This window comes from Alexandromys fortis, unplaced genomic scaffold, assembly GCF_014885135.2.
Source record: "Alexandromys fortis isolate MF-2015 unplaced genomic scaffold, M_Fortis_MF-2015_v1.1 scaffold_0, whole genome shotgun sequence".
Classification (NCBI taxonomy): domain Eukaryota; kingdom Metazoa; phylum Chordata; class Mammalia; order Rodentia; family Cricetidae; genus Alexandromys; species Alexandromys fortis.
In genome coordinates this window covers 12,859,201-13,002,858 of record NW_026067949.1, presented here as the reverse complement: position 1 = coordinate 13,002,858, position 143,658 = coordinate 12,859,201, and the positions used below count along the sequence as shown (strand labels likewise).

The following is a 143,658-nucleotide window of genomic DNA, read 5'->3' as shown; positions in this document are numbered from 1 at the left end:
CTATGAGGCTTGAGGGTGGAGAGGGGCAGGGGGCATGTTCAGTGGATCACAGAACACACACACACACACACACACACACACACACGAGAGAGAGAGAGAGAGAGAGAGAGAGAGAGAGAGAGATTCAGGTGTGTGTTGCTTGACTTTCAGTGCTGGAAATCAACTCAGGTACATCTACGCCCGACTAATGAGCTAATCTCCTAGCCTAGATTATTAGATGAATTGTGTATGCAGTTTTACATTTCTCTTGGTTCTCTCTCTCTCTCTCTCACTGTAAAAAATCATAAAGGTTATATTTTTTAAAGATCTCAGTGTGTACAGTAATATACACACAATTTTCTGATTAGCTTCTTGGGCTTGTTGACCTAAAAGGTTTCAACATTTCCAAGTAAAATCAGAGGAATTCTCAGTGTAATCTAGAAAGTCTAAAGAAACAAAAACAAAAGAAGACTCAGCCTCTGATTATATAATTCCTACCTGAGTGAGTAAAGAAAGAAATCTTTGATTATCTATTTATGCCCTGCTGAGCCCGGGGCCTGGGGGCAATGAGAGAAGCTGAGAAAAGACTGAATTTCAGGCACCTTGTGCTTCCGCTCTGCCCACGGCTTGTCTGGCCTTGAGGAGCTCACAAACAGGAGCAGAACAGGTGGAGATCTGCCTCTGAAAGTTCCCGAGGAGCAAGGGGAGCTGGCCGGAGGGACCAAGACGAGGGGGGAGATGACAGCTTCACCATTGAACTGAGCAAGGACTGAGTCAAGCCTGCAGCTGACAGGATTTTTTTAGAATTTCCCAGAATCCCTGGAATAAACTGGGAGAAAGAAGTCATCTGAGTTTCCTGAGGATTGGAGGGCAAGTGGGGGTTGGGGTGTGCCCTGCCCTGAGGATGCTCACCTAGGGTCTCCTCGGGCAGTGCCTGCCATAGGTACTGTGAGCAAGGGATAGGTAAGCCACTGGCCCCGGCCCCACTCCACATGGCCAAAGTCAGATAAGGGCAGTTGAAAGCTTGAAGTAGCCCCACTTATGTTGTGGGGCTAGGCTGTGTGCTGTTCAAAGCTGCACACATGCTCCCCACCCCGGCCTGCTTGTCCCATGCACTCTTTTCTACACTGACAGAATTCTAGAAACAAATACTGCAGAAACCCCAGCGACGTGGCAGTGGTCAGCAGACAGCTTCCCACACCGATTTTCCCTTTACCCCAGATAAATAATGAGGAAGTGGGGCTGGGGACATCTGCCATGTGCTGGCCTCTATTCTTGCCTGGATTTAACTAAAGGGAGCATCCATCTGGCATCTTGGGAAACTGTAGCCACACCCGTGGAAGTTGTTGGGACTTTTCCAGATCAACGATCCTGTTGGTGTTCTGAATGGAACTGGAGATAACTCCACAAAGCTGCAGAAAGCTATATAAAGAGAAAGTATGGTGGTTCCATATCCAATACGAGAATGAGATTTTCCTGAGATGCCTATGAAAGAGAAACATATTTGCCAAGTAGCTCACAATGGCAGAATCAACTGAAACAATAATTGTGTGTGTGTGTGTGTGTGTTTTAAGGATGCGCAGGACATAGGTGGAAGAAAGATTTGTGTATTTACCCCTGAACTTGATTTGATTTTAATATTCTATTATTTATAAACAGTTCCCAAACGTCCTGTCAGGAAGACTCGCTTATTAACTGGTTGGAAGTGTCTCGTGAAAACAACAGACAATCTAGGCTGTGTGTGACTCACACCTCAGAGCCCCAGTGGCCCCGGCTCAACCAGACTCTGCCGTGAGTTAAACAAGTGTTCAAACATGTGCTCAGCTGCCTCTCTATGCCAGATCCACAGCTAACCCGCGAGTAAACAAAGATTAATAAGGCATAGCCAGTGTTTGAAAGGAGTTCACAACCCATCGAGGAAGCAGCAGATTAAAAAGAACTACTACACGCGATAAGGTTAAGCCCATCAGAGATAAATTGAAAAAACGTTGTTGAAGCTGTATTGATGGAGTGTGCTTCTGTTCAAAGTGCTGTGGGCTATCCACCCAGCCTAGGGGTGCCTGGGAAAATTCGAGGCAGAGACAGCTGAAGGATCTCTTGAAAGATGAAAGCAAGCAGGAAAGAGGGATTCCTGGGGGAGGGGCAAGAGCACAGGGGAAGGGTCTGAGTCCATGGCTCTGCACAGAGGGGAACCGGGCTGGACAACACAGTGTACGTGACAGAGACAAGGGGAGAGGTTGGGAAAGATGCAGCGGCTCAGTGTGAGTGCACACCCAGAAGGGTCTCAGGCTAGGGGTGCTTCTGATGACCTCTGAACTGCAGAGAGCAGCCACGCAGTGTGCTGCACACCAAGTGTGCTATCTGGTATTGTCACTGTCCTCTGTTTCAAGGTCTCAGAAAATTAATTCATTTCCCGGAGGGATTTGCACCTCAGAAGAAGGGTCTGCAAACTAGGGCTTATGGGTCAAATTGGAACCACTGCCTGTTGTTGTTTTGTTTTTTTTTTGTAAATAAAGTTTTATTGGGACACGTCTCTACCTAGTAGCTACTATAGCTGACCCGCTGCCAATGGAGACTAATAAACAAGATCCACGATATCTGTTATTTAATGAGACACTTTGCTGACTATTGCATTTTCATTTCCTAAGGTCATTTTTGCCTTTTTAATTGAACCAGAAAATTTGAAATTTGGAGCAGCAGCAGCCTTATCACTTCTGTCTGCTTCCTCCTTTAGTTGGTGGGTTGTTGTTGTTGGGTTGTTTTTTGTTTGTTTGTTTGTTCGTTTGTTTTTTTGTGGGTTTTTTTTTGGTGGTTTTTTTTTTTTGGACAAGGGCTCACTGCCCTGGAGCTGCTTTGTAGACCAGGCTGACAGAAACCCACCTGCCTCTGCTTCCTGAGCACAAAGATTAAAGGTGTGCACTGAGCCCCTCATAGTGCTGCTTTTACGACGTAGTCAATTCCAACTGGCCTTATTAAGTCGGTGTTGGGAGGACAGATAGGGGGCCATGCCCAGAAAAGACAGAGTGAGCATCAGAACCAGGCCTCTCTGTGGGGTCCCTGAAGAGGATGCAGAAGCCTGCTGTGGATACTAAGGGTTGTGACTGTAGCAGAGTTCAAAGCTTCTTACCATTTTCACTAAAGAGGAGGAACTCTGGCTAGGTGGTTATGTTGTTAGTCATGAAACCACCGCTAAAACATGTGGGCTAGCGAATGCAGGTTATGGGCTGCCTCTAACACAGCTCTGCCCTCTGGCTTCTCCCCACCCCAGGTCCCCATCTTCAGGCAAACACAGGTCTAGTGCTTACATCTGGCACAATCCCTAGGAATAGTGTCCCTGATAAACCCCACATCCCCTACCTCCAGGTTGGGAAAGAGGCTTTATGTATTTGTACTTGCCTTTCAGCAGTCAGATCTTATATTACATACACCCACACACATGCATGAACACACCACAGCACACACACACACACACACACACACACACACACACACACACACACACCCGACCACTATGCCAGTGGCATCTGAGGTCACATAGGATGAACACATCTGTTAGTCTAAGGCAATTGATGAGTGAGGTAGTTCCAGCCTCAAGTAATATATTTCCTTGAATACTAGTGTTTTTGTTTTTAAAGGTTCCATGCTTTAAACAAAAGGTTTTTTGATTATTGAAATATGATTTATGGATATACAGTCTAAAAGATACATGCACACAAAAGTAAGCACACAGCTAAGCAGATTACCACAAAGCATATATATGAGGCAAACAAATGTCCCAGAAGCACCCCCATCTGCCCTACGCCTCCCTGTCATTTTGTAGATGAAGTTCTGCCTAGGAATACTCTTTTTTGACTGGCTTAATTAAAAAAATCTAAATGGCTGGGTATGGTGACATTTATTTGCCTTTAATACTAGCACTCGGGAGGCAGGGGCAGGTACATGTTTAGGTTTCAGCCCACCTTGGTTTACAGTGCAAATTCCAGGACAGCCAGGGCTGTCTCAAAAATAAACAAATAAATAGACTAATACACCATGAATTTCTTTGCATATACTTCTTTCATTCAATGTTTGAGATTCATCTATGATGTTCTCTGTATCCAGGACACCGATTTTCAATGCTGTACCATATTCCATTGTATGAGTACATCTGTGCTTATTTATTCAAGTCACTGTGGGTGGATGTCTAGGCTGCATACAGTAGGTGGTATGCTTCTGCTGTGAACGGTCTTGTGATTCTCCCTCGATGGACGTGAACGTGAATTCGGACCGTAGGCGTCTATAAGCGAATAGCAGAATGGAGTATATTTTGGACATTTTAGCTGAGTTAATGTATTCATCACTTCGTGTAACTGTGGCCAAAATGCTTGACAGAATGTTCTAAAGAGGGAAAAGATGGACTCTTGCTCAGCGTTTCAGCGACCAGTCTCTTGCCCCTGGACCCTGTGCACTTTGGAAGAATATCATGGCGGTGGTAATGTGTAGCCAAGGAGGACTTAGCCTCTTGGCAGTCAGGAAGTAGAGAAGGGGGAGGAAGGGCCAAGGATAACATACCCCAACACCCACCCCCAGTGACCTACATCCTCCAGATAGACTCCACCCCCTAAAGTTCCTAGAACCTCCAAAAAATAGCATCCAAAAAAAATTCAACGTGGGAGGTTGTGGAGAACATTTCCTATTGCGCCAGTCACGGTCGAGGATAGCAGTATTCCAGGGTGGCTGAATTGCGTGTCCTGACCTGGAGGGTTCCCGCACCAGTTCAGGAGTTTATTCTATCCTTTTCCATGAGACACTCACATTTATGCCCTTGTTGAAAATTTATAGTTTTGCCCAGAAAGGAGAATAATCTTTGTAGAAGTTCCAAGTTTATCTTGCGGCTTCAACTGTCCTCAGTTAAAGAAACATAACCACTTGCTAAGTGAACCTCTTAAGGTGCTCACTCAGCTTCCTTCTTTCTTCCCTGACTTTTGCTCCTCCCCTCTCCCTCCCTTCTTCCCCTCCCTCCATTCCTCCCTTCCTCTCTCCCTCCTTCCCATCTTCCCTCCCTCTCCCTCTCTTCTCTCTCTCCCTCCCTTCTTCCCCTCACTCCCTTCTCTCCATCCTCCCTCTGTTCTTCTCCCTCCCCTCCCTCCCTCCTTCCCTTCCAGGAATTCTATACCATGTAGCCCAAGGTGACTCTGGAAGGCGCAGCAATCCTCCTGCCTCACTCCCCGAGTGCTGGGACTCACAGGCACGTGCTCTCACGTCCGGTACTCTTGTCATCATCGTCTAACCTTCCAAACTGTTTCACACTGGTGACCTGACTCTCCCTCTGCCTGATACCGCACCTGCCACCATCTTGCTTGCCTCTGAAACCTGGTTGCGCTGACCTTCGCTCCACTTTCCAAAGACGGTGTTCCTTCTGAGCAGTTTTATTCTTGTGAAGGTTTCTCTGTTTGTTGCTTGGATTGGTCCCTGAGGCAACAGATCATGTGCTTCTTCCTATGAGTCTCTGTCACCTGGAAGAACTCTCCAGACCCCGCCGGGAGCAGTCAGTATTTGCTAACCAACTGCCTGGCTCAGTGCAGCTTAAAATCCTTCTTTATTTTTATATGATAGTTCAGATGATTTAATGAGTGGCTGTCATTGACAAGGCACTTGGGGACTGTGCATAAAACGACACAATAATATAAAAATAAAGCTTTGCCCAGAGACTAATAGGCAGGACTGCCTTCTGCAGGCACGTAGCTCTTCAAGCCAGGGGAAGCTATTCTTCTGCTGGTCAAGTCGAGTTGTTTTCATTGATAAAAATAAGTAAATCTGCATTCTCGCCTTCTGCTTTATCCGAATGCTCACAAAACCAGGCATCGTACATAATATTCATTTCAGCCATGAATATGCAGAGAACGCAGCATCTCTTTATTTAGGGATTTTCAACATTGCAGTCATGTTTGTCGTGGTAACGGTAGGCTTTTATATCAAAGACAGACTCATTTCTCAAAGTCATATTTAAATACCTCAGAAGGTAGTGCTAGCCTTGTGGGTATTGCACAACATACAGCCCAGCAAGGACGGTTACCCTCACTGGGGGGAAGTGCAAAGCACGGCTGTGGATTTTCCTGATCAGGAAGCAGCAGGGATGGAGGCAGGCATAGGGAACTCAGCTGAGCCGTGCTGCCTGAGGGTCTAGAGGCTGGCCTGATCCTAGAGCTGCTCATGGGAGTTGTTTTCTGACTTCATGATGCTCTCATGAAGGCAGATGTGGCAACTTCTACGTTCCAGGGTTGGCAGGCAAGATTTCCCTTCTGTGCCTTAAAATATACTAACAAATCCTGGTGACCAATAGGGTCATCTGGACCTATGTGCCCTTGGCCTCCCGACTAGTACTCTGCTCCTGAGTGTAGACCTCAGGATGGGTGTATTTATTTGTTTGTTTCGTTTTCATTCATTTAAAAATGAAACAGTTCAGGATCCACGAAAATGGCCCAGTGAGTAAGGCACTCTGCCACCGAGCTTTGGGCCCCATGAGTGGAAGGAAAGAATCAACACTCCCAAGTTGTCTTCTGACCGTCACATGGGAACTGTGTGTGTGTGTGTGAACACACACACGCACACACACACCGAACCACAAAACAAATCTATAAATGAAACACGATTTTCAAAGTCAAATGGCTGGAGAACGGCTCCCTGGCGCCCACTTTATGCAGATGCTGTTGGATGTCTCCTAGGGTACTGTGATGTGTCCTAGCCAGATTCCGTCTCAACAAAACACACATGGCTATAAAGCTGCCCCAGTATCGGGGAGCTGCCGGGAGAACTTGCTTGGCAGTGCCAAGGCGGTCTGGGAAGCGTCTGTGAGAGAGGGACAGTGGGGCTGACCTTGGAGAAGAGAGCAGGTACATCAGCCATGTAGAGGAGCGGGAGGAGAAGCTTGAAGAAATGAGAGAAGCTTGTGCAAAGGCCCTGTGGTGATGGAGTGTGACTTGTGGGAAGGCACAATGGTCAGTGTGGCCAGAGCGGGTGGGACCAGAGGGTGCAGGCTAGGCCTTTGGAAGGGATCCGGTTTCCCAGTGTGCCCCGTGGTACTCAGAAACACACAGGCTGTAGAACTGCTTCCTGTCTGACTCCATTACAGGTGTCCCCTGGCAGCTGTTAGCTGGTCTCCCAGGTCTGAGCGGCTAATGGGGAGGATGCTCAGGGTTGGTGAGATTCATGCTCCAGTGGTCTGGATCCTCCTTCTCCTCAACACAGAAAGAGCCTTTTGGGCTGGAAGCCGGTGCTCGCTGCTTGCAGATCTGAGTGTCTTTACCCGGAACGACCTGACAGGGAAGCCTGGTTTCAATGTTAATAGAACACAGGGCACCCAACCAGCTGGCATAATTTCCCTCCTGAAAGGTAATGCATGCCCTGTGTGTGCCAAGGCTTCAAAATATAAACACTCTTGACTCGATGTATAAAACTAATGATAAAATATATCACAATAGCTTTTCATAGGCTAGGTATTCAACATTTGTCGGTTTAAAAGATCTGAAAAAGAATTCTTTTTGGTTCAAGCTTTTGCAACACCTAGCACGATGGTGTGGAGGTCATCCTTGACAGGGCAGAACACATCATTGTATGCGAAGCAACATGCTTAGCATCCACAAAAGAGTGGGTGCCGGGGCAATGAGGACAGACACAGGTCAGGAGGTGTCGTGAGGATGACTCCATGGGTGATGTGCTTGCTGTGAAAATATATGAACCTGAGTTCAGATAGCAGCATCCATGTAAAAACTGGGTACGGTGGTGCAAATATCCCCCGTGCTGGCAGGGCAGAGGCAGGTTGATCCCGGGCCCTCACCAGCCAGTCAGCCTGACTGAAATGATGAGTCCCAGGTTGAGCGAGAGACTATCTTTTACAAACATCATAGAGGAAGATAATTGATATTGACCTCTGGCCTCCACAAGTGCAGCCTCAGGTGAGAGCACACATGCGTGCAGTGCATTAGCACATGCACACACACGTGTGCACACATGTGCATACGCACACATACACACATACATATACACACAAATAGGGAAGGACTCCAAATGCTGACGACCATGTAAATGGTAAATGCCGCCAAGGAAGGCCCTCAGCTTCGGTGTCACTCATGGCGTGGGTCAGGTCACGTTGTGCTTCAGGAGACGTTTGAAACACCCCCGCCCGACCTCTACCCTCAGGTGCCATCGCTATCGCAAGCTGCGACAACCCCAAATCTTTCCATAGCTTGTCCACGTGTTTACTGGGGGGGAGGGGCAGAATTCCCCCACTGTTAGGAATTTTTCCTAACATGAGCTCTCTGCCAACGCAAAATCCCAATCAAGCCAAATCAAAACAAGCCAAATTAAAAAATATCCAGGTTTAATGGGAGTCCTGCACTCTTGGGTGACCCCAAGGGGAAACTGGGAGGCCTCAAATGACCACCAGGAGGAAGGAAAAGGGACCACGTGTTTCTCTTTTGTAGTAAAGGGACCACGTGTTCCTCCTTTGGGAGTTCATTTAAATACCCTGTGGGAGTGGCATCCTGGGATTTGGAGTCCAGACCAATACAACTCTCAGACCTGGGTGCTGGAATAAATGAGAGGGGCTTGGGTCTACGCTCCCAACTTAACACCCACTGCTGAGTCACTGTTAACAGAGACTCCGTAATTAATACAAACCTGTCGTGGAAAATTTTACAAAATGAAAAATAGTTATTATCGGTAACCTGTGTACATGTGTTCACACGTGTGTGCAGATGCATGTGTGCATACAAAGTGCACAGCGTGGACAGGTGTATGAGCCTGCATTTGCTTGTGGAGGCTGGAGGTTGCTCTTCTGCCTAGTTTTGAAGACATGGTCCCTTATGTTTTCAGGGAGCTTGCAGATTTGGTGAGGATGGCTGGCTCTGAGCCCCAGGGACCTGCCTGTCCCCGCTCTCCCTCAGACTAGCAGCATGCACCACCACACCCTACTTTCTTTTTCTTTATTTAACATAGATTCTGGGCCCCAAACTTAGGTCCTCATGCTTATGAGGCAAATGTTTACCCACCAAGCATCTTGTCAGGGCTGTTTTAAATTAGATCCCCCACCCTGCCCCATGGAACATGGTCAGAAATGTCCACCTTCCTTCTCAAACTCTTCAGACACAGAGCGTGTGGATGTAGGTGGCTCCCTCCCCCTTAGCCTGCTTCTCACAGATCCCTCTCTGTTTATTGAGGAAATTGGAGCTCAGGACTCCACGGGTCAGCATTTTAATTTAAACTTTGAGGAAAAAAAAAGAACGAAAGAAAAAAAAAAAGTCCAGAAATTGCTTCATTCACAGAGAAATAAGAAAGGAAATGGTTGGCTGTTTTCTCCAGGGACTTTACATATTTCTCCCACCATGATTTGGTGGGAGACGGAAGGGTATTAAAAGCTGTAATGGAATCATTTGGATGCTTTAACTGTGGTGTGGAGGAATTGGAAAGGCCCTGTAAAATTTCCCAAGAGAGCGAGGCTCTCTGACAGGGGTCAGCTGCCCAGCATCTTCCACTCGGACAGGAATCACTGCCCAGGCGGTGCTGTGCGTGCCGATTGGAGGTGGTTGGCTTTCTACCTCTTTACCATGCTGTCTGTGTGTGACCTTGAAAAATGGCAAATCTCTCCGGATCTCCACTGTCCTTTTTCTGAAAATAAAGCTAAAAGCAGTGGCTGAGTGCCTCCCCAGCATGTGTGGAGTTTAACAATACTGTGATTGTGAGATGCAGGCTGAGGGGCCTTGCTTTTCCCCCCCTTGAGCCCATGGGGCCTTTCCTGGGATACTGACAACTTCTTTTGTGACTGAAATAGGCAGGTGATTCCTTTGCATATGGTAAGGTGCAGGACTGAGAAGTGTCCCACAATCAAGGCTAGCCACCATACATTTACAGTTGGGACGAGGTACAGGTGAACACATTAGATAGATGGTGGACAGATAGTTGGATACATGATAGATGATAGATAGATAGATAGATAGATAGATAGATAGATAGATAGATGTGGCAGGTAGAGATAGGCAATAGATACATACATAGATACAGATAGATGACAATTGCGGTGGTTTAAATGAAAATGACCCCCCCCCAGGCATACAGGGAATGGTACTATTTGGAGATGTGGCCTTGTTGGAATAGGTGTGGTCTTGTTGGAGGAAATGTGTCACTGGGGGTGGACTTTGAGGTCTCAAATGCTCAAGTTAAGCTTTTTATGATTTCCTCTTCTTTCCGTGTAGGTGGAGTTTCTTATCCTGGTCATACTCCCAAATAACCACTTGGAAACTTAATCGTAAATGCTCCACCAATAGCTTAGGCTTATTACTAGCTAGTTCTTACATTTAAATTAACCCATATTTCTTATCTATGCCTTGCCATGTAGCTCATGGCTTATGACCTCATTTTCTACACGTCCTGCTTTCTCTGCATTGTAATTTAAAAAAAAAAAAAGCTGTGTGTGAGAGAAGAAAACACCATGAGACAGAGCGCACATGGAGGGGTTTTTATTAGGGGAAAGGGGGTGTAAAAAGAGGGAAGGGAGTGGGGAGTGGGACAGGAGCAGCAGAAGATAAGAGAGAGGCAGAGAGAGAGAGAGAGAGAGATGGGAGGTGGGCAGGGCCTTTTTAAAAGGGAACATAGTGAATGTGCACGGGAGGGGCTCTGAGTGGCCACAGCTGAGGACGCATACCCAAGGTCAGGCCAGTACAGATGCCTGAATACTCTCACTCTGGCTCTGCCCTTAGTTTGGTTGTCCCGCCGTTACCGACCAATCAGCTTTATATTAACAATGAGAGCAAAACATTTTCCCAGTCAATAGGGTTATTCCACAGCACTGCTGCCTGCGATCCAGGTGTAGAATTCTCAGCTAACCTCTCTAGCACCATGTCTGCCTGCCTGCATGCATCCCGCCATGACGATAGTACTAAACCTCTGCAGCTGTAAGCTACCCCCAATTAAATGTTTTTTTCCTTTATAAAAATTGCTACGGGTATGGTGCCCCTCTACACCGCAATAGAAACTCAAAGACAATAACAATATATAAATATTATATATATATATATATAGCCTGTGTACAATCAACAAATCTTTCAATAGACCCACTACATGAAAAATAAAGTATCACCTAAAATTACCAATCATGCCATGACTTTCGTCCCTTGCAAAAGCTTTTCCATTGGACTAGAAGGTATAAGTAATATCTGCTTTGATCCAGCTCGGCAACCACAACTTTATACCCCAGATAGGGTGGTATAAGCAGAACAGCAGGAGTCCCAGGTTCGAGTGTCTGCACAGTTGGTGTCTACTGAACCCACTTTCTGGTTCCCAGAGGGTGCATTGGCAGTGTATCCTCATAGGGTGGAAGGGTGGGGAGAGGCTGCAGACTCAGCCTCGCGGCAGCACACACAGACAGCAGCATCTATGTAAACACGAGCAGAGTTAGGAAGCCTGGATGGCCCTGAATACACGCTATAGCACCAACAGCCAGTCAGCCAGCATGCATTTCAGTCTATCCTTAGGAGAAGAATTTATCTACATCCCCTGAAGGGGAATCTGAGAGACAATCCTTTTTTGTTGTGCTCCGTGGCTCGCTGCTATTCACATCATAGTAAGCTTAGGCAGGAAAGTGTGGGTTTACATTAGGGCTAAAAGCTGATCCCTGACTAATGCTGAAATTAGCCGTCTAAAAACCGGGTTTAGTACAAGAGGCAAAATTTTTTTTTTTTTTTACAAAAAGGAAATCCTTTAAACTTGAGTGTGGTTCTAGAATGTTCCAGTAGCAGGAGTATGAGATACACGTCTCATGGAAGACGGTAGAAGAGTTGTGTGCCTGAATAATAAGACTTTCATCTCGGTCCAGGAATGACGCTACAAACCCCGTGAATTTGTGTCTTTCACAAAGCACCTCATTGAAGTGATCCGCAAAGCAATCCTGAAAGTGGCTGCTGTCATTTGCAATGGATAAAGCCGGCTTAGAAGGTCAAGACGTCTGAGAGCCTTTGATTAATAATTGGTGGAGTCCGGGCTCAAATCAATCTATTCTATACACCAAGGCATTTATTGGAGGTGGGGACACGGAGAGATAGAGGAGACAAGAGAGTCTTTTAAAAGATACCCCATACAATAAAACTTGACCGAAGTGACAATTCCAAGATGGAGTTGGCTAGGGAGCAATAGTGTTTCCAGCCCGGCATGTTTGTTTCGTGTAATCCCAACACTCGGGAAAGGAGGCTGGGAGACGGAGAGTTCGAAATGGGGTCATGGAGTAAAAGAGAGACCCTGAGTTTGATCGTAGGAACAGACATTTAAGGGCCACCTGTAGGGATGTGTGTCTGTAGTCCCAGCATGCCTGTGAGAAAGAGGGAGCCAGAAAGAAGCTCATGGGCTAGCCTGGACTACACGGTGAAGCAAAAAAAAATGCAAGAGAGACCCTGCCTCAAAAGCAAGCTGGAAAGCCAGGAGCAGTGCACACCCCTTTCATCCTGTTGAGAAGCCTCACTGGTCAGAAGTCTGTCATGGCCTGCAGAAGTGGTGGCACCCCTCTAATCCTTCTGGGAGGCCCTGATGGTCAGAAGTTGCAGTCTGTCATGGCCTGCGGAAGTAGTGACACCCCTCTAATGCTTCTGGGAGGCCCTGATGGTCAGAGGTTGAAGTCTGTCATGGCCTGCAGAAGTGGTGCACACCCCTCTAATCCTGTTGGGAGGCCCCGAGGGTCAGAGGTTGCAGTCTATTGTGGCCTGGCAACTCTCCAAGCTCGACAACAGAAGGGATTCTCTCCCCTGTGAGACCTCCTGCTTTCTACCTGCCCTTATCTGGAGAATGTCTCTAGGTCCAGAGAACTGACCTTATTGGAAAGCTGTCTCTAAGCCTGGACGCCTGATTTATCTCTAGCGTGACCCTTGGAATCGTTCCCTGCTAAGAGCTATCTCCCTGTTGCTCATGGTAACTAAGACTTGTACTAGGAGCTGAGCTATAGGACATACAAAACCTTGAGATAGGGGCTTGCGTGTGATGCAAATGAGGCGGTGCCCCAGCCACTGTCCTCAGCCTTCATATTCCCTTTTCTTTCTGGAATAAAGTTGAGTTGTTTCCCTGATATCATATCCTGGAGGGCTATCTCTGCTGTGTCCACAGCCATCTGAACCCTGTCGTGCGCTTCCGCTCCCTCCACCTGCATGGACCAGCGGCTGCCAATCCTGAGGAAGAAGGAGAACAACATAATCCCAGCTCGCCGGAAGCAGAGACAAGCAAGTCCCTGAGTTTGAGGCCAGCCTGGTCTACACAGTGAGTTCTAGTTCAGCCAGGACTACTCTAAGAAATTCCGTCTCGAAAAACCACACAGACACAGCACAGCATTGTGGAATAGGAGAACCTCTGACTTCCCCGTGTACCCAGGGGCATGTGTGCATCCCTGCTCACACATGCACAAACACACACATGAATAATGTAATGGTCATACATTTTTAAAGAGTTCGGGGTCGCCCTTTGCTATGTGGACTGTTCAAGGTCGGACCTTCCTTGTCTCAACAACAACAACAAAATGTTTTGTTTGTTTAAAGCGTTTCACCCCTTACTGCTCTTCTTTTGTTTTAGATTTTCACTCCCTGGTGGTGGCTGTAGTAATAGAAGGTGATCATCTCCCATTCTGGAAAGAAAGGAAACCCTCTTTCCCCTTTGACTGCTGCTTGCTCCCACCCTGTACTTCTGCAAGTGACTCGGCCAAACCTTAGCCGTGGGTTGTGTGTATTGTGTCTCCCAGTGACATATACCTGGCTAAAAGCAAATCACGGCTTTGCTTACCTGGTCTCCCCACTGCTGGTGTGTGCATTCCAGTTTCCTAGTTTTAAGATGCAGTGAGCAAAAGTCGGCTGCTGTACCTGACCAAAAGGATGGAGTCCACGCTGACCGCAGCCTCCTGCTGAGCAGCTGTCCCCAGACAGACCCCTTGCTCTGATCCAGTAGCTGCCTCTGTCGCTTGTCTTTATAATTTACTAAGTTTTGTTCTCCATTGGTTTAGAAGACACATTTATACTTTCCAGAGAAATGTTAAAGGTATGTTGTTTGAGGTTTTAGTTTTTGGGACAGGGTAGCGCTACATATGCATATATGTAGCCCAGGCTGATCTTAAGCACGTGGAGACCCTCCCACCTCAAGCTCCCACATGCCGGGATTGTAGGCATGTACCACGTCCTGGGTCACACCGTCAATAGTGCATGGATAGTACAGTTTTAGGAACTCAGAATGTGATAAAACACAAGTGAGCGCATGCTGATTGCTCACGGTTTGCCATTCGGCCTCGGCGGTTCTGCTTTATATAATACTGTCATTGATATTCTTGATTTAACATACTTCCTAGCTCTGATCTTGAAGGCAGGGCGTTTTCAGAATGTGTTCCGCTCTGTCTTCTTCTCACAGCGCTCACACCCGTGATTTCTGATAGTAGCTCATTTATGCATCTGCTTCCTTACTTAGCTAATGCGTCTACCGGCGTCCAGCTCTCCAAACACAACCTGCTCAAGCTGGAAGGTGCCCAAATGTATCCCCGAAGTATTCATTAGCCCCCCAGAGAGTTTCCTCTGCCGTACAATCTCAGTTTGGGCACAGGGGATTTCCTACTCCAAGAGAGACTCTGACTGTTCTTCCTCCTGGCCTCCTGGCCACTTACAGAATCTTCCTGCTTCCTCTCCGCTTCACTCAGATTTGAGAGAGTTAATTATTTAATATGTTGGCAAAGCACATTGGGTTCCCTGGAGAAAGTGTGCCACATAAATATATATAAATGAATAATTAATTAAAGTTTAAGCAGATTACTTGGTTCTTCCTTAACTGCCCCATTTTCCTAATGAGGTGTTTGAAGCTATGTTCTTGTTTTGGTTCTCCTTCCTCTCCCTTCCATCATCATCATCATCTTCCTGTCCTTTCCTTCCTGCCTGTTTAACCCTTCATCCCCGTGTCCGTTCCATTGGTACCCACCCTACTTTGGGCACTGTCAATCACAGTGACTCAGCCCCAGATCTATAGGCAAAAGCCTTCATTAACTTCTATGGGCACCATCAGCTCGGAAGAGCTCTAGGATGAGATTAATAAGTAGGTAATGATTCTAACACACTGTGCAAATGAGAAGCCAGGCTCAGGAAATCTGAACACATTGTGGTTATGGGTATCCAAAGAAACTTGATTTTTCCCACCTCATCTCCCTGACACATACAAGAGACCCCATCTTGTCTAAAAGTGATTACCAACCCAGTCAAGTCTCCCCATAGCCTCAATGGTCTCTTCTCAGGCAGAAAGCTATGGGGCTCGGGGTGGAGGGGTGATTGCTACCTCAGTGAGTGTTTGAGGTCTGGTGGATTCTCCAGGAGTGCCCTGCCCTGACTTAGCTGGAGTCTGAAGGGGCAGAGACATAACTGCTCATTGAAGGTTGATGTCCAGACCCCGGTTATTCCTTTAAGATGGAGAGGAATGAAGAGAACAGTTCACGTGTACCTTGCTAAACCTGACCTAGTTTATTTACACTCTAATCTTACTTCAGAGCATGAGAGGTAAAAGGAGATGCTCTTATCAATTAATAGCTGAAGAGAATTTAGATTTCAAGTTCAACTAAAGAGATGTTTATTCCAAAGCAACAGAAAAACCAAAGAGGGGCTCCCGGTAGGCTGGGGTGGGGCAGGGGCGGAAGTGCTGCAGAGGATTGTTTTTTCTTTCCTTCTTAAGATTTGGACTGACTGTGAAATCTTGGATTTTCTGGTGACCTGTTAAAGCCCCAGGGCAAAAGCAGGCCCATAATGGATCTATTTCTGAACTGTTCAGCAATATTGGAGTTTCAAACATCAGTAGCAATACACACGTATAATGAGGCCAGTGACTTCTTCTGCATCCGGGAGGGCATCGGTCTCAGCTTCCATGGCCTCTCAAAGCACATAGGGGAGAGAGATCTTCCTTGGCCCACTTCCAGAATGCTCCAAGGAGCCAGTCCTATATTGAACCATCATGGAAGTTTCTTTAGGTCTCTGAGATAAAGGGCAAGTGAAGGACCCTGTCCTGGATCTCTCTTCCAAAGACCCCAGACTGGGGAGGACATTGCTTTTGCCGGTCACACAAAGCTTAGTATTTATTTGTGTTGTGTTTACTTACTAGTAAACACACGAATAAGCAGAGAGGGATGTTCAGGCCCACTGTCACCCTTCCGCTGGGAGCAGGACCCGTTCAACCTCACTTTACAGGGCTGTAAAACCAGGGCCTGGCTTTGCCGTCCAAGGTAGCTTCAAACCAGAGACTAACAAAAATCAGACGTTGGTGATGGCAAGAGTGTGTGGGTGACGCCGGGAGCCCAAGGCATACAATGGAATAAGTAGTCACAAGCTAACTTGCTTGCTTTGTATTACTTAGCCTTGGGTTTGGGTTCCAGAGTTTAGCACCAAGCCTGGGGCATTATAAATACCCAATAATACTGGATTAAAAACTGGGACATTAACAACAAACTTAGCTGTGTATTACTTTTCTAGATTTTCTGAAGCAAAGGGCCCCGTGCTGGAACAATAGGAATTTGGGGCTTTGGGGGCTGGGTTGTGGCTCAGTTGGTAGATCACCTGTGTAGCATTATGAGTCTTTTTTTTTTTTTTTTTTTGAGACATTAACAGCCCTGGCTCTCCCCAAACTCACTTAGTAGACCAGGCTGACCTTGAACTCACAGAGATCCAACTGCCTTGAGCCTTGGATTCAATCCCCAGCACTGCATAAACTAAAAGGTTTGATGGAATATGCAAGTAATCTCAGCACTGGAGAGTTAAAAGCAGGAAGGTCAAGAGTTCAAGGTCATTCCCAGCTGCAACCTTGGATACAGGAGACCTTGTCTCAAAAATAAAACCACAGAAAAATATATCCTTACAGTTCAGGGAAATGGGACTCCTACCCCAAGTCCCTAGTAAATCTGTGTGCAGGTGCACTCCCTCCCAGACCTCCACAGGGGACCCTTCTTTATCTCTGCAGGGTCTGGCATGCCTCAGAACTCTGACCTTGCTCCCACCTTCCCATGGTTGTCCCCTCCGTATCTTTTTGTCACTCTCCTGTCCACACATGGCTAACTGTCCCTCCTCTTGGGAAGCCACCGGTCACTGAATTAGGGCCCACCCTGTGACCTCATTTACCTTCACAATCCACAGAGCCCCATTTCTAAACTCAGCCACACCCACAGGTGTGATGGGGAACTGGCATACTGTGTGTCTTTTTAAGCCCTATGATTCATCCACAGAACCCACCTCACAGACTTGAAGAATGAAAAAAACAAAACACAGATGCAACTCTCTTGAGATGGGTGAAGTGTTTATGCGAACTCAGGGCCAGGAACTCACTGGGGCTTGAGTCTGGCTCCTCACAGTTTCCCCAGAAGGAAGTCCCTGGAGTCCACCTGAGGGGGCTGAAAACCAGTAAGGTGAACGGGTTGAGAAAACAAGACTGAGGCAAACACAATCCTGTTACCTTCTAAGAGTCACCTGGGTCTGGTTGGGTTCCAAGGGGGAAGAGTGACCGTCTGGGCATCTAGGAACAACACAGAGGCAAGGGTGCTCATCACCAGAGCTGCGGTGGGGAGAATCCAAACCGCACAGGTGTCAGGTGTCGTTTTCTTAAACTCCATGCTGTTAACCTCTCTGACCTCAAAGGTCACTCCATGAAGAACAGCTTTAAGAAGTGCCAGCAACTTCCCCAAGGATCATCACACAGGGAGGACCCAAGGACACCAGACAGAGTTTATGTTTTTCTCCTTTCTCCTTTTTTGGGTTAATACCAGAAAGAGGTACATTCTAATTGATTACAAAGCTCAGGTATAAATTCCAGTGTTGGGCTGAACAGTCATTTCTCCTCGGGCTCTGAATAAATCATCCAATCTGCTTCAGTTTCCTCTATTTTCAGCATTTCCATTTCTGTCATTAATTCTGCCTGCTTAGGACCCTGAAGTCACTGAGCCTGCTTGTGACTTAATTTGGGATGAGTCTGAAGCGGGAGGCATAAGCAATGCTGAAACCCAAGGAAGAGGGAGGAAGGCTTGAGCTGATCTGCCAGAGTCACCCAGACACGGGGACAGTTCCTTCTTTGTGAGAACGGGGATTATTTTATTTTGGTCTGCCCTAGCAGGGCAGGTTACAGAATCTGCAGGAGTGGGCTGTACGTAATTCTGGTAAATATAGCAGAGGCCATGTAATGGAAGTGGTTTTAATTTTTCATTTTGCTTTGACTACAAGGAAATGGATTGACTCTATATTCACATAGATTATAGTACTACAAGGTAATAGATACAAGAAATCCATTCTGCTATTTTTGCTTTGCCTGATAGGAAGCTCTGAACTAAATACGTTTTAGTTAAAAATACTAAATATTAGCCCAGGATCCTGTTTCATTTATATTTTGCTTAGAACAAACTGCCTCCAAAATGAGTGACTCAGAGCAAAAATGTATTTTTTTTTTATGTTTAGTGCTTCAACAAATTGACAAGACCTTGCTAAGTAGTTTGCCTGGGGACTTGGGTATTTGAGATGGTGTGTTCACTAACCCACTGGCACCTGAACTGGGGTAGCTGGGCTGCCTGGACACTGGCTGCGTGTCGCTCTTTCCCTCCATGTGGCTAGCTCGGGCTTTCTCACCGAGGGTGACAATCACAGCAGCTCTCATACCGTAGCTGGCATCTCCCAGAGGACACTGCGTTACAAAGGTGCTGTAGTTCATGCATGACATCACCTTTGGAGATCAGTGGCATTTATACATCTTTGTCTGTTTTCCAGGGTCTTGGGAATCGTGCATCTTCTTCTCTGAGCCTTTAGGAGAAGTTGGTGAGCGCACCCAAGCCATGCTTTCCTCTTGTCTTGCTACGTATCCATGGTGCTACCTCACCTGCCTTCCTAGTACCATGTAAGTGGGCATGCCAGCCACTTTGTTCCTGGTCTTACAGACTGGGGGTGGGGTGGGGCTCAGCAATGATTAGAGCCTAAGCAAGGTAACCCAGCCAGGCAGTGGTCAGCGGGGCCTTGGAAAGGTGTGACTATCATGGCAACCCATGTTCCCCAGCAGCTGATGAAGCAGTGACAGAGATTTGAGTCTGAAATCCAGGTGGGACCTCTTATCCCAAGCAGAGCCCGGCTGCCTCTTCACTCGTCCCTCACAGCACGAGTCTGACACGCCAGTGGGAAAGCCTTGAATAAAACTGCGTTGAGTGAAACTGGGGTGCTGCTTGGTGGTGGTACACTTGCTGCGCACACGCCGCACCCAGAGCTCAACCCCCAGGACCACAGTGATGTCACTAGCTAATAAATAAGTAAGTGTCAGGATTCAAACTAGCTCTGCCACCTTTCATCTTTGGACCTGGGACTTTGATGTACCTTAATTTCCTCATCTGTGAAATAAGATTGATGATTACCATGGTGCCTGCTTCAGGGGCTTCTCATGGGGATGCGGTGACTGAGCACAGCAAAGGGACATTTGATAAGAACACAGAAGACTCGCCGTAGTGGGAAGAAGTAGAGAAAACAGCCACCAAGAAAACCGGGGTCTTCTTGGCACCTTCTTCGATTTTCATGATTGGATGTGGAACTTATTAACCAGTGTCTGTCTAGCGGTTATTGTCGCTGCTTCTGCTGTTGTTGTTGCTGCTGCTGTTTTTTTGTTTTGTTTTGCATTGTGTTGTTTTTCTGGCTTGATACAGAACATTCTCAACAAATCAGAAGCCCCAAATCCATGCTAATGGCTGCTGGAGGACTGTAGGGTCAGTTATGAAACACAGCTGTGACTTATAGGCACATCCTGCGTTCCCAGGGCCTCTTGGGTACACTCAATCTCTTCTTGATGATTTAACTGATACTTTGTCTCCTGGGTACGGACCACTTTCCCCTTTCACTCTGTCTCAACAGCACCTGTGTGTTACTGCTCACTCTTCCTCCACCCTCTTTTATTTCAACGTATTCCCCCAAAGATGCCCCTACGCCTGCAGACACAGACCCTTGACTTCCTGTATCCTGGGTACCTTCCCCAGATGCTGGTGGTGCTGTGCTCTCTCTGAGCCTGCAGTGCCCCCATCTTATCCCAAGTTCCCATGAGGATGGCTGAAGAATTGGAAAACATGCTTGCCGGGAGCGGGAGGCATGATGAGGGTATGGGCCCCTGCATCTACCTGCCTAGGGATCCTGCCTGGGCACGCTCAGTCCACAAAACTCTTTGATGCTCCAAGAAGGCCAGAGAAGGTGTCTCCCCTTAGCCCATCTGTACTCTGCCCAGACGTCTCTTGCGCAGTCCAGAAAACTACTGTTGTGAGCTGTTGATGGTGCAGGTGCTCCTGACCCAGGAAAGGCTTGGCTAAAGGAAGCTGCCTGTTTCTCCCAGCTCCGGGCGAGGGAAGAATTGAGCTGAACGCGCACCTATGCAGAAGGGCAAAGAGCCAAAAATAACTAGGAGCAACGACATTTCATTTGACAGGCCCAGAAATAGAGCTCATTCCGGAGCACACCAGAGATCCAGCCAGAACGATTCCGAGACATTCCGCAACCCCTAGAAACAACCAGGACAGCAGCCCTTCAGTCCTTCCTCGTTGCTCTTCTCACAGAGGTAGGGAGGAAAGGGAAATGGGGGGAAAAGCAAACAAAGGAGAAACGGAGTCAATGAATGGCCAGGCTCTGCGGCCTTGGGAAGCACCGGCTGATCATAGCACCGGGTTCAGAAGATGGTGCTGAGGATGAGGCGATAGCAAGGTGATCTGATGCGGTGATCCAAGGACAGAACATGCGGGGAGTGGTAAGAAGCGTGGCATCTGAAACAAGGAATGTGAGGGCGACACTCTAGGAATCAGCAGAGAGTGGAAACATCAAATAGGAAAAGAGACCTGCAGGGTATAGCTGGACCCCAGAGCAGAGGTTCATGGCAGAGAGGAAAAGCCATGGTTTCCCTCCTGGGATGGGGCCCTGGCTGATGACAAGCTTCTCTGTTGATGGGAAAGACAAATGGTGCCATTCATCCAGCACCCTTTGAATAACCGAAACTGCAGGAAAGAGAAGGGGTCCGCGTGTGGAAACAGACTGGGAGATTACATGATTGCGAGAGGGGAAATGGCAGGGAGGGAAGGAGAATGGGGAGGAAAAGCAAGCAAACGAGAAGGACGCGGTGAACGGCTAGCCCATAAGGCGTGTGGCAGGCAGACAGCAGTGCTCAGGAAACATGCCCTGTTTCCAACACCTTCTGTTTTATTTAGGAGAATAAGCTACCAGCCAAGCGCAGTCTTAGAGAGAGAGAAGTGGCCAGTGGATACAAGAGAACTGACCAACTGTCCTTTGAACTAAGGGGGGAGAATGTGTGCTGGCTGGTTTCATACCAACCCAACACGAGCTGGAGTCCCTGGGAAGGAGGGAGCCCCAGTGGAGAAAATGATTTCACTTTCTGGATGTCCAAGATCTGGACACAGCTGTAGAGCATTTTCATAGTGATTGATGGGAGAGGGCACAGCCCACTTGGGGTGGGGCCACCCCTGGGCTGGTGGCCATGGGTTCTATAAGAAAGTAAGCCAGACAAGCCATGTGGAGCAAGCCAATAAGCGGCATCCCTCCATGGCCTCTACATCAGCTCCTGCCTCCAGGTTCCTGGTCTATTTGAGTTTCTGCCCTGACTTCCTTTGATAATGAAGTGCAAGCCAAATAAGCCTTTCCTCTTCAAGTTACATTGGCCATGGGGTTTCATCACAACAATAGTAACACGAATTAGGACAGAAGGCTTCCTAGAGTCAGTAGCCTTTGCCTGGGCCCTGGAGGTTTATATAGGAGGGAATCAGGGAGAATGGACATGCTACACTCTACAGAGTGCCTTCCCACCTCTTAAAACCCAGGGGTCATGTGCCTCTGTGGGACAGATCTCTTTATGCCAGGTATGCCCTTTGCCTGGGGCATGGTTTCCAAGTGCCCATATGGACCATGCCACGTCAGAGGTGAGTTCCTACAATTCCTACAAAGTCAAGTAGTGAGTTCTTTACAAATTACATTTCGTCTAAAAATCTATCTATCTATCTATCTATCTATCTATCTATCTATCTATCTATCATCTATGTCGTCTATGTGGTATGTGTGTGTGTGTGTATGATGTGTTATGTGTGTGTGCAATATGCATGTGTGCTTACCTATGTGTGCAGGTGTGGAGGCCAGGAGTCAACATGGGACATCTTTGATTACTTCTCCGTCTTACTTCTTTTGAGACATGGGCGGTCATTCAGTGAACCTGGAACTCCCTGTCTTAGCTAGACTGGCTGGCCAGCACAGGCCAAGGACCCCCCTGTCTCTGTTCCCCACTAGTCGGGCTACAGCCTGGCTTTCCTGTGGGTGCTGTGGTTCTAAGCTCAGGTCCTCATGTTCACCCGTGGAGCTGGAGCCGTCTCCCCACTCCAGGACTCTCTGTTGTGAACTGAGATGATCTGTTATTACCGTGTTGGATGCTTCCCAATTAAAACAGATTTTTACTACATTTATCTATTCATTGGGGGAGGGCATGCGTCATCATATGTGTGCAGAGGTCAGAGGACAGTTAGGAATTGGTTCTCTTCTTTCTCCGTGTAGGTCCTGGGGAGTGCGTTCGGGTTGGCAGGCTTGGTCTTATGTTTTCTATCCTGGGCTTTAGTTCTTGATCCTCTTGCCTCAGTTTCCCAAGTGCTAACTTGATAGGCATGCACTGTTTTCCCTCTCCACCTCCCCAGCTCTTTGATTCATATAAAAAGCCTTGTCCTTTTGATAAAATGATGTTGACAGAATATAACGTATTTTAGATATTTTTCTAAATATCTTTCTTCATCACGCTTCTAGCTGGCCAATCACATTCCCTAAGATTTTGCTGATCTGGAAGTGCCTCAGAGTTTGAGAAAACTGGATGAGGGGTAGTCCCTGCAGATCCCAGAGATGAGCAGGTTTTTTTTTTTTTTTTTTTAAAATAGGGCTATCTTCTTACTCCTCAGGGTTCTAGATCTTGGCTTCCTCTCCCACGAGGTCACTTAAACTCCCTTGACTGCCTTAGTCTCTGTCAGGGTTGGGTATGGATTTGCTCTTCTCTCCCTGTGTCCTTAATGGGGAGATGATAAACTATCTCACACTGATGGAGGCACAAGGGAGGCCAGATTCAAACAGTCTCCTCCGGGGGGCCTTTGGATTTTAGTGGAGTATAAAAACTTAATCCAAACCAATGAATTCTGATGATGGAATTTCAAGCCCTTCCACAAGGCAATGGGGAAAATACATTTGTTTCCGAACAAAGGGCTTTCTTCTGAACATCACACCCTTCAAATAATCTACTAGAACAGAGGCAAGGGTAACAAGAGATTGTGTCTTCTGGGCCAAAAGGTCACTGTGAGACTTCCTGACCTTTCTCCGCCCCTTTCCAATATAGTAGTCATCAGGCAAACCGTTCTCATTCCCTGGGCAACAAAGTCACTAAGTGATATTTTAGGTGAGCAAACTGACCAAACTGTGTTTAGGTCAGTTCTCTGAAGCATGTCCATTGCCCCTGATGAAAATGGAAGGCCCTGCCCACCTCTGAATTCCTAAAAAGTAGGCTCGTACTCAGTGCTACAGAAGACAAAGGAAGGCACAGCTGAATACTGAGGGCTACACTAAGAGCCGCCCAGCTCCAGTGGGACACCTCTGCGTGGACTTCACTTGGGGAAATGCAGCTGCTTAAAGTTCACAAAGCTGTAAAAAATGTGCCCCTAACTGCGAGCCACATGGGAGACTATTCAGTTCCCTAAGGATAGGCGTCTGGGCCCACGAGGAAGGACAGAAACTCTGGAGGACACCCACAGACTCTGTCTTGCCTCTGACACCCCCTTCTCTTACACAAGCCAACATTTCCCCACGCACATATATTAACAGTGCCATGTGGTGGTCCCTGCCTGCAGTCCCTGCCTTCAGGAGGCTGAGGCTGGAGGATCTCAAGCTCCAGGCCAGTGTGGGGACATAGAATCATGACCTTGTCTCAAAAAAGAAAAGAGAGAGAGAGAGGCAGGAAAAAAAAATCTGTGGAGTATTTTTTTTTTCTTTTGATGGAAAAAATACAGATGGGATCTGGGACAAAGCCACCCCATCTTTTGTTCCCTTGGACACTAAATGGAATAAATAGTTTCCTGCATCACAGAGAATTTTAAGTGCTTTGTTTCTGTGGAAGTGGGACAGGGATCCTGGCAACATCTGTCAAAGCTCCCAAGTGCTTCATTGTACTTGCAGCTGGCTGGGCAGGCAGAGTCCTGCCTGTAAGCCCATGGCTCGGAAAGTGAGGCCTCCCTAATCGGGCACTGTCACCCACCTGGAAACTCACGCACCAGGAGACTTCTCAACCCTGTCCAGGACCCGCTGAGACAGATCTCAGGGCCACTCCACCATCTAGCTGCTTTGCTCTCCAGGTATCTTTGACCGAACTAACATCTGAGAGCCTTCCAGCTGTGATCGGGGTGTCAGGGGCCTTACACTGGCCCAAAACTCAGGTGACTTAAGAAACAAAAAACGAACAAGGGAGACCTAACTATCTGCTGACATCCCCAGCCAGCGTGGCCAGGGCCAGGATAACCAACTCTGGGCTTCTTATCCTCACTCTTGCCCAACCTCACAAGCCTGGCCAACAGTAGCGACAGCTCCTCAGGGAAGGGGCAGTGTTCTGTGGCTCCCAATCAATCAATACTTCCCATCCACACAAATCCACACCAATGCCAAAGGGGCAAACTTTCCAAGATGGGCTAACTATATCACAGCACTAGCTGTTGTCTCCCTGCGCCCCAATATTTTCTCAGCAGCAAGACAGCCAAGCAGTTCCCTGAACTACAAGGTACACCATGCCCTCAGCTGCTTGCCTTGTCCCCAGGCGCGTCTCACCTATGACTAGCTACAGAATCTGGGTCTATAACAGTCCCACTCTGCCTCCACAAAGTCTAGGATGTGTCCTGATTTTTTTTTTAAAAAAAAAGCTGTTTGTGCACTTCAAGGGCCTCACCCCCTTTCATACATGACTCGAGTACGATTGGACTGGCCTAATTAATTCGTTTTCTTCTCGGTCCAAGTGGAAGCTGGAGCTCGAGGATGCAAATCAAATACAAACCCGCTCTGGGCGCCAATACTCCGGACAATTAAAACAAAGAGCGCTGTGGCAGCAGCGGCGGCACCGCGCAAAACCCTGAGGAGGAAACATCCAGAACGTGTCGCCAATCAGGTGGCAGGGTGGGGCACAGCCTGGGCTCTAAACAGCAAGCAAGAAAGCGGCCCCAAGCCCTGCAGGTGGACAGGTGGAGGTTGGCAGGGGTCAAAATCCATCCCAAAGGTTTAGGAGCCAAGCGGTTGTGTGGTTCAACTCTAAGGAAGCACCCTCAGCCCGCGCCCTGAGGGAATGGCGCCCCTGCTACAACCCCCCCCCCACACACACACCCCGGGCCCCCAAGCTACCAAACAAACCCCATTGCTCAGTGCCCGGGCGCGAAGTGGGAATGAGTGGCATGCAGCAGGGTGGGCACGGGCGGGAGATACTGGAGGGAGTGATGATTAAGGAGGGGAGTTAGGGAGAAAGGGACGCGAAGGGAGAAAGTGGGGAGAAGAGGGGGTGAGGGGGGGGATCGTGGACTGCAAGGGCGCGGAAGGGGCGGAGGAGGAAGCAAGAGAAAGGGATGGGGGCGGCCGAGAGCCCCGCTAACCAGGCGGCGAACAGCGGCGCGGGTGGGGGGGCGGGACCACGCGGTCCCCACCTGCGTGGGCGCCCACGGCCCCTAGGGGTGGACGCCGGGGGCTGGGAGGGAGCGACCGGGGAGGCGGGCTGGGCAGAGAGGCCGAGGGAGGGAGGGGACGGTACTGCGAGCGGGGAGGAGCCGGCGCTCGGCTGGGGCTGCGGGGGTGGCGGCGGGAGCGGCAGTGGTGGCGGCGGCGGGTCCGGTGGCGGCGGCAGGTGGCCCCGCGCGCGGCGGGCCGCCGGCCGGGGGCGGGCGGGAAGGTGGCGCCTCGGGCGGGGGCCGGTCCCTGCACCAGGTGACCTGTTCCGGCCCGGATCCGGGCGGCCTCGCCATGCAGTGGCGCGACGCGGGGCTTTGGTGGCCACGGCGGCGGCAGCAGCAGCAGCAGCCCCCGCCGCCCGCGCTCGGTCCCCGGGCCTCAGCCATGGTCCCCCCGAGCGGCGGTGTCCCCCCGGGCCTCGGTGGCCGCCCTGCAGGCGCGCTGCTCCTTCTCTGCTACCTGGTGAGCACCGGACCCTACTCGGGTCCTTTCTTCTGCCCGGGCCCTGGGGACAGGCGGGTGGGGTGGCCGCGGACCCCAACAGCAGGAGGTGGGCACGACAACTCGAGTTTTCTCTCTTCCTTGTTAATGCGCCCCAGGCGCTCCCAGCAGCTGGGATAAGTACCCGGGTGCGCGGACTGGACTTGCCGGCTACTCTCATTGGAGTCCATTCCTCTTCCTCACGACCTCGCTGAAGACCAGACCCAGGTTCCCCTTCAAGTCCTCAGTGACACTGGACCCTTTCTTTCTTGTATTCGTCTCCAGCCCCTCGGAGCGTAACTCCCCACCCTGTCCCCACCCATGCTTGGCTTTTCATTCACCTTCTTGAAGCTTCCTTCCTTCTTGTCCCCAACTTCTTCTCCCCTGCCACCCACCCCGTCTCTCCTTTGACTTTTTCACTGGGTCCTCCCGACCCGGACGGTTCTGTGCCACCGCACCTTGCGTTTCCAGAGGCTCTTCAACTCCTTGGTCACTCCAGCCAAGTAGCAGCTGCCAGAACAAAATCTACTTCTTTGTACCACGCTTACCGCCAGAGTGGTGACTTTAGCTGCGTCTTGAAACGTTGTCATTTCAGAGCTGCGTTTGGCTTATGCACGTCAGTTTGCAATTTGTACGCTACTTGCCTTCTGTTAGACTTAGGAACTAGATGGCACTAACCTATTTTAAATACCAGAGTAGTTGAGACCCAGATATTTCCCAGCTTTTTGGATGACTCGCTTTCTCCCATTTGCTCCTGAGTTCTGAGCAGTAGTGTATTTACAGAAGGCTACACCCTTGCTGCCTAGCCTACCTTATGTTCCAGGATCCTGCCTAAAGCTCACCGTATCTCACCGTATATTACTGTAAATAAATGAAAAGGAAAATGCTGAATCATGAAACTGATGTAATAGGAAATTCACAGAATGCTTAAAAAACGAGCATTGTCCTTGTCCAGAACCCAGTTCCATGTGGCAGCCGGCAGTGTGTGGAGTCTGGTCTTCTTGAAAGCTCAACTGCTTGGAGATGCTGACAGGAACTGGAATTTGGGTTTGAGGAAATTTTGTCACTTAACCCCAGTTTGCTGTTCTTTTAAACTCTCTTTGCTTCCTGGCGTCTCATCTTTTGAATCAAGGCAGAGTAAAAATGATAATAGTATCTGTGCCCCTCTACCTGTTGAGCAATGCTTGCTTATCCGTGTGTTCTAGAATTTGCCAATACCAATTTTCGTGGTTAGGCTCACTTCCTATTTTTATAAGAAGTTGCCAGGTAATGGGAACTATTTTCTTTTTTGCCCGAGGGATGCTATTATTTAATATTTATGCCATAGGGTTACAGTACACAGACTCATAAATAAAGCTGCCATGACAAATGACAGGGTTTTCATTTAAACAGATGATCCTGCATACAGGGCACTGCTGGTTAGCGTGGAAACGGAATTTATGTAGTTGAGCAGTTCATGAAAGATGTCCATGCAGGTAATCTGGAAAGTTCCACGTGTGAATCTCAAGGCCTTGCCAGGGGCGGGATGGCTTTTTTTTTTTTTTTTGGTCAGCTGATGAAATCAGAGTAACAAGTGTAAAACCCAGACAGAAGGTGGATCAAGTATAGATGTTCTACGCTCACCAAGGGGGGGGGGGTTAGGGGAACAGACCCAAAGGGAGACAGGATAGGGGAGTCAGCAGGAGCCACAAAGGGAAGTGGTGAGGTAGAACTGTCCCTTGGGGAGCAGAGCATGGTTGAATGACTTGGTGGTTGAAGGGTGGTTATGAGGACATGATGGAGAAGGGGGCAACTGCACCGTCCCTGCTTCCTTCTGGGGGACTTATGACATCCTGCCTGCTAACAGACGGGAGTGAGCAAGAGAGCCATGCCGAGCTGACTGAGAGGGGTCTGCCCACCTGAGTGAGCCAAAGCTAGGTTCCAGAGGAGGCCTCAGTGCTTCGTTAGGGGGGCCCAGCCGTATGCTGATGGTTGTACTCTCCTGGGGTGGACTACCTGAGATGTTTGCCAAAGGTGGAGCCTCTAGATCTTGGAGGAGCTTGTGGTATGAACTGGGGGAAATGTAAACATCTCCCCCCCCCTCTCTCTCTCTCTCTCTCACACACACACACACACACACACACAGCGAGGGAGGGAGGGAGGGAGGGAGGGAGGAAGGGAGGGAGGGAGGGAGGGAGGGAGGGAGGAAGGGAGGGAGGGAGGGAGGGAGGAGACCAGGAAGCAATGAAGATGCAATATCTTGTGGGTTCTCCTGGAGTGCTTCCTGGAGGAGCTGATTGGTTGGGAGCTAGAGGCAGGCAGGTGGAACTGAATGTCTAGCCAGGAGCTGGTGGTGAAAGCCATCCCAGAATTGAGAAGCCCTAACAGCTTCCATTGTGCTAACTCACGTGTGGTCACTGCCTAGTATTAATCTCAGAAATACCCTTTGTGAGGCAGGAGCTGTGAGGATCGCCGCTCTGAGAACAGAGCAGCCTCAGAGAGGTTAGCAAGCTGCTGCAGGCCACACAGACAACCTGAGAGGAAGCTCAAGCGCCTCCTCTCCAGAGCCCTCGCTGTGACCTACGCTAGCCCGTTGGCTTCTGGATGGTGCTTCTTATGGCCCATTCCCCTCTTGTATAAATGTACAGTCCATTAGCAGAGCTCCAGCAATTAGCAGCTATGGTCTGCTGTCCAGGATGTGAGGTCATGTCTCAAGTAACCTAAAATACACGGAGCAGGAAGGACAGACCACAGAATAGGAGCAGGATATTAAAGAGGAAGAAAAAAAAAGTAAACTCAGAAACTATTTGCCATTGGTAAGGGTGAGGCAAAAACGGAGGTGCAGCCTCTGAGCATGTATCATTGTGTCCCAAGCAGATGGCGACCAAGCGGTAGGCTGCACTTACAGTGCCAAATCACGGATGCCTTGGGGGTCATTCCTATTTTATAGCAGCCTGCCCACAGGCTGGAATGCAAGCAGCTTGGTGAACACTCCCTTCTGGGGAGCCTGTCCCCTGGAGTCGGGGTTCTGAGGAAAGGCACCTCCCTTCTTCATCAGCTGGGACAAAGTCACAGGAGTGCTGTGGCTGTAGCTAGGATACTGCCAGAGCATAAATAATTGTGATGAGGCCTGAAAGACAAGTCATGAAGCCATGTCAGGCAGATTTCTGAAAAAAAAAACGGTGTCTGGTTCCAGTGACTACCAGAAAACCCTGAGGTCACCGAAGGGCAAGATGCAGACAGCCTCCAGGGAGAGTGAGGGCCTCCAAAGCATAAGGATGTATTGCTTCTGCTGAAGTCACTGCTACAGAGAAGTCCCCTCACAGGGGGCTATGCCCCACAGATTGACCTCTTGCTGTGTCCATACACCGCCAATGCTTCCCCTCCTTACCTTACCTTGCCCTGCCCTTGAACTTGCCCTGTCTCTCTGAACTCTAGTCTCAAATGAATAATTTTTTTTTCCTTAAGTGAGAAAGTAAATCTCACTGTAGGCAATATTGATGTCAGCTGTATAGCTGAAGTATTCAGCGTGGACATTTGGGCTTGTCCGACAACTAGGGACAACAGAATAAAGGGACATTAGCATCACAGATAGATGGAGAGATCATTAGCAGGCGGCGGCTGTGATAGTCTTGTACCGGAACCCCCGTAAGTGCGTCCGTCCCATCCATTACCCATCTAGGAATATTCATTATCCTTTCACGTTGTGCAGCACAGGATATAAAAAGTTTAAGAAAAAAAATGTCAGGGACCGTCAGCTTGGGGAACTGTGGTTATGGATATTTGAAATTCAGAGGTAACCTTCAAATATCAGATCATTGTCTTGACTCTCCCATGCTGTGGCCCCCGTCTTTTGCCCCCTGCTTTCCCTGGCTGCCAACAGTGCAGGAGCCATAGGAAATGTGCAAGAGAAGAAATAAAGAACCCAAGCAATTCTCTGCGATGATGGATAGACTGAGCAAACCATAAATAGCCCAGAGTGAATTCAGTTACTCTGTCTACTGGATTGTCCTGTCCCTCGGAGGGAGGAACTGAAGGAAGAGGTTGAGGAATTGCTGACGAGCTTCTGCCTTGGCAGCTCCTGCCTCCTGTCCTACCTGGAGAATGGCTTACTCATGCTGACGTGTACACCCAGGCCCACGTGTCACTGTGTGACAGACTATCTCGTCCCCCCAAGATTGACCAGAGGAAGATTTGGTCCTTCCCACTTCTAAGATGAGATACAGAGGATTCCAGTTCTCCTGACCTTAAGTCGAAGGGTAGAGACAGGAAGTCAAGTGAGCTGAGGGTATCGTTTGGAGTGTTTCTGGAAGGCAAGAGACACGAGGCTAGGAAGTGAGTGAGAAAAGGAAAGGAAAAGATTGACTGCACCTGCCACAGTAGTCAGCACACAGTAGGCCCCAGGGAAGCAAAACCAACCCTGTTTGTCCTTACAGGGTCTGAGTCAGAATGGAAGAGCAGGCTAACTAGTATTAGGGTTTCTCTTACACACGTAGAAATATTGATCGTTGTTGGGATGGTGCATCTCTGGCTGGCTTTGTCTGGGAATGGATAACGCTTGACGGGAAATGTCTCCCCAGACAGATCTTGATGGTGAAGACCATGTTGACATCATTGCCCGTTCTGTGTAATGGTATGCTTTTTGGAGAGCAAGAGAATTTTTTGCTTATTTAGTCAGCAGAAATTGGACAAAATGGGACTTTAAAGCCAATACTTGCTTTTTTGACCTATGAAAGTTTGATCGAGGCAGTTTGGAAAGAAAGAGTTCTGAGCCAAGGACTTCTTAAGTGATGGATGGATTGAGCGGGCAGGAACGAGAAAAACAGATGTGATTATTGTTTGCATATCTGATCTGCTCCCACACACGGGTAAGTGTAAATGAACTTCCTGTGGTGAGAGTGAATGATTTTAGATTTCCCCATCCCTGTTCGTTCCTTCAATACCTAGTGGACCATGTAGAGAAGAAAGCCAGTTTCCCAGCTCTGTGGAACAGGGCTATTTGAACAGAGCAACTCCTTATTGATTTGCTTAAAGGAATCAAACGCACTCATCCTAAAAGAAATTTAGCCCATGTGGACAGTTTTGTTTCTTTGCCCAGAAGATATATGGACTCATCTGTCCTTGATTCCCAGGCTGAATCAATGAGTTCAGGTTTCAAACCGGTTCCGGCCGGTTCAGACTGGTTCCGACCGGTTTAAACCGGTTTGGGCCAGTTCTGAACGGTTCAGACCAGCTCAGACCAGCTCAGATCACTTCCGGCCAGTTCAGAACTGTTCAAACAGGTTCAGACTGGTTCTGACAGGCTTAAACCTGTTCAGATCAGTTCAAACCGGCTCAGACCGGTCCTGACCAGCTCAGACCGTTTTGAACCGGCTCGGACCAGTTGAAACTGGCTCAGACCTGTTTAAACTGGTTCCGACCAGTTCAAACTGGTTTGGACCTGTTCATACCGGTCCCGACAGGTTCAGTCCGGTTTCCGGCCAGCTGAAACTTGCTCAGACCGGTTTAAACCAGTTCCGACCAGTTCAAGCTGGTCCTGACCTGTTCAGATCGGTTCCAACTGGTTTAAAATGGTTTTGACTGGTTCCGACCGGTTTAGACTGTTTTAAACCTGTTCAAGCTGGCTCAGACCAGTTCCAGCCGGTCCAGACCAGTTCTGGCCGGTCCAGACCAGTTCCGACCAGTTCAGACGGGTGTCGACCCGTTCAGACCAGTTCAGACCGGTTCTAACCCGTTCAAACTGGCACAAGCCGGTTCTGACCTATTCAAACCGGGTTCACCTGGTTCTGACCGGTTCCGGCCAGTTCAGACAGGTTTAAACCGGTTCTGACTGGTTCAGACCAGTTCGAAACAGTTCCAACCATTGTTTCTTGCTAAGAAGAGAGGACCGCTATTCACAGAGAAGCCTGACATCTCACAGAAACCTGAAATCACCATACTTATGTAAAATCTCTTGAAGTATATTGCTCAGAAACCTAAGTCTATGAGCCTATCTATAGATAATATTAAACTTATAATCATTTATGTGTGAAATAGGTTGTACACTTTTAAGTCCACTGAGCATGGGGCTTAGGAAATGTTTTGACAATGCTTTGATACAGAAATTAAATATTTTACTTAAAATTAAGTATTTTGCAGTGAAATTGTTATCAAATATCTATTATCAGATTGTTGAAATTAATATTTTCTTGGTACATTATAGAGATGCTTTCTGACTAGCAGAATAACAGCCTGTAAGAAATGAGTTCCTTTGGAGGGGGCACCTGAAACATGAGGGTTCCTATCTCACAAATGGTATTATGCCTTTTTAGAAGGGTTTCATATTGGAACTCAAAAGATGGTTCAGTGGTTAAGATCACTGGATGCTACTCTAGAGGACAACATTTCAATTCCCTGCATCCACATGGCAGTCCACGGCAGTTTGTTCCTCCAGTTCCAGGGAACCTGGTGTTTCTCTTCTGGCCTCCATGAGCACCCGGCACATGTATGTCTGTAGTGCAGACATATGTGTACAGGCTGTACACAGCCTTGACCACTTCAGTCCCCAGACTTCATTTTCACAGCTCCTATCATGAACCCGCATCAACTATCTAGTTCATTTTCTAAAAATGTTACAGTACACAATTACAAAGGCAAAAAGGTTTCTGTTTTCTGACCATGCATGGCATTCTCAAATCTGACTTTGATTTGGGCTCCCGCCTGCCGGAACCCATTATCTGAGGACTCTGGAGTCTCTTCCCAGCCCCGAGTGTGCAGAGCGGTTCTTTAGCTTCTGGAGTGGAACATTGGCATGGTCGCTTACACCGCATGATATGAAGGGGCCAGGAGTGCCCCCTTCCCACCCTGAATGCCTTGCTTAGAGCCACAGAGCATTTGAGCTGTGTGTGGTTTTGCCTCTTGTTTTTCTCTTTTCTTTTACGGCATCATCCCACAAGGCTGGAACCCAAGCGTGGGGATGTGGTTCTATCATATTATCATATTAACCTGGATGAACGCACCAGAGGAACCAGGATCCAGCATGAATGAGGTGGGGGGTGGGTGGGAAATTTCTTAATTCAAGAAGTAAGTTTTAAGTTTTTGTGGAGGCATGGGAAAGTTCCAGGTCATAGAGCCGTTGTCTGAAAGGTCAGGAGGGGTGAGTGAGCTGTGAGAGTCTACCCCAAATGGTCCAGTTGATGGCACTTCCGCAACCTCTCAGGTTCCTTCTGCTGGCAATGCTGATGTCAGGAGCTCTGCAGAGGAGACCAAGGAGGCTGAGTGAGGGGTGAGCTGGTGATATCACTTATGAGAGAACATGGGACAGCGAGGAAGGACAGTTTGGATCAGATATTTTGGTGTCTAGGTACCTTCCAGGGCCGTGAAGCTGTAGCAGGAGATTGACCACCAAAACACCTGGCAGGTGCTCTTTCCCACATGCTTTTTTTTTTTTTTTTCAGGAAACACACAATTCCTACTGTATGCCAAGGTCTCTTTTAGAATCTGGAGATGTAACAAGGATATAGACTCTGGTTTAGGAGTTTCTGGACTAGAGAAAGTGCAGGCAGGCCTTTTAGTTTATGTTAATGCGCCCTGGCACAGGAAAATACCTATGAAGCCTGGACACGTGTCAGGCCTGAAGCTGGAACTCTTCAAGTTAATTGCCTTATTTTCCTGGCAGGAAGCAGCTGACAACCACACACATGACTTGAGCCAGGAAATCAGCTTTGGCTTAATCAATATTTAGAGTGTGATGTGTTACTAATCGGTGTTGGTTTTGTACATAGCAGAGGTAGCCACAGCTCATGGCGGAGCAGCTGCCCTCTGGGTCTTCTCCAGCCCGGAAGAGGCCAGCTTCCTTCACTGCAGAGATGTCCCAAAGACGGAGATCCTCAGGGTTCTCAGAGGATGTGGGCCAATGCTCCGCACGTGACATATGGGGTGACTGTTGGATCCTCTCTGGGGCTAGCATACCCCTACTATATTACAGAAAGGGCCTCATCCTAAAGTCCCTCTTACACACCAACTGCCACCGCCCTTCTCCCTCTCCTCAAATAAGCTATCTCTCTGCACAGCCTAGCATCAGGGTCGGATCCAACTTGAATCTTTTCTGAAAGAAGCCATAGCAGGATGTCAACACCTCTCACCTGGGAGCCTTAAAAAAATACATAGTCAAGCTTCATTGGGTCATCGTGCCAAGTTGAGTCTTTCCATCCCTTGTCTCCCATAGCAACTCCATTCCGGGCTCAGCTTCTATCACTCAGAGCTTCAGAACTCTGTCTAGGAAGAAAGCTTGGTGTTGTAGAGCAGTGGCTGACAAACCACAGGCCAGCCCAGCCAGTGTGCCTGTTTGTGAGCAAAAGTAGTGTGGGACAGCAGTTTCCTTCGGTTTATATGTCATCCTGTTGGCTCCTTTCCTACCACAGTGAACACATGTGACCCAAGGTGAGTCAGTCTTCATATCCCATGGCTTTCAAGTCCTTGAAGTTGAACCAACCAAGGGTCAAAACTGTTTGACAAACAATTGCATCTGTACTAGACATGTACAGGTATTGTTGCTGTTATTTTCTGAAACAGTATAATACAGCAAATATGCACAAAGCATTTATACAGCTTAGACATAAATCACTTAAGAGACCATTTGCAATATACAGCAAGGGAGTAGAGAAGATGGCTTGACCAGTAAAATGCTTGCCTCATAAGTACAAGAACCTGAGTTCTATCTCCAGAACACATGTAAAAACAAGTTGAGTATTGACCAGGCATGGGAGTACATATCTTTATTTCCAGCACTCAGGAAACAAAGGCAGGTAGATCTCTCTGAGTTCAAGACTAGCCTAATCTTAATGAGTTCAAGGCTAGCCAGGGTGACATAGTTAGACTTTACCTCTAAAACCTGTAAATGACCAAACAAAGCCAAATGAATATGATGGGGTGTATTTTTATTCCCAGTCCTGGGGAAGTGGAGACAGGAGGATACCAGGGATTTGTTGGCCAGCTGGCTGAGCTTGTTTTGCAAGTTCCAAGCCAATGAGAGAGCCTGTCCCAGAAAAACAAAACAAACAACACCAACAACAAACCCAACACCCCTCACCCACAGCAAAACAAAAAAACACAACCAAACAAACAAAGCTAAGGTGATTGGTGCTTGTGGAACAATAGCTAAGGTTGTCCTCTGGCTACCACATCCATATGTGGATCTGTTCGTCACAGTTACCCTGTACTGTGTACGGTCCCTGAGCATCCACAGATGTTTGCATTATTGGGGACTGAGAACCAGTGCCTCTCAGAAACAGAGGGATGACTGGTTTATATCATGTGGTCATTTTTTTTAATAGAAAAAGCCAAATGATCTCCAATCTAGAATAGCACCATCTGTAGACAATTCCAGCCACATCTATAATTTTATGTTTAGTAGTTGCCACATTGGAAAAAGTAAACAAGAATAGGTATGATTCATTTTGATATATTTTATTTAATTTCTTATATCCAAGTATTATAATTTTCACATACAACCAGTGTAAAATCATTAATAAAACCCTTCACAGCCTTTTGTTAAATAGCGAGGCTTTGGAATTCAGGGTCTGTTTTGTTCTTCCAGCCTGTCCTGCCTCCTGCCTCTCATGCTGGAGAACATATGTCTAGGATCTGCATCCTTTTTTGTTTGCTTTTGCTGACACAAGACTTAGAACCAGATGAAAATACATTCATCTGCGTGCGAATATCCAGGCATTTTCTTTGAAACGGAATTTGGAAGGAAAGCCCCGGAGAGGTGGAGGGTAAGGTGTGACTCCACCTCCCTCAGCCACAGTGTGACGAGTGTAACACTCCAGGCAAACCGTGGCACGCTGCCCTTATTAATGCAGAAAAGTGTGACGAGCGCATTTTCAAGCAATCAGATGTAAAATAATGAACTGGGTTATTAGGAACCACACTTTTCAGGGGGGAATCAAATGGCTTTCCGCCCGCATTTCCGTTTAAAAGAGAGTTCTCTGCTTTTAACGTTGAAAAAAAAATGTGCTAGGGAGAAAAAATAGCAAGAAAACAGGACCTGGTGAGTTTTTCTGAGAGGCATGGAAAGACTGAGATTGGGAGTCATTCTTTGGAAGAGAACACGCTATGGTGTGCACTGTACCCAGGCAGGCTCCGGACACTGGGCCTTGTCTGGCCTCCTTGTACGGACGTTCGTGGGGAAATATCTGGGGCATCACTTGAGCATAAGATGCGACGTCCACCTGTCTGCTGTTCTTCTGACCTAGTTCCACAGGCACCAAGGACTGTTGGTGCAGCACGAGTTCTAATTGGTCTTAATAAATAAAAACCCAAAGTCAGATATTAGGAGGTGACAGCTGAGAGAGCAGAGAAGCAGTGCAACCAGCCACTGAAGAGATCTTTCACCTCTACCAATGCTCCTCAGACTGCATCCTCAGACTGCATCCGAGCTCCTGTCTCTTCCTGCCTTATATTTCGTTCTCTGCCCAGTCACACCCCTTCCTATCTCCACCTCCCTGGTACTGGGATTAAAGGTGTGACTCACCGTCTCCCAGCTCTGTTTCTCTTTTGTACCATATCAGTTTTGTGTAGCCCAGGGTGGCTTTGAGCTCACAAAGATTTATTTACCTCTGTCGTCCAAGAGTTGAGATTAAAGGTGTGTGCCACCACTGCCTGGCCTCTATGGCTGACTAGTGGCTTAGCTCTGCCCTCTGATCTTCAGGCGAGCTTTATTTGTTAGATTACAAACAAAATATCACTGCAGTTGGCTCTTGGGAAATTCTTTTGGGTGTTAAATGAATGCATCCTTCCTGTGGACCAACACTGGCTCATCTATTTGTGCAAAAGGAATAGGTTGCATCCCAGAGTTCGCAGGCAACGGTGGATCTGTCTTTCCATGACGTGGCTTGAGGTGGGCATTGTGTTGGTGGGTGGGTGGGGGTGAAGAAAGAGCCAGGTTCCTGGCTGGGCTCTGCTCGCCCACTCTAGTGGGGCGATGTGAGAGATGCAGCTGTGTGCCTGCTGTCTCATCCTCTGCACAGCGAAGGACAGGACCAGCCATCACCAAGGGCTCTCCTCCTCCACTTCCAGCTACAAGATTATTTTTATGGGTGTTTTCTCCCTGTAATTTAGCCGCAGTAAGTAGTGCAGGAAACAAGCCTCTCCCAGAGGGGTTGGGCACTTTGAACTGTCCTCACTCCTTCCAGATTTCTTCCCCCAGGTTTCCCATGATGAACACGAAGGAACGGCCAGCCCTTCCTTTCCCTTTCTGCCATTTGTGAACCCTCAGTAAGAATGCAAAAGCTAATGAGATAGCAACACCCTCTCTCTCTCTCTCTCTCTCTCTCTCTCTCTCTCTCTCTCTCTCTCCTGGCCACTTCGTCCTTCCATGTTCCATGGGAGAAACTGATGCTATGTGTATTCAAGTGATTCTTTTTTTTTACACCATGTGTTCGTTTGTGTGCTCTGTAACCCACTTTATGAACCCACTTAAAAATGACAAGAGCAACCAGAGTTCCAAACCCAAAGTACCCTTCAGAGACAGTCCCCTCCTCTGTGTGTGAGGATCTTGAGTCTCTTCATGGCTACAGAGAGCTCCAGGGTTGGAAGTACTTCGTTTACATAAACAATGGACATCTGCACCTTTTCTCTTGCGCTGAGATGGAGAGTGCTGACATAAGCCTGTACTGACGCCCTTTCCCACAGAGCCAGTGTATCTGTAGGATGAATTTCTGCAAGTGGGGTTGTTGGGCCAGCGGGTGACTGCACTTATCCTTTCGGTAGGTATTGCGCGATTGCCTTGTAGAAATGACCGCCACCAGCAGCACACTGGTGTTCCTCCCCCCAATGCAGCCAGGGGAAGACAAAATCTGACCTTGACCTTGAGGGTCTAATAGGTCAAAAATGCTACCTCTACGTAACTTTACTTTGCTATTCTGTTCCGTGAGTGGGGTCTTACTCATCACTGAGTTAGGACTAGCTCCTCATATGCCTGCTGGACAGTCACTCTCACCCGTGTGCGTGGAGTCCAAAAGAAAATTGCACCCCTTCCACAGAAGCCTGCACACCGAGGGAAGAGTTCTTGCCCTGGGCTGCCATTCACTGTCCCCAGAGCCAAATGCTCTCTGTCATCTCGGGTTCCCATGGCTGTTTGCACCTCTGCCATTATTCTGTTCTCTGGCCAAGCCAGGCTGCTTTCTCCTGAACCCTTGGGTTCTTCGCCGCTTGCTCCGATGGTGCCGTTAATGCCACTGTCAGCCTCTCCCTCGCACTGTCCCCAGAACTTCTCCTCACCCCTCAAAGCCCAACTGGAATCTTATTTCTGCCCTAAGCTGATCTAGACCCCAGTCAGTTGTGCATCTGGTGCTGACTGCGCTGGGCGTGTTCCTTGTTGGGTTGGCATACGGCTATGTTTTGCTTTGCTTTGTTTTCTTGTTTTGTTTTGGTTTTGACTGCTATTGACAGGTGTGTTTCCCTGGTGCAAGAATTCAGTTCTCTTCCCCCTTTGCTTCTATATGGCTCTAAGCCAGAACAAAGAAAAGAGACCCTTCTCTTTCTTTGTAAGACCAAAGTAGTTTTAAATTCTTAAGAATTATATTTATTATTTTGTGTGTGTGTGTGTGTGCATGTGTGTGTGTGCACGTGTACTATGGCATATGCCTGGTAGTCAGAGAGAATTCTATGATTCACTTCTTTCCTTTCACCATGTAGGATCTGGGATTGAACTCAGGTCATCAGGCCTGGCACAAGTGCCTCCACCTACTGAATCATCTTGCCACCCCCTTTCCCCATTTTTAAGGCAAGATCTCATTTTGTACCCCTGGATGGCTTGGAGCTCATTAGGTAGACCACACTAGTCTCAAACTTGCAGGATCTTCCCACCTCTGCCCTCAGAGTGCTGGGATTAGAGACATGCATCATCACTGCTGGCAAATGAAATGGCTTTTCCTCTCAAATTGTGATACAGTATTTATAAAGCTTGCTGTTTGGAAGCGCGGAGTTCGGTGGTGTTAAGTAAGCTCACATTCTGCACAGCCACCACGTCTCTCTGCCTCCAGCACATTCTCATCACCTTGCAACGAAACTCTAACATGAACCACCCATCCCTTGTCCTAGACCTTGGCAGTCCCTTTTCCATTTTGCCCCCATGAGGCTGACTCCTCTATCTTCTCCTTAAGTGCCTCATACAGTACTTCTGTTTTATGTTTGGCTTATCTTACTAAGCATATCTTTAAAGTTCGTCCATCTTATGTAGGCTAGCGAATCCCATTCCGTTGTAGTGCACTTAGACCGCTCTTCCCGTCATGGATGAATACTTGAGCTGCTTTTAGCTGTCGGGGAGAGTGTGGCTATGGATGTCAGCGTATAGCTACGTCCTCACGTTCTTGCTTTCAACTTTGTGGGTATATTTGGAAGAGGACTCATGGGATCAGTCCACATAGTTCTTTTTGTTTTTTTTCCTGAAAAACAGAAGTGGCTTTAGTTTTACCTTAGGATCTGTGCCATTTGACATCGCCACCCGCAGTGCCCAGGGATTCCAGTTTCTCCACACCATCACCGATGCTTGCCTTTTAGGACTTTGTTTTTTCTTTCAGTCCTAACCATCAACATGAGTGTGAAGTGGTCACAGTGACCTTGTTTGCTCTGGACACCTGAGTCACAAAGTCATGTCAAGAAGGGCTCGGCTAGCCGTAGTTCATGACCTCCAGTCTCACAACTTGCCTGCGTTTTGTAACCAAGCTCCTCAGATTTCTGGAAGACAATCACACAGGGAGGGGAGGGCTTGGGTACTTATAAAGAAGCCACCAAGTGGGCATCCTGCTAGAATTTTTCTGTCACATCATATATAGTGAAACAACAGGGCTTTGGTTCAAGCTTGCCAGTGTGGAACAGCAGAGACCCCCAGCTGAGCCACCAGCCTGGCAGGCTTGTCCTGGCCCCACACTTACAAGAGATACAGACACCAGGCTGGCCTTCTTTTTATGTTCCCTGGTGATGCTTTTTCAGCTTTCCTCCAGCCCTTTGATTGGCAGTGTCTGGCCCCCATTTGAAGTAGCTTGTGCATGTCTGAAGTTGGCTTTCCTCTTTCATTCTAAGGCAGGACCCTTTCGCTCTTACCTCTGCCAGGGACGAGCCTTGTCCTTCAGAAAGCCAGCTCAGGACTGGCTGCCACAGAGCTTTGAAAGCCAGATTTTGATCAGCAGATGTTCCTGAGCCTAGGAGAGAGTCCAGCGTGATCCGGTCTTCATTTGCGTATGTGTGTTGGTTTTTTCCCAGTCTAATAGTCGTGCTTTTGACATCTCTCACTGCCCAGATTCATCGCCTTTACATAGACCTATAGTTTTTAATGCCAAGAAAATAACAACCTCTGAATGTGCTAATAGGATGATATTTTAAATCATTCTGTATTGCTTTCTCTCTCCCTTTCAGCATTTTGTGCCATCTCTGGGCAGACAGACTTCCCTGACGACGTCGGTGCTGCCCAGTGCCGAGCAGGGTGCAACATACGCAGACTTTATTTATTTTACTGCCTTTGAAGGGAGCGTGCGCAACGTCTCTGAAGTCTCCGTGGAGTATTTATGCTCTCAGCCTTGTGTTGTCAATTTGGAAGCAGTCGTCTCGTCTGAGTTCAGAAGTAGCATTCCCGTGTACAAGAAGAGGTGGAGGAACGAGAAACATCTTCACACCAGCAGGACACAAATAGTACACGTGAAGTTCCCAAGCATTATGGTGTACAGAGATGATTACTTCATCAGACACCCCATCTCTGTGTCCACGGTGATCCTACGAGCCTGGATTACTCACAGGCACAGTGGCGGGGGCTTGAATGTCCGAGGGGAGGAGAATTTGCTGCATGCAGTCGCAAAGAATTACACCCTGCTGCAGACGGTCCCACCTTTTGAACGGCCTTTCAAAGACCATCAGGTGTGCCTGGAGTGGAACGTGGACTATATTTGGAGCCTCTGGGCCAACAGGATCCCACAGTGTCCTCTGGAAAGTGGTAGGTCACTTGCCCCATGGCAGAGCACAATTCTTGTGTTTTCAGATGGCCAGTGCCATCAAATGACAGCAGGTGTGAATTCCTTTCATAAATTACGTGTGTGTATGAGTATATTTGTGTGTGTGAGTGTGTATGTGCGTGAGTGTGTGTGAGTGTGTACGTGCATGAGTATGTGTGGACGAGTATGAGTGTGAGTGTGTATGTATAAGTGCTTGTGAGTGTGCGTGTGTGAATGTGTGTAAAGTGTGTGCACACGTGAGTGTGTGTGAGTGTGTGCATGAGTATGTGTGTGAATATGAGTATATAAGCATGTGAGTGTGGGCATATGTGTGCATGAGTAAGTGTGTGTGTATGAGTGTATGTGTGAGTGTGTGTGTGCGTAACCATGTGTGTGCGAGTGTGTGTGCGTGTGTGTGCCATAGACATCAGAGCACAGTTTGCATGAGTCATTTCTTTTTCTACCATGTGGGTCTGAGGGATTGAACTCAAGTCTTTAGGCTTGGCAGCCACCACCTTTACCCACTGAGCTATCATGCCGGGCCCCAAAAGCAAATTCTTTAAGTTAGCATCAATAAGACAAGGAAAGTGGAGAGGTCCCTTGTGTCTGTCATTTTGAATTTGGGGACAAAAGCGAGTGAATAAAAAAATGAAAGAGAGGAAAAAGATTAAGGGAGGATAGGGAGGAAGATGAAAGACAGAAAGGAATCAAGGGACCATGGAAGGAGAGGAGGGAACCTTTGAGAGCTTCTGAGCTGCTTCGAAGCAATTGTGCCGCTGAAACAAAGACTGGCTCCCCAGAAAGCCCCACAGCTTTTGTTATTTATAGGAAAAAACGTTCTATCCTGGAGGAGATAAGAGAGACCCCCAAAAGCAACCTTGTGCCTGATAGGAAGGTTGTGCCTCAGGGTAGCAGCTTGTGGCTGGGCCCTGCCACTTCTGAGTGTGTAGGCAGAACTTGCCTAGCCTCTGTTTCCTGACCTATAAAACAGGCTAATGGATCCTCCCCTCAGAATCAAGCGACATCTACTGAGTCCATCGCCGCACTGATGGGCGAGTCTCAGTTCTGCATTTTATCCTAAATGCCACATGTCCATACAGAATCCATCCAGAGGCTCCTGGGTCGTTCCTCAGCACCCCCTCCACCTCAGGACGGCAGGTCTACGATGTTCCTCATCTGCCTAGGACTGGTGATGAAGTAGACTCAGCATTTGAAATGGATTCTGTTGCACCCACAAATTTCAATCTCTGGGCTAGGGTGTGGGACTGCGCTGAGGACTTTGATCTTGTTTTGACTGTGGCCCAACCCCCCAGGCTGGCTTGGCAGGTGCACGAATTCCACAGCCCATGACAACAGACTTTCCCCCAGTCCGTTCCAAATACCTAGTCTTTTCCAGATCTGCTATGGGGGAAGGTGACTTAAGGACATGATTCCGTGTTCTTCCTCTAGTGACATGCTTTTTCTCACCTTTGAGATGGGACTTTTGGATGAACAGTGGCTGGGGTAGTTTCTTGGTAAGGCTCCAAAGTGACTTCATATAGAATAAAAACGTGTGTGTGTGTGTGTGTGTGTGTGTGTGTGTGTGTGTGTGTGTGTGTCTGTATAGGTCCTCAGTTCTTGCTGAATGCATTGAACAGCTGGCATCTTGAAAACTCTTTATTTTTACTCTAATTGTAGAGTCACAAGAAACTGTACAAATGGTAGAGAAAGTCCTTTGTGCCACAGCCCAGCTTCTCCCGTTGCTACTGTGTTTTGTAATCACAGCACAGTATCAAAACTAGGAAACCAGTGCCGTTGAATATTGTTAACTGTAGACTGAATTCAGGTTCAATAGTGTTTGCATCTCTCTCTCTCTCTCTCTCTCTCTCTCTCTCTCTCTCTCTCTCTCTCTGTGTGTGTGTGTGTGTGTGTGTGTGCGCGCGCGCGCATTGTGGGAAGAGCTGGGTCATTAGATATCTGGAATATGGGAGCTGTGTGCCCCTTGCTAATGGGTGCCACCCTCCTCCAGGCAGAGCCCTTTGCCAGTGCCTATCTGGACTGCCTTCCACAGGGATTGCTAATTTGTCAAGCGGAAGGGAGTACAGGGCACACACAGCCCCGGTTTTGCTTTGCCTCTGCCTTCATCAGGGCTTAACGATTCCATTTCATGTTTTGCAAATGTATATATTTCTCATTGAAAAATGACCAAATTGCAAGCAGGACGTCTTGAAATGAAATCATTTATAAACTGGCTCATTCTCAGGGCGCCCTGAAAATGGGAGCTGCCTTTTCTTCTGTCGTTCCCTGCCCAGCTTGCGAGGCCTAGCAATGGCACAGTGGGCATTTTCTGCCCGCCTTCTTCAGAACATTACTTTTGGCGTAAGAACCAATCTAATCAAATCATAGCACAGAGGAAAACCTTTCTTAGGAGTTAAAAATCTCTGCGAATGGAGGCGGGAGTTCCTTGCCCTCTCAAACCAGCTCTGCACCTGTAGCTATGATTTGTTTACCAAAATGAGTCCATTTTACCTCTCCCCTTAAGAAAGAAGTCACCTGAGTGAGAAGCAGCCGGCTGTGGGAGGTGCTTCGACCTTTGTTCTGGATGAGGCTGTGGGCTGGGGCGGGGCTCTGGGTGGGGCCTAGGGGCGGGGCCAGGCAGGGGTGGGTGGGGGCCTTGTTCTTAGCAGGGCCCTTCTCACTTGCTTTATAGCCCCACGAGGGTCAGTTGAAACACAAGACAGTATCAGAGACCCCATCTGAGCTTCACCTGTTAAGTCTGGGCCTCTTTATAAACCACAGTCCCCTTGATTCAGGGCTTGGGAAGCGGTTTCTGAGTCAGGCATCTCATGTCCTATATGGTCTTGCCTCTGAACTTCGGTACCCCCTATCTGGGTTTATCTTTTTTGTTGTTTGTGCCTGGGTTTTCCAGGAGAATGGCTGAAGTCCCCGCTGCTGCCAGCTTGGCCTGTGCTCAGGGATGGGACTGAGTACCCCCAGACTCTTCTCTTTGCCAGGCCCAGGCTGGGCTACCGGTTGCACTTTTGGTGGACAACTGGCAAGTTTCCATCCGGCCCTGCTGAGCAAGCCCAACCCAGATCAAAAGTTAACAGCCTTCAGATGCGTTGTGCCAAGACCTGGCCACGCCCTTCTACATACCTGTCCCTGCTATATTCTAGTCATGGAGCCATAGGTGGTTGGGCAAGAACTTACTGTTGTCTGTTTCCTTGGGAGAAGAGATGGGCATTATCTCTTATGTCCCCTGTGTGTCTGACTCATTCCTGAACTCACTGAAACAATCAACCACCTGGCAGTGGGGTGGGGTGGAAGGTTAACTAACATTCAGGCTAACCTGGGCCACCCTCAGAACACCTCTCTGTCACACCCTAAGGGGAGAGCCCTTCAGGGCCGCTGGCTACAGTTTCAACTGTATATGACTTGTGTCCAATCTCTCCTTGCCACGCATACTCTTGGCACTGTGGTCTAAGTCCCCACCCTCCTGGACTCTGGCCACAGCCTAGTGGTGGCTTTCCAGCTTCACCCTTGCCCCCTCTCTCTCCAGGCAGCCTGTGCTGTACAGGCCGGCCACCTCATGCCCTCTTTAAGGCCCTCACTCTGCTGCTCGGGATCAAACCACCCTGTTGTGTGGCGCTTGCTGGCTTGATCTCCTGGCATGCTTTCGTCCAGCCACGTGAGCCTGCTTGCTTCTCCCTAAGCAGACCATGTTCAGCCCCACTTTGGGACATTTGAGGGACAGTGGCCACCTAATAGGCTCATTCCCCAAATCTCTGTCCAGCTTGCTTTCTTGCCTCTTTTATGCCTTTGCTCAAATGCCCACTTCTCTGACCACTTGGTCTGAGCTGGTGTTCTTGCCTGGCATTAACCCCTCAGTCTCCTCTATAGCCTACATTCACTGGACCCTGTAATTAAATACCTATATTTTCTGGTTTCCCGTAGACCACTGGTGCTATATTCCAGGGAGGACCACTCTGTGGCAATACCCTGATACCCTAACCCCTGTGGAGGGCGAGGAGGTGCAGAGCTGGCCCTGAATCTTCCTTTGGCCCCCCTGAAGACAGGCCCACAGGCTGTAGCTTCCCTGGTGACCTCTAAGAACCACACACGCTAAGGCTGCAGACTCCCAGTCGTTCCTCTTGCAAACTCACGAGCCTCAGCTCCGCCTTAGTAGGCTGAGGCGGATACTCCCACTTTTATGGCTCCCTAATTCATTTCCTTTGACCTAGAAGAGCCTATTTCCCTACAGCATCCCAGCCAGCCCTGCTAGCGATGTCAGCGCGCAGTCTTACCTCCGCCGCCACACCCATGTTTCCCTCCCAAAATCCTCCCTAAACTTTGACAGCCAGTTCAAATCGCCGCTTCCCTTTGTCCCAACCCCAAATATCCATGTATGTTCATGAGCGTGTTTCATTTCCACAATCAGAAATTGCCTCTCTGACCTCTGGCTTCCCAAGCCCTTGACGAGTACCTCTCCTGTGACGTGCATTGTGTTCAGTTAAGTGGAACAAAGGCTGGCCGGGCCTCTATGGACCAGTTTCTTCCCCTAAGCTGGAAACTCATGGATGGAGACCTAGTCCCTCCCTTGAAGGTGGCTGTGTGGGAGACAAACACAGCTATGGCACAGTCACAGCCACTCTGCAAGTCCTTGTCATGTGCCAGACGCTGTGGGAAGAATCCAAGCGCTCTTCCCCACACTCTGCCTTCAGACTTGCTGATGAGGAAGTGGGCTGGAGTAAGCCCAATGACCCATCTCAGGTCGTACAGCTATTAACTACCGGTCTAGAAGGCTGGATTTGCCTCCCAAACTTCGTTATGAAGTTGTTTATTATTTATTTATCCCGTGTCAGTCGCCTTGGACAAAGCCCCCGTGTGTTTATTAGGTGCTCCGCCGGGGTTTTCCATGGGGCAGGTGACATTGGGAGGGACAGCTTCCGCAGTCAGAGGACTAGAGGGGAGGCCATGGGGCGGAAAAGGACAAGGGGAAGCTATCGCACTGGGTGGGGGAGGAGATTGTATGACACAGCTTCATTCCTCCATGGGGGAGGGGGGGGCAGGCTGGCTGCTCAGGCCTTCCTAGAGCAGAGGTCGAGAGGGCTCTGAGGCTGAGTCTGCCCCGGTGAGAAGGATCATGTCAGCTGACTGCCGGCATCTGCCCTAGGATGAAGGTGCAGACCAACAGCCTGAAATGTGTTTGAAGTGCTTACTTGAACTTGGAGGCAGAATCTCAGGTGTGAGGGAGGTTAGGACCAGGCTCTGAAGATTTTCAGCTACTACACTAACAGCAGGTAGCCTTCTGCCCGGGGTTCTCCCTTCATGGCAGTTCTTGCGGTCTCTGATAAACTCTGGGGAATGATGGAGGCTCCTTCTCCTTTCAATAAAAGGCCATCCTCACATTTAGTTCCAGTGGATCTGAAGTATGATATTTTGATTATATTTGTTTATTTATTTGGGGTGGGGAGGGGGCGTGTCCATGTTATGATGTATGTGTGTGTGGAGGTCAGAAGACAATTTGGGGGGGGAAGGGAGGTTGGTTCTCTCCTTCACCGTGTGGATTCCACGGTTCAAACTCAGGTCATCTGGGCTGAGCCATCTTGCCCCTCGGTTCTTTACAACGAAATCCCATTACAACAAAACTGTTGAAATTTAAGTCCGACTGGAGCCAGGCTTGGCTTGGCTTTGTGGGGAGAGAAACAAAACAAAACTCCCAAGCAAACTGCATATGCATCGGGATTATTCAAGCCAGTGATGTGATGATCCATTTTTAATTATAAGCTATATATTTGGACTTAAAAAAAAACCCTACAGACTTAGTCCCCCCGTCCCCAGTTAATCACAGTAGTCTGAGTTTCCCAGTAATAACACTAATTAGTGCCTCGCCTCTGCGTTGCCCTTTACAATGTACAAAACACTTTTTTCCGGGCACTTTGTCTCATTTAATCCTTGTAACAGTCTCATGGGAAAGACGGTACTATTCTCATCCTCTTCTTAATGAAGGGGAAAAACAGAGGCTCGGAGAGACTATTTCACTGGAGTCCGAACCTCCATCCTTTCGACTTTGCTCTGCCGCCTCTCTGAGATATGCTAATATAGCCCTAACCCAGGTTCCAAATTAGAAGGAAAACTTTTTTTTTCCAGTTGAATTTTTATCGATGTGAATCATGTTGCCTTCACCCACTGGACTTCGTCTCTTTGAAGCGATTGGGCTGAGCCGAACAGCCTCAGAGGCCCCGGGTGGGCAGGCCGGTGGAATGCAGCTACCTTCTTCTCTCTGCCTGCATGGAAATCTTCAGGGCCTTTGTTCTCGCCTTCCTGAGCTGCAAAGGTGGTACATGTACCTGGTAAAAAATTCAAATCGTGGAAAAAGGTTTAGCGGGAAGACGTTCCGCCCACCACAGTCTTCTTTCTGGTCCTTTTCCCAGAAGCAAACTCGGTACAAGCATTTCTTGCTTCTCCTTTCAGAATAATCCCCTGCCCATAGAAGCATTAAGCTTAGCTCCTTGTCTCCACAAGCAAATGATAGCCCGGGAGCAGCGCTGCCTCGCGCTCATTAGCAACACAGCAGAGATTTTTCTCCATCAGGCCGTGTTACTTGGCCCTGTTCTTTTTGACAGATCCTTAGCATTCCATTGTCTGGTAGTCTATCACTTGTTTAACCTGTCTGCTTCGATAGGCTTGCAGGCCAAGTGTGTGTGCCGGAGAGTCTTTTATGTGTGTTTGCCTTCACGTATGTGGGGATGCGTATACCGGCGTGTGCACATAAAGAGGCCAGAGGTCATTATTAGAGGTATATTACTCTCATGAGCCTTTTGATTTGGCTAGATGTGCTGGCCTAGCAAGCTTCTAGCATCCTCCATATTCATCTCCCAGTACTGGGTGATGCCATACCTAGCTTTTCTTTTCTTTTTTTTTTTCTTCATAGGCGTGGGGAGCTGAACTTGGGTTCTCATGCTTTTGTTTACTCACTGAGCCGCCCCAACCTCCACAAGGGGCTTTTCTTTTCTTTCTATTTGTTTTTTTTTAAAACAATCTTTTCTCATTTTGCATACCAATCCCAGTTCCTTCTCCTTCCCCTCCTCCTGCTCCCCCCACCTTCCACCCACTCCACCCACCATCCACTCCTCAGAGAAGGTAAGGCCTCCATGGGGAGTCAACAAAGTCTGGGACTTCCCTCACTTTGAGGCAGGACCAAGGCCCTCACCCGTATATCTAGGCTGAGCAAGGAATCTCTCCAAAGAGAATGGGTTCTAAAAAGGGCTCTTCTTTCTTTCGATTCCCTGAACATCCTTACAGGAATCTTCGTGTACCTGTGAGCGTGTTCAAAGGACTCAAACCTGTATTCTCCAGACTCCTAAGAGTGGATTTTCCACAGACATCCTAAGGAATCCAGTTCCTTTGGGGAGGCATTATGATTTAAATCATCCATACTGATTTGATTTTCAGGCTTGACTTTAAGGGAAACAGTGCACCCAGTATCCACTACCATTTTAGGGACCACTGTTTGGAAAGTCCTTCTGAAGATTGAAAAACCGTACCTTCATTTCCCTCGCCAGCAGATGTTAGCCCCAGAGATTCCCAGGCTGGAGGTCTTTCTCAATGGGTCCTCCTGCTAGGTCTGAAGCTCATCCTGAGAAAGGCCTTGTTGCATGGAGACAGGACCTTCCCCAGAGTTAGGCTTCCATGTCAGGGTCCCAGTCCTCTGATGGGACTAGACAATGAGTTACATGATCCTCCTAGCTCTGACCCACCCAAAGGATGAGATTAAAATATTCAACAGGGACAAGGGAGAACGATGTCAAAAAGGCATGAGGACCTAAGTTTAATTCCCAGAACCCATGTAAAATGCTGGGCACTGTGGCATTGCACATGTAGCATAGTGCTAGGCAAGGAGAGAACAGAGGGTCCTTGATTTTACCGGCCCACCAGTCTGGAGGGGCCTTGAGAACTCAAGGTGGCATTATTCAGCTAACCAATATCAAAACATTTTAGTGTTTCAGCAGCCAGTAGGCATAGCAGATGTACATCTGTTCTCTCAGAGCGCTTGTAAGATGTAGTTTGCTTAGTAAAACCCTCCCTGGTGTGTATAGGGAGCTCCAGTTTGAGTCAGAGCTGGGCCCCTTACTAGTTACACAATTATCACCAGGACAGTGACATTTTTCTTGTCTGTAAATAAAGGGATTTGTACCATTTAGCCAATGCCTCTTGTTCTAAAATTTAAAGAAACAAAGCAAAAGCGATTCAGAAAGTATTCCAAACATGCATTGCCTTTATGATGTGTGTGTGTGTGTTTGTGTGCGCGTGTGTGTGCGTGTATATGTTAATACTGTCTCCTCCTCCAACCTCATCTCATACAAGAGTCAAAGATAGGCTTGAAGTAAGGATTTGAATGGATTGTTTGCGTTTGGTCGAGTGGTGCACATTCTAGGAAGTGTTAGAAAAGAGAGATGGGTTTGAATTCTAACTTGTCTATAGTTACACGTGTTCATTCATTCATCAAGCACTGGGCACTGTTCTAGGCTCTGAGAACAGAAGTGAATGAAGGTGGTCCCTGCTTTCATGGACCCTGCAGAGACAACTGGATAAGTCTCTAGATCTCTTTGGACCTAATTTACCTATAAACATTGTGATGGTGAATGGTATTGTCACTCCCTAGCCTGCTCTTGTGATAGACATCACTAGTCAACTGCAGATGATCCTTGATTTATGATGGACTGACTTTGGCTTTTTCAACTTGTGTGTATGTGTGTGTGTGTGTGTATGTGTGTGCATGTGGTGTATGTGTGTGCGTGTGGTGTATATGTATATGTCTATGCAAATGTACACACCTGTGTGGGCACGTGGAGGATTGGGTGTCCTGCTTCATTACTTTCTCCATATTTTTTTTTGAGACTGGGTCTCTCCCTGAACCTAGAGTTTGAATTTTTGGGTTAGGCTGGTGGCCCGCAAACTCCTGTGATTACAAGTGTTAGGGCATGCACAAGACCATGACTGCCTTATTACATTTTTACTTCTATGTGACTCCAGGAGAGGACTCTTAACGACTGAGTCAGCCATTCAGCCTTGTATTTTTCTACTTTTGACCGCGGAAAATCATTCCTCCCCACCACTGAGGTTTTCACTGTTAGTAGAGTTTTAGTGAGTCAAAGGAGCCAACCTTGACTGTCAGATAGGTTTTGTATAAGATGATTTTGTTCAACTCTAGACAAATGTGTGCTCTAAGCACATTTAAGATAGACTAGGCTAAGTGATAATGATTGGTAGCGTAAGGTATTAAGTACATTTTTTTATATTTAATTTTTGCCATTGACATTTTGGGGGACATTGTCCCGTTCTAAGTCAAGGACCATCTGATATTCCCAACAGCCTCTGTTAGCTATTGGACAACACGCCTATATGCTCCCCTGTCTTACGTGGATTCTAAAATGTCATTCTTGCCAATAAACGTTGCTGGTAAGGGACACATAAGATGGATACAGGGCAAAAAACAACAGAGCTATTAAACCTACAGAGTTTGTAAGAAAACATCCATGCTTTTGATATTGTTGGGCATCAAAACTATGTATTTTTGCAAGATTATTTTAGATGCTTGGGTTGGGAGCTGTCCCTCCACACTCCTTGGCTGCAGGGCACTTTGGCCCCAGCATGAGCAAAACCTCTTTTGAGAAGCTTCGTTTTCCTGTGTAAGGTTGCTCTGCTGTGTGCTTCAGGCTTCCTGGCACACACGTGGCTGTCTGGCTGGTGAGCTGAAATCTATCTTTTTGATGAACTCTCTTCGGAGTCTAAAGACGTCTGCAGTAGTTCCATTCACGGTCTCCATCACCGCACTCATAACAGCCCAGCAAGTCCTCTGTGCCCAAATTCACGTCATGATTTAGATGCTTCGGGGGAAATGGCTTGCTTAATCCTATTAAATATATATACAAGGGCTGGTGATTCTAAAAACTGCTTTTGGGATTTTTCAGATCATATTAAATTCAAGGTACTTCTACACTTAGTAAAGTTTGTATCTCTTTGGAAAAAGAGCTGAGCTGTCTGGCCTCCCAGGCTGAGGATCCTGAAATCTGTGCCAATACTGTGTTTTTGATGACTGTTACAGATAGCAGCTCTTCTCTCCAAGAGTCCCGGGAAGGGTGGGCTGTGTTTCTCTCGTTGAATTATGGATGTTTAAACCCAGGAGCATTTTAAGAAAGAGAAAGGCATAGTTATTCCTAGGTCAAGGGAATATGGAAAATAGAAATGTATACTTAGCCTTCATTAAAGCAGTGGCTGTTAGCTAGAGAACCTAAGAGCCTGGTTTCCCCCGTATCTGCTGTGGGTATGCCTATACTCTAGAGCCCAGGCTTGGGAAAGACAGTGGAGCCTGGCTCCCTTTTGAGGGATGCTATTAGTAATGTGCAGAGATAATATGTTGAGTGCAAAGTGGAATCTGCATATCCAAGCCAAAATGAGGTTGATCTATCTATAGTAGTGGTCGGTGTGTGTTTAGCATGTGCAAGAGCCTGGGTTTAATCCCCAGAACTGCAAAACCCAAATGATACAAAAAGCAGTGCAAATTCAAAAGCACAGATTCTAAAACCAAATTGCTTTTGTTTGAATCCCAACCCCACCTCTTTTTTTTTTTCCCCTCTGTAAGGCTCAGGTTCTCATGGGTCAAGCACTGTGCTAAAGGACCCACTTGGTCACTTGTTGTGAAGTTTAGTGCTATTACCTTTGAGCTGTGCTTGTCACGCTGCCTGGCACACACCAAATGTTAGTTACTACGTGGGCAGACTGTGCCTCTGTTTCCCCAGCTGTACGCCGGCCATGTTAATGAGGCCTCAGTAAGGTAGTACATGTGTAATGCTTATACTGCTACAAACTGACTGTGCCACCATGAGTTCTGCCAGTGTTAACGTCATTATAACCATAACACAAATTGAAAATGTTTCCCTGGCGTTAAAGGGCTGCATGCAATGTGGTTAAGAACAACAACAAAAAAAAGCCAGCTGAAGATGTAACTTAATGGCAGAGTGCTTGCCTTCCTTGTGCAAGGCCCCTGAGTGCCACAAAGAAAACAGATGATAGATAGGTACATGCATATATACATACACACATCATACATACATACATATATACATACATACATAGATGATACATACATATATATGTGCATACATAACACATATACTATACATAAATAGATGATCGATACATGCATAATACATACATACATAAATAGATAATAGATACATGCATAGATGCTGGACACATAGATACATAGACACATAGATAACAGATAGGTAGATAGATACACAGAGAGATAACCTGAATTTAAACCTGAAATCTGTCCTTATCACTTCCGAACTTTGTATACTTAGCCTCGGGCTTTCTCTCCAGAGAATGGGACTAAGAATAACAATTTGGAGTTGTCATGAAAACGAATGAAGACAGTGTTGCTCAGTTAGCATGGTGGTTCCTGGCTTAGGTTCCATGTCCTGCGCATCCTTGATCATATTTTTAGGCTATTCCTTTAACCGTGTGGCTGGAAGTCGAGGGTGCCTTGGGAAGGGGCGTTTCTCTGGAGAGGACTGAAGGTGAATTCTGTGATGGTTACAGATGCGGTTGCCCTCCTCAGTTTCCCGTATGCCTCCAGTGGAGAAAACACTGGCATCGTGAAGAAGCTCCTGAGGTTCCAGAATCGAGAGCTGGAGGCCACCCGAAGCCAGCGCGTGGACTACCCCACGTAAGAAGGGCAGGTCGTGAGCTAGTGGGATGGGCCTGTTTGTAGCTGACCATCTGGCAGCTAGCGGGGAAAACCCCTTCCGGAGACACAGCTTGGCAAGATGCTTTGCACAAATGCTTAAAGAGAAATGGAGAACCAGGAAATGTAAGTGGAAATTATTTGCGTGCCTAGGAGCTTTCCACTTTCCTCCATCTTTTTGGGCTGGTCCCAGAGATCCCATGAGCAAGCAGCAAACTGTTGAGGCTCAGGTCTTCTGAGGCTTCAAGTGCAGCCATCCAAAGCCAGCACGGATTGTAGTCGTGGCCTTGGCCGGTTCCGTCCTGGAAGACTGGATGAGCTGCGGGAACACCCTGGGCCTCTGATCTCCTCCACTGATTTTCAGCAGAACCCACATCTATTTTTCCTTCTGCCGAGCTGGAGATGCTGGAAATGGCTCCTAGCTCACCTCAGATCAGATGGATTTAGCTGAGTGATTTAATTCTTCCTGTGCTGCTGGCGGCAGAAAGATCTTGAGTCACTCACCGAGCGTATGTTCTCGCTAAGCTTCCTTGTAATAACTTATCTTCACGAGCTTGCTCAGCTGGGCGGGTCAGGAGGGACGTCTGTGACACCATCTGTTTGCACATTGTGACACTGACTTCAAGGCCAGCTTACAAAGCCCAGAATATTCTGAAAGAGTTCTTTGGCTGTATCCCCCAAAGAATTGAGGGCCACTGCTCCTGTAACCCCGGCTTCAAATTAGCTACTGGGCGAGGCAGAAAGAGCAGGATGCGTTTGTTTTACATTGAGTCGTGGCATACACCAAACGGGCCGATTCCTGACTGCGTGACTCTGAACTAGTGGTCTCTGGCAGTGCGGAGCCTCACACAAGTGTTTAGCAAATATTTCCTGAGTGATGGATGTATCATATATCTTGGCTACTCAAACTGTCCTGGTTGAGTTTGCTACTGTTATTTTAGCCTCGTTTCATAAAGCACAGGCATACCAATTCTCCCCTCTTATATGCGTTGCATGTGGGTGCGTATGCGTTCTGTATGTGTTCAGGCAGACATATGTGTGTGCTTTTGGAGGCCAGAGGTCAACCTTTGGCTGTTCAAGTTGAACTGTCCAACTTGTTTTTGAGGCACCGTATCTCACTGGCATGGAACTTGCCAGCTAGGCTAAGCTGGCCAGTGGACCCCAGGGATTCTCCTGTCTCAGCCTCCCCAATACTGGGATTACAAGCAAGCACACCGCTCCTGGCCTTTTGCCTGGGTTGCTGGGTATCCACCCAAGTCTTCGTGTTTAAAAAGCAAGCACTTTATCAACTGAGCCGTCTGTTCTGTCATAATGCCCCTGCAACTGAAATAGCCCCATGCCGGAATGGAATAACTAGATGAGTTGTGCCGTGTTAGTTGGCCAGAACCGGGCTACTGAATTCAACACCTTAATGTGAGCATTAAGATGGTGCATTTGTGGCCACATGTCACGTGGAGATGCCATTTGCAGAGCATGACACTCGGGGCTTTTATCTTTGAAAGAAACAAAATTGCTCAAAAAGCCCTAATTATGGTTTTTTTTTTTTACCTTTTAATCAGAGATATTAGAATAGCTCCTTATCACATCGCCTCTTATTAAAATCCGTATTTTTATTCACTGTCTCGCTTTATCAGCCTCAATCAAGAATTCAAATTGCTGGCACGTGAGCATCTCAGAGAGCCCCGGAACAGTTTTGGTGCGAGGTAGAATGTCAGCGCGATTTGTACAAAGGAGCTTAACTCCGATCTTTGCAGTTACTATAACTACCTCCTTTGTCTCAGAATCTCAGGCTTTGCAAGCCGATCTCCCATGATGAACACTAAGGCAAATCCACCCCCTTCGTTAGAAGGAAAGCAATTTACTTGGTCATTGTTAGCTGTAATTACCTGTGCTTGGATGATATCAATCTGCAGAATTTTCTTCCGCCTCCCTTCTTTAGGGTTACTGTTTCTCTGTGGCTTTATTTACTCCATTATTGCGAGGCCAGTCTCTGTGGAATTCTGTACTTTGTTGACTCTAATGAGATGTACGGCACACCTTCTGTGTTTCTTACGGAAGAGGGTGAGTATAAACAGAGCCTTGAAATGATCTTGACGTTTTCTTATACTCTTTCTCCTAGCAGAAACATCTGTCTGGGATAAGGAAGATACTGTCAGCATAGAAGCTCCATGAGGCTAAAATGTACATTATTCTGTGAGCGGCCAGTGGTGATTGTACGGGCATTATAATAATGCTACTTAGATGTGGGATCCAATAAAATAGGAATGGGGAAAGAAAAACGTGTCCCTTACACACACACACACACACACACACACACACACACACACACACGAAACAAACCCAAGCTGATTATTTTGGGAAGACTTGGTCAAGTAATGTTACTAAAAATGATCATGTAATTATGACCTCTGTGTAAAGTTGGGAAAATCAATTGACAAGATCTAGATGAGTGTTGGGTTCAGGTGGATAGAAAGAGGTGTTTTTGTTTTCTTTTCATTTGGAAATAGAAGTTGAAACTAGAAATGGGCTGTTGTTTATGCAGACAAGACCATAGGGAACCAACCATGAGCTTCAAATTAAGTCTTTTTCTCCCCTTAGGGACTCAAAATAAATACCTTATTTACAAAGAAATGCATGTATGAGTACATTTTTGGGTGTTGCTGGGTTTGTTTTGCTTTTCAATGCTCCCTCCCTCCCTCCCTCCTTCCCTTCCTTCCGAGGGAAGGTGGGAATTCACTGTGTAAGGCAGACTGGCCTTAAATCCAAACTCTCCTTCCTCCTGCTTCAGCCTGGTGCTGGGATTTCAGGTGTGTACTACACTGCACCTGATTGGCTTGGCTTTTGTTTAAAGTGGGGAAAGGGGAGTTTTTATTTCCTTTTTTATTCTTATAACTTCTTAGACAAATTGTTGAAAAAGCATTGCCTCTTCGCATACCATGAGTTGCTCCTTGCCAGTGTCATGACCTACCTTCCTTTCTTTCTTTCTTTCTTTCTTTCTTTCTTTCTTTCTTTCTTTCTTTCTTTCTTTTTCAGGCGCTTTGCATATTCAAATGCATCTTGTCAAAGGAGAAGACCTGGCTGTAAAAACAAAATTCACCCTGCCTCTGAAGGAGTGGCTCCGAGTGGATATCTCTTTCAGTGGAGGCCAGGTACCTCTGCTTTCACTCTGCCTGGAGAGCTGGGAAACATTGCTGTGAGCCCAGAGAGCCACAAAGCCTGGGAGGAAATTTGGCCAGCGATGGGCCCTTTACAATTACACACTTGCTAAATCGAACTTTATAGATGGAAGTTTAAATCATAAGAGTCTCAGCCCATTTAATTAACTTTTAAAGTGCTTCTCTCCACTCTGTGGTGAAGGAGTAAATAATATAGCCAGTTCCGTAGCCACAATTATCTGAGCGCTCCAGTCCTTCCTTCTCCCCTAGGGAGATAGGCTTCGTGCAGGTAAGTGTCAAAACCACATCCGCCATGTTTACATGGCCTTATTCGATCTACAACTTTTTGGGTAGGGAATTTATTGGCTCGTTCAGCTAAAAAATGATTTGACTGCTTTTGGCAATTGAAACAATTGCTTATGTTTGGCACCAAACACACTCGTAATAACCAACGCGTATAAGCGATGATCGTGGTGGGATGGAGGGTCTCTATCTATTTTGTACATAAAGCATTGCTCATAGCTGTTTCAAGCCTCCCATAGCAGAGATTTTTATGGATTGTGGGAAATCTGTTGTTGTAATTGAAGACAATTCCATTTCTCCATCGATGCGATGCTGGCATGCTGGCTTTTTTCTGGTTACTTTATTTTCTCATCAGCTTTTCTTATTGATTTGTGATTTTCCTGGAACAAAACTGGAGGAGACGTTTTGTTTGTCTCGTGCATTAGATAATGCATGGTCCTCTCCAGTGCTTACGGTCTCCACAGTTCTGCTTTCTGAGGAGGGAAAAAAAAATTAATCAGGTTAGTTTGTGCTGCCTTCCTGAGAGGACTGAGTAAGAGTCTAGCTGGGAATTTTCATGCGTTACATTTTTTTTTCCTTAAAAGATATTCAGTAACAGAGCTGAGGTCCATGTCGCCCATGCCCATATATGTGAGGCACATGGCATGTCACCAAGACAGGCATCAAATCAGAGCAGATTCATAGGTCTTATCCTGCACCTGCTGTATGTATGGAAGGCACCGGCTCCAGTTACTTATAGACTATTTATGGAAGTAACATTAAGCACGTGAAGAGAAGTCATAAGGCAAGCTTAATTGCCAAATGATTCATATTGATTTCTAGGAGGAAGACGGCGTTCCATGCTGGGATGCTCAGGGAAGCATTCGTGTACAAGATTTTTATGTTTGGGCAGAATTTAAATGGAGAAGAAAGGAGGGGGATTTTCTGCACATGCTTGGGAAGTTCACAGACAAGCCACGTTGACTAGCGTTTGTCTATTGCCACAGACTCTCTGGAGACAAAGACGTTCATTCCTCGCAGTTTTGAGAGCTTATTGCTGGCATCTAGTGAGAGTCCTTCTGCTGCGTCACAACATGGCATGGGCAGCACTAGATGATAGCCAGAGGGAATATTCCAACTCAGATCTTTCTCTCTCTTCTTCTTAATTTATTTACTACATCTACATACATATAGGTTTATTTTCATGTGTAGGTATGATATGCATGTGTGAGTGCCCGTGTTCACATGGCACAGTACATATGTGGAGGTTGCGGGACAACTCATGGGAGTCAAGTCTCTCTTTCCACCATGTGGAATCAAACTCGGATCATCAGCCTTGGTGGATCCACCCTTAACCATTGAACTATCTTTTGTGCCCTCTCTTCTTAGCTGCTAATCCCATCAAAGGAGCCTATCCTTATGGATTCCTGTAACACGAATCCTAGAGTTTTCACATCCAAATGGCATCAACACATACATTTAGGATCAAAGTTTCAATATATAAACTTGAGGGATATAGAAAACTAATAGAAGAAAAGTTGATTCTTTGGGGCAAGAATGTGCAGAATCTTGGATTTGGACTTCAGCTTGCAAGGCAGTAGAGAATCATAGGTAGTGTTGGCTATCCTAAGGGTAGAGTCCCTTAGCATGAGAGATGAGCCACATGGTGTAATGCGTATGCGTTGATGTGGTAAGCCACAGAGGAGTAGGAAGAGCAGAAAGGTGAAAAGAAATCAGTACTGTGTGTGTGTGTGTGTGTGTGTGTGCATGTGTCTGTGTGTGTGTGTGTGTGTGTGCTCTTTTGCCAGTGGGTTTCAGATGCTTTCAGGCTTTTCCTTCTGCCTCCTCTAGACTCCTTCATGGATATTGGCCCAGACCTCTGATAAGATTGCCACACTCGCTGCTTTGGCAGAGTGAATCATTCACTTAAAAATAAATGGTTGCTAAGAGAGACAACTGGTTGAGTCGTTTTCTCTTCTCACGTGCCCCATGACTGCGGTTGACTCCTAGTGGTTTCGTTTGTCTTCTGTAGACATAGGGTGACCTCTAAGTCCTGTCAGTGAGACTCTAGCAAGGTCGGGCCACATTTGCTAAATACGTCTTGTGGAGTGCCAGAGTAAAAGTGTCCCCGTCAGTCCAGGAATTCACACAGTATCCCTGTACCTAAGAAGAGCCTACTGAGACAACACATAACATCATGAGAAGAATATTGTCCTTGCCAAAATGAGGGTGATGACTATTGTTACTTAGGGGAAGGGAGGAGGGACCAGCAAGCTGTGTAGAACATGTCCCCGTCTATGGCCCTGGTAAAATCAGTAAAACTTCAAAACCTACTTGTACTACCAGATGTACTTCCCCGTCTTCCTCATGAATTTAGAAGCACAGACATCCAATCAACCTCTGGCGTGAAGTCTGGGAGCGTCCAAATTCCACTGGCAGAAACTGCATTGTAGATATTTTTAGACACACCATCCAGTCACTTGGGAAAGCTAAATTTATTAAGTCTTAAAATATACACAGGGCTAGTAAACTGTTAATTTTATTTTTGTAGAAATTAATCAGGAGAATGACAAGCCCGTTTCATGAGTAATTTATACCAAGGACCGTATGTAGCTGTAGCGTGGGCTGTACGGACCTACCTGACGCTTTTGTTCTCTCTCCCGACGTAGATAGTGGTCACTGCCAGCCTTGGATGGGACTTGAAAAGCTACCATAATCAGACCATGAGGTAAGTGTGGTTTTCATTCACAAGTAGACCACTCTAGGGCTACTTCATGTTGTCTTCACACTACAGCCCTCAACTGTGAGGTTATTCTACATACCTTTTCCAAGCCAGACGTTGTTGTTGTCGTCTTTAGTTTGTTCTTGTTTTTCATGTTTATCCCTTACACCGTGTGTGTGTGTGTGTGTGTGTGTGTGTGCGCGCACACTTGCCTGTGTACAGATGCTATGGCATATATGTGGAAGTCAGCCATGTTGGGCATGTTTAGGTCAGCCACCATGTGCACGTGGAAGTCAAAGGATAACTTGCAGGAGTTGGTTCTCCCTTTCCATCATGTAGGTTTCTGAGATCAAACTCAGGTTGTCAGGTGTGATGGCAACTGCCTGAACCCACTGAACCATCTCTGGGCCCAAGCTAGACTTTGTACTTTTTAATTTTACCAGGCATCAATTTTTCCTGCATATATGTATACACACACACAATTTGTACTAAGCAAGGGAAAGTAGTCGATCTTTTTTCCAACTCTCACCATAAATTCTTCCTTTGTAGCACTTTGTAATTTATTTTCTTTGAAAATTATCTTTTGTGAAGGATTTTAAAGAAAATAAATCTAAGTATTAATGTTGCTCGTTGTGAACAGCTGGAAACTTTGGCATAGTGCAGCGCATAAAAGTAGACAGTCTTCATATTTATGTTCATAATCTCGACTCGAAATGTGTGCAGCTATTGATATCGGCACAGCTTTTCATCCCCTGTAACCATCTCCACGTGACTTAAAGAAGCCGAGAGCTGGGTCCCTTGCCTTGTGCTTTGTCGTTTCTTAATTTGTTCCTAGATTCCACACAGAATACTGGGTTTTTATCATGTCAACCACAAACAGCCTTCATTAGGTATCTGGGAAACCTTGTTATATTGAGATACCCAGATTCCCTCAGAAACTGGCCACTGAGGAAACCAGAGCAGAGACAGGGTGAGACGGGACTAAAAGCTACACTCTTTTCCTCAACTATTCCTGTTCACGTGTAAATCCAACTGGTTTCTAGTAGGCTCCAGGAGTTTCGAACAATTCTTTGTGTGTGTGTGTGTGTGTGTGTGTGTGTGTGTGTGTGTGTGTGTATGGATTAAAGGATTAGGGTTTTCTTCCCCCTTCACCCCCTGCCCCACCAAAAGACCAAGGATCTATCATCACTTAGCTGCGGAAAGGTCAAGAGTAATTTGATAGCTACATCGAAGCCTGGAGAATGAAGCTAAGGATAAATCAGAAGTCTTGAGGTGTGCCAGAATTGGCAGAAAGCACCCGACACAGGCAGGTTTTCTTTATGGAAGTGACTTGTGTGACTAATTCAAGGGATAGAGAAGCCCAACGGGATCTAGGGCTCCTTCAGAAAATGCACCCCCAACACACCCTGCCAGTAGAAGAACTGGGGTAAAGCCAGGACCACAAGGTATGCAACCCTCTCCTAGGGTTCCTGTGAGCAGGTGTATAGAGTCTCAACCAGAGTCCTACTTTCACGGTGATGCAAGTATTGGAAAGACATCCTCCTCGCTCTCCTCTTTGCTCTTGGAGGGTAAGCACAGTGTTGGCTATGTCTGCATAGTGGGGGGAGTGTCAGAGAAACAGAAATTAAGTGTTCAGCAACACAGTGCTTGGTATAAGTAAGAGGCTATGAATGATATTCAGTAACAGGAATGCCTTCAGATTACATCCATCTGTCCATGTATCCATTCACCTGTCCATCCCATACTTACTGAGCAAATTTCACATGCCAGACACAGGCTTGATTCAGGGGTGGGGTAGAAGGGAATGAAGTCCCTATTTCCAGGAAACTGAAAAAAATTCAATAAAGGGAAGTGATACCGAACAGTAAATTCACAAATAGATTTAAAGTTTCAGGCTATCAGAAAAATGCTAGGAAGAAACGAATAAAGTGTCTTTAGAGAGTCAGAACTTATATCAGGTCCTGAGGAATTGACACCAGATAAAAACTATGGTCAGAGGTGAGGTGTCCTTAAGTCTCCTCTCGAAGAAACTGCAAGTCTGGCTGTTTCCTAATTCTGAGCGGCAGCCTGTCTAACAATGTCTGTGAATCTTCTGGGCTCTGGTACTCTCTGGTAATAAACGCGAGCCCTCTATGTCCAGATAAGGGGAAGATGGTTTGCCAGAGTGTCTGCGGTTTCCCAAAGAGACTAGTCCGAGCTCTGGAAGAGTCTAGCTCAGCTTTCGTGTCAGCGAAATTGATGACCATCAAGCCGTGCACAGCACAAGGGTTCTTTTGCCATCTTGTGCAAACGCTGAGCACCTCCGAGGGGAAAAATGTGGAAGCCTGATGTAGAGATGCAGATGGAGATCAGGCTCCTGATGGTTGATCATGATGACAATTTAAATATTCTTGGGCAATGACATAGAGATCAAGTAATTTGTTATTAGGTAAAAAAATAAAACAGTTAAAGCATCTTATGCTAATTTAAAAACATACAGTAGTTCCTCTTATGCAGGGGTTCACTTTCCATGGTTTTACTTAGGCACAGGCAGCAGAGATCCAATACAGTGAAGTGGAAAATTCCCCAAGTAAACACGGTGTACATTTTAAAGTACTTATTGTTAGGAATGGCAGCATGAACTCTCCGCTCCTGTGCCTTGTCCTATATTATGTATCCATGCGGTGGGTGCTACTGTTACTTCTCTTGGTCTTCAGTTATCACACCCACTGTCAAGGTATCAGTGTTCCTCCTGTCCCTCCCTACTCTACTTACGAACTTCCCAAAGCACGAGAGTGGTGTGGCTGGGGCTTGAGAAGCCCCAGGGGAGCTGTTAGGAGCTTCTACAAAGTATCATCTCACTCCCACAAGAAGTAGGAACACAGCACCGGAAGGAGACCACATTTGCGTATGTTCATGATGGTATGCTGCCCGGGTGGCTCTACCTTATCGTTTGCTCTTGTTCATCCTTTACTGTGTGGCGTTTATAACTAAAGCTTCTCATAGGTGTAGCGATGCAGGGACAGAAAAGCAGCATAGGCAGGGTTTGGAGCCATAGAAGGGTTCAGTTAGTTGTCTGTTGGCGGTTCTTGCGCTGCACCTCCTGGGTGGTTAGGGATTGCTGTGTAAGTCTGCACTAAACTTTCTAGACAGGGCCTGCCTTCCTTTTGTTCTGAAAATTGGATTTTGCTAAGGTTTTTATTGTTGTTGTTTGCTTGCTTGTTTGTTTGTTTTGCAGAAACCCACACACAATTTCTTCTTTCCTTTCCAAAATAGGAAGAGAGAAGACACTTGTGAAACAGTTTGAGGCTCAAAGCCCTTCAAGATTTCTTCAGTTTATCTTGTTAGTCTTTCATGGTTATTTATCGTAATGCCATGACTAAAAACTTTCCTCTATTGAGTCTACTCAAAGTAGTAATGAGTTTGCATTTGTGTGTGTGTGTGTGTGTGTGTGTGTGTGTGTGTGCCCACACTCTGCCACTGAGTTGCTTTGGCTTTGTTTCCAGACAGAGTCTCACTATGCTATCCAAGACAGCCTTGAACTTTTGATCCTTCTGATTCATCTCCCTGAGTAGCTGGGATGACAGACCCAGGTTAACGTGGTCTATAATAGAAGGAGCTGTCAGCTCCCCAGTTCTGTTTTAGTAGAGTACTTATTGGAGTAAATGCCAGGATTACAATGAACATATAGTTGGCAGTATTTTGTTTGAGAAATGAACACATCTTGGTGTAAGCCTGGGCCTCAGATGGTGGGAGCAGAAGTCCAGCTGGGAGATGAGCCGTCACACCTGTAGCTAATAGCTATGGTGCAAACCACGTGCCCACCGCTGTACTAAACACATTGTGTATTAGCTGTTGAGTATCCAAAAAATCTAAAACCTCGATGCTCAAAATCTGGCGGTTTCACATCGGATTTTAGAGCATTTTAGATGTTCAAGACATTTCCGATTTCAGAGCATTTGGGGAGTTTTAGATTTTCTGATTCAGGGTGTTCAGCCAGTAGCATCTATGCATGCCCTGGAATACCCAAGCCCTCTGAAATCTGCAGTACTTTTGGTCTGAAGCGTTTGGCTAGTCAACCTGTATCCATTCAACCCTCACAACAACCATATAAATAAGCATTATTATTTCCATGTTTAAAAGAAAGGGACAGTGTTAAGGGCTCCAGAAAGCCTCTACTAGGAGCACCCAGTGTGTTGTGAGCCTTGGCCAATAGAGTCGCAGAGAACGGGACCTCTAGCAAACTGGTTCATTAACAAAGCTTCTCATCCATTCAGCACCAAGTACTCCCACGGGAGTTGTTAGAGCATTCCAGTCTTCCCAAGGTCCTGAAGAACAGAGCCTGTTCATCTCTCAGAGTTACTAACTTTGTGATCTCTCCTGGAAAGAGCGAAAGGAGGGGGGGGGAGAGGGAGGGAGGGAGAGAGAGAGAGAGAGAGAGAGAGAGAGAGAGAGAGAGAGAGAGAGAGAGAGAATCTTCCCTACTCCATCAAGGCTGAGATTATGAAAAGACAAGTCCCCAGAGTAGAAGCCCTTTGTGACGCTGGCTGCCACCAACACAAGCCTATTCCCTACACTCCCACCTCCTCCCTGGCTAGGAACACCTGCTGGAGAACTAGAGACCAGGGTCTTGCTGAGGGGCTGTCAGTCCATCTCTGTCCTGGAATAACCCCCGGCTGCCTGGCTTCCCTCACCCACCTGTCAGGAGCTTGCTGGCTCCCGGGCTTCTGGCGGCCTGCCTGTCATTTTGTGCCCTCTTCCTGGCTTTCCATCTGCCCTCTCTGCCCGTGGCTCTCTTCTCTTTGCCTGGCTTCTCACTTGATCCTTGCCTCGAGTACCCTGCTGTTCACATCTGCTCCGGTCACACCGTCACCCAGTTCTAGTTTGGGTTTTAAGTGGGTAATAAGTGCACATGGTTTAAGAAGTCAAAACTGAGGAAGAGAAAGGAGTAGAAAGGAAGATGGCGCCAAGCCTTGCGTCCAGCGCCCCGCGTACTCCCGCCTCTACCCCTCACCCTATGGGGAAATGGTTTTATTAGTGTCTTGACTATATTTCAGAGTTTGTGCAGATGCAAAAAATAGTCACTTTCTCTACACAAATAGAACCCCTTCCCTCTCTCTCTCCCTTCCTTCCTTCCTTCCTTCTTCCCTCCCTTTCTCTCTGTCTCCTGTGGCTCAGACTGGTCTTGAACTCACAGTGTAGCTGAGGATGACCCTGAGTTTCCTACCTTCATGCCTTATAGATTCATACTGCTTTTCCTGGTTTATGTGGTACTGGGGCTCGAACCCAGGGCTCTGTGTATGTACCACCCAGCTCCCTCCCCCCCACATCTTCATTTTTAAACATTAGCAACATAATTTGGGTCTCCAAGTTTTTGACCCCTTTTCAGTTTACATAGCAAATAAAGTCATGTCTGAGGCTTGCTGGCTGGCCGTCCCTCGCTGGTGCACACCTGGGCTTCCCCAGTCTTGACTAGATCACCTTCATGCACTTTATATACACCACCCGGTTGTCCCTGTCTCCTCCCTGGTGCGTCACGCCCTTTCCGGTAGCGTGGACATTCAGCACATCCCCTGTCGTTGGGCTCTCGTCTCTGGTCATGACCTCTGACCTTGCTATGGATGCCTACTCATCACTGATTTTTACTTCTCATCCTGTCAAGTCATCTGCATTTTAAGTTTCTCCTTCATCTACTCTCTGTTCGCTCAGTAAGAAATTTGCCTTTTAGAACAAAAAAAAAAAAAAAATTGAAGGACAGTTCTCAGTATTTCCACCGAGTCTCTTTCTAACTAAGCGGGTGCCAGCCCCAGGACTGTCTCCATCCTTTGTGCTCCTCTCTAGCTTCCATGAAGACTTCTATTATAACGACACGGCTGGATACTTCATTATTGGCGGGAGCAGGTACGTGGCAGGCATCAAAGGGTTCTTTGGACCCGTGAAATACTATCGCCTCCGCAGCCTACACCCTGCACAGGTGAGCCTGGGGGATCGAGCAGTTTGCCGGGAGCGTGTGGGACAGTGGGCCATGGGAGGCAGGAAACGCTGTAAACAAAAGAGTCACCCAAGCGGACTGAACCGTGCCTGGGCTCAGACACCAAACATAATTAATATCGAGGCTTCCCCTGAGCCGGTCCAATAATAGATTTCTGTTACCGTGCGGCTCATTTAGTACTCATAAAATGGAAACCATTTACTTCCTCTGTTTTAATAACTACTAGCTTAATTATAGAGTAGATTTTTATCAGGCTGTTGCCTATCCAGTGATTAAGCTAATGAAAGGAGAGAATCTTAGTTATTTGGTAAAGCGTCTTTTCTACGCTATTATTTAAAGTATCGGAGGAGGCGATACTCCAGCAAATTAAAGCCCTGATGCCAGTCCACCAGTCTTTCTCCTTCTCGGCAGAAGCCCGTGCTGGGGTAGGCAGACCGAAGAGGACTTTGGGTCCCAAGCTGAACTGGCTATACTTTTATCACACATCCCAGCCCTCCCACAGAGGGTTACCCCAGCCGTCTCCAAGAGAGGATGCAGGACTCCCTACCGTGTAGCTTCCTAACAGTGTCTTCTCAGCCCTCCTGGGAGATTGGAAACCCTACCAGATGTCTGACAGGGGACTGTCCCCTCATTCCCTTGACCCTGTGGGGTCCAGGCAGAGACGCAAGAAGAGAAAATAGGACTCCTGATTTCCTATCTTTGAGATGTCAAAGAAAGGAAAAGTCATGTGTTCACTTGTTCAGTAAACACTTCAGAGTGCCTGATTAGTGCCAGACCCTGGGCAAGCATCTGGCTTAGGATGAGTTTCACACACTTTGCTGTTGTGGCACGTGGTGGTGCATACCTGTAATGCCAGGAGTCAGCAGGTGGAGGGGAAAAAGTCAAGAGCTCAAGATCAGGTTTGATGCCAGCTTGGGATGCAGGAGACCCTGTCTCACAAATAAATAAATAAATAAATAAATAAATAAATAAATAAATAAATAAATAAATAAATGAATAAATAAATAAAAATATTTTTTGATCCCAGGGATCGAACGTTGTGCTTTATACTTTCTAGATAAACACTTGACCATTGAGCTTTCTCTCCAGATTTAGACTCTTTCCTTTCTTAAAAATATTTTTTAAAAAAATTTCTTTTTGAGACAAGTTTTCAGTAGGTTGTCCAGGTTAGCCTGGAATTCACTCTGGAGTTCAGGCGGGCTTTGAACTTTTGATCCTCTTGCCTCGGTCTGTTGAGTAGATGTGATTACAGATGTGTGTCAGCAGGCCCAGGTTTTAAAAAGTGTTCGAAGATAGCCTGTTTAATATCACGAACAACACACACATATAATCAATGTATTCAGACATGAAACTGAAATCAAAGTGTTACCAAGAATACCTCCTCCTGCTGGTTGAGATGGTACACACCCGTAGGGTTTGCTGAAAGAGGCAGGGGCAAGGAAGAATACGAGTTCTAGAACAGCCAGGGCTACAGAGAAACTCTGTCTCAAAAAACCAAAAAGAAAAAAAAATCCTCCTTCTCTGCTGTGTTCTAAAGTTTTGAATCCTTCTATGTAAAAGCAAAAGAAACCACTGTTGCTCACAACCTGTTTCATGACGACATGCATGCGAAAACTTGCGGAGTTAAGATGAAGTCCCCGGGTGCTGAGGGGCTTGGCTCTTTGGGATTTTGACCTGTTTGTCATAAAAAAAAAAAAAAGTCATATGACTTGACCTAATTCCCCTGTGTTTGCTCACTGAGATGCACATGTGTATCTGGCCACCCTTACGGCTGTCAGGAGCTGTGTTTTGGAGCAGTGGCCCTGCATTGGCTCTTATAGATTGAGGATGCTGCCAAGCAGAAGGAAGTGGGAGGAGGACCTCAGGTGGCAGGTACAGCTTGGGGAAAATTAGCATCCCTGGGGAAGATTGGGAAAGGACCAGGCCTTCAGGTCACACTGATGTGCAAGAAGCTTTGCCGATGAGATGGGACACCAGACGCCCGGAGCTGGCGTGGCCTTGAATTGATCCTAGTGGCATTGGTATGCAAATCAAACTGAGATGATTGCTGGTGACGTCCACGAGAGACCTCAGTCCGCTGAACATACCTGACTCAGTAGTAGCTGTGGGCATTTGATAACTTGTAGTTCATGTCATCTCTTGCCTTCCTGCAGATTCTTAATCCCTTCGTTGAGAAGGAACTGGGGGAACAAATCAAGTTATATTATGAGCGGTGCGCTGAGGTGCAGGAAATAATAGCCGGGTACGCGGCCACCGTCCAGGTCGGGCGTGAGAGACGGGACACATGTAAGTACAGGGCATCCTAAGCTCTGAGTTTGCATGGACATGCTTGGCTGCGCTCTGTGGGGGACTAAAACAGAAACATACACTGTGTGCCACTTGGCCCAGATACCAGCAGGATCAGATGCACCTCCAGCCTTCCACAGATGGATGGGAACAAGAGCATGCCCTCCACCTCCATTCCCACCCTGCCGCACCCCCCGAAAAGCACCAGCAGCATCCAGGAACTGAACCTGGTCAGGGCTCCCACCGTACCTGATCTTATTTAAGAAAACAGATGGATGAGCATGTCTCAAACCTTGCCTAGAGGTCTCCCTACCTAGAAGACAGATCTAAAAGAAAAAAAATGCATTGGAAAATTTAAATTAATCACTAGAAATCATTGTACACATCAGTGTACTTTTGTCTTAGACCATTAATATCTGAACAATGACTTTGCTGTCTGGGGTCCTGTTTTATTCTCAAATCCTTAGAGTCAGCTCAGGAAAGCACTGGGGAACTTGGCAGAAGGAACAGCTCTCAAACAGACTGCTTTTCGGGGTGCTCATTTTGCCCAGGACCTCCTTTCCCACTCAGAGCTTGGTCCTGTCTCATTTCCCAGGGTCCCAGCTCAGATTTAGCACTTGTAAATGCTTGTGTGCTTTAGATCTTCACGTTCGATAGTGACACTGCAGTTAGCCGTGCATGTCCCTTCTGGAAGAGAAATTCCTGTGGGACATTTGTCCTTAGCAAGAGCAAGTTCAGTATCTCAGTCTCGCTTGCATGGTCTAGGTCCCCCAGAGGGGAACTTCCAGTTCCAGACCGGCGAAGGAGGGGTGCATAGATGTACCCCAGTCATGCCCCAGCCTAGTAGGGTCACACATCTGTCAGAGAGGGTGGCGAGTGATCGGCACACCTGCAGTTCTAGTCAAGAGTGGACTCTCAGGCTGGCGGTGTAGCCCAGAGGGTAGAGCCACCAACAACCTAAATTCAAACCTGACAATGTAAAGTCAGTCTCTGGGATCCACATGGTGGAAGAAGAAGACCAGCAGCTCCAGTGGTCCTCTGATCTCTTCTTGAGCCCTATGTACATCCCCCACCCTCCACATGCATACACAGATAAGATAAATAAACAAAATCTAATAAAAAAAAAGACTCGATCATCCTGGGCTAAGGAGATGACTCGGTTGGTAAAGTATTTGCAAGCGTGAGGACCTGAGTTCTGTGCCCAGAACCCACATTAAAATTCGAATATGGTGTCACTCGTTTGTAATCCCAGCGCTGGGGAGGTGGAGCCTGGGGCTTTCTGGCCAGCCAGGCTAGCTCCCAGGTGAGCTCCCAGGACAGTGAGAGACCACATCCTAAAGGATAAATGACATCTCTGAGAGTGACACTGAAGATCGTCCCCTGCCTCGGCGTGAATCATGCAGAGGCAACAATGCTGCCAGGAGAGGGGCAGACACACAGGAAAAGTGATGCCCCAAAGAGGAACCGCTTTTGGGTAACTTACACAGCACCAGGCGTGAGACCTTGAGGCAAAAAGCCAGTCCTATATGCTGACCTGTCTGGTGACATCAGGGAGATTGTCCTAGTCTTTAACTGTTTCACTTCCCTGGGGGCTCTTGGGCCTTGCTCTTCAACACACAAAGTGGTCTAGATCTTGGCCTCCTGGGGGCAAGCCAGAGGCCGGCTGCTCACTCTGCAGAATTAGTCAACAGCCACCAACATCCTGGGCTTGTTCTCTCAGATTTGGCCCCCAGGCAGGGTTGTCATGGCTAATTTCAAATCCCCGCGGGACCCAAGCCAAATCCAGGAATGTTAGTTTGACCTCCTATTCCAAGCGCCCCTCAGGGAGGACCGTTTTGAGAAAGAGAATGCCTTTGCTACTCCTAAGTGGTGATGTCTTGTACTTTTGCATAGGTGACGTCTATAATTCCTACCTGGACCTCAAGCGCAGGTATGGGAGACCGGAGGTGTGTCGAGCGTTGCCTTGGGAGAAGGAGCTGAGAGACAGGCACCCCAGCTTGTTCCAGGCACTACTGCAGATGGACCTGCTCACTGGTAACCGAGCCCCTGCCTAGGTTTTGGGTGCTAACTGGAAAGGTGCCCTGCTTTTCTGTCTCACTCCTCACTCACTCAGTGATTTATGCCTTGATGTTATTTTTAACTCTAGTGTTCTAGTTTAATTTTCAGATTTAAATTCTGCCCTTGTGTGTCCACAGCGCTGAATATATCTATGCACATTTCCAAAAACTTAAATTTAGGGATCACTCAAGCGATTCTTTATCTAAAGCCAGGGCTGCACACGGACAGGCCGCCACCAGAATTGGCCTCCAAATGGAGTTAGTTTGCAAAATATCTTTTTGTGTATTTGAAAAGAATTTCATTATCGGTATCTAAAAACTTTCAGAAAAATGCAAATTTCTAGCTTTACTTGAAAAAAAAAAATCTTCAAAGAGGCGGCTTCCCTGGGCCTCTGTTCCTGCGATCATGGATCCTGGAGGGAAGGCCCAGGTATGGGCAATGCTGTCTACACACAGCCTCTCTCCTCTGGTTCTACTCTTGCCCTCTGCTGCCATAGATCTCACCTGCGGGCCCTGAGGCATTTGAACTTGAGCCTCCTGGTTTGAAGTTCATTTCAGTGTAGTCTCAGATTTACGGGTCCCCCCCTGGATGCTGGCGGTTTCTTCCTAGGCTCACTGCCGTGTGAATGTGCTTAGTTAAGTACACTCTGTAGGGCCACAGCGGATCTTGAAACCGTGCCTGTTAGAAAAGAGATGGTCACGTGGGAAGCACACCAAGCAGGTACATGTATATGTCCTGATGATAAAGGCCCGTTGTGTTCGTGGTTACAGAAGCAGGCCTTTGAGTCGAGGACATGAGAACATGACCTCTGATGAATGGCAGTGTCCCGGGGCACAGGCTCTCTTTACATACAGGATATTTGTTCTTCTATTCTATTAATATTGACCGAAGGACTGCTCGGTCACATAGCTTGATTGAAGAGATGACGGAAGGTGCCTCCTCTTGAGTGATGGCCTTCCACACAAAGACAAATTGTAAGTCATTTTAGGAAAAGCAATGGAAGCGAAGGCACAAAGAGAGGCATGGCTGCTTCTGGGCCCAGGTGTCCCAGAAAGAAGGCTTCCTGGAGGAGGAGCTCCCATCGTGACTGCTTCTTGAGGCGTTTTTCCAGATGAGAGAGGCAGGAGTAGGTGCCGAGGCAGGGAGGAGGGAGCAGCACAGTGTGCTGAGTGACTCCTACGGGATGGGAAGCCAGAGATGACCAAGGAGATGACCAGCTGGAATCCGCGTGTGCCTGTAACTTGTTGGAGGGCTTCGGGCTGTGGGTAGAGAGTAATCAGAGGGCTTTTCTGATGTTGCTCTGGCAGCGGCCGGGGCAGGAAGGTGAGCTAGAAGAGTATGGAGCAGGAAGGGGATCACGTAGTCTTAGGAAGAAATGGCGGAGGCCTGAGTAGGACAGAGTGATGGCGACGGAGTCTAAGGACTTGACAAGGGTGGCTTTGTAGCACACGTGTCTGCTGGGTGATGTGACAACACACATCATGCTCAATGACACCAGCGTCTCTGGAGCTGGGTCACCCGGCTCCAGTTAATTTAACATTGACTCACTGTGTGCTTTTAGGCAAGTGTTTGTTCTCGCTGAGCCCCGGGTGCCTCATCTACATACTGGGGATGGTGGTGGAGGTGGTGGATGTTGGGTGGTAGTGGGGGTGGTGGTAGAGATGGTGGTGGTGGTGGATGTGGTGATGGATATTGGGTGGTGGTGGTGGTGGTGGTGGTGGTTGGTGAGTGGTGGTGGTAGAGGGGGTGATGGGAGCCTCCTGTAGTAATCCTTCCCTCCTGGTTCAGTGAGCGGATATGCGTATGAAACACTGGGGGTTGGAATGGGAATGTAGCTAAGTGGTAGAGCACTTACTTGCCTAGATTGTGCAAGACTCTGACCCTAGCACTAATAGATAGATAGGTAGATAGATAGATAGATAGATAGATAGATAGATAGATAGATAGATGATAGATAGATAATAGGTAGATAGATGATAGGTAGGTAGATAGGTAGATAGATAGATAGATAGATAGATAGATAGATAGATAGATAGATAGATAGATAATAGATATAAATATCACTCCAGACTTAGCAGCATCCCTCATCTTCAGCATTGTACTCATTTGGGCTGGAAGGGTCTTTGTTTCGGGGTCCCCCTGTGCATTGTAGGGTACTCTACTACATGTTCCCTTCCACCCAGATAGTACCAGTCATGTCCACCCCTCTCTTCCAAAACATCTCTAGACACTGACCAGTGCCAGGGTCCCCAAGAATCCCAGTCACCCCAACTGCTATGATGACTGAGAAGAGGTACCCCATGTTTTCCCTGTAAGGCGGTGGAGATGCCTCACACCTAATAAATACCTAAGGAGAGGGAGTGCAAGCTGGATGTTGAGGAGTTCAAACCAAGCTTCCGACCACAGCCACCGAAACCGGTGCCTGTGATTTCTGATTGTAGTTAAATATAGCGTCACTGGTGGGAAGAGAATCGAGTCATTTTCACAATGCATTCTTTTTAAAGAAAATACTCTCAATACAAATGCTTTCCTGTTATTTTTACAGCTCACAGTTTTGTTTATTTGTATGTAGGACTATTTTATTCTCCTCAGAGGCCTGGAAATAAAATCAAATGAAAAACTCAAATCATGAGCGTGTAGGACAGCAAGAGCTAGCAAGTCCCACAGGCAGAGGCCAAGCTGCTATGGCCCTTAGGAGAGGAAGGAGAGCCCCCACCCAGAGCCTGATACTCCATTCTAGGACCTACTATTCTAGACCTGTCAGTCAAATGCAGAGTTCAGGCCAAATGAGATCACCAGGAAGCGATGCCCCCAGGCTCTGTGCCCCTCCTGAAACCATGGCCTTGGCCTCCTCAGGGCACACAGCCACTACTTGCCTCCTCTGCCTTTCCCTGGGGACCTCAGAGCAGGGGATGCAGGAGTGGAAGAGAAGGTGCATTTCTGGAGCCAACACCCCTTTCTGCCAGAGGCATCTGCTTTCCTTGGTTGGGTTGGAAAGGCCCCGAAGCCTCCTGCAGGGGCAGGGTACACACACCATCAAATTCGTCTCTGCCTGGCATGATGCCCTTGCTTGGGGCTGTAATAGCATCATCTGGCTAACCCAAGAGAGAGCAATTGGTGTCATATCTCATACCCAGCTTCCTAACAAGGTTGAGAAAAATGCAGAAAACTTGATTTTAAAAATTGAAGGTATAAAATCAGTTTACATGTTTAGTGGACCTTTGCTATGGTCTCTTACCAAAAGAATGGTAGTAAAGCTGCCAGGCCTGTGTCCTTGGTCTCTTGAGTACCCTTTCTGACAAGGTCACCCTTCCGTTAGAATCTGGCTAGCCCCAGCATGCTCCTCACAGCTCATCTGTAGAAAGTGTGTCTGCGTTCTCTCTCCTACCGTCGCCCTGGCATGTCTTGCCTCATTGATCAGCAGACTGGTGTAGACTTCCCTTCACTATGGTTTGCTTTTGGCTTCTGCCACATGTGTTCAGGTGATAGAGACTTGATCACTAGTGTGGCATTGTGGGATGGAAGGGGAGGTTCAAGAGATTAGTGTTAGGGGCTAGAGGAGTAGCTTAGTCAGTTAAGGAGTGGCTGTCCAGGCAAGAAGACCTGAGCTTGGGTCCCTAACACCCAGATGAGGTGGCACATGACTGTAATTCAAGTACAGGGGAGGCAGAGACCAGAGGATGCATGGAGCTGGCTGGCCACTCAGTCTTGCTGAATTGGTGAGGCCCAAGTTTGGGTAAGTGGCAAAGTCTCAAAACTTAAGTTGGGGAGAGTGAATAACCTTTGGCTTCCACACATGTGCATACAAGTGCATGTGTATACTTGAATGCAAACATACGTATGAGACACACACATGAAGTCTTTGGGTACTCCAGGCACTGCCCTCAGAAGGGATTCTGGTTGTTCTCATGGGATCTCTGAACTTTAAAGAGACTGAATTATCATGAGACTAAATGCAGACATGGACTCTCTCTTTAGACTCAGGTTTGGCCATGTGGCACCTCTCACTTGCACTAGCTCCCACCATCAGATGGTCCCTAGGGTCAAGCTGAGGCCAGCAACATCTCCTTTAACTTCCAGAGCTGTGCCTTAAACCAAACCTCTTGTCCTTAAAGGGAAATACCATGCCCTGAGCATTTCACTTCTAGTAATCAAGGCATGCAGGTGTGTGCATCCTATTTTCCACATCTGAGACAGGCTTGGAAACGGACTTGAGTGGCAGATGTTTGATCTTAGAACTCTTGCTGCAGGGCTGGGATAGGTACAGAAGATAAGGCTCTCGTTGAGTACGTTCTTAACTCATTCTCAACGGTTCACGTCTTAATTCACTGAACAGGTATCAGCTGAATGGCCGCCGTGACTTAGGATAGAACAATAGAGTGTTTTTTAAAATATTTTTTCAGTGTGTGGGTGCACGATAAGTATTTGTGGGTGTTCACAACACAGTGTGCATGTGGAAGTAAGAAAACCATTTTGTGAAATGAGTTCTTCCTTCCACCTTTATGTGGACTCTGGGGATCAAACTCAGGTCACCAGCCTTGCCAGGCAAACGCCTTACCCCCTGAGCCATCTTGCCTGCCCAAGTTTATGTTTAGACAAGATGTTTTTATTTTCTTACACTGGGGATTGATCCTGGGGCCTTGTATGTGCTGGGCAAGCATGCCAGCATGGAGTCGCAGCCTCAGCAAGGCTGTGATTTAAACAAGAATTAGTTGGGCCAAAAGAAAAGGTAAACAACAGCTTCCTTCATTTCCTCAGAGAAACTAATTTGTGGAATTAATCTTCCTGGTTTTTTAGTGTGTGTGTGTGTGTGTGTTACATATATGTGTATCACATGCATGCCTGGTGCCCAGGGAGGTCAGAAGAGGGCATTGGATCCCCTGGAACTGAAGTTACAGACATCTATAAGCCACTGTATGGGTGCTGGGGAATCCAACCCAGGTCCACTGGGAGAGTAGTCAGTGTTTTTAACTGTTGAGGCCTCTCTCCAGCCTGATGTTTTCTTTTTTTAAACAGAAGAGATGAGACAAGACAGTGGAGATTCTGATTTCTTATGAGGGATCCTTTTTCTTTGGAAGCATCTCCTTATGTATCCAGCCAACATTCTGCTTCCGGGCCTCTGCATATGCCCATTTCAGACTTAAGAGTGATTCCCCCTCCCTCTGCCCGCCCCCCCACACACTGTGTGGTTTCACATGGTGCATCTGCTCCCCCCATTGAAGCCAGCATTTGAAAGGAGAGATTGATTGGGAACTTTGCAGGGGCGGGGAAGCTTCCACTCCATTGGCAAACGACTTGAGCACAGAGTAGTCTGCATGTCCCCACCTCGTAAGGTCAGCTGCTGTTCACACCATTTGAGGGCTGTGCTAACAGACTGTTCTTTGTACAGTTCAGTACTGTCAGGAGTACTTACACGCTATGCTTCCAATCACCAACACTCTCTGTCTTGAACAAACTAAAATTTACACGTTTGTTTTTAAGGAAAATCCCATTTACCTGACCCCAAGACCCTGAAAACCACCATTCTACTCTCTGTTCCTGTATCACTACTTCAAATGTTCCCTAGAAGTGGCACCATCTAGTTTTTGTCGTTTTGTGGCTGGCTTATTGCACTTAACATAATGTCTTCACTCGTGGTATAGCACGTCAAAATCTTCTTTTCTTCAAGATGAGCAGTCTTCCATTGTGTGGCCTGGCTGCCTTCGATTTATCCATTCATCCATTGGTGGATACTTGGGCCCTTTCCACCTCTTGTCTATGTGATAATGCTGCTTTGAACATTGGAATGCAAATGTCTCTCTTCAGCCATGTTTGCTCCCAATGCTTTGGGTGTGCTGAAAGGAGGCTGGAATCTTCTCAGTCCTGCACAGGTAGTATGCACTACCAAAGGATTTCGGAAGCATGGCTCTCATCCTTGCCGCTTCCTCTGATCTCTGGTGGCAAGGTGTACAGGTGGCCAGATGTGAAGGAGTCTCCGAGGTTCATTGCAAAGCCCAGTTTGGGACCCATAGACGGAGCGCCTCCTGGCTCTGTGCGAGGCCCTGGGGCGACCACACGGAGAGTGAGACCGCCCCCACACAGCTCTAGGCCAAGTGCCCGGGGGTGCTGTGGGGGAAGCTTGCTAAATGCTGACAGCTGATGTGCTAACATGCTGTAAAACTCAGCTGTTCTCATTGGTGTCTTCACTCTCGTGTATAACAGGGCTTGTTCTCCACCTCACAGAGTCTGCGAGCCTTTGAATTAAAGATGGCAGCACTCCTGGGGTACCCAGCTGCAGTGCATACAGATGCTCCCAAGACCCTTCCTCCCCTACCCCGGCATTCCAGAGATGGGCTCTACATCCCGATTGCCTTACTCGGTCTGTAAAATCGGCCATGCCTGCTGTCACTAAGTTCCCACTGTGCACGGTGCCAGGGTCACATCCAATACAAGATCCTTTGATCAGGATGTCAGCAGATTGGTCAGCCTTAAAACTGTCTCCTGAGCCTTGGATTCTCTAGGAAAATGGCAGGTGCTGGGGCATAGAAATGGCCCTGTTAGCATTTGGGTTTCTTTTTTTTTTTCTGATGCAGCAACAGTAGAATTTAGCCTATGTGGTTTTCATTATTTAAGAGTTGTTCTGGTCATTTCATTCTTTTCTCCTCCTGTCACACCAACCTTGTCAAAACGGAGTAGTTTGAAATCAGAAGCCCGTTAAAGAGTGCTGTAGTACCAGGGCCAGCGGAGTGCTGGGCAAAGTAACACTGGGGGCTGGACTCCAGGCTCTAGGGCCGGGAACAGGGAAGAAGACCATAGAGGTTCACATTCAGGTAGGCAGGGTCCGTGGGGAGAACCAGGCGCCATAAGGGCAGGAGGGATATGCGAGTGACGCTGCCGTGATGTCCGTGTGCCCCTGGGGACATCTGCCCCAGGCCGGAACTGTGCACCATCTCCTTGCCCTCCTTTCTGCGGGGCACCACTAAGCCCACATGGCTGGTGCCAGTGCCTGGAGGAAGTCTAGGAGCTGCCAGTAAATGGTGCTCTGGGACGAGGCCAGGTCCAGGCCTGGGCTCCTCTCCCAGGGCTGACACCATCTGCCTGGTTTCCGCAGAGCCTCTTGCCCCCCTCCACCCTCACCCCTCCCCTCCACCCCCTCCACCTCCGGCTTTGGAGCACAGTGTAGAGAAATGGCTGCTCTGCACAGTCTGCCGAGGGGAACACGGCTTCGCGAGAATGCCACTTTGATCTTAATTTGGCCCACAGTTCTCCTGTTCTCTTGAGGAAATGTGGAGCGTGGGCATGATGGACATGCGGTTATGTGACCCAGTAACACCAGGGCGCCCCTTCCCTTTAGAGCTATGCTTGACTGTTGGAGAGCCATCGCCTGTATCATTATGATCTGAAAGCATTGTATTGTATTGTTGGGTTTTCAAATACGTTCGGACGGAGGTGATGAGGAAGAAAACAAAGAAATGGGTTACAGTTTTCCCACCTGCAAAATTACAATACTGAAAGGAGAGGGGGAGGAGAGGGGGATTAAAGAAAGGAGGAAGGAAGGAAGGAAGGAAGGAAGGAAGGAAGGAAGGAAGGAAGGAAGGAAGGAAGGAAGTCAAGTTTCTGAACCTTAGGTAAATATTCAGAAAAGCAGGCTGGAGAGCACTCTGCAGCAGGTGTCTAGTAGATGTGAGGCCCTTGGACCCACCTTCGGCACTACTCAAAAGTAGAAATAACGAGGAAAAAAAGTCGCATCTGTAGTGAAGATGTACAGACATTTTTTTCTTATTATTTGCACCTAAATGGTGCAGAGTAATGCCCCTTTCCTGAGCGTTCCCACTGTATTAGAAGGAAGGGGAAAGAGGGACAGCTTGGATAGGACCGGGTTCCCAGTGCCGAAAGACATGCGTGCTGTGCCAAGGCGGTATTGAAGCCAGCTCTTGGTGCTTCTTGGAGCCCATCAGGACCTCAGATCAGAATGCAGATGAGAAACTGCGTGTTTTTGAAGTCAGTAAACTTGACGAAGAGGGCTCCTTACAACAGCGAGTGATATTTCCTCTTTATACTTTTCTCCTCTTTCAAACTTCTACTTTGGATGCTCTTTGCCACTTGGAAGGCTGACACTAAAAATGACTTTCCTATTGATGTCTCCGTCCCTCTCCCAGGGAGCGAGGGTTCCTTCCTCTCTCCTCCTGAATTCTCAATCAGAAGCCAGCTCCAGCTCAGGCTCTTGTCTCAGATTGTGCTGTTTGGCTCTTCTAACAACCAGCACACACCTTCTGATATGAATGAGGAGCAAAATAAGTCGCACCGTGCTGCCTGGAAAATAGGACTCAAGTGATGGCGGCTATGCCTTTTGTTCCTTGGCGTCTGGTACAAAAAGAAAGAAAATGGAGAAATGGTGGCTTTTCCCATTCTGTTTGTTTATTTCTTCATTATACCGTTAATCTCCACAAACAAGACATGTTTTCAGTTACAGACAAGCTAGGAAAAAAATGCATATGCTAAACCAGATGGGTGAAATTAACAGTTTCATTAAACTGACTTTAATATCGACAAAGACACCATGGCTTTGATTTTTAGACAATAGTTGCAATCCGAACTTTACCAAATGTGTGAAGTGAGTAATTTTACCTTAGAATCATTGCTTTTATTAAATCCAGTAGTGCAGAAAATTGTTTAGATTCTTGGGCAGAGAAAATATCAATTGATGATATTTTTGAGGGAGGGAGTTAAGAATTTTAATATAAAAAATATGAAATGAGCAAGGCCTTTCTGTCTGCAAAACTTTTGGGGCCCAGGATAGACTGAAGGATTCTGGGTATGTTTCCAGCTACCTGGGCAATCCTGATGCTGATTTCTGGGGTTCCATGCCAGGGGTCAGTGGGGTAGGTGTTTCATTTAGAGTGTCTTTTTTTTTTTTTTTTTTTTTGAGCCTTTCCTCCTCAGCACACGAAGCTGACGTCCCTGTGTACTCAGCAAAACCCATCATCTTGGACTTTGGCAGGGAGGTGAGGCCAGGATGAATCGTTAACAATAATGCGGATGCCACTTTGCAGGGAATGGCCCGCAGGAGCATCTGAAATGCGCACATGTTTAAAACTAAATCTATGAAGAAGTTGCAGTAGGATCTGTGTGTTTGGATATCTATTGTTCTCATTGAATCCATGGAGAAGGTTCTTAGCAAGGGAACGGTCCAGTAGTGAGGAGTGCTCCTCTCAGTAGGGCAAAGGGAACACCCAACAAAAGAGACTCCCAGAGTCCTGGTGGGAAAGGATGCTGTCCTGCAAGCATAGGCCACCAGGAGAACAGAGAGAAGCATCTAAGGCCACCCATTGCTGTGGTGTTTGGTAGCAAAATCACAAGGAGCAGCCCAAGAGTCTAAAATTAGAGAACTTGGTGCAGCCATGAAATACAGGGTGGTTGGCCCTCTGTGGGCTCTGCATCTCTACACAACCAGGATTGATCAAAGATACTTAGAGCAGTAGGCTGAGGGTGCACCTATGGTCTCCAATGCTTGGTGTGTGTGAGGGTCCTCAGGTCAGTCCCCAGCACTGAGAACACACACACACACACACACACACAATCTGCAGTCAACATGTATGAACATATTTTTCTTATTACTAATCCTCATGATTCACTGTAACAACCATTTCCTTAGCGTTTCCAATGTATTGAACACAAGGAATCTCGAGATGGTTTTGGAATTGAGGTCATGAGCCGCTGTTTCACAGTAACAGGAGACGGGTGGTGTCACCCACAAAATTCATGCTCTAGAACCACACGATTGAGTTGGAAAAAACTCCACAATTGTCTCAAACTGTTCCAGTACATTTAGATTTGTGTTAGGCTGAGTTCCTAGCTGTTTTTGGCCACATGTGACCACAAGCTGCAGAGAGGATCCTCCTGATAGAGTTTTCAGGTGGATGTCCACAGAAAGATGTACATTGGTCACATGCAAATACTCTGCTATGGGCAACTGGGGAGGATGCTGGAAGTGGTACCCCCAATTGCTATCACTTCTTTCTATCTTTCTATCTTTCTATCTTTCTATCTTTCTATCTATCTATCTATCTATCTATCTATCTATCTATCTACCTACCTATCTATCTATCTACCTACCTATCTCCTATCTATCTATCTATCTATCTATCTATCTATCTATCTATCTATATTCTATCTGTCTGTCCGTCTGTCTATCTATCTATCTGGAGGATGTGGGCATGTGCATGCATGTGTGTGTGAAGGTCTGGCGTCAGCAATGGTGTCCTTCCTCCCTCACTGTCCGCCTTTATTTCTTGAGACAGGCCTCTCACTGAACCTGCAGCTAATGGGTAAGGTTGTGCTTGCTGGCCAATGAGCTCCAGGGATCTTCCTGTCTCCCTTGCCCTGAGCTGGATTACAGACATGTGCTACAATGTGTAGCCTTCCATGTGCATGTTTGGGGATCTGAATCCAGGTCCTCATGCTTGCACAGTGTGCACTTCATCAACAGAGCTACCATCCTCCTCTTCCTCTGGGGTGTTGAAATAGGAGCGGCGGGGCTGCGTCCCCGGCACCTGGCCGCCCGCATGGCTAGCTTATGCCCAGAAATAATTACACGGAAACTGTATTCTTTCAAACACTGCCTGGCCCGGCTAGTTCCAGCTTCTTATTGGCTAGCTCTTACATATTGTTCTAACCCATTTCTAATATTCTGTGTAGCCCACGAGCTGGCTTACCAGGGAGGATCTTAACCTGCATCTGTCTGGAGCGGGAGAATCATGGCGACTCTCTGACTCAGCCTCTTTTTCCCAGCATTCTCTTCTGTCTACTCCGCCTACCTAATTTTCTGTCCTATGAGGGCCGAGGCAGTTTCTTTATTATTACAAGACCCACCTCCATCACTGGGGTATTGGTGCATCAAACAGAATGAACTTCTGACGACCATAGGGAGCTATTAATATTCCATAGTTAATTTACAAGAAAAAGTCAGACTGGTGAGATGGCTTCGTGGGTGAAGGGCTTATCACCAAGCCTGAAGACCTGAGTTTGATCCCTAGGATCCAGATAATGGAACGAATGCACTGACCCCTGCAAGGTGTCCTTTGAGCACCACATTCATGCTGCGGCATGTATGCACCTCCACACAGCCGCACAAAAATAAAGAAGTAAAATTTAATAGAAACTTAAAGCATAAAAAATGAGGTCAGAATCTATAGTGGCATAATATGCCACTTGGGGAAAAGAAAAAAATATATGTAAATAAATGCACACATGAATTGCTGTGCATGCAGAGGAAAAGTCTCCAAGCATAGGTACCAAGTGTTTTAACAGCTTTTATCTTCACCCAAGACAGAGTGGGGGAGTGCAGGCTTCTGTTTTATTTAAAACCATTTGCATTGTTTGATTTGTCTTACCAAAACAAATAGTTATGTTTCTTACATAGCAAATAGTTATGTCTTTCTCGAGTAAAGCAGGCAAGCAAATAAACAAAGAGAGAATACGAAAAAGGCGCCCTGCTGTTCCTACACACTAGGATGGCTTTCTCAGCTACTGTGCTTTTGGGTGTTTGGGAGCTGTAGGGCCTAAACAGATGCAGATGGAGCTGGGAGGGTGTCCACCCCTGTCTTTGGATGCACACCTGCAGACTGTGTCTGCCTTGGCCGGGGGTGGGGGGCACACAAGGGCCCCCAGCAGCTTGTATGTTTGTTTGCGTACCAACCACAGTTTCTCTTCCCTCCTCTCCTCCCGTTCCCTCCCCCACCTTGCTTCTATGGCCCCCTTCACTCCTCTATCTCCATTCAAAAGGGGCAAGACAACAAAGAGTCAGCTCATGTGTCAGGGACAGGTCCTGGTCCCACTGCTAGAGCCCCCCCCCCAAAGACCAAGCTACACAACTGTCTCCCAGATGCAGAGGGCCTAGGTCAGTCCCGTGCCGGCTCCTTAGCTTTTGGTCCAGAGTCCATGAGCTCCCACAAGCTCAGGTCAGCTGTCTCTGTGGGCTTCCCCATCATGATCTGGACTCCCAGAGCTTGGCCCAATGTTTGGCTATGAATCCCTGCACCTGCTCCCATCAGTTACTGGATGAAAGCTCACTGATGACAATTAGAGTAGTCACCAATCTGATTACAGAGGAAGGCCAGTTTAGTCATCCTCTTCAATATTGCTAGGAGTCTTAGCTGGGGGCACCCTTGGTGAGTTTCTGGAAGTTTCCCTAGCACCAGGTTTCTCCCTAACCCCACAATGGCCTCCTCTATCAAGATACCTCTTTTATTACGCTCCCCCTCTGTCCTGCCCCCAACTCGACCATCCTGATCCCTCATGTTGTCATCCCCCATCCTCTCCCCCTCAAACACCATCACCCCTAGTTTCCCCAGGACATCTCATCTAGTTCCTCTTCCCAGGGAGATCCTTGCATCCTTCTGGGGTCTTCCTTGTTACCTAGCTTCTCTGGGGCTGTGGGTAGTAGCCTGGTTTTCCTATGTTTTACATCTCAAATCCACTTATGAGTGAGTACCTACCATCTTTGTCTTATTGGGTCTGGGTTTACCTCACTCAGGATGACTTTTTTTTCTAGTTCCATCCATTAGCAGCTTGTAAACAAATGTGTTGACTTTCATAATGCCAGCTCTGGATCTTTCTGATCTTGTGTGTGTGTGTGTGTGTGTGTGTGTCTGTCTGTCTGTCTGTCTGTCTGTCTGTCTGCACACACACACTTACGCATCTCTATGTGAAGATGCACGTGAGTTGTGTCCATGCCTGTGTGTGGAGACCAGTGGGCACCCCAGATATTGTTGCTTGGACATCATGCCCCGTGTTTGTTGAGACGTTCCCTGTAGTTTTTTTTAACTCTTTTTTGGGGGGGAGGGGCCGGCTATATCCAGCTCCCAAATAAATATATGGAGACTTATTCTTTCTTATGAATTCCCAGTCTTAGCATGGCTTATTTCTAGCCAGATTTTCTTAAATTATCCTTTTGCCTCTAGGCTTTCCCCCTTTCTCTATTTCTGTATATCTTTTCTTTTGTTCTTATTCTGTCTCTGGATGCGTGGCTAGGTGGCTGACCCCCCCCTCCTCCTTTTTCTCCTTTTCTCCTCCCCTCTCTTCTCTTTTTTTCTCCTTCTATTTATTCTCTTTGCCTGGCAACCCTGCACCTCCTTGCTCCTGCCTAGCTGTTAGCCATTCAGAACTTTATTAGACCAATCTAGTGTTTTAGACAGATAAAATAACACAGCTTCACAGAGTTAAACAAATGCAACATAAAAGAATGCAACACACCTTTGCATCATTAAACAAATATTCCACAGCATAAACAACTATAACACATTTTCAACTAATGTTCAGTAACACGTCTCACATTGGCCTCAGGCTCACCAATTCCCCTTGGCTAGCTGACCAGCAAGCCCTGACATTTCCTGGCCCTTTCTACCCAGGACTGGATTTATAAGTAAATGCCTCTCTACCTTGCTTTTTATGCGGTTGCTTGGGATCAAACTCAGGTATTCATGTTTTGTGGCAAGTACTTTACCAACTAAGCCATCTCCCAGCCCTCCTGACCCGTGTTTTCACAATGAACCACTGCAAAGGAATTACTCTGCAGTAAACTTATTCCAAACCTCTCCTTCTGGACAAAAATTTCTCTGCTCGTTCCTTTCCGGTGTGCTAAGAAGAGTGATTTATCCGTTGTCTCCTGAATGCTTTTTAGCATGACTTTTTTAAAAACAGGATGAAGAACATAAAAACGTTGGAAGTACCAGTTTTTTGGCAGGTGAAACTTCAGTCAAGGTTGACATTTAATTTCACATTCAAGCTGACACTGTTTACACATAACTTAGGTCCCATGTTTCCTGTAAATAACATCTTTCCATCCTGTATGATCTTCTGTAGAATGGCACCAACACTAGTGCCTGGCCTCTCCTAGAAGCATTCCTTGGTTGCAGTGATGAATAAGCGAGATAGATAGCGAAGACAGACTTTTAAAGATTTTAACAGGCACATCATGGAGCCATCACACTCGCTCGCTTGGCTTGGACACCGATCAGCATAGACATTGATGAGAGGTTTCATGAAAGAAAGCACCAAGCATATTAAGGCAGACCAGACAATCCCCCATCCATGCTGGGAGGGCCCTGATGAATATATCTGCTTGCCTGTCCACACGGGGATGAGTGAACTCTGGCTCTCTCCTGGCGTGGCCTGTCTAGCCAGGTTCAAAGGTTGGCCCAGCCCTTTGCCAGGCTTTGTAACTGTAGACAAGTTATTTTGCTTCTTCAGGCCTTCATCCCCTGCTGTGAAGAAGGAGGAGGCTAATAATAGTACCAGCCACCTAAGCTTGTACAGATGCAATGGCCTCCTTTGCATAGGACACTTGACCCGGTGTTAGGTGGCTGCAAGCCTTCCTAAGAGTTGACTCATTCGTTTCATTATATCAAGAGACCCACGGGCAAAACTGGAATCGAAAGATGATGAGGAAGCATCTTAAAAATAAAATGCTCTTGCTCAGATTTTGGGAGCGGTACCAAGGAACTATTTCTGGGATAAAACATGTTCTTCTTCCGCGTCCGTCCGTCTCAGAAGAGTCTCTCTGGAAGTTTCGGCAGCCCTGATTGGGCGGTGAATTACACTGAGTGAATGACTCTCTTGAGGCACTCTCTCGGCTCTGTGAGGCACAGTCTTCCTCCCAGGATACCAGGCTGTCATTTAGTGCCAGAGGAAAAGCTTTTCACCGAGTGACACCATAGCTTCCCCCAGAGGGTTTAATTTATTTCTCCAGAGGGTGGTATATTTCAAGGTACCGCAGGACCCACCTTGTCAATAACAGAGGTATTTAATTGACTTTCCCTCCTTCTCCAGCCACATCAGCCCTGTGGTAATTAATTCTGTGTGCTGCGAATTGTGTTATTTACAGTGCCATGGAACCAGAATGACTCCGTGTTAGAAATCGGTGGGAGGATATTCGAGAAGGCTGTTAAGAGACTCTCCGGTGTTGATGGCCTCCACCAAATTAGCTCTGTCATCCCCTTTCTGATGGATTCCAGCTGCTGCGGCTACCATAAAGCATCCTACTACCTCACCGTCTTCTATGAAACTGGATTAAACGGACCTCGGGATCAGCTGCAGGTGGCGTATTTCATGGGTTCAGGAGCGTCTGTCACCTGGGTTATGTGTGCAGAGAGATGGCCCTGCTGGCTGGCACTGGATGTGTTGCGGCTCCTTGGAGTCCCCTAAAAACCTTTACACCCAGGAAAAAAAAAGTCCTTGGCTTGTGGAACTCCACGACAACCCGTTTTTAGAGGGAAAGAGCTACTTCTCAATTTCTGCACATGGCTCTCATGTTTGGCAAACCAGCCCAGGGACAGTTTGAGCAGGGTCAGCGGGAACTGTGTCCTTCAGAATCAGGGACCTCTTCCCTGATAAATGCGATGGTCCTCACACCGAGGACCGCATGTTGAGGTTGTCACGTTGACGCCATCACCCCATATTACTCCTTGGCTCAGAAAAGCCTTCAGATCTCTCAGCAAAACATCGCCACATCCATCCTTTCTACTATCAAAATAAATGCCGCAGTAGACTGTTTTACTTTGGGCCTTGAATCCAAATTGATTATGCAACGTGCTTAACATTTAAAGTCACATTTTCCTAAGCGTATTAGTCAGGGTTCTCTAGAAAAACAGAACCAATGGGATTTGATATATATAGGAAGAGATTTATTCTGAAGAATCAGCTCATGCAATTATGGTGCCTGAGAAGTTCCCTGCTCTGCCATCTGCAAGTGAGAGGCCAGGAAGGCTGCTGCTGCTGGGTTTCTAGTCGAGGTCAGAAGGTCCCAATAACCAGGGGAGTGGTAGTGGAAAGCCCAGCCCTTGGATGGGGCCCCACCTCAAGCAGGCAGGCAGGAAGCCAAAAGGGATGAATTCCTCCTTCCTCTGCCTTTGGTTTTCTTAGGCTCTCAATGGGGTAGGATGCTGCTCCCCCACCCTGGGGAGGACCATCTGCTTTACTCAGCCTCTCAATTCCAGGCCTCATTGGAAACAGCCTACCAGACTCCCTGAGAAAGGATGCTGGGCCCCTGCCAGCCGTAGTCACGTTGACAGATAACACTATCACACGAAAACACTACATGCTCTCTGATGACTTTTAATTCCTGATCTCCGTGTGCGATTGCTTGTCTTTGTCTGTGTGGCTTTTGTTTTAGTTTTTTTTTTTCTTAAGGTACATTAACTTGTCTAGGATGGCTGAGATTATAGAGAGGGAGCAGGTCAAATGACCTTTCAGTTTTGGGGGATTTTATTACCTTATCTACAGCCTTGTGAACACTTTTATCATTTTCTTCCTAACAGGGCATGCTATACAGTCTGGTTGGAGGCCAGGGCAGCGAGAGGCTGTCGTCACTGAATCTTGGGTACAAACACTACCAGGGTGTCGACAGCTATCCGCTGGACTGGGAACTGTCATACGCGTACTACAGCAACATTGCCACGAAGACACCCCTTGACCAGCACACGCTGCAGGGAGACCAGGTAGGAAAGAGATGGCTGGGGAGGCTTACGGCCTGGCTACACAGTCCTGGGCAGCATGCTGGAGGCTGCACCTGCGTCTGGTTCAATCTGCTGGCTCTCCCAGGACGCGCACTGTCGGAGGGAGAGCAGAGCTCTATTGTCCTGTCTCCGGTTCCCATTTCCTGCTGGTGTGCAGGTTCACGCTCTGACCTCAGGCATGAGCCCACATCTGCGAACTGCCCATGAGTGGGCAAACTGGTGCGTGAAGGAGAGATTGGCTCCGGGGGCAGATTTTGGTCTTGAAAAAAGGGAAGCATTGCAGAAACAGAAGCATTTTGTCCATGTGAGACGGTGAGGTCTGGATGTTAGGAAGGAAGGAATCAAATTGAGAGGAGACTTTAATTTCCCAGCAGCACTCTCTATCCATGCTAAACAAGCAGGGTCTACCGCACGTAGCAGCCAGCTCTATCTCCAGCCAGGTGCCCAGTGCGGGATGCTTAAGAAAGGTCTTCTTTCCGTGGACCCACCTTCTCATTGCTGCCAGGTGGCTGAGGCTGAAAGACAAGGGGATTTAGCACCCGTCCCTGCTTCCCGGCTCTGCTGACTCATTGGACAAAGAAATCAGTGGCTCACATCTGCCAAAAAAGCATAATGCGTTAGATTAGACTCACTGATGGCTTGTTTCCGGGCTTCTTTGGAGGGTGAGGATAAAAGGCTGCCAGTGAAGGTGTCTGTGTAAGAATCGCAGGAGAGGCTCCTTGATAGCACAGCCCCATAGACGGACGTGAGAGGAGACAGTGGGCTCCTCAGTTTCCAGGTCACAGAGGTGCGTGAGATGATTCACGCTGATAAATGCAACTGGTTTGCTGTGGGGGTTGAGGGGGTTTTTTTTCTATAAAGGGCCAGCTGGTGACTATTTCACGCTTAGACTGTATGGTGTTTTTGCACCTGCTGATCTCTGCCAGGGAAATGTGGAACCAAACGGGGCATCTGGGTCTGTGTAGCCACAGACAATATGAAGCACCATGGCAGGATCTATGCTGTGAGCTTCTCTGTTCCTGCCTGCTGGGCAGGCCTGTCTAAGGGACAAGCCTGACTAGGTCAGAATTGTTGAATCTCAGGCTTAGGGACTGACTGGAACTAAATTGCCCTTGGATTGAGTCAGAAGCCCACCGGGCGGAAAAGTGGTGTTTGATACTTGGAAATAGATACTCGAAAATGGTTTCTGGAAAAAAGAAAAATCTACCGTGGCCACTCGACTATTGTGAAACGATATGGCTCAAAGAGATGAGGCTTCAGCGGGTGTTAACCGTGGCAGAGCGGGCCGTGGATGTAGCTCACTTGGTAGGCCACTTAGCTAGCATGCACAAGGTTCAGTCTCCAGCGCCCTGTGAAACCAGGTATAATGGCATGTGCCAGCAATCTCAGCACCAAAGAGAAAAATGCAGGAGGATCAGGAATCCAAATCATCCTTGGATACATAAGAAGTTCAAGACCAGGCTGGGATTTGTGAGACCCTGTCCCAAGATGGAAGAGGGAGAAGAGGAGGAAGAGGGGAGAATGAGAGAAAGGGGGGGAGGAAGAGAGGGGAGGGGGAGGAAGAGGACAGAAGTCATAAAAAAACAAGTCTGTCTCTATAGAGACATTCTAACTCCTTTAGACGATGTTGGTTCTCTTCAGATAAACCCGCACAACGCTTGTCTCTGATATCTGACTACTCTTTCTCTGTAGATAAGTGATTTGCAAAATTTGACCTCAGCTTGACAGCAATTAATTAGTCAACCTTTTTGTTAGAGAAAAAAATATTTCCCTGCGAAAAACATTTTTACGAAATCAAGTTGCCAGATAAGGCTGCCTTTACCTTTCCACCAAGCCCAAACATGCCCCTAACATCCTGCATGTATAGATCACACATCGAAGAATCCGAATTCAGCATCAATTAGCAGCGGGAAGTGGTACGTTGCTGACAAGCTCCTCTTCTTTTGAAGACTTGGCATGTGAAATGTTATGATTAGGAATGAAAATGTTTAATTGGTCAGAACCGGAGGAGATGAGCAGAAGAGATGTGTCTCGCAGCTGAATGGCGGTATGATTAGGCGTCGTGGATAGGAATTATACACTTAGAGGGGTTGTGTCGGCGCTCATTTTCCTAAGAATTCATAATTAATGGCTTCTCGAGGACTGACGCAGGTGTCATGCGTTCACTGAAATGTCCTTTTGTTGAGGTATCTATTAATTCACCAGCATAATGTAGCAAACGAGGAGCTCTTGAAAGCCAGACCGCTAATTAAGAAGCTAAGGCTCTGTCAATGGCGCCTTTCTTCATTCTCTTCGCAGCTTCTGGGATTCGCATCGTTTCATCTTCTCCATCAGGCTTCTCCCTCCGCTCCCACTTGTGCCTGAGTGGGCCTGTGCCGCAGGTAGAACCGGAAGGGACGCTAGCTTTCCCTCTGTCTGGACTGTGGCTTAAATTGCAGATGAGTTTCATTCCTTCAGCCCAGTTCGTTAGAAGTTCCCCCCAACCCCTTTCTCTCAGCTTGGTCATAGCTTTCCTTTTGCTCTGTGGCTTCTGGGAGCGTGGCAGGACTTCAGCCACAGCCGCCTTTGCCTGTTGCTAGTACTCAATCTTTATCTCCACCTCCTATCTTTCTAACTTCTCACAAAAGAAGCTGGCCATCCACATCTCCCTTCCTCTAGTGCTAACCCTTCCCCAGATGACACCCATAGCTACACTAAGAAATGGGGCTGACCCTTGACCCCTCATCCTACCTGAGAACCACCCCAGTTTCTCTCTGCCCCATCTCCATCGTAGCCACCACTGCCTTCTGTGGTCCTCGATGGTCTATCCCAAGCTGCTGCAACAACTTCTCTTAGCGGTGCAAAATTGTGTCTCCCCTGATTCAAGTGTTGATGCCCCAAACCCCAGTACCCTGGAGTAAGATCACACGTAGACAGAAGGTAATATGTGTGTGTGTGTGTGTGTGTGTGTATTGTTTTTTACTCTCTGCCTAAGAGGCCACACTCTCAGATGCAAGCAAGTAGAGATTGAAAATATTCCAAAAAAGCAAGGTGTTTGTTCCAGTGCGTATTGACTTCTCTCTTCAGTATTCCTAAGAAACACAGCATAATAGCTATCTGTATGTTATTTATATTGTATTAAGTACTGTAAGTAATCTAGCCGTGATTTAGAGCATGGGGCTGGGGCTGGGGCACAGTGGTTGAGTGCATTTGAAGCATACTTGAGGCTCTAGGTTCCCAATTCCCACATAATAGATAAGAGACAAGAATCAGGGATTTCATTGTTTGTAGGGGGTCTTGCAGCCAATCCTCCTGGGATACTGAGGTGTGTGTGTGTGCATGCATACATGTATGCGCATGTATTTATTTGTATATGCATGGGTGTGTTCATTTATGTACAATGACCATATGTGAATGTGTTATGGTATGTGTGCATTTATGTGCACATGAATGTATATGAGTGTGTGTGTGTGTGCACATATGTATATTAGAAGCTCCTTTCATTTTTATAATGTGTAGTCAGGGTTAAGAACTGACCCCAAGTCACCCAGTTCTATCACAGGTCATACCAGAGCATTTCTTGTCTGCACTCCCTCCCTCTACCCATTCTTACCTTGGCAACTCTGCCTTGGCCTGCTAACTTTGACACCACCGTATCTTGGGCACAGCACACTGTTTACAGTCCTGGCCCTGTCCGTCTCTTTGCTCTCTCCTCCCCAACAATTTCCATGGGACCCTTCCTACTGTACCGTGTGCTCATCAGCAACCTCCTCTGGGGCCTGGCTAGAGCTCCCACATAGCACCCAGGCACAACTCTGTCATTGCCCACCCAGGGTCAGAGAGCTGGCTCCTTCGACAGACTGAGCTTTCAGGGCAGGGACCCTGGGAGGATCCAGCTGTCAGCATCTGCGGAACCTTGCTTTCCTTTCTCTCTACTGCAGTAGTCAATACTTTCCCACCGTTGCTTTAAAACAGACGTTAACTTTCAGCTAAGAACCACCCTCTCAAACTGAGAGCCAGCAGTACAACTGGCTAGAACTAAGCAGCGGCTAGCAGGTGTAAGCATTGGCTACAACGCTGGCCCAGCCTCTCACCAGCTTCTCCTTGGCTCTCTGGCAGCCCACAAGTCCTCAGGAGGCTGCATCTCTAGACAGTGTCCAACTGCAGCCCAGCCAGCGGTCCTATCCTGTCTCCTGTCTTCCCCCTTCCTTCTTCCTCTTGCTTTCTCTCTCCCTTCCTTTCTGTTCCCCTCTCTTGTTCTGTTCTCCCTTCCTTTCTCTCATCCACTCCCCCACCTCCTTCCTTTCTTTCCATCTCTTCCCCCGTCTCTGCCTCATTTCCTCTACTCCTTTCTTTCTTTCTTTCTTTCTTTCTTTCTTTCTTTCTTTCTTTCTTTTTCTGTCTGTCTGTCTGCCTGCCTGCCTGCCTGCCTTTCTGTCTGCTTTTCTGTCTGTCTGTCTCTGTTCTCCCCTCTCTGACCTTTCCTGAAACCAGTGACAGCATCTTTTAACAGAGTAGCAAGTGCCCCTGGCAGTCTGCAGGCTGGGCAGAGGGAAAGAAGGTGAAGCTTTTCCTAGACAATGCGGCACCTTTCTCTGGCACTTGGTCCAGGGATCTGAGGGTGACGGTTTCCAGACACTGGTCCTCTGGGAACTTGGCAGCATGCTCTAGCCCTGTGATATAAGATGTGAACTTTTGGGCTATTCATTCTGATGACACTGATTTATGAAAAAAGCAGCCACAGGACCTTCCGGGAACCTTGGGATTTCTCAGAACAACCGCATGGCACCCCTGACTCTGCATACCTGCCTCACCCCACCATGGCTACTCTCTGTATCCTACCCCTGCTCTGGCCACAACATGCTATTTGAATGAATGAGCACCTTTGAGCTGCCCCTCCTAAGGCCATTCTGTCTTTAGGTGTTTTGTAGACTATCTCCTTCCACAGAAAGCCCAGGCATAGGCATCTGACATGGTGCCAACTGCTGCTTTGGGGACCGCAGGATCATGGAGCGTCATCACTTCCCTGCCTGGGTGCAGCACACAGTGTGGTTGATCAGATCTGACTGACTCACTCCGAGTCTGTCTGCACTAGGAGGGAAGCCCTGTGCTATTGTCCTTGTCCCCATTTCTTACTCCTGCCTGGCCACCATGACTGTCTGCCTCTCACACAATTGTTACAACACACATCAGTTCATCCACATGCTGGACAGAGCTTGGCACAGGGTATGAGCTCTCAAAAAAGTGTCTGACATTTGGACATTCTCTCCAGATTGTACTCCTTTTGTTTTTGTTTCTCATGTGAGGCAGGCTAGCATGAAACTCACTCTGCAAGATAGATAACCTTGAACTTTCAATCCTTCTGCCTCTATTCCCCAGTGCTGCAATTATGGATATAAATAAATTGTATATAGATTATGGATATGTGTAGATCACATATAGGCTTGCAATCCTCTGGGGTCAGTATGTTATTACCATCTTCTCAAAGTGGTCAATTAAAGTTACTAAAGTGACAGCAGCAGAGTCTAGATTTCAGCTTAGATCTTCCTCTTTGTACTGTAAAAACATAACGGCTCGCCTCTTGAGTGCTCTGGAGGTGGGAGGTTCTATACTCTGCCACTTTTTCCCGTTGCAGAAAAGCAGTACCATCTAAATAAAGTGGCCCAAGGCTCACATTTAGTTGGTGGTGGGTCAGAACCAAAATCCCCTGGGTCAGAGAGGAAAGGGTGTGGTCCTGATACTTACAGCTTGCGGCCAAGCCCCGTGGCAGCACCCACAGGTCCTGGCAAGAGCCATGGAGCCAGAAGCAGATGTGTTCTTTTCTCACAGCCGTGAATGGCTGCTCAGTCCTCCCCCCCCCATACACACACACTGAGAAATGTGGTCTCAGTCAAGACCCCTCTGATAGTGCCCACAGAGAAACATTGTGTATGGGAGGGCAGGGGACTTTTAGACAGTCCAGCGTGTGCTCCTTCCCAGATGTACAAGTCCTTCGAGGGAGACTGGCTGCCGGGCACGGGTGTGAGCCAGCCTGGAATTGACTCCTAGCATTGAAGCACTGATGGTGTGATCTTGGGCAGTTTAGTTAGCGTCCGTGGGCATCAGCATTCAGGTGTGTGAAATGGGGGAGTCATAACCAAGCACGGTTGTCCACTGGAGTAGTGCGCCGGACAGTGCCTGGCACACTCCTCGTGAGGGTATGTCATCAGTGCCAAAGTCACAGAGACACAAGAGCATGAAGCTCTGAGGCAGAATTGTCTCTGTGTGCCTAGTCTTTCTCTTTCAAGTCTCATGACAAGGAGAAAAAAAAACCAAGATTCAAAACACTGAAATTCTCCAGGCGAACACAAAACGGAGAATTCTCCATCTGCCCAACCCCAGGCTCCTCAAAGAAAACAAAAGTGTCCTTGAAGTGCCAGCTGGGGCCTCACCAACCCTGTGCGCTGTGGACACATGGAGTGGGTCCCTGGACCACACCGACTCTCTCCCAGTTGAGCCTGGAGGGTAGCAGCAGGAGCTGGAATTCGTGCTTCACTTTAGGAGCTTCCGTTTGTTACTTTGTCTGTAAATCAGGGCTGGGGGCGGTGGTTTGAGTGAAGACGAGTTAGACACCCTGCCGCCATAGTCTATTTCAATAAAAGGAAGAGGCCATCTATTGTTTCTACACGGAACGTGGCAGGAATGGACTGAGCTGGGTCCTGTGCCTTGCAGGTCTCCTCAGTCCCCTACCGCTCCTGAAATGGCCCCGGGGCCCCACACAGACCCAGCTTAGAAAGCCGCTGAGAGACAGTCTAAGCAATGGAGCTACAGACCAGAAACTGTGACTGAATAATTTTTCTCAAGAAACAAAGGCAGTCAGAAGGGAAATCAGGCCTGGCTCCTCAGTCTCTGAGGTTTTGCTACCAATTTCTCACACCTGCCCATGGCTTGGCAGACCATGGGTCGCTCGCTCCAGGGCCCCCTCATGGCGTGCTGCGCAGACTCCGGCATATGTGAGAGAAGTCCACAGAACAATGGGCGCAGGTTTCTAACACAGGGCCAGAATGTATATACTGTATACTCTTCTCCGAAGAGGTCAGATATCTCACTGGCTGTGTGCAAATTCAAACTACCCTGTGAACTTTCCCTCTGGGTTCATCTTGAGGGCATATGGAACATCCCACCTCATCGTCTTTGAGTTTAGTACGCTTGCTTCTTTGCAGGGTAAATTTCTAACTTTGGGGCTATAGCAGACGATTACTGAAACCGTGAAATAAACATGTTTAGTTATGTCAGATAAGGATGCTTCAGTAAAAATTAAGGTCATACTTAGAAAATAACATTTTTTTTTTTTTTTTTTTGCTGCTGTTGGAAATGGGAGCTGGTTCTGAGAACCGTGACATCAGGCGGACGTTCAAACAAGCTTGAATAGTGAAGTGGGGGTGGGGAAAAAATCCTGGCTTCCCCAAATACTTCGATAGGGACAAATAACAATGCAGGCATGCAGGATGTGGTATACTCGTTTAAAAATAATTCGCTCCTGTGACCATGCAGTCACGCCTAAGATTTAAATTATTCGTGTGGCTTTCACTTGACCCGTTGCTGGTTTGACAGCATTATGTCTGTGCAGGCCCATGGTCTTTGGGCGTTTACCTCCTCTTTCCCCCCACCTCCCCTTTTACCTTTACTTCCTTTCCTTTTAGGCGTATGTTGAAACTATTAGACTCAAAGACGATGAAATACTCAAGGTCCAAACCAAAGAGGATGGAGATGTCTTCATGTGGCTGAAGCACGAAGCCACCCGCGGCAACGCAGCAGCACAGGTATGCACGGGCCCGCCTTAGCGAGTCTATCGGGCATCTCAGATGAGGGTTTCCTTCAGTAACAAAACCGCCCCATCCCCAGTGGCTTGAAGCAATGCCGCTATGTCTTCTGCTTGCAACCGTGTCCCATGGAACTCTTTCTTGCAGCCTTAGAACCCAGGTAGATGAACGGGGCTTCTCCACATACTTCCAACGTCATCGTCAGGGCCACAGCCATGGCACATCTGAGCCAAGCGGGCAACACTTCTGTTGATAAGGGGCCCAAGTCCCAGAGCATATCACATGGTCATTCTCAAGTTCAAGAGGCTGGGGTGTAGTCCTCCCACCCAACCAGGAAGAGAAGATACCGGGGTATCTGCACCCTTAAAGATTTTTGTTGGTGCATGCATCAGATAGCAAACAAGGAACAGCTTGAGTGGGAGAAATTAGATGGCCGCATGTTCAGCCCGGAGAACAATCATTGTTTACAGAGTGTCAAGCCGGAGAGATTGACCTTGTCTCTCAAGCATCTGACTTCTCTGAGCAGAGTTTTAGGAGTCTGACTTGCAGCCAATGAAAAGCTCTCAGCTGAAGTTTGCTGAGGCTGACTTCACCAGAAGCCTTTTTCCCAAAGGAGGGCTTTAGCAGTGGATGAGTGCTCCTCGGGAGCACTTCAGGCTGGGGAGGAGGCTCCAGCACTGCTGGGTGGCAGGAGTAGCAGAGATAGGGAAGGGACAAGAGTCAGGGGCACTAACAAAGTCTCCTGATACTCCCTAGAGATCTCCATCTCCTAGGGCTCCCTAGAGATCTTCCTGGCACTTCAGTTGATACTGTCTTTGCTGGATATTGAAGGTATTGGTGTGGGGGCAGAAATAAGGTCAGACAATAAGGGGCCCACATGGAGCCAAATGATTAACAAAGGGGGCCCCTGCCCCCATTCTTGGGTTTATAACCCTGGCCTGCTGTCCTTCCAGTAGGGAGTAATGTAGTTATAGAAATACCTTTTCTTGGGGGGCTCCAGAGCTCACATTAATCTTTTAACAGTGGACACTGACTTGTTCCCTTCGGCAAATCTATATATGCACAAGCTTCTGGGAATTTTTGAGAGTGCTAGGTAAAGCCTTGTGGTGTGTGTATGTGTGTGTGTGTGTGTGTGTGTGTGTGTGTGTGTGTGTGTGTGATTGTGTGTGTGTGTGATTGGACCAGAACCAGAACTGGCTGGAACATACCTAGTGACCCCAGAACCAGACTCCTGTAGGAGGTACTGCCTTTGCCCTTTTGTCAGCGACCAGCAAGGAGGTCTGCCTTGGGACCTTTCCCACTGCCAATCTCTTGTGCACATTGCTGTCTCTGTAGTTGGATCCATCATGAGAGGAAGGCTAGGAGCTGTCAGGAGGCAAGAACATACATGTGTGTTGTAGCTTGTATTTATGCAAATATGCCTTCAGGCTCCTCCCCTTGTCTGAAAATAGTGTGTTTAAGTCTTATTCTCCACCTAAAATGTGTTATATGTTATTATTAGCACATATTAATTATGTAATATGGGTTTCATTATGATACATATGCATAATGTATTTCAGTTTTATTCACTCCTCCATCCTCCCACTCATTCCTTTCCTCTTCCCAACTAGTCCTCTTCTACGTGTGTGTGAGAGACACAGAGAGAGAGTAAGAGAGAGAGAGAGAGAGAGAGAGAGAGAGAGAGAGAGAGAGAGAAAGGGGGAAGGAAGGAAGGAAAAGGAGAGGAAAAGAAAGAGAGGAAAGGAGGGATAGGGAGGGGAAACCCCTGAGTTTCAGGAGGGTTGTTTACAGGAGCATGGGTACCACTGGAGACAATATCTCTCCATCCCTCATCAGCTGTTAACGTAGGGAAGGGTGAGGACCCACGAACCCCTCGCCCTTCTGTGATGGGGTGTTTAGAGGCCTGTTCTTATCGAGGTCTTATGCAGGTAATAACAACCGCTGTGACATCAGGAGTGACAGGTGTCATGGGGGGCTGGAGCAACAGCTCAGCAGTTAAGAGGACTTAACTGCTTTTGCAGAGACCCCAGGTTCAGTTCCCAGTATTCTCATGGTGGCTCCCAACTGCCTGTAATTCCAGTTCCAGAGGATCCGATGCCCTCTTCTGGTCACCAGCAGCTCCTGCATGCCTGTGGTGCTCCCAGACTTTCTTGGGTACCCACACATGCCCTTAAAAATAATAAATAAACCTTAAAAAATGAAGCGGCCTGGTGAGATGGCTCAGTTGATACCCAGCTTATCTGAATTTGTTCTTTGGGACCTACATGGTGGAAAGAAAGAACCAACTCCTGCAAGCTGTCCCAGACCTATGACAGAGGCCTGTGCATGCACACACACACCTATCCCCACTGCTTTCTCCGGCCCTTGCATTCTTTCTGCCTCTTCTTCTAAGACATTCCCTGAGCCTTCGAGGGGTGATACAGATGTCCCTTTGGTGGCTGGCCCTTCAACCTAGAACATTTTACATTAGGTTGGCCCGCCCACTCCCTCAAGTGTCATTTGAAACATTACCCAGGAAACACACCGTTCTAAATCGCTCTTCTCTTTAAGCAACGATTGGCCCAGATGCTGTTCTGGGGGCAGCAAGGGGTGGCCAAGAACCCAGAGGCTGCCATCGAGTGGTATGCTAAGGGGGCCCTGGAGACCGAGGATCCTGCCCTGATCTATGATTATGCCATCGTGCTATTCAAGGTAAGAATCACTTAATCCGGTCTAAAATTGCTCGATTCCGATAATAGACATCCCGAGACGCTTCCTGTGGGCGTGCGGGCAAACAGGGAGTCTTAGAACAAGCTGCTGTCACCTGTGATGGAGAGGGACACCTCTGAAAAGGAAGAGTCAGAAGCACTTCCCTGGGCACAATTTTAATTGACAATCTTACACTTGTCACCTGGCTTCTCTATACCTCCGTGACATTCTGAAGGAGACACCCATATTTCCTGGCTTGGTGCATGGCCGCCAGCCCCATAGGGGCTGCACATTTGTCTCTGGTTCAATAGAGTGTGTTCTTGGGCCAGATCCCAGTGATGGGGCTGGGGGGAGGGTGAACCTGCTTGCTGTCTAAGGAGGAAGGACAGGGAAGAGTCCAGGAGACAGAGGGCAGGTATTAGAGTTCTGCCCCTGCCCTTGTTTGTGGATATCATTGGAGAAATTTATATCCCGGGATGATGCTTTTGTGGCCATGGACAGAATGAAACAATACGACCAGCGGGGTTTAAAATCTGGACCACACGTGTGCCCTTTACAAGAAAATCGTTATTTCCACCAATGAGTGGGGCGTTTGCTCCCTGCCTCACATAAGCGAGCACGTTGAATCCTCATGGCCAGGGAGTGCTATAGGTCGTCTTGGTGTCATATTCTCATATAGAGCAGCAGAGACACAGAGAGGTTTTGTAACTGACCCAGGGTCACCCAACCGATGCATTTCGCCCCTGGGGCAGGGATCCAGGCAGACTGGCTTTATGGCAGTGATCTGCATGCCCAAACGCAGATGTAGAAAACCACTAATCTCAGGAAAGTCTCCCATCCAAGCACAAATCAAACCTGGCCCCACTTAGCTTCCGAAATCAGACTCGAGCAGGTGCACTCAGGGTGGAATGGCTGCAGACCTGAGCTTGGAAATGGAGACACTTTGGCTTTGAGAAGGAAATCCTCGGACCTTATACCCATGCCCCCAGATGAATGTCATCAAATAACCATGTGTCACCTGTGTGCCCGGCCAGACCTGTGTCCAGATCCACGGCTGTGGCCGCTCACTCACCGACGGCCATGATGTCGCTACAACTCAATCCTCTAAACCCTACTGAAGCCTGAAAATCTAATGGTTGTTACGGTTTCCAAACTGAGGCCTAGACCTTCTCTTTCCAGGCACCAAATTGACAGAAATTATCTGAATCTTCTCCATATGCCAGTGTATTTATCTAATACACATCCATTCTGTGCTGGCCACATGCCAACCTCGGCGCTCAGTGGAGGGACATATGGAGGCCTGAGTCACATCCCTGGCCTCAGGGGGCTCATACGCTAGAGGGGAAGACAGAGGACAGAAACGGGGTAGCAGAGAGACACTTGTCCACCAGAGTTGGGGCTGGACACTGTGCAAAGTCCAGAGAAGAAGGAGGCATGAGTCAGGCACTATTTCTGCCCACAGGATCTGATGGTGTAGAATGGGGTGCACAGACAGGCATCTGTGACTGTGGGTGACATGTTTCCTCGGGTCCCATTTCCCAGATCTCAAAGCTGCTCTTGTTTTGCCAGTGCTATTTTATCTAAATTATCTCTGGGTACAGTGCAGGAAGCCTTTATCCGCATCTCGGGGAAGAGCATCGCTTCTGGCAAGGAGCTCTTTTAAATTATAGCCCACATAGAAGGGTCTTCTGTGGAAATGGGAATTCATGGGCATCTCTGGGTGTCAAGGCAATGGTGTGCATTGGCTGTGTAGGGCACCCAACATACCACATGCAAAGATGACATGTCAACATACCACATGCAAAGATGACATACCAACATACCACATGCAAAGAAGACATGTCAACATACCACACGCAAAGATGACATGCCAACATACCACATGCAAAGATGACATGCCAACATACCACATGCAAAGATGACATACCAACATACCACATGCAAAGATGACATGTCAACATACCACATGCAAAGAAGACATGTCAACATACCACATGCAAAGATGACATGCCAACATATCACATGCAAAGATGACATGCCAACATACCACATGCAAAGATGACATACCAACATACCACATGCAAAGATGACACCAGAGTGGGGTGCGGCTTATCCAAGGCAGTCAAGAGTATCACATCTTACATTTGCTTGATCGTGGAACTTTGGCTTAGACTCAGTGTTGTCCTCTGACACGGCATTCACAGGCTATTCACCGAGCACACACTGTTTGTTTGGCATTGGTCTCATTTAAGAACTTCCAGTACTGCTCAGATTCGCGTATGGTGCAGGCTTTGTTCGAGAAGTTACGTGATGAAGCTGACGAGAATACTAGATTAAACAGCAAGGACTACTGGAAACAACGCCCTGGAAAGCACAGTGTCTGGTTTAGGGATCTGCTGTGTTTCTGTGAGCCTTTGTCCTGCTTCATTCCTACAAAGCAGAGAAGTGAGGAAGATGAACCTTGCGTTCTGCCAGGGTTCCATGTCCCATTATTCCGCTGCCTCTGATGCTTCTCAGGCTGTCCAAGTGTTCTCTTGTTCCCCAACTCTTCCAAGTGTACAGATGTATCCTCAGCCTCTGCCTGATTAAATGGCATAATGGCATTGTCGTAGTCCAGGCTCCTATTGCTTTGATGAAACACCATGACCAAAAGCAAGTTGGAGAGGAAAGGATTTATTGTTGGTCATCGTCAGAGGAAATCGGGACAGGAACTCAGACAGGGCAGGAACGTGGAGGCAGGAGGGGATGCAGAAGCCATGGAGGGGTGCTGCTTACTTACTTGCCCCCCATGGCTTGCTCAGCCTGCTTTCTTCTAGAACCCAGGTTCTTCTAGAACCAGCCTAGGGACAGCACCACCCACAATGGACTGCCCCCCACCCCGTTAAGAAAATGCCCTATAAACTTGCCTACAACCCAATCTTGTGGAAGCATTTCCCTCTTCTCAGATGACGTTAGCTTGTTTCAAGTTCACATAAAACTAGACAGCACAGAGATACTTCTGGAAAAAAAAAAAAACATTTTCATTCTACCCTTCACTTTGGTTTTACTAAATAGTTACGGTCCAGTAGAAACATGGGCAGAATTTAACCTTCAGTTTGATTCTTATTTCTACTGGTGGGCCTTAAAAATATAGAGCTAAGCAAACCCCTGTCTTGTCCATACTATGCAAAGAGTTAGGAGTCATTATACTTTCTTGGAATAGAACCAAAAACACACAGTAGACAGTGTAGTATGGTGGTCATAGACTTAGCCTGCTTGCATGTGTTCAAATCCTGCCTCGTGCTCTCACATAGTATGCAATTCTGGGAAGTCTGGGGTAGATGGGAATGTCAGTGGCTCCCTGGACAGTGGCTGTGATGGTTGGTTGGATGTGGTGATGGGGGGGGGGGGTGCTGGCCCATGATCACCTGGTGTGTTAATCACCAGCCCCAGTTCTTCTAGAGCCAACCAACCAGAGTGAAGACAGCCCTCCCGTGGTCATATCGTGTGACCCTGTGAGTCTCATCCGGGTTAAGGAAGATCCACTAAAGCATTGGGAGAGTGGAAGTGACTCACAATTATGAATAAATTTGGAGCGACAGAGACCTTCAGCTGACTTCCCTCTTGCCATCAGACTTGGGTCAAGATCTCAGGGAGATCTTTTCTGCCCACTCTTGGACCCACCATTTCCACACATAGTCCTTTAGATGCCTTAGAAAGTCCTTTGACAATAGGAACTGCAAAGCCCATCTTTGTATACAGAGGACAAGCCACTGCTGGTGGAGCTCTCCCATCTGCTAGAAAGAATCTTGTTAGCGTCCATCACTTGCCTTGGAGGCAGGTGACTGCTTTCTCAGAGTCCTCTCTCCTTTATATCACACTCTCACTCTGATTAGGAAGCCACAGCGTCACACCCTGGGGACCTGCGCCAGTAACTCTAGATTGTTCAACACAGATAACATGCTTTTATCTGGGCATCAAATTAGATAATTCCAGAGGAAAGCCCCCGGGATGACCAAATCCATCCAACCTGCCTTACAGCTTCTTCCCCAGCACCTGTGGAATGATGGGGGGAAGTTCCTATTGCTGATGAGCTGGGAGGTTGGGGCTTGTTCCTCTCCCGCAAACATGAACAAGATGATGATGGTGGTGGCGGTGACAACAGCAATGATGATAATCTTGCAATACTGCGGTGCTAGAAAGGCTTGAGATTGTGTGTGGGTTTTCTTTTTTTTAATCCTAAAGGTTCAGGGTTTGTTTGCAAGCGGTTTCTATTGAGCGCGGGTGTCTCTGTGTGATGCTTGTGGGGATTCGGGATTCATTTTCCTCCTAACCATTGCTGTTTGTCAATGTTTAGGGTCAAGGAGTTAAAAAGAACAGACGGCTCGCCTTAGAGCTCATGAAGAAAGCCGCTTCCAAGGTAACCCATGCATATTGTCGGGAGGGAACAGCGCCTCACACCCACGCTCTCAGAAAGCTGCGCAAGCAAAGGGCCAGCTTTCTTCCACAAAGCAGAGGTGGAAGTGAGGTGGGGAGGGGTCCCCCCCATGCAGCGACTAGTCATTTTTGAGTTATAACACACACATAATCTTCCCACAATGGGGACAGCACCGTTCAAAGGCTGAATGTACCTTACCGCCAATAGAATCTGGGCTGATTTTGTTTGAAGGCTAAAATTACAATCATGAGCTTCCCTGATAACAAGCAGTGGGGCTCCTAGAAACTGAATGGGGAGAAAGGCCATTGAATTAGGAAAACCAAAGCCGAATTTCCTGGAAAGTTAACCCTGTTCTGACCAATTCCCGTTTGCTTCCTGTGCTTTGGTAATGGGCTGTCCACAGAGATCCTCACCAAGGTCAGAGCTTTATGAAGCCTTTTGCCTCTATCTCTGCTTATAGTCCAATAGTACCTTCAGTCAGCTTGTTTCAGGAGAACCCTGCACTGGCAGCCAGAACATCCCTTGAAAGAAGACATGCGGGTGCACACATGCACACATATGCGTGCATGCAGGCAGGTGCAAATGCATGGACACTGGTCCTCCCATGCTCCCACATGCACCTGTGTCCAGAGGTGCATGTGAATAGATTCTAAGAAGCCACTCTGATTGTCCACCTCGCTAGGATCCTCCATTGCTCTTACAGCCCCTGGCGGTCCATTGTTCTCAAGGCTTCTAAAAGTAACCATGCTAATTTTTCCTCCCAATTCTTTTTCTAGGGGGCAGCCCAGAACATCCTGCCCCATAGAGGAGGAAGTTGAATTGGGGAGTCAGAAATTCAGAAGGCTTATCTATCTATGTATTAGTAGTGCACATGACCCTGGTTTTTTTTTTACTTTTTTTTTTAAATTTTACATACCAACCCCAGATCCCCCTCTCTTCCCTTCTCCTGTTTCACCCATCCCTCCCCCTCCCTGTCCTCCATCCACTCCTCAGAGAGGGTATGGCCTCTATTGGGAAGTCAACAAAGTCTGGTATACCAAGTTGAGGCAAGACCAAGCCCTCATCCCACCACAAGGAATGGTCTCCAAAAAGCCAGTTTATGCACCCGGGATAAGTTCTGGTCCCACTGCCAGTGCCCCCCCCGCCCCCCCCGTCAACAGATCAAGCTATATAACTGTCACCCACATTCAGTAGGCCTAGATCGATCCCATGCAAGTTCCCCAGCTGTCAGTCCAGAGTCCCCAAGTTCCCATGAGCTCCGGGAAGCTGTCTCTGTGGATTTCCCCAATCATGATCTTGACCCCTCTTGCTCATCATGACCCCTCCTCCCTCTCTTCAGCTGAACTCCAGGAGCTCAGCCCAGTGCTTGGCTGTGATGACCCTGCTTGTTATGTGCATACATACTATTGACGTAACCCAAGTGATACACAGAAAGAGAAGCAGCTCAATAACGGTCATTGATGGTACTGAGTCCAGAGCATCCTCAAGTGTGAGGTTGCATCTCTTTAGCGCCCCTAGTGGTGAATTCACATTCAGCCTGCTTTATTTCAGATTACAAAACATTTTGGAGTCTCTGTGCCTTGAGCGCTGTGTGATTCTCACTCTCATTGGCAAGGACTCACTGGGGGCCTCGTGTTTGATGGGGACTGTGGGGGAAAGATGCCTACAACTCGAATTTTGGAATTTGGAGACACACAGAGGCAGATGTGTTGATCCAGTTAAATAGAGGTCCAGAACAAGGGCTAAGGGCTAAGTACTAAGTAATATGACAGAATTTCTTGTGGGATCCTGAACTGAAATGAACCCAGAACAATTCCCAGAGATGCACTAGCTTTCGGCTTGTGGTGGGGCATCGGAATCAGGCTGTGTGCTCTCCAGCTGAGCAATGGAAAGCCATTTGGATGTTATTGTGGGCATGGCCCCAAGACTTTGCACCAGTTTATAGGATGCCTTGGTCTATTACTTCTTTAGACAGAGTTATAGTGCTTGCAGGGAATTTAGGTTGCCCCAGGCATGTAAGATGCTCTGTGAAGGTCGTGTGCAGACTCTGCTCAGGTGCCTCTGTTGGTCTGGGTGTCTTGATGGCCTGCAGGAATGGCCTCCACCTTAAGGGTAGAGGGTTCTGTTTTGCACCTGCTTTCAGAGTACAGATTTCACCCATCTGGCACTTGTTCGAAAGTGTCTACTGTGCTGGAGATATAAACCAAGACATAAGTTCCTCCTGGTTGCAAGGGGAGGCTTAAAATGTCTACGTCCACAACGAGACTGTCCTTACAAGTCCACAGACACAAGGGCATTCTTGGTCTCTCCCATCTTCCTTCCCCCCTCTGGTCTTTAGGTCAGGCAAGAACTGAGAAATAAGAGCTCAGTGTGCATGCAGGTGTGTTACGGCAGGGCGGGAGGCTCTCTTGGGATTATTCTTGCCCTGCAAGACAGTCGAGTTTCATCATCTGTGCGTCTGTGAGAACAGGAAAGGGTCCCCGATGAAATACACTCAGGAAGAACAAGGACGCTGGAGGACAGATTGACACAAACAGCTCCCTCCCTGGAGCCGAGATTACCAGCTCCATGCTGAAACCTTCCCTCACCATCCTTGTCTGCGGCTTCAGTCCCTGTCAGAGCCCGAATCCCATCAGAACTGGAGATGCCAGCTCATCTCAGAGCCCCGAAGCTGTGCAAGTGGATTGTCACAGCTGCTGCCCTCAGAGGCTTGTTGGTGTTTAGGGTAGAGGACTCAACAGATGGGCAGGCGGGTCACCTAGAAACTATCCCAGCCAGGGCGGGTTTCAATCTTAGACATCCTGCTGCAGCCCGGTTCTCGTGAATTTGAAGGGCATGCAGGATCCTGCTGGGTGAGGAGCGGCATTTGCAGGGGTGTTGCTTAAGAGCCCATAGGCATTGAGAGATGATTTGGGGACCAGCGTCACTATTGAGGCTGCAAGGCAGAAAACCCAGCAGCAGCCGGGTATAATCCACCTGGGAAGTCTCTCAGGCAGGCTCGTGCTGTCTAGCCGTTATCTTTCCTCGCGTGCCATCTGCCCCTCGGAAAAGAGAAAGGGAAGACTCGGGAAGAATGCCGCACGGCAACTGCTTCCAGATGGCTTTAGATTTCGTTAAAATAATAATAATTTCCCTCTTGTTCTAAAATTCAGGGATTACATCAGGCCGTCAATGGCCTGGGATGGTATTACCACAAATTCAGGAAAAATTATGCCAAAGCAGCAAAATACTGGTTAAAAGCAGAAGAAATGGGGAACCCAGATGCATCGTACAACCTCGGGGTCCTGTATTTGGATGGCATTTTCCCGGGAGTTTCTGGAAGGAATCTGGTGAGTGAACCTGAGAGGGCTCCACGCCTGGCCTGTGGCTGGTTGGGAATGCTTGGGGAAGGTTGGGGAAGGGCTCAAACCTTCTCCTAAAGGAGGCGTGGTGGCATGGGAGGTGTGTAAGAACCTGAGAAGTGGGCACGCCCTCAAGGAGCTCAGTGAGGAGGGCGTGACGACCTTGAGGAAAAGATGCTTTTAGCCACTGGGAGCTCATCCTAGTGTTTCAAGGGAGCAGAACCAAGGACGGCCAGAGCAACCAGGAAGTCTTTGTGGCAGAGGAAGGCTTGAGTAGAGGATGAAAACGGGAATTATCCACCATGGGAGAGCAAGAGATGGTTCAGGGAAACTGGCCTTCTAAGACGCAGAAAGGGCCAAGGGCTGGTAGATTTGCCAGAGGTGAGACCAAAGTTACAAACCAAAGAACAGAGGCCATGTTTGGTGCTTCCTGGGCACTTCCTCAATGCCAAGCACTTCAGAAGTTGGGAAGATGGCAGGTTCGTGTGTACCAGCCTCTGAAACATCAGCTATGTCTGTGCCCATCTTCTGGAATGGGCCACCAGATCTCTGAGTCATTAGAGTCGTATACTTAGGCCCTGAGGTGACGTGGGAACCCTCTCTTCATGGTCACACTGCTGATGGGAGTCATAACTCAAAACTGTGACATATAGCCCCCTCTTCCAGGCACACAGCAGTGGACATACCGGTCCCTGTCCTAATGAGAGGGACAAAGAGGCTGGAACTAGAGGAGATTGGGGGATGCTGTTTTAGAAGGGGGGCCATGAACGCCCCCTCTGATGACATTGTAACTTATTAAGTAGTCAAGGCAAGCCTTGAATTTCTGATCCTCCTTCCTTCACCCCTCAAGGATTAGGATTACAAGTGTGTACCGCCGTGTCTGGTTTCAGAAGCCACGTTTACTGTTGAAAATAACAACAACGACAAACCAAAACCAAACACAACAAAAGAGGTTTGGAAAGAATAAGACCACATGGCTGGGCAGACGGCTAGCTGAGATTCAACCCCAAGTCCCTCTTGCTTATAAAGACCATGGTTTTTTTTAAAAAAAAAAAAAAAAAAAAAAAAAAAAAAAAAAAAAAACAGTAGTTCGCTACCTTCTGAGAAATATTGGTGACCAGTGGAAGTCGGTACACACACACACACACACACACACACACACTAAATGTTTGTTTTCTTTCTCCCCTCCACCTCTCCCCGGCTGCACTACGGCTGAGATCCCAGTGCATTGCAAATGTCTGGGAGCCCTCCCACACATCTGCGAGCGTGGATCCATCCCCTGTCACTTTCTAATTCTCACTTCCGCACTAGAGGCGCGTGAGCGTAAAGAAAGGTATTAAGTGAGGTCAGGAAAGCAAACGCTGGAGTTCTCGCCCCGTGCGACTCCTGTCACATGCCTCCATCGAGCCTGCAGAGGTTTTGTGAGGACCCGGGGAGGAGGCCGCAGGCTCCTGGATGCAAGGTGTCGTCTTTATTGGGTAAACTTAATCAACAGAATAGTTCTCAGCGAGGCTGTATATCCTGGGCCTCTGGGGCGAGCTGCCTGTTTGGAGCTCTCTTGACCTGGTTTGCTCTGAAGTGTCAGAAGACATAAGCCTGTGATCGTGTGGGGGCTTCAAGTACCTGCGACCTCGGCTGTGCCGAAGGCGCTGCGGCCAGGAGGGCTGTGCACTAATGAGGGGGGTCCCCTGTTCATCTCGTTACAGACGCTAGCTGGTGAATACTTCCACAAGGCCGCACAAGGAGGGCACATCGAAGGGACGCTGTGGTGTTCTCTTTACTATATCACTGGCAACCTGGAGACCTTCCCTAGAGATCCTGAGAAAGCCGTTGTGTAAGAATCTGCCAAATGTCCCCTCCCATTGAAAAGCTGCGTCCTCAACTCACCTTGCCTGACAAAAGGGATATCTCTCTCCCCCCTCCTCCCTCTCTCCTGCTCCTTTCTCATTGCCCCCCCTCACTGATTATTTCTTTATCTCTCGAACATTTGAAAATTCAATTTTTACATTTATCATTTATACATGCCTGTAGATTTAAAAGGGGGGAACCCAAATAATTGGGGCTGCAGAGAGGGCTCAGAGGTTAAGAGCATTTGCTGCCCCTGCAGAAGACTTAGGTCTGAGTCTAAACACCGCATAGCTGCTCATAACCATTTATAGTCCCACTTTCAGGGGATCCAATGCCCTCTTTGGACCTCCCCGAAACGCATTACACAGATATACATGTAAGTAAACATCCACAAAATTAAAACACATAAAATTAAATTAAGAAAGAAAACCAAATACTTGACAAGCAGAGTATTTTAATTTTTTTTAATTAAAAAAATTCAGCAAGACAAAACAAGCAATCCCAGTCCCCACCCTCCACTCCAGTTCCTGGTCCCTAGAGCACGGCACCGTCTGACTGTTATTTTTTCTTTCTCCATCTCTAAGCAGCACGCTCTCCCCACTGGTCAGTATTCTCACCACAGGCCTTGTGGGGTGGTGCTCCCCGGGAGAAAGAAGGCAATTTCTCTGCTGCCTCCCAGGACCCAGCACCCCAAGGCTTCCTGTCTGCTGCCATCTTCCCCGGGAGTTTTTTGTCTTGGTGAGAATAGTATTAGGGCTGAGTGAATATGACTAAGCCATGAATCATAGTAATCATACTATCCTAGGTTTTTCTTTCTTACATAAGTTTCTACTGAGGAATTATTATTTTTCTTCTCTCCATGTATCATTTTCATATTCTTTAAAAAATTGTATTTAGTTTTCATTTTTATTATTTCATATGGATGGGTGTTTTGCCTGCACATCTGTCTGCCCAAGGAGACTGGCAGAGCTCGTCAGATACCCTGGAACCGGAGTTACAGGTGGTTGTGAGCAATAATGTGGGTGCTGGGAACCAAACCCGGGTCCTCTGGAAGGGCAGTCAGTGCTCTTAACTGCTGAGCATCTTTCCAGTCCTATCCTATTTCTGTATTCTTGATCCAGTTCTCCTGTCACTTAAGCCCCCTCTCTCTCAGTGTGCCCAGACACATTGGGTCTGTTCCATCGGGGCTATTCTACTAAGTTAATCTTCTCACGGTGTTTCTCCTGGAGCCTTTGTGGGGGCTCCGTTTTGGGTTGTGATCCTGAGATTGACTTTGCCCCACATTGGGGCTTCTCCTTCCTTCTGTTTTTGGCAGTGTTCTGACACTCCAGGCTGGCCCTTGTCTTTCTCAGTCTTCTTCTCAGAGTTTTATTGGAACATACTCTGCAATAACTTCCTGAAGATTGGCGAGGCAGCCTGTTTTTTTTTTAAAGATTCATTTATTTTTACTTCATGTGTGTTTTGCCTGCATGTAAATCTGTGTACCATGTGACTGCAGTGCCCACAGTGGTCGAGAGAGGGCATCAGATCCCCTGGACGAGAGTTGTAAACCGTGTCAAGCCTCATATAGGCACAGAACCCAGGTCCTCTGCAAGATCATCAAATGCTCTGACCCACTGAGCCCTCTCTCCAGCCACCCAGCAGGCACCTTTTTCAAGTCTTGCCTACCCAAAATGCTTTTCAGAGTCTGGCCTTTTGCGGCTCTGGATAAGATGCCTTCTTGTGCCTGCCCTGCAGGGCTTTAGAAGCTTTCTGCATTTTTAACAGGTTACAAAGCAAACAAAGAAAAACCATTTATGACCTACGAAGTTTATCTCTCACCCTTTGTCGAAGAGAGAAAACATGACTGACCCTGCCTTTGGCTCCAGCTCACCTGTAGCCTGACTCCCTTAAAGGATGTTTTCCTAAGACAGTTGGGATCAAATCCATCTGACCTCACCTTAGTGAGAAAACGCAGGCTAATTTGAAGCCCTTTCTCATTGTTATGTGGGGTATTGGGGTGAACATTCACTCTGTGTAGATTTTCTCAGTACTCTTTTGTCCATGATGATCAGAGAGTGTATTTGCAATGACCTCATGTAAAGCACTCCCGGGTCTGCTCTACGGTCTACGCGCTATGCGCGTGAGTCAGGAACCAGGCTGGAGATTTAAGAAACACATGCACACAGACAGACAGAGACACAGGACACAGGTCATCCTTGAGACAAGCATGCCAAGAGTGTCAATTTTATTGTGCTCTGGGGCAGCTTATATAGGACTCGGGCCACACCCCAGCTCTCTGGATCTTTCAGCTGCAGACCCATCACTCTCCTGCTATCAGGGTTTTGTACTCAGAACAGCTGCAGGCTGCTCAGAGCAGAGAAAGACAAGTTGTTTACAGGAAATTCAGGGTCTGGTCTGCAGTCCCCAACAACCTCAGTCCTTGGGAACTTGCTGGAGCATGTTCGGTGAACAGCGTGTGGACAATTTGGTCGATGCTTTCTGCTCTCTTTAAAACAGGCTCTTCTAAACTCGTTGGGTAGGAGTATGTATGGGTATGAACATATATACATACATACATACATACATACATACATACATACATACAGCTATGTCTGCATACATCGCTACACTAAGTTTGTTGATTGCATTGTTTAGACCTTCTGTATTCCTTCTGGCTTTTTTTATTTTGCTTGTTAAGCCATTTACTGAAAGAAATGTGTTCGAACTCTCTGTGTATATAGACTTAACTTGTTTCCTTAGAGTTTTATCAGTTTTGTGCTGTATATCGTGAGTTTATGTAATTGGATTGCATAGATTTATTTTGCTTTTCTATGACTCATAATTTTACAGTGTTCTTGTTATCTCTGTTAATGGGCACTACTAACTTAGTCTCCATTTACTTTAATTGGTTCTCTGTCCTTTAATGTATCACTTTTTTCTTTATTGTATAGCTCTTATAAGCAGCATAGAGTTGGGTTTTTATACAAATTATTCCATCTGACAGTTTTAGTTTTTAATTGACATATTTAGCTCATTTACATTTAGTGCAATTGTAGATATACTTGGTTTTAAAATCTAATACTTTAGGACTAGAGAGATGGCTTATTGGTTAAGAGTACTTATTGCTCTTCCAGAGGACACTCTTGAGGACTCGTAGACAACTACAACTCCAGTTCTAGGGAATCCAGTGCCTCTGACCACTAGAGAGTGCCGGGCATGCATGTGGTATACATATAAATGTGCAGGCAAACACTTATACACACCAAATAAAATAAATAAACCTTTAAATATATTATTTTATTATTTCCTATTTACCTTATCCGGTTCATTTCCCATCTTTGGTTTCCTCTTTTCTTATTCCTCTTTTGTATTAATCAGTTGTTTTATAAGTTATTCTATTCCCCCATTAACTTGTAGCTATTTATTTTTATACTTTTTATTTCTTTGGTTTTGGTTTTTGACATAAGTTTCTCTATGTAGTTTTGCCTGTCCTTGAGCTCACTATGTAGACTGAGCTGGTACCAAACTTACAGAAATTCTCTTGCTTCTGCCTCCCAAGTGCTGGGATTAAAGTTGTGTATCACACCACACCTGGCAAAGTTATATACTTTTTTTTTAAGTGGTTTAAGTCTACAAATCACAACACAGTAATTTATTGTTAATAAACCCCGCTCAGATACATTAGGGAGCAGACTTAAAAACAAAAAAACCTTATCATGTGTCTTAATTGGTTTTCTATTGTGATATGACACCATGAACAAGGCACATTATAGAAGAAAGAGTTTTGGGGGTGTCACAGTTTCAGAGGTGTAAGTCTCATTACCACTACGGTGGGGAGCATGGCAGGCAGGCTTGGTGCTAGACCAGTGGCTGAGAGCTCACAGTTTGATCCACAAGAACAATGGAGAGAGAGAGAGAGAGAGAGAGAGAGAGAGAGAGAGAGAGAGAGAGAGAGAAAAGAGAGGTGAGGAACACTAGGAAAAATGCTGGAGGCTTTTGAAATCTCAAAATCTAACCCATTGGGACACACCTTTTACAACAAGGCCACACCTCCTAACTCCTAATCCTTCCTAAGCAGTTTCAGCAAGTGAGGACCAAGTAGTCAGACATATGAGCCTATGGGGGTCATTCTCATTAGTATAGCAGTAAATGTATTTATTTGTTTATTTTCCTGGTACCAGGGGTTGAACCCAAAGCCCGGCATGTCCTAAGCCCCTGTTGTACCTCTGAGCTGTCTGATAGCTCTAGCGAACCTATTTTAATAAGAGCAGCTATGGCACCCTGGGCGGAGATGTCTTTCTATAGCAGTAGAATTTTACATTATGTGCATTATGGGTCTTTGTTTCCATAGCAAGCTGCTACTCAGCATTTGTAAACAAGGACATTGAACAAGAGCTCTCCAAATGCATTCTCTTTACCCTCTTAATATTCTGTTCTGCTTTGTTGCTTTATAAAAATTCAAACAGGAAAATATTCCCCAAGTGGGATTCACGGCGATCATATGAGGAAAGGTGATTATTTAATCTGCTACAGCCCGCATGTTTTCCCTTCTCTTGCCTTTCTTTTTCAGATGGGCAAAGCACGTGGCTGAGAAAAATGGATACTTGGGTCATGTCATTCGCAGAGGCCTCAACGCCTACCTGGAGGGACTGTGGTAAGCCCAGGACCCACGTCAGAGTGAACTTCCTCAGCCCTCCACGTTCAACCTGTCAGCATAGTCTTAGGACGGGGGAGGGGGGAATCTTAAAATGCAACCCCAAAAAGGCAATTTGCAGGGAAATCACAGCCTCCCCGTAATGCTATTTAGAGCCACACAGGCTGATTGGCTGTTGATTGGAAAACATTGCATTTCCATGTTTAATTATACACAAAAATTAGTTCTCTGGGGGGGAGTGTCCACATTCATCAAGTTGAGAGACACACACGTACATTGATTTCTCTTTCCTTCAAACCTGTTCTGCTTGGCTGTAGAGTTAGGAAAGACACAGGCAGTCCTGGGGAAGACCCGTCTTCATCCCACCAGGCCCCTCAAAGCCTAGCATATCCACCTGGTTGGTGAGGAAAGAGGCCGGTGGAGAAGGTCAAGGCTTTGCCCTTTTCCTACACAGATAGTTGCCTACACCTCAGAACCCCAGATTGTTGGGTGTCACTAACTGACTGATGCCCCCTTTCCTGACCTTGGCATGGGTAACCCACCCTGTCCTGAAGAGATGAGATACTCTCCATCTCTGTCACTGTTTGGTGATCGTAAATCGCCGGGCGGCTTTCAAACGCCACCCGCCTTCTTTCCCCGTTTTGTTTCCTTCTGTGGACTCTGGCACACTCCATCTTTGCTCCCTCAGGCCGCATTTTCTTGGCTGGTTTATTGCCTAAATGATCTGGGTATTTCCATAATAACAAAAATGGATATGCAAATCATCAGAAATCCCCTCGGTCCACTGCCTCAAAGACATTAGACCAGACCTAGAATAGATCACACTCTGATATGAACCTTAATTAAAAATAAAAGCGTAGGCCCAAAAGGATGCCATTTTCCCTTTTGGTCCATAGCTGAGCCAACACATCAGTGAGCAAGGATCTTAAATCAAAGCGTGCTGGGAAATGAGACCCTTGAAAAAGCATCAAATACAAATGTTTGTTTTGTCATCCTGGAACTGTTCATTATCTATAGCTTCCCCGTGCACGATCATGAAGAAGTTTCTTTAAATGAAATAACTGTCCCCAGCTGTGAACACGCCTCACCCTTTCTGCCCTGTGTTATCCTGATTCCCAGGTGAACTTGAGTTCATAAGAACCTCAAACCCAGGGCTGGGAATGGCAGTGCCTACCTTTAGTCCCAGTGCTCCAGGAGACCAAGGCGAGATCAAGGAGATCATAGCGAGTTCAAGGTCAGCTGGGTCTCCGCAGTGAGTTCCAGGCTCACCGTGCTACAGAGCAGAACCCTGTCTCAAAAACAAGCAAACAAAAACAAAACACCTCTCTCAAATCCATCTTTAACCTCCCTCTCTTCTTCTCACAAGCTTCTTAGGGTGAACTAAACACCCAATTATCAAAGCGTTCCTTTGTGGCGGGTTCCTCAAAGAGGAACGCGCCATAAACACACTCAGGCCTGCAGACACGCCTCGGATGTCTGCCGCCTGACTTTCCACACAGAGGGTTTGTTTTCTTGCCTGCTTTTGAATTAAACTTCACAAAGCACTTGAGCTCACACATTTTAGAACTTGCCACGAGGACTAGATGAATAGGTTGGGCCTGGTGTGTTTTCTTTCTTAAATTCCAGCCCTAGAAGGAGTTTCCCCCTACACTCTGTGGGTGGCAGGGGAAGAGACTGTGAGTGTACGCTGCCCTGCATGTCGATTCTGATTCTGCTAAGATTCACTGTAGTAGGCTGGAGGGATGGCTAAGTGGTTAAGAGCATGTCCTGCTCTTCCAGAGGACCTGAGTTCGCCTCCCAGCACCCACATGAGAACCAACTCCCCACCAACTCCAGGGGATACCGTGCCCCTGGCATCTGTGGGCACCTGCAGTCGTGTGCACCTTTCCACATAGATATAATTAAAAAATAATAAAAATTAAAAATAATTTTTATTTAAAAACCCAACGGTATGGAACTTTCAAAAAACACAAAGTATTGTTTAAAAAAAAGATTTAGTGTAATGCCTAAATGTGGGGCGCCTTGCCATTGGCCACGAGGATGGCAGAAGTCACCCTTCAGACTGCTCGCTGCCTCTCCTCTTCCACGGGTCTTTTCTCCCAAGGCCAAAGTTCAGTCTGACTCCAAGCCTCTGCATTGAGGAATCCTGCCCAGTCCTTCCCTGTTTTGTCCATCATGGGGCATGCCTGTTCCTAGCATGTCAGCTGAACAGTCGGCATCACAACACCCTGCACTGGGGAGCCCCTGAGAAGCACCCAGAAACTGTGAATGAGTTACCTGAGGGGACTGGTTGAAGAGCCGTGGCATGGGCTTTGGAAATTTGGACGAGGGAAAGATGCTACTTGGCTTGGGAGGCTTGGGACAGCCTTGACAACAGAATTAGGGAGACTGCAGCCTTGAAGGATGGGCAGTGTCCGCTTAGCCTGCAGGGGGCAGAGTTTCTAGCAGAGACTATTGCAGCAGCAGAAGTAAAGAAACAGACAAAACAACAACAAAAAACCCCAATCTAGTGCAAATTTTTAAGCCATTCCATTTGCAACGAGAGCAACTTTTGAATAAAATCTAGCCAGAGAAGCATGGTTTGATGGGATTATGAGTGACAAAATATCCCCTTCTTACTAATTGGTGACATGGATGGAAAGAGGGCCAGTTCAGAATCCAAGCCAAGGGAGCCTCACATTTGAACAGTGGACTGATTCCCCTTTGTTTATATAATAGAGACCCACGTGAAATAGTGTGTGATGTGGGCGTGAGTGCAGACACTAACAGTAAAGTGCCCCAGGGTCTCCCTTATCTAAGGAAGTGGACGTGAACCCAAGACAATGGTGCAGGCCTAGGTCTGTCTCAGTGAGTGCGAGGAGGCTGAGGCAAAAGGCTCTGAAGTTCAAGGCCAGCCAGGCTGTGTGGGCAGTTCAAGGCCAGCCTGGACAACTTAGTGAACTCTTCCATCAAGGAGGGAAAGGAAGGAGGGAGGGAGAGATGGCTGAATGTGGTGGTAATGGCAGCGCTTTGGAGGCAGAGTCAGGCAGATCTCTGTGAGTTCAAGGCCAGCCAGGGTTACAGCGGGAAGGAGGCTGGCAGGAGAGGAGAGAGGAAAGGAAGAAAGGACTGGAGGGGGCAGGGGAGGAAGCGTTGCTCTGGTCCTATGTTGACGAAACCTGCCTGTCCCTCCCAAACTGAATTCCACCACCACCCCAGTACGTCTTGTTAGCTTTTAGATTCTTCTATGGATATAAGGATATGTTTGCATGCAGGACGTTTGGTTTGGCTTGCTTCTGACCTTTATATTATTAAAATCAGTGTGTATGTAATCACTCAACTGCTTTTCAAGTTAACCTGTTTCTACAGTTCGATTCCCGCCACCGGGTAGCATTGCGGCGCACCCTCGGTGGTCACACGCCGAGGTTCTCATGTTAATGCATGTCTATGTTTTCTCTTTGTTGTCTTGAAGCCCCCTGTGGCTTGACGTTTGGGCTGGAGGACCTACCCACAATTAAGCTTGCCCGTGGGGTCCCTGGGTCTCTGCATAGGCACCTGTTGCCTGCGCAACCTTATACAGCGATGCTAGTTGTTCGCTGAAATGGCTTCCCGTTGCTGCCCTGCCCATCATCCACACATCTCTGCCCCTTGTTGTCCTTGCCAGTCTTCATCCTGATGCTAAGTACAACTGATGCAATCAGTTTGGATTTGAAGCTTTAGTCTGACAGGAAAAAAAAATCGTCTCTATCCATCACAGTGGGAAGATTTTGTCAAAATATATTTGGAGCAAAGTGCTTCTAAGTTATCCTGTCCTCCCGGCCTCCCAGCCCTCCCCAGGGGCAAGCAGGGAAGAGACATGCGCTTCTCCCAGCCTCCAACTCTGAGGTACCTTCTATTTTGCTGTAATAGAACTAAGGCATCCATCAATGTCCCCAGCCTCTGGACGTTATTTCCAAATTACATGTGTCAGTTTGATGTGCTTGTGGCTTTTTCTGTTGTTCCAAGATTTATGTGGAATTGTTTAAGAGAAGACCATGATGGGGAAAGGGGCTTCGGCTGCACTGACATATCTTGGAAGATTATGTCGTCATGCCCAAGGCGGTCCTTGGACCCTAGAAGGTGTTAGCAAGGAAGGGCCAGCTGTCATGTTTCATTTCAGGCTGCTTTATTTGTATGGATTTTATCTTCGAGCTATGAGTTTGACTGCCCTTTGTCTTCAACACCCCAAGTACTTACCCCTCCATGTCAGCCGGCATACAGTTGGCTTGCTGCGGGACAAGGAGGCACATGGAGCTGGGGATGAAAGAGTCACCTTTTTGCAATAAATTCCACGGGGAGACTCTAAATGTTAGTTTTTTTATTTTTATTTTTTTTGTTTTTGTTTTCCCCCCTCATGTTTCTTGTCTGAGCTGCTTTAGGCATTAGCACAAAAAGCCACAGAAGCAATAGTTTAATTGTCTGAGAACCCACTCAGACATACTTGAGTGCTCAAACTCACCGTTCACAGCAGGTGGCCACGCAAGCCCTTAGGAAGATGTATCACCAGGAAAGTGCCAGGAGCATTTAATGCCAGGCCTGAGACGAGAAGGGAGAAAAGGTTTCTCAGCCCATTCTCCACGAGTGCCTTCTTGTGTGTGCCCTTTTGACCTTTCTGTCACAGCAACTGTCTTGGAAGAGTTGTGTCTGTGCTTGGGAATACTGTTGGCCCTTCTCCACCTTGAGGATATTCGTGGAAGAACAGGAAAACTTTGAACTCTGTCTTTGGGCTTCTGGAGATGAGCTGATGTTTGTTCCGGAATGCAAGAGTAGATATATCTGCAGTGAACGCTTTTACATGATTTCCGTGGAGATAGTCAAGTGAATGCTGGGAGGTTACATGTGGGAAGGTCTGTGTCTCAGAGGAGTGTGTGTGTGTGTGTGTGTGTGTGTGTGTGTGTGTGTGTGTGATGTATGGGCATGCACACACTTGGAAGCGAGAGGTGGACGTGGGGTTTCTGTTGACAGGGTACTGTTGAACCCGGAGCTCACCTTTTCAGCTAGACTGGCTGTCCAACAAGTCCTTGAGATCTGCCTGTATCCAGCCCCTCCCAGTCCCCCCTGGGTTCTTGCGCATACACAGCAAGCCCTTTATCCTCAGCCCCCCCAATGGTTTTTTTTTTGACTGAATTATTTTTTCTTTTATTTATTAAAGAATTCTGTCTCTTCCCCACCGCTGCCTCCCATTTCCCTCCCCCTCCCCCAATCAAGTCCCACCCAATGGTTTTAATAAGCGGGGAAGGTTGCTCTGCAGTGTCGCATCCCTAGAGGTGGCCACTGTAGGAAATGTGATGACATCAGGCACACAGGCGTTGAGTGGTTGGTTCTGCCAAATGGAAGATGAGGTGGATTTCTATCGAGACTGATATTGACAAAATGAGATGTTTAGACATCTCATTTTGATAGATCTCAGTTCTTCCTTGATGGCAGTGCTCCAGAATGCTGCTAGCTTTCCTCTGGGTTTATGTAATATTTGGGCATCAGAAGTCTCTCTTCCCCTCCATCACCAAGGTGACTTGAGAGAGGAGGTACTGTCCTTACAAGCTCTGTCCTAGTAAATGTTCTTAAGAGGAAGGAGATCAATCTCTCACTCACCTCTCAGTCCTCAGTCCTCGCAGCCGGCTGATGTTTCTTTGCTCAAGAGAAGCTCCTCGCATTATGTTTTAATAATGTGAGCCCATTCTGTCTCTTCACGGCCCAGATCTTGACCTTGGTTTGTAAATCAATATCATGTCCTTCCCTTGTGCTTTTTCTGTTTCTGAGATGGGGGTCTCTCTATGTTGTCCTGGCTATGCTGGAGCACCCCATGTAGACCAGGCTGGCCTCAGACTCACAGAGATGCTCCTGAGTGCCGGGACTAAAGGCATGTGCCACCTCTCCTGACTCTTGTTCATTTTGGGTGGAAACCAAGGCATGAATATACGCCAGCTATCTCTGAAACAACTTGAGTTCTTGAGATCTTAGGTCTAAGGATGTAACTCAGTAGAGTACTTGCTTAGCAAACAAAACCCTGGGTCCGATCCCTGGCACCAGTCATGGTGGTATGCTCCTGCAATGTCACTATTCAGGAAGTGAAAATAGTGAGTCAGAATCATCCTCCGTTGCATAGCGAGTTCAGACCAGCCTGGAGCACAGATACATGAAGCCCTATCGCAAAAAGAAGTTGGGGGGTGGGCCGTGGGAAAGGGAGAATATGTAAGAGCAGAACCTTGTTGCAGAAGGATGTAGCTTTTTGCTCGGTCCCACTGACATGCTTTCTGGGGTCTGCTCTGCTCTGAAGAATCTGGTACCCAAACATGGTTGTTGCAGGCTGTGTGACATTTATGGTACGGTTTTGGACTCGTGACTTGTCTTTGCAGAAAACACTGCTCAGCTGGTTGACTCTCCTTAGCAGGCATCAGCTAACGGGTCTACTGTTTGGGGGTCTCTCATAGGCTGGGAATTGGCTCCCTTTTCACCCACGCAGCCCATGGCCTACGTTTCTGCGGAAGGTCTGACTGCCCCAGTTTTCTCTCTAGCCACCTCTCTGTTTCATGGTTTGCCCAGAGCTGCTAGCTCGCAGCTGTTTAGAAGCAATGACTTCAGACTGTTACCTGGTTTGTCTCTCCCATGCCCTCCCCACCCTTCCCCTGATCCATTTTCTAAGCAAAAATGAAGAAAGCATCACCAGTATCATCTGCTCCAAGTGAAAAAATTAAGCCTTGGAAACAACTACTTATGATCCATTTTTAATCATAAACTGGGCCATATACATAATTGAGGAAGCAGGTAATTAAAAAGAAGGAAGTAAATATTACATGCTCTCTGACCAAATGAGTTAAGGCCGAAGAGCCTCAGAGGCTCGTCATCTGTGTGTGCCTTCCTTTGCTCTGTTTTACTTTTCCTTTGCAACCCAGAGCTTTGTGTACGGTAGGCAAGGTCTCATACAGCCCAAACTCGCCTCCAATGTACTAGTTAGCTAAGAATGCCCTTGAGCTCTGAACCCCCCCTCTCCCGGCTCCTGCCTGGAAGGTGCTGGGTTTACGGGCATGTGCCACCACACCATCTTGTGACATTGTTCTGAACGACCACCTCTGAAAGGAGCTACCCACCACGGAGTCCTTGCACCTACTCAGTAGTTGTCAGACGAATGTTTGCTGTTTTCTTTCTTATTGTTCCTGTGAGCAGCCCTCCCACGAACTCCTTGACAATGGAGTCTCTGTACATAGCTCTGATTTTTCCCTTTTGAATAGACCCCGCAGGTGAGATGTGTGGGACCATGTCGTACACATATTATTGATGCTTCCTGCGTTGGCATGGCTACCTCATCCTCCAGAGCCATTGTGCTCATGGCCCTCCCTCTATTAATGGATGTGGGGCCATATCCACAGCCCCAGGCCCTTGTCACAGCTCCGTGCAGAAATCCTAGGCAATTACTCGCTGCATCCAACGGTTATTTTCTTGTCTGTTTTGACCTCTGCTCTCAAGCCCTTCTAAACCACGTTGCTTCTGCCCTGCTTCTGATGCCCAACAAAAGCCCCCACTTAATTAAGCTTCTTCAGACCCCTAAGACCTCAGAAAGCCTTTTGTGAAACAGAGAGCTGTAAAGCTCAGAGATTCTTCTTAATATCATTCATCATAAACGCTGAAGGTAAGGCTTCAAGAACCTAGGACCTGCAGACAGTTCCCAGGCAGCGTGGCCACGTACCGTTCAACCAGTAGAGGTAGCTGTTGCATCGAGGAGCTCCCAGCCTTATCTGTCCTTTCTGCTTTTAAGAGAAAATGAATCAGTGCAGGCAGTATTTTTAACAACGGTATTTATTTAAAGGGGGGGAAAACTCATGATTTTGTGGTTTTAAAAAAACTCCTTATTTCGTGCCCTCTTCTGGTTGAATATAAGGCTCTCTGAGTATTAGTAAGAGCCACTATATGAAATTCATTATTAATCATCTATTTTTAGGCATGAAGCGTTGCTGTATTATGTTTTAGCAGCAGAAACTGGAATTGAAGTGTCACAGACAAATTTAGCACACATCTGTGAGGAGCGGCCAGTAAGTAATGTATTCTGTTCTTCTCTCAGCAGAAGCTCTGAGGGTAAAGATAATGAATTGACTTTTAACCGGGGCCAAATTAGTCACTGGGCCACAATATTAGTGAATTAACTTTCTCTCCCCTTTTCTTTCTAGGACCTGGCTGGGAGATTCCTGGGCATTAATTGTGTTTGGCGATACTATAATTTCTCTGTTTTTCAAATCGATGCCCCTTCATTTGGTATGTATAGAAAAACAGGTGCTCAACTGGAGTGTTGGGGAGGTTTTCACCTATAGTAACAGGGGCCATCTAACAGTTTGGTGTGGAGTGTGGTATTTCTAAAGAATTAGGGAAGAAAGTGAAAAACGTCTGCTATTAAGGTCACGGCTAAACTGCTGTCAGCCTCCCGCTGTGTACTTCCTGCAAACCTACAGCTTCTTCCAAACCAAGACGTCTCTAAAGAGAGCGCTGCTATGATGTGGTTCCCTGGGTGGGTCCTCCGTCTTTGTGCCCGTGGGTGGGCTCCTGGACCCTCCACTCTGGTCTCTACGTAGAGGTCAGCCTCCAGGAAACAGTCCCCAGACTCCTGTGCCCAGGGCATTCAGGTGAACTGCCGACTGGATACTGTTGGAAGATTGCATCATGAGGGGAGGGGAGAAGCCCAGGAGTAACTCCATCTTTCTCTTTGCACCCAGCTCCTGGCAGCGGCCCTTGAGTATTCTAGCTCCCATCAGCAAACTCTGTTCTTTTTGGTCTCAGCTCTCATGGGACCAGGAAGCCCTGGAAGTGCCACGTCTATCCCCTGATATCCATCTTGCACGCTAAGGATGGCACTTGCTTCTTTAATCCTGATTAACTCACCTCCGATTTCCCATTTACCCCTTATGCCCTTCCAACACCAGCACCCAATTCACATGGTGGATGTCCTCTGCAGCTACCAGAGACAGAGTCTGCTTTCCTTTGTTGGCACTGAGTTCTAGCTATACCCCTAAGAAAGTGAAATGCATGGCTGAAACAAAGTCAAAACGATGCAGGACACGCGAAGGCCAAGCCACAGCTGACACAGAGTCAGAGCCGGCCTAACTGATGGGTTGTGAGCCTGCTGGTGGAGATTCTTCCGAGCAGATCTGTTCAGGGTGCCAACTAGATGGAAGTGCTCAGGGCATAAGATTTCCACCAAGGAAAACGTGAAGATGTTTGTTCCATCTTCCTTTCTGTTGCTGTGATAGAAACACCCCAGGAAAAAGTGACCAGGGGCGAGAAGGGTTCATTTGGCATACGCTTCTGGGTCACATTCCATCGATGAGGGGAGTCAGGGCAGAAGCTCCAGACAGGACCCTGGAGACAGAAACCAGGGAGAAATGCTGCTTACTGGTTTGTTCTCTGGCGCTCTCATTTACAGGACCACCCACCTAAGTGGACTAGGCCCTCCCACATCAAGTGTCAATCAAGACAGTTCCTCACGGGGCTGGAGAGATGGCTCAGCGGTTAAGAGTACTGGCCGCTCTTTAATGGAGGAATAGACTTACAGAACCACCGTTCTGCGGAGACCAGGAAAGCAGAAGCGAGGGCTGGGAGCACGCTCGCCAAATTTATAGGCAAACTTTAGCCTGAGGCAAACACGCCCCCTAAGGGGTGGGACTTATCCCTACACCAGAGGACCTGGGTTCAATTCCCAGCACACACACACAGCAGCTCACAACGGGCTGTAACTATGGTTTCAGGATAGTTCCTCACAGCCATACCCGCAGGCCAGTCTAGCCTAGGCACTTCCCCAGCTGAGTTTCCTCTCAGATGACTCAAATCAATTTTACAATTAGAGGTTGACAGTTAAAGTTACGATAGTGTTTTATAAGCATGTGTAAACATTATAATAGGAAATATCAGCAGTTTAACATGTTGATATTCACGTGTGGCCCCAAGATAGTACAGGATACAAGAAAAATCAGAATCATACATTTTCTTAAAACATGACCATTTTTGTTTTGTTTATTTGTTTTTTTTTTATTATGTATACAGTATTCTCAGTATTCTGTCTGCATGTGTGCCTGCAGGCCAGAAGAGGGCACCAGATCTCATAGATGGTTGTGAGCCACCATGTGGTTGCTGGGAATTGAACTCAGGACCTCTGAGCCATCTCTCCAGCCCCCATTGTGACTTTTTTCACATGTATTTATTTATTTATATATTTATTTGTTTGTTTGTTTGTTTATTGGGTAACTTAATTGTGTGGTTCTAGATCATGAAATTTCAGATGACAATGTCCTATCACAATGTCACCAGAATAAGCATACATGCCCTCCCAGCCTATGGGCAATGGGTTAGACACCCTGGAAAATAACACTACCTGACAGGTAACCGCATGGTTTGTGTTCTGCAGCATATTTGAAGATGGGAGACCTTTACTACTATGGTCACCAAAACCAGTCCCAAGATCTGGAGCTATCGGTGCAGATGTATGCCCAAGCCGCTCTGGACGGAGACTCCCAGGTAAGCAGCAGTACCTGCCTCTCCAGGCCCAGGGCCTATCAACCCGTTCTGTGGCTTCAGCAGCATGACTTGATGACATCACTCCACATTGTCACACCCTCGGTTCTACGAGGTGCATCTTGACAGAACACTGACGACGTTCCTCACAGGGGCCTGGAAGGCCCACACCATTGTCTACCCAGAGAGACGGCAAGGGAATAAATTGCTCAAGGCCAAACAACTGGTTGCAAACAGAGTAACCAAAACTCCGTCTCTGGTGGAAGTGTCCAGCATTTCTACACATTCCATAGTACTAACTAACTCATGGGGTAGACACTCAAGGCCCTCAAGGGGCGCCCATAGGAAGAAGTGGTTTGCACATTACATGAGTGAGTGATGGGCCTTGATCTCCCGAGACCTTTTTGGAACCTTATTTTTTTGATAATTTCAGACTTTAAAAAAAAAAAAAAGAGCTGGGCGATGGTGGCGCACGCCTTTAATCCCAGCACTCGGGAGGCAGAGGCAGGCGGATCTCTGTGAGTTTGAGACCAGCCTGGTCTACAGAGCTAGTTCCAGGACAGGCTCCAAAGCCACAGAGAAACCCTGTCTCGAAAAAAAAAAAAAAAAGTTATAGAAAGAACCCAGAGAATCAGCAGCACCATCCGCCCTTCTCCCCTATGTTTCCCTCTAGCAGCCACATGCCCCTGCTGAATGACAATGTTCACAATGCGGCGGTGGCATTGCCTACTCCAGTCTTGATGCCTTTCACAGCTTTTCCACATTGTCCCTTTCTGCTCTAGGGTCCCATGCTGGATACCACACTATATGCAGGTGTTTCCTTTCCTTCCAGTCTGTGACGGTTCCTCAGTCCTTCCTTGTCTCCGTGACCTTGAACTTCTGAAGAGTCCTGGTTAGACAGTTTATAGAACAGCCCTCTTTTGGAGCCTGTCTTTTGAGGCTGTCTCTTGTTTTCTCACAAATACCTTAGCCTATATATATATGGGGCACGAATATACAGAAGCACAGTGTGTACTTACAGCACCCGGGAGATGATATGCCCACAAGCATCACACCAGGAATGCAATGCATGCAGTCAGGAAGCCTCCACAGTGGCAAGCTTCTTTTAGCTACCTAGTGTGATCAAATATCCTGACCGAGAGCAACTTAAGGGAGAAAGGGCTTGTTTTGGCTTTCAGTTCCATGGCAACAGGAAAGGAGTCTTGTTAGGGGGAGCTGGAGTCTGGTTTATCATACTGGGGAAACAAAGAGTGAACAGGAAGTGAGGCTGGGCTGTAAAGAATAAAGACCGACTCCCAGTGGACCACTTACTCCAACTCTTAAAGATTCTACAACCTTCCCAAACGGTGCTGCCTGCTGAGGACCAAGGGTTCACGCACATGACACTGTGGGGGATATTTCACACTGAACTCACAACCGGTGATTTCTGTAAAGTTACTATGCTGCATTTCTAGTTCATGAAGATCTTGAGGGAAGTGTTGCAAAGCTATCCAAGCATCTTGCTTGTCTTCCAAAGTTTGCCTGGGGATTTTAGGAGATCTTGCCTGCAACAACCACTAGCATGTGTCTTTACAGTAGTTCTTTCCTTCATCCCCTTTCAGCTTCCTAATGAGAATTAGGTGACGATCTCAGGCTCTTTTCCACAGTGGAGAATGGGAAGGTTGCTTCCTGCTTGTGTCGGTGGCTGGGAGGTGTGTGGTCACAGAGCAAAGTTGGAAGCTCCTTCCTGCCTTTGCCTTTTAGTTCAGAGGCATTACATCAGTATAGTTGTGTGCCCGGGTTAAAAACCCCACATCTTTTCCACTCGGTTGCTTGTACATGACTTGTCTCTAATCCCTGAGGTCTCCATTTCCACATCTGTCAGCTGAGGTCATTATAGCCTCTCCCCTGTGGGGTGTGAGTATTGAACGCGGTGTTTGTTAGAAAGCTCTGATTCTATGCCAAGTATGCTTGATGAACACGATCTGTCTTATTATTATATCGCCTAGCTCTGCTAAAGAAACAATCTCCCCAGTTATTAGCTATCTTTTAAAATTAGGCCTAATAATTTGATTTTCAATTTTGTTATTTGTTTTTTTAGAAAAACAATATTACAGTAAAATTGAATCTTAAATGGCAAAAAACTGAAATCAATAAATGTGTCTGTAGTTCCATGGCAAGGTCTTTTGTTTCTTTTTTCTTTTTTTACATTTATTTATTCATTTTTGTGCGTTGGAGGGAAGGGTGAGCATGCCACAGCATTCATGCAGACGCCAAAGGACAACTTTTAGGGAGATGGTCCTCTCCTTCCCCACTGTGGATCCTGGGGATTGAACCCAGGCCATCAGGGGTGGCGGCAGGCACCTTTACCCACTGAGCCATTCCTCTAGCCTGGGCTTCTCATTTCTTCATGATATCTTCACATCCCTTCCGGTCCCTGCCACCAGCTGTGTCTGCTACATCGTCTCCCGCTGAAGACCAGCTTCAACAAAACTCCTACGTTCCAGGGTAGGAGCGTGAGGATTAGAATTAATTAGCAAAAGGAACAGAGATATGAGAGAAATAAGAGAAACACAGAACAGCATCGGGAGGGACATTCAGTGAATACTGAATCCATCCGCGGTTATTTTCCACATGCTTGTGCTTATATACTTCCCTCCAAAAAGGAAGGAGGGATGCCACAGGCTTCATTAGCATGATATAAGGCATAGACTTGAATTTTCCGACCTTCGGTCCAGGTGGAGCGGATCCACCTCTATACCCAAAATACTAATTAACCACACCCTGGGTCAGGAGCTCTCATTTGTAGCCGCACCTGTTGTTAACAACTTTGAGAGAGCAAAACTAAGCTCAAACTCATTGACCTCCAGTCAAGGTGCAACGGGTTCACAACTGTGAGTTCCCACAGTCTCCAGTGTGCCTACAACCTTGGGAATAATCTTATCACTCAACTGATAGACTGTGTACATTTTATTACACAGTCTCTATCATTCATACCCATGGATGAATGGTTCTTCTTTTGTTTGACAACCTATTTATTGATTCTACATGTATCTATCCAGTCCTTCTGTGCTACAAAGTTCAGTGGTCACTATTCTTTCTTCCTTGGTTGAGAGTCTCCCAAGGAGGAGCTGGGGAGCGCCCCCTCTTTGGCCGCAGTGAACACTTTGGGATCTCCACCTTCCCCCACCCCCGCACTTGAATACCTCAGTTATACGCTGAGACAGACCGTCACCATCCCAGTGGTTTTATGACTACACAGTAGTATACAGCTGGTTTATATTTCTGTGTTCCAGTCGTTATCTCAGTGAGCAGTAAGTAGCTAAGCCGAGGAGGGTGGCAGAAACCTTGTCGGCATGGACGGTTTAATTCTGTTAACTGAGTGACTGCGGCTGACACTTGGTTCTCACTTCAAATTGCTTTTACATAATTGCTAGTAAGGTAGGTGATTTCATCCACGCTTGTTGCTGATGAACTAATCGCCCCAACTTCTTTATGTGAATTCTCCGTTCTCGTTCTTTGCCTGGTTATCTATTGGTCCTTTGATACATTTTAAAACTCAAGTCATAATTAGTTCTTTATATATTTCCCTACTTGATAATGAACCACGGAGCTGCGTTCAAACACACACAAACGCTTGTTCTCCCGGCCTAGCTGCCACTTACTTTGATCTTATTTTCCCATTGATCAGAATCCTCGCAATTTTATAGCCACGTTCTCTCTTTTCTTCTAACACTTCAAGTTTTAAGAGCCCCTTCCTTTCAAAGAGAGGAGAACGCTGTGCATTCTGCTGGATGTTTGCGTGCGTCTTAAAGACACTTCGGACTCTTTCTACAGACCGGCAATGAGTGGAGTCTCTGGACCCTGTCCTCTTGCATCTGAATCCCAGCTCTGCCATTTTCTAGCTGGGTGACCTCGAGCACATCCCTTAACTTCTCTATGCCTCAGATTCTCTATCTGTACGATAAAGGGTGATAGTACCAGTAATGACTCATTGTCATGAGACTGAGTGAGTGTTTGTAAAGCAGATGCTGTCCCCCCACAGCCAGCACTCACAAGTTAGCTGCTGCTGTGTTGACAGTGATTGCTGCGTGAGCTGGTGGGGAGTCCTGGTATATACAACGTGGTGGATGTTGATGGCCCGCAAATTATTATCAGTGGCCATTGAAATACAAGGCCAAAGGGAAACCATGAAAACACGACCCACCATCTTTTGAAGGGCAGTAACACTTCTCTGTGGATCTCTAGTAGTTTATTGGAGGATATGCTGGTCTGGCCACATACCCTCATGCTGGAGGGGCTGTTTCTTTCTGGTAGTTTAAGAGTACCCACAGTTTAGACACTTCTCAACCAGCCAGCTCTCGAATGACATTCTTTTATGGGAGCTACATAGTCCAAACAGTAGGTCCCACTTGGAGGCTCTGAAGCAAAGTGTAGAAGAAAGAATTGAAAAATAACCCAGAGCCGGGCCGTGGTGGTACATGCCTTTAATCCCAGCACTCGGGAGGCAGAGGCAGGTGGATCTCTGGGAGTTCAAGGCCAGCCTGGTCTACAAGAGCTAGTTCCAGGACAGGCACCAAAGCTACAGAGAAACCCTGTCTCAACCCCCCCCCCCCAAAAAAAAAGAAAAAAAGAAAAATAATCCAGAGCTGAGATTTACGCCACCAGGAATCATGTGACGTTTTCCACACTCACTTAGAATACCCCAGATATGTGTTCATATGCTAACGTTTATTTGATTAGGTGTCCAGTAGACAGGTGGTGACCAAGGGCCTGGTCCTTTAGCAGTGACCTGCAAACTAGTGTTCTGGCTTTGTTGATGCCAGGACTCGTTTCCCAGGTCCTGGGAAGGAACCAGAGTCGGGAAGGCTTGCCCAGCGTTTGAGCAGATGGACTGTAGCATTCTTTGAAAACCTCCCACTCTCCTGCAAATATATTTCTCAGACACATATATTTAGGGAAACGGCTCATCAATGAACACGACCAAACCATCTGGCTCTTGGGACTGTGGGAAAAAAAAAAAAAACAGTAGAGGTTGTAAAAGTTTACAGTTGTGTCTGGGTTTTATCCAGGAGTCGCTGACTCGGGTTTTGTTCACTTTTTAGGGATTTTTCAACCTAGCTCTACTGATAGAGGAAGGTGCTGTCGTCCCACACCACATTCTGGAGTTCCTGGAAATTGACCCCTCACTCCATCCCAGTAACTCCTCCATCCTCCGGGAGCTGTATGAAAGGTGAGCTCTGAGCTGAGGTGGGGACCCACGTGGGTTACATTCACCCTGATTTTGTGATGTCAGCTGTGAGAAAATGTCACCAGAATTGCTTCTGTCAGCCTTCAGAAGCTCAGCTGAAGTTGTTCCTTTTCTATTGAGCTTCCGGTCTGTCATGGAATGTTCTAGATCTGAAGTTTAAGTGCTGACCAAGATTTTCCATCAGATTGGGGGTGGGGGGAATCACACGACTGATTAGCTGGCTCTTCTAGAAGATAAGGAGGCCATCCTACACCTGGACTTTGGATAGACACTCAGAAGATCCTGTGCTAAGGGCCTTCCTTTCCAGAGGTTTCTACTAGAATCTCCAAATACCAGGTCGGGCCCAAAGCACTTTGAATTAATTAGCTTCATTCCCTACCACCATCTTGAGGGAGTTCCTGTATGCAAAAGCAAACTCATGTGGGTATGAGGGGCCAACCATGGCTGGTGCCACCTAAGCCAGCGATATCACAGGTACTCTGGTCTTGGTTTACAGGTGCTGGAGCCTCAGTAATGAGGAGTCCCTTAGCCCCTGCTCCCTGGCCTGGCTTTACCTTCACTTGCGGCTTCTCTGGGGTGCCATTCTGCATTCTGCCCTGGTGAGTATCCTCCCCGAGCCCTGCCCGAGCACTGCCCTCCCTCTGTCATCTGACCTGTGCTCCCAATGCCTGCAGATCTACTTCCTGGGAACCTTCCTGCTGTCTGTAGGGATCGCCTGGATGGTGCTTCATTTCCAGTGTGTCTCAGGTAAAGCTTTCCGGAAAGCCAGGGCAGGAGGGAAGGGGTGGGGTCTTTTTCCCTCCCAACAAGTGGCACACGCCCTCCTCATAATCCTGGACAATCCTTCTTCAGCGTGGTCCTGCATAGGATAAAGGCATCCTTACAGTGTATGGGGTCTCACAGTGCCTGACTGTCAGGAAGCCTCAGTCTGTTACAGTTTTCAAAGGAAAGGGCTTGGGATTTTGGCTGTTTATCTTTTGAGCTCAAAAAGCAAAAAACAGCCGGGCAGTGGTGGCGCATGCCTTTAATCCCAGCACTCGGGAGGCAGAGGTAGGCGGATCTCTGGGAGTTCGAGGCTAGCCTGGTCTACAAGAGCTAGCTCCGGGACAGGCACCAAAGCTACAGAGAAACCCTGTCTCGAAAAAAACAAAACAAAACAAAACAAAACAAAAAAAAACAGAAAACAAAACAAAAATTGAACTAAAATGTTTTCTTCTTCCCTATATATTCTTGAAACTTTCATTTCAAATGCAGCAGCTGTATGAAGTATTCCCACTCATGTAGCAGGATTTCTTGGACCACCAGCCCCCAAGTCCTGACAAGGAGACATGTTATTAATTATGAATGCCCGGCCTTAGCTTAGGCTTGTCCCACTAGCTCTTATAACTTATTTTAACCTGCTTCTCTTCATTTACGTTTCGCCTTAGGACTTTTTTACCTTTCTTTAATTCTGTGTGTTCAGCTTTCCTGCTTCCTCCATGGCTGGCTGGCTGTGGCCCCTATTGGCCAACAGCTTTTTGTTGTTGTTGTTTTTTTCAGTCCATGCAGCATTTTAATCAGACCAGTCAGGTGCTTAAGCAGGCAAGGTAAAACAGCAACACATCTTTATGCAGTTAAACAAATGCAGCACAAACAAAAGCAACCCATCTTTACAGAGTTAAACAATTATTCCGCAACACAAACAAGGTAACACATCTTTAGTTACACAAATATTCTGTCCCACAGCACACTCGTCCCAGTCGTATTGTGTAAGTGTACCTAGCTAGCCAGGTACACACGGAGAGGCCACTTTGGTTCTTTCCAGACACGGTCATTTTTTCACGCTAGCCTAAGGAGTAGCTAATGCAATAAGAGTCTCATTACTTCTGTTTGAGCTTAGACTGACTCCGGACTTGGAATCTGTGTGACTTGGTGTGAATTACTCACCCTTTCTGATCTCCCAGTTTCTCATCAGTTGAAAGAGAGTCTATCATAGCTTTCAAGGGCTGTAAAATGAGGGGGACAGTTTAAAATGCATATAGGGTGCTTATCCTAATGGCAACTGTAGCTAACCGAGAGCCATCAAACCTGAGTGGTGTATAAAACCCTCTCAGTGAACATCAGCTGTTTTATTTGTCTTCCCAGGGTAAAGGATGGCCCAAGTCCTACCGTTCATGTTACTATCTCATACTTATCAGAGGCTCAAACTGCAAGTGTCTCTTGGTGGAAAGTGACAGATTTCCACCATGTTGAATGGCAACCAGAGAAGGGAATAACTCATGAAGACTAACAGAGACACAATGGGTAAATTAGGGACAGGCTGGCATCTGAGTGTTTGCATGCCCGTTATTCGTGCAGCAGAAGATGAACAGTGAAAGGAGGGGGTGGGCTTCCCTCTCGCAGGCAAATGCAGGGCCGTCTTCGTCTAATTTACTGAAGGAGGTGCAAGCTGCCCTCCACAGCCCTGCAGGCTGGCGGCCGGGTCCTCTGCCCCTGCATAAATCTCCCTAGGGCACCGTCTGCCTCATCCCGGAATTTGTTGCCAGGTATAACACATTTATTTTGCATCTTGTCAATGTTTTCCATTTCAAATTATCTTTGTCATTTTTACTCCATGGAGACACTGTTACGGCCGCTCTGAACACGCTTCTGTGAGGGTTGCTGGAAATTGACTTGATGGCTTTATGCCCGCCGGTAGCCATGAAAATTCATGGGTGGGTGGGAACTCCTCTCTTAGACACTGGCTGCTTCTTGTCTTCCTGTCTTCATTATCAGTCCTTCTGCATTCTTGTCTCCCTGTCCCTATGGCCCTTCCCTAGATCACATGTATTTCCCCTTCCTGTCCCTCCTTGGGTCATTCTGTCACCTGTTTCCCCCTCACTTTTCAAAAATGGTTTCACTCGCTTTTTCTAGTGTGTCTCCCCTTTCTTCTGGACAACCACAGAAGACTGTGTTGGGATAAGATCTAAAAAAAAAAAAAAGAACTCAGTTCTGCATGTGGCGTGTTACAGATGAGGAAATGGAGGCCAGAGAGGTGAAGTAGCCTGTTCAGCTAAGGAAACGAGACCAAGAGGGATGCAGAATTCCAGACTAGCTTTCAAAACCTCAGTACTTTCAAATGTTACAGACTATCTTAAACTAATTGCCCCTTCACAGTAGGAATATTTCCTGATAGGTTTGAGTATCTTAAAATAAAATTCGTAATTAACCTGCCCACATGCATATTTGCTTTAAAAGCACTATGAAGGATAATTAAAAGAAAACAGCTTATTACAAAATAATGTTTCCATATGTAAATTGGAGCCCAGTTCTTCTTAGTGTTACTGGGCATATGAATCATGCAAGGTTCCTAGGCCTTGAAGATTCTGAGAGAGTGAGTCTAGACAGACATTTGTAGCAGGCCTCTGGGTCATGCCCACACTGCCGTTCTGTAAAACATGCCTGGACCGGGAATGGTGGAAATGGGAAGGAAGGGCCATCGTGCTGCCAGAATGTGCCTGCCTGCTGGCAGTGCCACCGGCCATGTGAGAACTCATGCTGAGAGCTGACGCAGCTCTCCCATTCCTTGACTGGTATCCATGGTCCTTGTACAAGGTGAAAAAATGCCAGTCATTTTGAAATAAGATTGTCCAACCAGGTGACTGCAGAGGTGATAGGCAGGTGACAGGACCACAGGTACATGGGCTTCCTAGAAGCCGATGCTTCCACCACTGGCCTTGATGAGCTGCTGGCGCCCACATGTCCCTTGCACCACAGGAAATGGCGGTGTGGATGACTGACCCTTGTGGCGGATGAGGGTGTGAAATAAGCATAGTAATTCACCCCGGGTGCCGGTCAATAGTCAATAGAGAAGGCTCGGGTTTGAACACTGCTGGCCTCTAAAACAGCCTGGGGTGAGGATTGCCACTAGATGTTGGGGTTCTTATTTATTTCAGAGTTTTGATTCTTTTTAAAATCAATTGTTTTTAAAGTTAAATCCTCTGTCAGCAAGCTGTTCCTATCGGTTATGCGTTCAACTCCAGCTACCCCCATTTTTCTCCCAAGTTTATATGATGTTCTGTGATAAATAGTCAACATGCCCCAGCCTTTGCCACGTGAAATGGTCCCATGTTCAGTGGTGCAGGACAGGAGTTAGTCCCACCAGCAGTGGGGAAAAGAGCTGCTAAGATTCTGGCCCTACTGTTACTTGTGGGACAATGTTGAGCAAGGGAGAAGAAGCTTGCCTTTGCCTCCATTTGCTCTTCTGTAAAATGGAAGAGATAATACCTTACCTGCTTCTTTTTGTAGCTGAAAGAACCAAATGAGATGACATGGTGTATTTAAGCTGTTAGTTGTCAGTCATGGCCTAGTGGGACATTTTGCCTGCAATTAAAGAATTCTGCCACAAGGAGGCGATCACACACTTAACTAGCCTGATTTGCCTCTGTAATAGTTAACCGAAGCCTAGCATGCTTTTGCTATGCTGTGGGGCTTTCACTTCAAAAGCATTTAAGCAAAGGTGTTTACAAATCTGTCACACGTAACAAAATAGGAGACAAATAGTGCCATCAAGAAAACCTGTTTCTGGTTCCTGGCTTGCCTTCCTCCAGGCAGCTACATCTTTCAAGAGATCAGTGCTTCTCGGGGTAATAAGGCCCCTGGAGTTACTTGGCTGCCTCAGGTCTGAGAACAGAACGCCTACTAAATGTTCCAGGTGCTCGGTTAGGCAGCTTCTGGATCACCCTGCTTGGGCATCTTTCCCTAACCCCAGAGCCATTAGCATTTTCCCTGGAGCCTTCCAGTTTCAGGTTGCTCCCGGGAAAGGAGGGAAAGCTTTGCTAGAACAATCCACAGATAGATCAGCCTCACTCTCAGACCCTAAAAAGAGTTTATTTCACTGCTTGTGTGTGTCTCAGAAGCACCTCCTCCCACTCCTGCCAAGAACACAAGCATAATTAGTGTAATGGAGCGGCTGTTTTGAAGCCCAAAATATCCCAGAGTAAAGTGAGTTCATACTTACCTGGACCTGCTGCAGATGCCCCTCAAGCAGAGGAGCCTGGAGCCTGGCTGGCGGCCTGACGGGAGGTAAAAAAAAAGGATGGAAAGAAAAAAAAAAAAAAACCAGAAGCACCATGTCAAAGAAAGGGTCCCCCTTTGAAAACTGAAATTTGAATTTTGAAAACACAGAATCTGAAACTCTAAACCCTAAATTCTTAAACCAGCATGAAGCCACAGAGGGTCCACACCTAACCCCCTAAGAGGTTGCAGGAAAATGCAGGGGCACTAAACATGTAAAATTACCTTTCAGTCTGTGCATATAAGGTGAATATATGAAACGACGAGTTTCTTTTTTTCTATTTGTGTCCACAAGATACATCATTATACATAGTCTGACCTAAGCCCCAGCTCTGAACTCCGAAACCCATCTGGTCTGGTTCATTTCAGAGGGAAAAAAAGAATATCCCCGTCTGCAGCGTGACTCTTAACTTGACGTCTAAAGAACACACAACATAGAAGAGATCTGTAGAGCTTTCCGTTCCCAGGGATGGCAGGGTGGGCTGAGTCCCTGCCAGTCTGTCCCTACCCTGCCCGTGAATGCTGACTCACCCTTTTAGACGGTGGTTATTCTAGGTTTTTTTCCTCTTTCTTTCTATTTTCTAACAGAATGTAAGGTGATCCAAGTGAGATTAATTAAGCTTTTGTCTGCTCTGCCTCTGTCCCCTACGCATCCAGTTAATGAGGTTTCTGCTGAAAGCACAGTGAAACGCCACACAGAGTGCTGGTGAAGACAGCAGATCGTCTTGAAACCAGGGAAGTCACAGCAAGGTGTCTTCCCCGTCTCCCCTAGTCTCCCTCTCTTGGTGCCCACCGGTGCCAGTGTTGACGACAGGAATCTTGTTCCTGTCCTGGGCCCTGCTGGCTCCTGAGGACTGAGTCATGCATAGTGTGAGATTTACAGGCAGCCTCCTTCCTCTCATTCTCTCCAGTCACCTGCCATACTCTTTGCTGAAGCCCACGTTTGATTAACTGGCAGCCAAATATATGGGATGGTTATAACACCGGTCAGCATACTTTTCTGTTTTGTTTTCTAGGCAGAGTCTCCCATAGCCCCTGCTAGCCCCAAGTTAGTAGAGGATAACCTTGAACTTCTGCTCCTCCTGCCTCTCCTCCCAAATGCTAGGATTATAGGCCAACATTTCTGCTTTTACTTTATGTGTCTAAGGCTGGAACCAAGGGCTTCACGCATACCAGGCTAGCGCTCTACCAACTGAGCTACACCCCAGCACCCCACTTTTCTGTAAGGAGTTAGATAATAATTGCTTTGCCTTTTCCTCTCTGTCCCTGGAGACATCATAGTTGGGCTTCTAATAAAACTGTGTGTGGACCCATTTGAATTTCAAATATTTTCACATATCACAAAGTCTTAGGCTTGTTTTGAGTTTTGTCCTCACATTTAAGAGTGTAAAAGCCATTCTTAGAGCATAGAGCCATACAAAACCAGACAGTGACAGCCATTGGCCGCGGGTCCTGTGTGTGCCAGCTCCCGATTATTCCCACTAATATACAGAAATGATTCCCCAGCCAGCGAGTAATCCACAAATCACTTCCCCTTGGCTCTGGAACATACTCTGTTATTTTTTAAGCAGTGCGATGATATTCCTGGTTACCTTGGTTCTAGTCCAGTAATAAAATCAGCACACGTTCCTGGTGAGCAGAGACAGAGGGCCCGCTCTAGAATTAAGATGTGTGGCGGGGGGGGGGGGGCTAACACAGTGATTGCAGCGCCCACAGAAGGGAGGGGGCCCTCACAAAGATAATAACAAACTTGCTGTGGAAACAGCTAGTGTTCATTATTGTCCCCGTCCGGGGGATTAGGTGGCTGCGGCGCTAATTAGGCATTCCTTCTACATTTACACATTGGCACTTTTTGTTTTAATCAGAAAACCAATTGCTGATTTATCTCGTTACCATGGTGACTTAGATGGTCCCTAAGCTTAAAAGTCCCTGCCTTAGTGTTGTATTAACTTCCACTGGGGTCACAGGAAAGGCAGAGCCTATGGCAGATGGGGGTCCAGACACCAGCTGTTGCAAACCCTTCTGTTCCCAGGGGAGGAAACAGAGGAACCAGGGATTCCAGCATCTTAGAACTGAAACATCCACATGTTCATATCTAGCTCAGGGAGTAGCCAACTTCTTTAAGCAGCTAAAGAAGATGCCCAGGATTGGCTTCCGACTGTGGCACGGTGGTCTCTGAACCTCGTCTCTTGATCACCCGTCTCCAAGTCTTTCATAGCCCTAGTAATGTTCTGCCATTCCACAACACCGTGGCCTCTCTCCTAGTCTCTGCTTCCACATTTCCTGTGAGTGTTGGAAGAAAAATCCTGTCCGTGGACAGAAACGCCAACCTGCTAGGATGCTCATGCCCCAACTTTCAGCAGCAGCCCTTGGGGTGACCCCGTTCAGACATGGAGCTGTTGAAGAGTTGGGTTGTCAGTGCAGGGTGGCATCTTTGTGTGGTACATACGGTTCAGAATGACCTTTAAAAATAGCTCCGTTGGGCCGTCAAGATGGCTCAGCAGCTAAAGGTGAAGCTGCCCATGCTGGAAGCTTGCATTCAGCCCCTGGACCCACATGATGGAAGAAAAGCAAAGGCTCCTGCAACCTGTCCCCTGACCTCCACATGTGTGCCTGGCGCATGCACATGCTTACATATGTGTGCTACACATAAGTACAAAAATAATAAATAAAATAAAAAATGACCCCACTTTCTGCAGAGACTGAAGTATTACCGAGTTTAGTTGAGATCACTGCTTACAGGCAGACTAGCTTGAGTTTGCCCGGACTTTGGTCACTAAGCAGCTAACTGTTCATCACCCAGCTGCGGGTGTCACTGTCCCCATTTTACAAGTGAAGAAACTAAGACTCAGAGTGGTTCAGAGCTGGCTTGAGATTGCCCAGCTTGGTAAACATCCCCGCTATTCAACTCGTGGCCTTTCTGGCTTTGAAGTTCTTGTTGTTTTTGTGTCGGAGCCTCAAAGGAGACCACAAGCAACCAGAAAACAAATGCTTCAACCCTTTCATCAGTCCCCTAAGCCATGTACCTGAAACAAAGAAATCTCAACACATTCCCCACATACTTAGGCATTCCAAACACTGTTCTAAGCTTTTCAAGAGCATTTTCTCAGTTAACCCTTGCAATGATTCAGTGAGGCAGCTGCGTTCCTCTTCTCCATTTCCTGGAGTTGGGAACATGTGGATAAGTTACCCGAAGCCACTCACACAGCTGTTAAGGGTCAGAGCAGGGGGCCTCAGGAGCCTACAGTCTTTCCTGAGGCATGTCTAGGTTTTAATACATAAAGCGGGCTTTGCCAGCTCCAGCGTAGATGACATTAGAGCCAGGCTGTCACGTATCCTACAGGAGGCTTAGCGTGATCCTTGGTTTCTGCTCATAAGATGCCATCATTCCATACCCTGGGCAGGTATGGCAAGTGGAAATGTCTCCAGACACTGCCACAGCGCTCGGGGGGAGGCAAGATCACTAGTATCAGAAAGCTACTGACATGGGGTCTGAAGAGGTGGCTCGGCTTTGAAGATCACTGGTTGCTCTTGCAGGGGACCTGGATTCAATTCCCAGCCCCCACACGCCAGCCCACAACCATCTGTTACAGTTTCAGAGAATCCAGTGCCCTCTTCTTGCCACTGTAGGCACCGGGCACTCAAGTCGGACAAGACATACAGGCAGGCAAAGCACTCATACGCATAAAATACAAGTTAAAGAGAAAAGACAACTACCCACATGAACTTGATATAAGTTCCTCTAAAATCAGGGTAATTGTGTTCTCCAGTAAAGATATATCCAAAAATACTGAAACCTAATAATTTCAATGAAAAATGCAGCGATTGTATTTTCCAACCATTGCATGCAATTATTTAAATAAAATAACTTGGGCTGGATATGACACACCATCCAAATGGCATAAGAATGCGAATAAAACCAGCCCTCCTCTGACTGTTTGATATTATTTATGGTTTGTATTATATCGACATAATGGGGGAGACGGGAGAGGGGAGTTGGGGAGCTGGGGCAGGACCACAGCTCAGGAAACTGACTACAGCGGCATTTTGCCTGGAAATTCCTTCAGACACTCAGGGACTTAGAACCCCAGGCCCTAAGAGCCACCAGAGATCTTTACCTATCTAGTCCAACCTGGTATTTTATAGAAGGGGACACCAAAGTTCAAAGAGCCTAGATAATGGGTCCAAGGTTGCTTGTCTACCGAGAGTTGGGACCACCAGCCAAGGAGTATCCCTCTTGCTTGCTGGGTCCTGGCTGGGGCTGGGCGTCCTGCGTGTGCCTCTCTCAATCGTCATCTCCCTTTGCATTGTGTCTCCGCAGCCAGTGGCTCCTCTCCAGCACCAGCCTGGGTCGCAGCAGACCCCACCTCATCTACCCCAAGTCCAGCTGTGCCTCCAGCTGCAGATGCCTCCGACCACGACCCACCCACGATGGCTAACAACCCCGAGCCTTGTGGGTGAACTGTGCACTCCAAGTCTCTCCAGCTGAGAGACAGTCCTTTCAACATCTGGCTGGGGAAGGCCGAGGCCAGGGCATTGTACTGATAAATACCTTAAATGTCTCGTGAACTGAATGCCGGCTTTGCACTTGGTGTCTTTTTGTTTATTTCTAAACAAGGACATACCGAGAGCAGGATATAGGTATCAAACAAATTCAAGGATCGCCTTGAAAACAGGGACATGCGGGGAGGTGAGCCGAGGCATTGGACTTTCATTCCTGGTCATGGTTCTGGGAACCACAGCCTGCCTTGTAGAACATCCATATTCCCATCCATGGAGATGCGTTTTACAAAGTCTTAGTCTTTGTTCATCCCCTCTGACCGGAGGACAGGAACTTTCCTCCGAGGCTGATGATGCTTCAGCGGCTGTGTTTGCCACATCCACATCCTGCTCCCCAAAGCCCGGCTGACAGATTGCTCTCTGAGTTTCAAGCCCAGCAGTTAGAAGGCACCTTGAAGCAAACAAAACAGCATAGACAGGGAAGGCAATAGCATTGTATATCGGTTTACATTTTTTCCCCTGTGGATTTTTCTGGAGTCGTAGTGCTTCCAAATTATTTGATGACATTATTGGATATCGTTTCTGTTTCCATCACAACCCACGCAATAACATCTAGGAACTCTTTAGTATTTAAGTGTAGTCTTCTTCATGAATTGCTGTTAGACTAGACTGGCAGCAAAGGGATCTGCAGAAAAACAGCTGTTAGCTCATAGCTTCATCTCCACCCCTTCTGCCTGCCGGTGTCTGTATAGGGATGTGTGTGCGTGCACAGGTGTGTGTGAGTGTGTGCGTGAGTGTCTGTGTACTGTATGCTGCTACAGTAGAAAATAAATCAGTAAGGCATTACTGTGGGTTCAGACTACTCTTTGCACTACTTTATTTACAGTAGTAAATAAAATTATTTTTCTACAGTTGACTACCAGGAAGTTGGCTTCTTTTTTTTCCGTTGTCACTGTGGTCATTCTACCAAGTGCTGACGTCCATGTGTTCTCCTCAGGAGCCTCCCCATCCTCAATGCACAAAACAACCCCCTACACAAGAGGGGTTGTCCTGGAAGCCACTGACAGCTGTGGATATGAAGGTGGCAGGAAGCTCCCTTAACGAATCCTAAGCCTACACCTGCCAGGATGATGTTTGCCGAGCCTCACACTCCGTGCTGGGGCGTCTGCTCTGATGAGTTCTTCCTTGGATTCTAGGCTAAGCCTCCAGCTCGCCCTCTTTCTCCTGTGTGCATTGCTTCCGTTTGAGCAGACATTACCTGAGCCGTTGGCGAAAGAGTCAGACTTCAGAGTCTAAAAGTCCTGGTCCTGTAACTTACTCAGTAATCTTAGGATTAACCCTCCCTTGGGCTTCACATTCTTATGCGAGATAATGAGGATGGAAAAACAAATCCACCTCTTGGGCATCTCACAAGTCTTAAGTGAGATTGTGTGTGCGTAGAGCCCACAGGAAAGCGCAGCACGATTGGTTATTAGTGCTGTAAAGGAGGTTATATGGGAGGAGCCACGCAAGCGCTCAGCTCTGCTCAGGGCCTCTGTTGAGGACAAACACACCCATTCCCCCCATTCCCTATCTGCTGGGTCCTTAGGCTGCAGACGGTCACAGTTACACCGCTCAGTTGGTCACACTCGCGCCATGTGGCTATAGGAGCAGTCTTTCGGTCCTGTCTTCGTTAGTTACTTTTCTGTGGCTGTCATAGAACACCACGACCACAAGCAACTTAAAGAAGAAGGGGTTTATTTTGGCTTATGTTTCCAGAGGGATAAGGATCCGTCGTGGAAGAAAGGTAAGGCCGTAAGTGATAGATGTGGAGGCCAGGAGATCACATCTCCAATAGAAACATAGCTAACTGGAAGTGGGATGAGTCCATGAATTCTCAAGGCTCACCCCCAGTGATGTAACCTCCTCCAGCAATGCCACACCATCTCACCAAACAGCGCCACCTACTGGAGACCAAGTGTTCCAATACCAGAGTCTACGAACCACACTGTTGCTATGGATATTTGGGCTGGATGGTTCTTTGTTGTATGGGGTTCCAGAGTAAGAACCCACAACAGCAGGGTGGGCGTGGTTCAAATAGCACGAGCAGGAAACTGAGAGGTCACCTCTCATCCATACACGGGAAGCACAGAGACCAGATTGGAAGTGGGCCAAGGCTATAAACTCTCCAAGTCCACCCCATGTACCATACTAACTCCAGTAAGCCACCAGCTTCCCAAACAGCATCACCAACTGGGGACCAAGTCTTTACATACATGAGCCTGTGGAGTCCATTTCTCATTCAGACTACCATGTGTGTCTTCTCTGAGATGCCCCGGCCTCTGCACAGTTTGAATGTGTCCAGGCATCTGAGTATGCCCCGGGAGAGATGGAGGGCAAGATGCAGACGCTGGCTTCCTGCACTGCAGCAGCAGCTGTGTCCACAGGAATCTGTAAACATCAGTGAAGCTGGAAGCAGGACCAATTGTTGAGCGGAATCAAAGGCCAGAGCAAGATGCTGCTGCATTGCCTGTTAGTAGATGCTGCCATCTCCCACAGGCCCCAGTGTTATGCCAACTTCCCGAGGAAGGGCAGGTAAGGTAGCACATTCTGTGGCATTTGACCTTAAGAGACTAAGCATTTCCCAAAGGAGCCTCTTGGTTTATTCCATTGAACTAAATAGTGATCCCAACCTTGCAGCCACCTACCATGATTGGTGCCCAGGGAGTGCACTCTCAGAAGGAAAACTTGATGGTAGATAAAATATATTCCAATATGCATCTGAGCATCACATGAATACAATTCTACTTCACTGCCATGACAATACAACAGATGTTTCAAGGTATTCAGCAATGAGTGTGGCTATTAAATGCAAAATTGTTATGGGGCTGGAGCTGAGCCTTGGCAGGTGGCAGGGTTTTGACAAGGGGGATGGAAGGAGACGGCATCTGGGGAGGATTACCTGGCCACGGGCCTGGAGGTGGAACCAAGCCTAAAATACTGCAGGAATAGTGGGAGATGCAGGGGTTGGGGGACACACATTCAGGCTCCTATTGATGAGGAGGCCAGCAGTATTCCAGTTGGTCAGAATGGCCCAGAAACTCAGTCGTGCATGAGAGCAGCAGGCAGGCTCTCCACAGGCCTGAACTTGCCGTCTGGAAACTCCCAGCAGAAGCTACGGGCGTGAGGCCACCCAAGGTTAGCTTTTCCCTTCATGACTCAGGAAGCTGAAAGTGACCCTCCTGTCATCTCTCAGAGTAACAGCTTCCAAGGCTCACTTAGAGAAAGTCAGGCTGTTCTTTAGGGCGGGTCTGGGGCATAGAAGCCTCAAAGGTCATTCCCCTTGCAGGAAGCACCATAGAGAGACCAGCTGAGTCTGCCAGGACAGCTCTTATTTGGGCCTTCTCTTCGCCCCACAAAGATGCGTCCGATTGATTTTCCAGAACTGTCAGGCTCACGTTGCACCCTCTGGTGACCGAGTCACTCAACCAGGCAGAACACCTTTCTGGGAGAGCATAGATGAAAACAGTGCCAGTTAGTGCAGGCTGAGGTCTGGGCACAGCTGCCCATCCCTCAAGGCTCCAGTAGGTTCTGCCAAATAGCCCCTTTGTGAAACTGAACAAAATCTCTCTTCTCTCTTCTCATTCTCTCTCTCTCTCTCTCTCTCTCTCTCTCTCTCTCTCTCTCACACACACACACACACACACACACACACACACATCCACCCCTGTCAAGGGGCACACCCAAGCCTATCTGGGCTCGATGAATCAGTGTGTTTTCAAAGCGAGTCGGGCATGTGAAGCCCATGTCTACAGCTGCCCTCTGCATGTCTCCAAAGGAGAACGGAAGATGCACGAGTCCCTTCCTCAAAGAGAAACAGATGAAAGAGGTGGAGTATGCCCCACCTTCGTGAGTTTCCAGCTCCGTGGAACTATAAATGTCTGTTGCTCAAGCCACCTAGCCTGTGACATTTTGATATTTTGAGCTTTGCAAGCAAATACAAAGAGCCATGGGTGTAAGAAAAATTGCCCTTAGGAGATGTCTGCAGGGATTCCGGAAGGCCTTAGAAGAATTTCAGCCCCAGAAGAGGGACTGAGTCATCCCAAGCAGAGAACACCACTCCATCTTACCCATCACACAACCCAAGCCCAGTATCCAGACCACTTCCTGGCCTCACTCGTCCACCCCAAGCTATCCCCAAGCCCCGCAGTACAAAGACACTAAGACGGCCTCCTTTCCCATTCCAAATCCTCCATGTGTAGCTGCTTCCTCTCTCCCAGGAGTTGGAGGCCAGTCCTGCTTGAATTCTCCCTCCCACCGAACCGCTGCTCTCCACATCACCGTGTGTGGCTAACACTGGCTGTTGTCAACCACACGATCTAGAGCAAAACGCTGTGCGCATCGATGAGAGAGTTTTTAGAGTAACTCCGTGCAGGTGTTAATCTAACGCCCATGCTAAATGTGAGCAGCACCTCCATGGGCTGAGGTTCTGGGGGAAATCGAGTTGAATTTCTGCATCCATCATCTCTCTGCTCCCTGCTTGTAGACGTCACGTGGCCAGCTGTCTCGAGCTCCTGTGGCCATGCCGTCCCTTCCGTGATAGACTGTGTCCCTTTGTACTGGAAGGCAAAATAAACCGTCCTCCCTCAGGGTGTTTTTTTGTCACACCCTGTATGCGGGGATTCCGGTGACACCCAGTGCCTTAGGAGGCCCTATGATTTCTCCGGTCATTGTCAACTGTGTGCAACTTGGATCAGCGTGGCGACCACAATGTCCTGAGGGAAAATACCTTGACCTCAGCTCCATGACTGGGACCCAGACACTTTCAAGTGACTTCCAGATCTGAGGACCACCAATGGCGGAGATGGGGTGGGCGCTAGGGCTCTGTGGGCCCAGACAAGCCATAAACTCTAAGAATCGAACGAGAACAGGGGAGTCTATCGTTGCTGTCAGAGGATCATCTCTTAAACCTGCCATTCTAAAAGCATTACCAAAGCAAAGGAGCTGCTTCGCCAAACTGTGACCCCTTGAGGACTGAGCAGACTTTTTTGTTCACTGCTGGGCACAGAGGAGATAGAGAACACCTTCTGTCCCTTCCCCTTTATCAAAGCCATTGCTGTAGTACTGCATCTGGCTCAGTGCATATCTTTCTACTTTTCTCTCTCTCTCTCTCTCTCTCTCTCTCTCTCTCTCTCTCTCTCTCTCTCTCACACACACACACACACACACACACACACATACACACATCACCATTCTTTTACTATTTATTAACTGACCAAGTACCATGGGCAACACCTTAGTTTGCTCGTTCCTTAAATAAATGCTTGTGTTGTCTCATATGGTGAAACTCAACTGCATTTTCACCCATGACCAGCCTGAATCCATTCAAGGGAGCTGAACCAAACACAAAGTGGTTGTCTGGCAGAGGTTCAGTCAATACTGCTCACGATCCTCTTCTGGAAAGGTGTTTTTTTCTGCTGTGAAGGAACCGTGGTAAACCAGCCTTCCATGTGAATGTGACCACAATTGCATTCTTTGAGTGTTGAAATCTGAGACCTTGGTTAAATATCTCTGATTCTCGTAATGCCACTGCAAATCGGGAAGCACATTGCCCACACCTCACAGAGGATGAATCTGCCATTACTACAGCAATTCCGAATGATAACCAACAGCAAGCTCTCTAGGCACAGAGCCAGGCACCTGTGGGGTGGCTGTGGTTCAGCAGATCCGAGGCAGTCTCTGTTCATGTGGTTGCAACCTCTGGATGTGAGGATCCAGGTGAGTTTTGTATGACTTTCCTTCTCCTGGGGAATGTTTATCTTAAACAGACCAGGATCCGCCACACCAACATGCTATCTTGGCCTACAATTTTTAACCAAGAGATGCAAAAGAGATCTCTGCCCTCCATTTCTCTGCCTAAAAGCAAGGCAGATTTCCCCCTTGAGCAGTTTTCTCTCAAGGGAGGGCACTCATGGACCAGGAGAGGAGAGAGACACATGATCAGAAAGAGCCAGCTCACAATTCAGCCTGCATAAGCCAACCGCATCAAAATAAGCACATTTAAGGTCTGGGGACATCTCTCTAAGTCAGAGTCTTGAGCAAGGTCCTTGGTTTAATTCCCAGAAAAAAAAAAAAAAAAAAAAAAAAAAAAAAAAAACAACAACAACAACATCAGCAGCAGAACCCTCTAAAACCTTCTTCTTTTACAAGTACCCCGAGGTTTCCTAATTACTTCCCATGATTCATCCTTCCTTGAGGTATAAGCCCCCCCCCCTTCATTAAAATGGTACACAGGACTGTTCTTACCACCTGAGTTTCACTTTTTTTTTTTTGGTAAATTTCTGCACATGCAACACATTCAGAAGAAAGTGTGTCTTTTCATCTGGTACTCTGTTGTTACTTGTCAATTGTCCTTGTCTATTGTTACTTGTAATTGTCAAATCTCCCCAGAATAACTTAAGAGAACAGAACGTACGTTTGTCATTAGCCAGGCCTCCATGTTCTTCGCTATTTGTTTGTTTCCTCCATGTAATTGCTGTGTTATTACAGCAAGGGCGCTTTCAGGCCGCCCCTTATCCTAATTTCCTTCCTATCAATGCAAAACAAACGAACAAAAGTCACTGACAAAAAACAACTTGGGGAGGCTACGATTTATTTCACTGACTGCTCATAGTCTATTACGAAGGGCAGTTCCGGGCAGGAGCTAGAGGCAGGAATCTCCAGAGCAGACTGGCAGAGGAGTGCCGCTTGCTGGTTTATTCTCCATGACTCACTTTGCTTGCTTTTTTATGCAATCCAAGTCTACCTACTCAAGAGTGGTTTTCATGCTGATCATTAATTAATAAAATGTCCTCGCAAAGTTGTTGCCTATCAGGGTACCTGGTGGAAACATTTGTCAATGGAGGTTCCTTTTCCCAGCTGTCCCTAGTTTGTGTCAAATTGACAAATAACTATCCGGCAAAATTGATCCCTTATCGACTTGACATAGAACTACATCTCTATTAAACTACAATATTTCTTTTCTTGTTTAGCCCCGTGATCTCATGTTAATATCACAGTATAAAATAAAGTATTACTTTTAAAGTCCACAGTCTTTTAAAATTTTAAAGCTGATTTAAAGCAATGGTTCAGTAGCCAAGAGCACTGCTGCTTTCTCAGAAAACCCAGGTTTGATTCCCAGCACCCACATGGCAACTCCCAACAGTCTATAACTCCAGTTCCAGGAGATCTGATGCCCTCTTCTGGTCTCCATAGGTACCAGGCACATAAGTGGTACATAGACATACATGCAGACAAACATGCATATACATAATTTTTTTAAAAAATTAAATTCAAGGGTTGGAGAGATGCCTCAGCAGTTAAGAGCACTGGATGCTCTTCCAGAGGTCTTGAGTTCAATTCCCAGCAACCATATGGTGACTCACAACCACCTGTAATGAGATTTGATGCCCTCTTCTGGCCTGCAGGCACACATTCAGACACACCACTGTATACATAATAAATAAAGAAATCTTTTTTTAAAAATTAAATTCAAATACTTTAAAAGGTCAAAGTCTCAGAAATAACTATGGGTTCGTGTAAAATTCAAAATAGATCACATATTTTCTAATTTTAGAGCACAATCATAATCAGATCAAAGTAAAACCAAAGACCAACTAAAAGGGGGGGACACTACAGTGTCCAGTGCCTGGGCTCACTCCTGCTCCTCTGGACTCTGGAGACTTCAGCAGCTCCTCCTCTCCAGCTCTGGCATCTACTACAGCTCATGCAGCTTGTCTCTCAGGCTCCGACCACTTCCACTCCACACCTGCCACTGTCCTTGGTCTTTATCCCACTGTCCTGGCATCC

At 47.4% G+C, this 143,658-nt stretch overlaps 1 protein-coding gene across 3 annotated transcripts; it reads left to right on the top strand.

Moving 5' to 3' along the window:
* The first annotated feature begins 25,863 nt into the window (after nt 1-25,863).
* On the top strand, nt 25,864-136,747 carry Sel1l3 (SEL1L family member 3). 3 transcript variants are annotated; one of them, XM_050149594.1, is made up of 24 exons: nt 25,864-26,183; nt 40,578-41,148; nt 52,733-52,859; nt 54,817-54,938; nt 55,911-56,026; nt 58,984-59,042; nt 64,857-64,989; nt 67,161-67,293; nt 69,187-69,327; nt 84,215-84,426; nt 85,647-85,826; nt 93,506-93,625; nt 96,176-96,316; nt 100,650-100,712; nt 103,883-104,059; nt 105,778-105,905; nt 110,472-110,555; nt 118,510-118,600; nt 118,736-118,820; nt 120,961-121,070; nt 126,152-126,279; nt 126,794-126,896; nt 126,972-127,044; nt 135,653-136,747. In XM_050149594.1, the coding sequence occupies exons 1-24, from the start codon at nt 26,013-26,015 to the stop codon at nt 135,790-135,792; spliced, it is 3,408 nt and encodes a 1,135-aa protein (XP_050005551.1). In that variant the 5' UTR covers nt 25,864-26,012; the 3' UTR covers nt 135,793-136,747. The 3 variants fall into 3 exon arrangements, with proteins under 3 accessions (XP_050005551.1, XP_050005552.1, XP_050005553.1); XM_050149595.1 differs by lacking the exon at nt 135,653-136,747 and adding an exon at nt 131,920-132,966; XM_050149596.1 differs by lacking the exons at nt 120,961-121,070; nt 126,152-126,279; nt 126,794-126,896; nt 126,972-127,044; nt 135,653-136,747 and adding an exon at nt 119,983-120,951.
* Nucleotides 136,748-143,658: the final 6,911 nt, after the last annotated feature.

Bases quoted from the DNA above. Each gene is read 5' to 3' on its own strand.
- Sel1l3 (XM_050149594.1), top strand. From the start codon at position 26,013: ATGCAGTGGCGCGACGCGGGGCTTTGGTGGCCACGGCGGCGGCAGCAG. The intron at 93,626-96,175 runs GTATGCACGGGC...CTTCTCTTTAAG, and splicing joins GCGGCAACGCAGCAGCACAG to CAACGATTGGCCCAGATGCT. The intron at 104,060-105,777 runs GTGAGTGAACCT...ATCTCGTTACAG, and splicing joins GAGTTTCTGGAAGGAATCTG to ACGCTAGCTGGTGAATACTT.